Source organism: Rhipicephalus microplus, chromosome X (genome assembly GCF_043290135.1).
Source record: "Rhipicephalus microplus isolate Deutch F79 chromosome X, USDA_Rmic, whole genome shotgun sequence".
NCBI lineage: Eukaryota > Metazoa > Arthropoda > Arachnida > Ixodida > Ixodidae > Rhipicephalus > Rhipicephalus microplus.
Genome location: NC_134710.1, coordinates 289078318 through 289222496, shown reverse-complemented (window position 1 = coordinate 289222496; position 144179 = coordinate 289078318). Strand labels below are relative to the sequence as shown.

Genomic DNA, 144179 nt, shown 5'->3' with positions numbered 1-144179 from the left:
CAACAATTATTAAGCTATGAGCTGTTTCAAAAATTGACCAGCTCATTTAAGGTAGCTGCAAGCCTTAGTGGTAACCCATATTATATGGAGGCTTAAATAAGCATTGCTGTGTGCTAATCCTGTCAAGAAATTTGAGCTTGGCCCTTTATAGCAACCTTTTTAAGACTCAGAATGCAATGCGTCTCCACACCTGATGGCAGACACTTGCCTAATTACTACCCTATCTCGCCAACAAGGAGCCCCTGTAAGATGCATGAACATGTACTATCATCTCGGGTCACCATACGTGGGCTGAAACCAGCTTGCTCTTAGTTGTGGCACAATGTGGTTTCCAGAAATCAATTTCTTGAAAAGGTCAGCCTGCTTCACTGACAAACTGCACATAAAATTTTCGATCATTGGAGTCTATCATAGGTATTTAGCACTTCTTTAGAATTGTCATGCAACAATCTTGAATGAATTTCGCAATAAGTTAGCAGTTTATTGCCTTGCGAACAGCTTGTCACAAAATGTTTTTCCAGGGTAAATGGTTATGGGCTCGTTACAAAGGCGGAAGTCGGTGGCAATGCTCTGCACCGTATCGCCATTAATAAGACAGGAGACGGCGCGTGTATAATTAAGACACACACACGAGGTCTGATGACAGTGCTACGTACATTTCAATTTAACAACACACTTTCGCCTATGTGCGCTTCACCACACTACTTTGCGTGCCCTTCGCCGCACAACTTGACTGCGTTGCGGCAATGATGACCAATTTTAGAAAAAAAATGCTTGGGGGTCGGAATTTTGAGCTATACAGTGCTCCCAGCAATAAATTTCCGTTTTATTTTTTCTTTTCCCTTTGTATACACCTATCTAAACTGACACTGCTAAAAACAGATTGTTATCATCGGTGACAATAAAATTGTTACGGAGATAAAACATAAACCCACCACAGCATAGTTTCTAGCAAGCTAGCTGGTGAGAAACTCCACGCTACTTAACCGCCTAAGATTGTGCCGTAATCTGCTCAAACACTTCAAGCCAAGTCAAGTCGGTTTTCAGCCGATATTGGGTGAACGAAGCCTCTTGGATAGGGTGGCTAGAATGCCCTAGCTTGGAGGCGGAAATGCTGTAGGTCTGTGTGCTCAGCTTGGGTGCACGTTAAAGAAGGACACGCTTGCTGGATTCCGTGCAGACCGATTTTGCCCTCGCGATCTCCGGCGTCAACGTAGCTCTGGCTGACTGGGCTCGCCCTACGTCATCTCCTGACGCCACGACCTTCGACGACAGTGTAGCTCTGACCGACTGGAGTTGCTCTACGCCATCTACTGACGCCGACAAGAGCTCTCGCTAATGGTGCCCCGTCCACGGACTCCTGTGACCGTGTTTCCATCTTTTCTATCTCTCCTATCCCCTCGATTTGTCGTCGCTCTCTTTGGCTTACCACCTCACGCCTCTTCCTCCTTTCTACACCTTTACTCCTACCCTTTTAATACCTCCTCACCCCCATCCCTTGTGAGCTACTGTTGAGGTGTCGCTCGCTGAAGCAGACAGTTACGGGGCTCACTTTTCTCTTCCTTTCTCTCTTGAAGAACCACTTAGTAGTTAAAGAACCACAGGTGGCCAAAATTTCCGGAGCCCTCCACTATGGCATTTCTCACAATCATAGGGTGGTTTTGGGACGTTAAACCCCACATATCAATCAATAAATTAATTAAAGTAATGTCACTGCCCATATTGAAAAAAAAAGAAAACGCAGCAAAGATGTGCGTTTCTTTTACACGACGGGCAAATGACCTGAAAAAGTTACGTTGGCAGACGGTAAATCTACGACGTCGGTCCTAGCACGCTGGCCGACCTACTACCGACCTTGTCAATGGCCAGTCACGGCCGGGACAACCACTTACTTCGGAATTGTGTCGCCGACTTAACTGGCCACCGACTGGATGCCGACCATTATTAGCCAACCGTCGGGCACTGGCCATGTCCCATTCAGTACACTGGCTAGAAATATTTCTAGGCACTATACCTTTAGTATGTAGCACATTATTGTGTGGTTCGGACTTGGAGGCACCAATTGAATGAAAGGAACACACCTGATTGCCACCTCTATTGTTTCTAGTGATTGGAGGTCTCTTTTTTTTCTGTAGTGGTAATTCGACGTAACAGTACGCGAATTACCCTGGGATTACACGTCCATGTGCAAGAGAAACATATCATCACCTGTGGGTGTTTGTTTGCACTGATACTGTGAGGTTTAACGCCCCAAAACTACCATATGATTATGAGAGACGCCGTAGTGAAGGGCTCCGGAAATTTCGACCACCTGGGTTTTTTTTTAATGTGCACCCAAATCTGAGCCCACGGGCCTTCCGCATTTTCACCTCCATCGAGAATGCAGCCGCCGCAGCCGGGATTCGACCCGAGACCTGCGAATCAGCATGAGCTAGCCGAGCACATTAGCCAATAGACCACCGCAGCAGGGCACGTGGGCAAGTGAAGTGAAGCAAGTGAAGTCGTAAGAGGGAAGTGACAGTTGCATAAGAGAGTGGCAAAGAGAAGCCACCTTCTCGAGACCTGTGGCGCAGCCAGGAGTTGGCACACAGGGCCTGTGCCCCCCCCCCCCCCCCGGGAATGTCATTTTGCCATGGCATACAGTGAGAAAATGACCATTTTAAGTGGTCCCCCCTGCTTCCGAAAAACGAAACGAAAATTCTCCTTACGCCCCTAAGCCGCTCCGAGTGCAATGTCTGAGCCTCTATCAGAAAACTTGTGGGTGGACGGCGGCGATGCCATTACCTTCCGCATTGCAGCCGGTCGCGCCCCACCACTTTCCCACCAGTGCAACAAGCTCATTTATCTTTTCTTTTCGCCTAGCTAGATCTTGGCTCATACCCACAAGGTGGATTGGCCACACTGTACCTTTTAATAGAATTTTTTACACAACGCTTGATTAAAAAGAGAGAAATTAGATAAGATAAATTAGATAAACATTAATGTTTCTTTTAAAAAAGGTGAAAAGTGCAGAAGAATTCAATAAACCTGAATATATAAAACAAATTAGCAAAAATGAAGAAGAGGGACAAAGAATTGGATATACCTGGCAGTACCAGGTATATCCTTTTTACTGATTTTTCAGGAGCTATCAATGCCGGTCTCCGGTCCCGGCCAGGGCTCGCCCTGGTCGGCCAGTCGCCCTGCTGAATCGGTACCACTGGAGTGTTTCCTCAAGAACGGCGTAAGCAGTTTGCCTGTCGCGCTTGTTCCCACTGATGGTGGAGCCATTCGGTTGAGTGAAACGAAGGTGTTTCAAGAAGAACTTCACAACATAAGCGGTCATTTTCTGACATCTCGGAGGTGAGGCGTTTCGGCAAGACTGGCATACTATGCAGGTCTTCAAATATTCAATGCTTAACAGACTTACTGGCCGCCACGAGATTTGCGTTAATTGCTGTTCGCGCTTTTATCCCCCCTCATCTTGCTTGCGTGAAGGGCATTGTTCGTGGTGTTCCAACTAACATTAGACCTGAAGCATTCTTAATGATGGCCTCTCCAGCTGGCGAGATATCTGTCTACAGGTGCACCAGACCTGTAGGTGATACGCGAGTCCCTACTGAAAGCGTCATCGTTACCTTTGCTGGTCTCACACGCCCCTCTGACCTGAAGGCCTGGCCTTATCTATTCTGTGTAGAGGCATTGACACCTCGCCCACTGCAATGCCCTAACTGCTGGCGATTTGGACATAACGCTAATGCTTGCAGGTCCTCATTGAGATGTGCGAATTGCGGTGGGGCACATGCCGCATCAAATTGTCAGGTAGACAACTACAGGTGTTGCCTAAGTGATGGAGCACACACAGCCACGGACAATAGCTGTCCTGCTCGAGAACGTGAAACACAAATTCTAGATATAATGGAGAAACGCTGTTGTTTTCGGTCTGAGGCAACATCCTTCATTAAAGAGCGCGAAGTGGGGTACGCTGCTGCATGCTACGTCACGCCATATCGAACTCCTGCAAACGCAAACTCCACCGTGCGAGACAGCCGGATGGATCTCTGAGATTTGCCAGCCAGCAGAGCGAGTGGTGGTCAGTCACCACTTTGAAGGGACGACCGTAGAGGTAAGGCCGAAATTTGGTCGTCGCCCACACGACTGCGAGGCATTCTTTTTCTGACGTAGAATAGTTGGTCTCGGCTCGAGAAAGAGTACGACTGGCGTAAGCTATCACATGCTCATCGCCGCCGTGTCGTTGTACAAGGACAGCGCCAAGTCCGACGTTGCTGGCATCTGTATGAATTTCTGTAGCAGCGTCCTCATCCAAATGGGCAAGAACAGGGGTTGTTTGCATTCTCTGTCGTAACTCTGTGAACGCTGTATCTTGTTCTGCGCCCCAAGTAAAGGGCACGTCATCTCGGGTGAGCCGCGTAAGAGGTTCAGCAATCTTCGAGAAGTTGGCGATAAATCGGCGAAAATACGCGCACAAGCCGAGGAAACGGCGTACTGCTCTTTTATCTGATAGAACAGGGAAGGCGGCGACAGCAGCAGTTTTGTCTGGATCAGGTCGCACTCCATCCGCACTAATGACATGTCCCAGAAATTTCAGCTCTTCATAGCCGAAATGGCATTTTTGAGGTTTCAGCATGAGTTCAGCTGTGCGAATGGCTTCCAGAACCTTTCTCAAACGCTTCAGATGTTCTTCGAAGCTCTCGGAAAAGATGACCACATCATCGAGGTAGACAAGGCAGCTTTGCCACTTCAAGCGAGCGAGAACTGTGTTCATCATCCTCTGAAAAGTGGCTGGTGCAGAACAGAGGCTGAAGGGAAGAACTCGGAATTCGTAAAGTCCGTCTGGAGTCACAAACGTGGTTTTTTCTCGGTCTCGTTCATCCGCTTCAATTTGCCAAAGCCACTCTTTAGATCGATGGACGAAAACTACTCCGCGCGTCGTAACCTGTCGAGGGAGTCGTCGACCCGTGGAAGCGGGTAGACGTCCTTTTTTGTGACGCTATTAAGCTTCCTGTAGTCAATACAGAATCGCAGCGTTCCGTCTTTTTTCTTTACTAGAACGACTGGCGAGGACCAAGCGCTGCTGGATGGTTGAATAATCCCGTCATCGAGCATCTCTTTTACTTGTGTCTGAATAGCCTAGCGTTCTTTGGCAGAAACGCGATAAGGCTGCTGCCGGATAGGGCGGACGTCATCGTCGGTAATAATTCGATGCTTCGTTAGGTGTGTTTGACGGACTTTAGAAGAAGAGGCGAAGCAACATCAAAACTCCCTTAAAATGTCATGAAGTGCAGCCTTTCTCTCGTCTGACAGCGTCAAATTGATGTCGATGCGGTCTAGAAATTCCTCATCCTCATGCGTCTCCTCGGACGCGAAGCACTCCGTGACGTCGGCAACAGGGTCTCCATAAGCTAGGGTGGTTCCGCGGAAAAGATGCCGGTGCTCGTAATTGAAGTTCGTAACTAGTATCGTTGACTGTCCGTCACGGACGCGCACAACACTTCAGGCGGCGCATACACCTTGGAGCAGCATAAGTGATAGGTTGCTTTGAGCCACCACGTCGCCGTCTTGGAAGTCTTCACAAGTGACTTCGATGGGAATAGTTGCTCGAGGTGGCAGCGTCACACTGTCGTCAGCAACACGCAGCGCAGGTCTACGGCAGTTATCAGCGTCTCGATCTGTTGCGCCTTGAGTCAAGAAGGTCACGATGCGCTCACGGAGATTTATGATGGCACCGTATTCCCGAAGGAAGTCCATGCCGATAATCAGCTGACGCGAACAGTCGCGAAGAACGAGGCAGCTGAGCACAAACGTTGACGCACGAATTTTCACTCTTGCGGTACAGCGACCGAGCGGTGTTACAACGTGTCCTCCAGCTGTTCGAATTCGCGTTCCATTCCACGGCGTGATCACTTTCCTAAGATCTTTCGCTAGGCTCCCGCTGATGATCGAATAGTCTGCACCAGTGTCTACCAATGCATTGACCTGAAGACCATCAATCAGCACAGGTATGTCGAGTGACACGCGGTCACTAGGTTCAGATGTGGATGTCGGCGTTTTTTCGGTACTGCGATTCTCTGACGAAATGCCTTCGGCGTTGCGTGCAAGCGTCGATGGGAGGTCTTCCGCACTTTGAGTCCCAGCGATCTTGCCCCCGAAGGCCGCTGCCTTCAGTTTTCCCGACGAGGGCTCGGGAAGCGTTCCCGTGCCGTCACCCCGAAACGTGGCCCAGTGGCTGCGGGTCTCCTCGGAGATGGTGACCGCGATTGCCATCGTGTAAAGGGTGCACGCTGTTGCGCGAGATACTCTTCGATATCCCTTGGCCTTTGACCAATTAGGGGACGAGGGGAATTGACGGAAAATCCGTGCAGTCCAAGTTGCCGGTATGGGCATTCGCGGTAAATGTGACCAGCCTCACCGCAATGATAGCAGAGGGGTCGTCTGTCTGGCGTACGCCAGAGATCAGAGTTGCGCGTCGGTGCACGGCGACTATCGATGTCCAAATCAGCGTGCGCTGACTGAATCGCGACTGACGGCATCATTGTCTGGATCAGGACGTATGGCAATGTCTGGATCGGGACGTGCGGCACTGGCTGGGTCGGGACTACTTGACCAGAAAGAGGAGTGGCAGATCACAAGGCTTCCGCGTACGTACGACGGCGACTGTCAGTAGACACAGGAGCCGTTTCCGGATCAACCGACGTGGGCGGAAGACGATGGGCGTGCAGCACCTGCTGGACCTCCTCACGGATGACACTGGTAATAGAACCAACATCGATTTGCCTTGTCCCGTACATCTTTTCAATTTCTTCCCGGACGACAGATCGGATGATCTCGCGAATCCATTCGGGGCTCTTGCTCCCAGGGGTGGCGAAAATCTCGGGAGTTGAGGCAGCATTCACTTGACAGTCAAATAGGGCAGACCGTTGGTGCAGTACTCGCTCCATTGTTGCCGCTTCCGTGAGGAACTCAGCAACACTTTTGGGGGGACTACGCACCAAACCAGCAAAAAGTTGTTCCTTCACACCACGCATGAGGTGGCGCAACTTTTTTTCTTCTGCCATAACAGGATCAGCTCGCTTTAAAAGCCGTGTCATGTCCTCGACGTACATCGAGACGGTCTCGTTGGGCATCTGGATGCGTGATTGTAGTGCACGCTCCGCCCGTTCGCGGCGGTCGGGACTCTTGTAGGTCTCCAGGAGGCGACGCTGGAACTCGCGCCACGATGTCAGAACATCATCCCTGTTCAAAACCACGTCTTGGCACCGTCTTTTAGGCAAGTGTACACGTTCTAGAGCTTCGTGGCATCATCCCAATAATTGATCACTGTGACACGTTCGAACTCACTCAGCCAGTCGTCAACATCTTCATGCTGCTCTCCGTGAAAGGGGCTAGGCATGAGCGGGTTCTGGACGGTGCAGTAGATCGGCGTGGAAGGTGTCGGAGCTTGCACGGGATCTTGTGTCGAAGTCATAGTCGCTGCGTCAGTGGTTGGTGTCTCAGGTGGTAGGCCTCGTTGGCGGCGGCTTACTCTATGAACAGGAGTGTCCACGGGTGCAGGGCTTGTGTTCCGGCTGCTGGACGGGGTCTTGGGCATCGGGTGGATCGTGAGACGTTGTACCTAGCACCTCCACCAGTGTTGTCACGTTACTCAGGACAAATTGATATAATGGGCTCGTTGAGTCGACTAGCCAAGCAGCGGCTCAGAGAGATCGTCTTTGTCCTCTTTCACTCTTCGTTCTCAGCCAAGCAAACCATGTGGCAATATTAAGTCCATCATAGCGCCTGGAAAAGTTCTCCAGTGGAATTGTCGTTCCGTATCTTCCGCTTACATAGATCTTATTTATCTCATACAGCAAACAAATCCTAATATAATTTTACTTCAAGAGTCTTGGCTTTCAGTAAACCAAACATTTACTCTGAAACATTTTCGAACTTTTAGACTGGATCGGCAGGGTAGAGGAGATGGATTATTGGCCCTAATATCTTCAAAAATGTGTCATCATGTTACTGTCTCTTTTGAACATATTTGTCCAGATTGTGAATTGTTCGGAATAGATTGTTTATTACCTGACTCCAACAGGATGGTATACCACCGAAATCTGAAAGACGGTCTAGCTTTTCAAATTGTTCTTTGTCACGGATTTCGAGGAGAAGGTCTCCGCTAGCCATTTTGGTTACCTTGTATCCTGTGCCAAGAGTTTCGGTAAGACATCTAGCAACTAGGAAAGGAGAGACGGTCCTGGCTTGCTTTTCAGTTTTTTCACAGTGGATAACATGAAAGTGAGGATATGTTTCTTTTGGCTGGTTGAAAAAAATTTATATCGTCGGTGCGTACCCGCTTTAAGCCGGTACGATCAGACAGTAGGGGGAATGCTCTATACATGCCCGTCTTATTTTCGTTCAGCAGCGTTGGCGGCCACCAACCACGGAGCCCAAAGAGGGGACGCTACAAGTTTGCGGATGTTTAAACTTGCAGACGCCAGCCCTACAACGCCACTATAACCCAATGCGCCTAGACCAAGGTAGGCTATTTGCACAAGGTTAACCCTAGCCGCCAGGAAGTTTGGAAGTTAAGGGAAGAGAGTAGAAGACAGGACAGATAAATAGTAAGAGATAAAGACGAAGATGTAGGGAGAGAGAGATAGGAAAAGGCGACTGCCATTTCCCCTGGGTGGGTCAGCCCAGGGGTGCCGTCTACGTGAAGCCGGGGCCAAAGGGGTGTGTTGCCTCTGCCGGGGGGCCTTAACGGTCCAGTCACCCAGAGTCAGCTCAACCCCCAGGATCCCCTTTTCCCCGAACACGGCAAAGCCATGCACGGCTAGGCGTGGGAGGGAGTAGAAACTCCCCCGTTAGCTCGGGTCCATGGTGTCCCTACACACCAAACGCCTACTTGCGCAGGCGCCCCTGCGGGGAGCTTCAAGGCCTTAATACCATCCAAGCCAACGAGAGAACTACCCTGTTCGACGACAAAACAAAAGTTGTGCGCTGCGACTCTCGAAAAAGACCTCAGAAAAGAAGCAGCCTCGAACCTAAATTGGTCTTTTGGAATAATACAGAAGCGTCACACTAGGAACAGGAAGAAGCGGCACACCAGAGAAATGTTGGTCAAACACCTTGCCTGAAAGAATGGAAATGGAAGAGCCAGAATCGACTAACAGCTTCATAGCGACCTGCCCGATTTGAATGTTAATGTGAATTCCGGATGCAAGAGGCTGTTGAACTACAAGAACCTCGACGGTTTCATCCTGCAACGGGCTATGTACTGAAACCTCGTGGACAGCTGCTTGCGACCGCTTCTGGTTGCAAACGTTTTCAAAATGTCCGATACGGCCACAAAAGAAGCATTTTTTTCCCTTTAGCTGGGCAGCGTTTCCAAGAAGCGCGATGCTGTTTAGAACCACACCTGAAGAAATACGAAGAATTCGCGTGTTGCTGCGAGTTCGATGGAGGGCACTGTCGAGATGGGGGGCGGTTCCCCGACGTAGCTGCCTTATCGCGTTGACTGAAAGTGCGAGCACGCGGCAGTGAATTCGGTGACTGCAACGATGAACCGCTTTTTGTGCCCGACTGCGCAGATACTGGTTGCACAGAGACGGAAAATCCCTTCATTCCCACTGCTGCCTGCTCGATTTGACTCGCGAGAGCAACTGCCTTGTTGAACGAAAGCGCAGACCCTTCTAACAGAAAACGTTCCCGAATACGAAGCGAAGGCACACCGGCAACAAACTGGTCACGTAGTGACTCTTCTTGCGACATAAATGAGCACATCGCGGCAAGCTCTGTTAGCGCGGTCACGTATTCTTGAATAGACCCGCCTGCGAACTGAATTCGACGGTGAAATCGGTGGCGCTCGACGACCAGGTTGCAGTTGGCATCGAAGTGCTTAACCAGTGCCGCTACCGTGGAGTCATACACGTCGAGCGTAGCTCCGGTCCCTTCTTCCTCAGTCTTTTCGGCGCCGGCGAAATAGACAGAGTATTAAAGATACGTTGACCTTCGGGTCCCAAGGAATGTAGTAGAAGAGCCTTGCGTCGCTCTGGGGAGAACTCTGAAGCACCGGACGCCAGCAGATAGACCTTGAACATGTCGTGCCATCGGAACCATGGCTGCACGGGACGACCCGGTGTCGGAAGGAACGGATCCGGTGGGGCGATGCCAGCGAAAGCCATCTGGGGGGCGTGGCTGGTTATCCCCCGGGAACTATCTCAGACGGGGTCCCACCCTCGTCGCCATTGTAGTGAACGAGTGACGTGCCTCGCACTCACGGGTAGCAGTTGCATACTCTTCTTTTTATTAGACGTTGTACAAATATATGTACAATCACAAGGACCCAGTGTTGCCAACTGAAACACAGAAACCAAAACTACAGGTACTATATACAGGATACAATACTGAGAACAAATTAAGACCTCTTATATTGCTAGAAAGGCAAACTCTGCAATTGTGTCTTGGGATACCTATAGGTGTGTCGCGAATAGCGTGCTTTATTGGGAAGCTAGAATCATTCCACTTGATGCAAGATTTCGACAGCTTACTGTGCAAATATTTTTAAAACTTTACGATGCGCCCCTCTTCTGTTCACAGACAGTTTTCATCAAACATCCACTTTCTTTGTTCCAGTGCCCGTGGTTTCGTTATCAAAGACCCCAAGTCATTTTCGTCGAGTCTCTGTTGTCAAATCTTCACGTTTCCCTCCAGCATTTATCTCCCCAAACCCAATGCTCGGTGCCAGTTGACTTAATTTTCGATTATATTTTTCCGAAAAATTCCAAGTTACTTCTAAAGCATGTTCTAGAGGGCCTCCTTCAAGACCATCTCAGTCATTTTCCTAAATACGTAGTAATTTCGACGGATGCAACGCAAAATCTTCAGAAGGCTGGAGTAGGTATTTTTTCTCATCAGCTTAATTGGTCTTTGGCGTTCCGAATGCCTGACTTTACGCCAATTTATCTCGCAGAATTCCTCGCTATTGCATTGGCTCTTCGAAAACTAAATTATCAGCAATCAAAAGCTATTATTATTTCGGATTCTTTGTCTGTATGTACACATCTAACGTCCTCAAAGCAGTCTCCTCTTCTCAGGATATTTTGGTCTCTCGTACCACATAGCCTATCAGAAGTTCGGTTTATTTGGGTCCCCGGGCATGCTGGAATTGTACTAAATGAAATTGCGGATTCGCTCGCTTCGGCATCTTTAAATTTCCCGGTGGTGCTAGTAGCCCCACAGTTTTCTTTTATTACTGCCGAACGATTCAAACGCCTGTTAATCTTAAAAATCAACGAAACGTCTCTCCTACAATCTGAAGAATTTCGACACTTGCAATTCACATGGAACACCGCAAAATGCCTTTCCGTCAATGTGAGGTGACCCTCACAAGATATCGCTGTAGAGTTCCTCGGTTAAATTTTTATCTCAACAAATCAGGATTTTCATTAACTAACCTATGTGCAGTTTGCAATGCACCGGAAACAATAGATCACTTTCTTCTCACATGCCGCCGCTTCGCCTCACTGCGACGAATAATTCTTGAAAGACCGATTGGTATGCTCGGATTGCCAGTCAATACATCCACCATATTATCGTTTGGAGCCAGTCAGTTGGGTGTGGGCCGCAGTGCTATTCTGTCAGCGCTACATAAATTCATTCAGGCAACTGGAAGGATATGCTGCTAGTGGTACTGCCAGAAATGTCCAATTCTTTGTCCCTCTTCCTCATTCTTGTTAATTTGTTTTATATATTCTGGTTTATCGCATTCTTCTGCACTTATTCACTTTTTTAAAGGAACATTATTATTGTTCCTATCTAATTTCTCTTTCTTTTTTTAGCAAGCGTTGTAAAAAAATTATCTATCATGAGGTACAGTGTGGCCAATCCCCCATGTGGCTATGAGCCAAGATATCCTAGGCGACAAGACAAGACAAGGTATATTGGTATTGACAAGGTATACCTACCAGGTATATTGTCACGTCACTCCAGGGGGTGTCGACAAGGTTTATTGACGTCTGAGCAACAGGGCTCTAACCAAGCGCGTCGGTTGGGCTTGTTTGCCAGAGCGGGGGCCCACGCGCACTTATTTCTTCTCTGTGGTGTGAGCCTTCACCTTGGCATACGACCCACTACTAGAAGTAGGTGGCAATATTCCTCCTCAACAAAAAAAAGAAAGAGCATCGTCCCGATGCTGTAAAGTTATTGAAAAAAAACCAAAACAAAGTAGTTTAAACAATGAAAAAGGGCACCAATAATCAAACGTTAGACGCGATAAGTTCACCAATGATGAGGCAATTGTCGGAGCACAAATAAAAAAAACACAGGAAAAGTGGTCTTTTAGGAACGCGCGAAATAAGGCTTAATGCGCACCACGTGAACTATGTCAGAGGTCGGTTGTTTTCGTTGTACCCATCGTGACGACGCAGCGTCCGGAACCACTTCGTAGTTTACGTCGCTCACGAGGCGTAATACTTTATACGGACCGAAGTATCTGCTGAGCAACTTTTCGGAGAGGCCACGGCGTCGAACAGGGGTCCAAACCCAAACTTGGTCTCCCGGACTGTAATATATGTCATTGTGCCACATACTGTACCGTCGTGCATCGACCTGTTGCTGCTGACCAATGTGTAGCCGGGCGAGCTGGCGAGTTCCCTCGGCACGCTCTGCAAATTCTTCTGCGCCAGTTGTTAATTGCTTGGCGTCTTCACAAGGAAGCATCGCATCCAGCATCGTCTAAACTTCGCGGCCGTAGAGAAGTCGAAATGGTGTAAATCGGGTTGTTTCTTGAACGGCGGTGTTATAAGCGAACGTCACATAAGGCAAAATGCGATCCCATGTTTTGTGTTGGACGTCGATGTACATGGATATCATGTTTGTGACTGTCTTACTTAGTCGCTCGGCTAAGCCATTGCTCTGCGGATGGTAAGCAGTCGTCGTTCGATGCCTAGTGTTACTTCGTCGAAAAACTTCATCAATAAGCTGTGCAGTGAACGCTGTTCCTCTGTCGGTTATCACTGTAGATGGAGCACCGTGGCGCAGAACAATGTGGCACATGAAGAACTGTGATACCTCAGAGGCCGTGGCTCGTGGTATCGCCTGTGTCTCAGCATAGCGGGTGAAATAGTCAGTTGCAACAATGAACCATTTGTTGCCGTCGGACGACGATAAAGGAAATGGGCCGAGAATGTCGATGCCGACTTGGTCAAATGGCTTGTGGGGTGGATCAATTGGCTGAAGTAATCCATCTGGCTTGCTTGGTGGCGACTTTCGACGCAGGCATTCACGACAGCTGTTAACGTACTGCTTCACGCTTGCCGAAAGTCCGGGCCAGTAGTACGCCTCACTTACTCTGGCGAGCGTCCGCAAGTAACCTAGATGACCAGATGTGGGCTCGTCATGACACGCGGAGAGAACTTCGTCCCGCATGTCCTTCGGAACGACGAGGAGGTAAGCGCGGCTCGTAGAACGGGCGTTTTTTTTTTTGTACAGGACATTATCTCGGAGGCAGAAAGACGTCACGACGCGAGATAGATGGCGAGGTATAACGGCGCTATGACCCTCCAGATAGTCGATGAGCGGTCGAATCTCTTCATCCTCTCGCTGGCGTCTGCTCAAGTCAGATGAGCTAAGGGCGCCCAGGAAACCGTCATCGTCCTCTTCTTGATTGACTAAAGGTGCACGTGACAGCGTATCAGCGTCTTCATGCTTCCGTCCAGACTTATATACGATGGTCACATCAAATTCCTGTAGACGCAAGCTCCATCGGGCCAGTCGTCCAGAGGGATCACGAATGTTTACCAACCAGCAGAGGCCATGGTGGTCCGTCACCACTTCAAATGGACGACCATAGAGGTACGGGCGAAACTTGGTGATCGCCCACACTACTGCGAGACACTCTTTCTCTGTGGTCGTGTAATTCACCTCGGTACGGGACAGTGAGCAGCTGGCATAGACTATGACTCGTTCTTTGCCGTGTTGATGCTGGACGAGCACTGCGCCGAGGCCGTTGTTACTGGCGTCAGTGTGCACCTCTGTGTCAGCATCATCGTCAAAATGCGCAAGAACAGGGGCTGACTGCATCCGCTGTCGTAGCTCGGCAAAAGCAGCCTGTTGCTCGGTAGCCCATACAAACGATGTGTCGTCGCATGTAAAGCGAGTCAAGGGTTCTGCTATCTTCGAAAACCCTCTAATAAATCGTCGATAGTAGGCGCACAAGCCCAGAAAGCGCCGAAGAGTCTTTTTGTCTGTAGGATGCGGAAACGCGGCTACAACGGCAAGTTTATCGGGGTAGGGTCGGACTCCTTTGGCGTTGACTACATGGCCAAGGAATTTGAGCTCTTCATAACCAAAGTGACACTTCTGCGGTTTGAGTGTAAGATCTGCTGATTGAATAGCTTGTAGCATGTAGCACACTCCTGAGGCGGTGAAGATGTTGCTGGAAGGTTTCAGAAAAAACGACATCATCAAGGTATACGAGACAAGTTTGCCACTTCAGACCAGTAAGCACAGTGTCGATCATTCGCTGGAAGGTTGCGGGCGCTGAGCACAAACCAAAAGGAAGGACTCGAAATTCATACAGGCCATCAGGGGTCACAAAAGCCGTTTTCTCGCGGTCTCGCTCGTCAACCTCAATCTGCCAGTACCCGCTTTTCAAATCCAAAGAATAAAAATAGTGGGTGCGGCGTAATCTGTCTAACGAGTCGTCGATGCGTGGCAGCGGGTACACGTCCTTTTTAGTCACGCTGTTCAGCTTCCGGTAATCGACGCAAAAACGTAGCGTTCCGTCTTTCTTCTTGACTAGGACGACCGGAGAGGACCACGCACTGTTGTAAGGCTCGAAGATGCCATCGTCAAGCATTTCTGGAGCTTGCGTGCGATTGGCTTCTCGTTCCTTCGCTGACACACGGTAAGGCTGTTGGTGTACTGGGCGGGCGTCGTCGTAAGTGATGATTCTGTGCATAGAGATCGAAGTCTGGCGCACCTTAGAGGAAGCAGCGAAGCATGACTTGAATTCAAGCAAGAGTTTTCGCAGTGCTGTCTGGTTTTCTGGTGTGAGGTTAGAATCAATATCAATATTGTTTAGAGACGTATCGGCGGCCTCCACTGCGTCCGACGAGAAGCAGATGGGAACGGTTCCTAATTCATCTGCAAACGCTAACGAAGTGCCACGGAAAAGGTGTCGGTGTTCGTTGCTGAAATTTGTAACGAGCAGTTGAGATCGGCCATCACGTAGCTGTATGATACTCCTAACCACACAAACACCTTGAGTCAGCAGGTGTTCAAAATTACTTTCTGCAATCGCTTCACCATTTCGCAATCCACAGCATGTGACGTCGACAATAACACTGGCTCTTGGAGGAAGCGTTATACTTTCAGCAGAAACACAAAGAACGATCGGTACGTTGGTGGTCGTCCTGCTTGTCGATTGCTCGGGTGGCTGAGAAGGTGATGCGATTCTCTTGAAGATCAATGACAGCTCCATACTCTTGCAGGAAGTCAACACCAAGAATAACGTCGCGTGAACATTCACGGAGCACAAGGAAACTTCCTACAAAAGTATAACCGCAGACCCGAACTCTACTCGTGCAGGTTCCAAGCGGAGAGACGGTGTGGCCACCAGCCGTTCTAATCACGGAGCCATGCCAGGGCGTGATTACCTTCTTTAGTAGTCTGGTCATTTTCCCGCTTAGTATCGAGTAGTCAGCCCCGGTATCAGCTAAAGCACCTACTGCATAGCCGTTTATCAGCACCGGTATATCCAGAGAAAGCCACACATATCGCTCAGTCGAATCTACACCCTTTACTGTTAGCATCGATCGGAGGTCTTCAGCACGTCGACTGCCAGCGACCTCACCTCCAAGGGTCGCTTGCGTTAGTTTTCCCGGCGGGGACTAGAGGACCGTGCGCCAGCATGGCACTTTGGCGAAGATGAAAAGCGCCTCGGCGACGGTGAGCGCGACTGCCGTCCAGAAGGTGTTGGAATGCGCTGTTGAGCCAGGTAGTCCTCAATGTCCCGGGGTCGCTGGCCATACCGAGGAGGCGCTGAATATACGAAAAGCCGCGCAGCCCGAGGCGCCGGTATGGACACTGGCGGTACAAATGGTCCGCTTCACCGCAGTGGAAGCACAAAGGTGGGCTATCAGGAGTGCGCCAAACATCAGATTTCCGAGGCGAAGCACGTCTGTCGTCAAGGTAGTGTGCTGGTTGTTCCGCAAGATGCACAGGGCTGGCGTAAATGAGGGGTGGGGGCGTGCGTGTGTTCTCGTAGTACCGTAGAGGCTGCGCCGACTGAAGTGAAACCGTAGGAGGTGCCTGAACAAACAGCGGGGAAGAGGAAGCTGGGTGCTTCAAGGCTTCCGCATAGGTCGCACGGTGGTAGTCAGTCGGGGCGGGTGTGGCGTTATAAGGTCGCGCAGACACTCAGTGTTGCTCCCAATAGTCGTGAGAACTTGAGCAGTGGACGTGTTCACTTGCCGCTCATACAGGGTGGATCGATGCTGAAGCATCTTTTCCATCATGACGGCTTCGGACAAAAACTCGGCGACCGTGTTCGGAGGGCTCCGTACAAGGCCAGCGAAAAGCTGCTCCTTAACTCCCCGCATCAGGTGACGCACCTTCTTTTCTTCTGTCATACTCGGATCAGCCCGTCGGAACAGGCGCGTCATATCTTCCACATAGGTCATGACAGTTTCATTGGGAATCTGGATACGGGCCTGGATCGCTCACTCCGCTCGTTCGTGGCGATCAGCACTTCTGTAAATATCCAACAGCCGGCGGCGGAATTCGGGCCACGATGTCATCTGTCCCTCGTGATTCATGTACCAGGTACGTGCTCCATCCTCCAAACAGAAGTACACACGCCGTAGTTTGGCCGCGTCGTTCCAGTCGTTCAAAGCAGCCACGCGCTTGAAGTCGACCAACCAGTCCTCGACGTCTTCGAGCTCGGTGCCATGAAACGGTGTCGGAACCTGTGGACTTTCGAGGGTGTACCGAGTCACCGGGCGGTTTTCCGTACCTGTTAAAGTGGTTTGAACGGACGTGCTCATCATACTGGTGTGAACTGTAGTGTCAGCTTCGGGTGGCAATCCCCTGATCCTGCGGCTTGTCCAATGAACGGGAGTGTTTACTCGCACTGGTCTTGTGGTGCCGCTTTTAGGAGGGGTCTGAAATATCCGTGAGGGGTCTACCCCGCACCTCCGCCAATTGTCACGTCACTCCAGGGGGTGTCGACAAGGTTTATTGACGTCTGAGAAACAGGGCTCTAACCAAGCGCGTCGGTTGGGCTTGTTTGCCAGAGCGGGGGCCCACGCGCACTTCTTTTTTCTCTGTGGTGTGAGCCTTCACCTTGGCATACGACCCACTACTAGAAGTAGGTGGCAATATCATACCAGGTATGGAAGAGACGCTGGGTGCCACGGTACCGACGCTGCCGCCCGTACTCGCTCTGTTCCTTCAGACCTTTTCGAGTTCCTGTTCAGCTGTCTTCGGCGTCTGGGTGCACCCTTCCGGGGTGTGCGGCCGTTGCGGGCGGTGCTGACTTGAGCTCAGCTGACTGATGTCGGGCGCGTCTCCCGGCCAGACAAACTCTGCCTGGTCGGCATCCCTCACTAATGATAATTTACCCATTGATCTTTTCTTGCGCAGTGGTCTCAGCAGCATTCCGGTGGCTCTGGTCCCAACAAATGGGGCTTCTATTCGCATGAAAAACCCCAAAAACATCCAGGAAGAGCTACGGAAGGTGACCGAACACTTCCAACTCATCACCGAGGTGCGACAGTTTGGTCGTGGAGGCATTCTGTGCTGTTCCCCGGATCAGGCCTGCGTATCAGATCTGCTAAAATGCACATCGTTTGCCTCTCTCCCGGTAAGCCCTTTTGTTCCTCCTCACTTGGCCTGTGTGAAAGGTTTGGTTCGTGGGGTAGACTTGAGCCTGTCTCCGTCCGAAATTCTAGAGATGTTTTCTGCTGCAGGCGCGGTGGCAGTTTTTCGCTGTTCACGTAGCGCTGACAAAAATAAGATCCTGACAGAGTCAGTGATAGTTACCTTTGCTGGAACTACTAGACCAACAGAGATCAAAGCGTGGCAACTGATATATCGGGTCGAAATGCTAACTCCGCGTCCACTGCAGTGCCAAAGATGCTGGCGTTTTGGGCATAGCATAAAGGTTTGCCGATCAGTAGAGCGGTGTCAAATGTGTGCAGGACAACACAACTCTAAAGAATGCACAACTCTGGAAAGGTCTTGCTGTCTCTGCTGTGGCCCTCGCACATCTGATGATGGCACATGCCCTCCGAGAGCTCAGGAGATTCAAGTTATGGAAATAATTGAGCAAAAACGTTGTTGAAGACGCGAAGCTCGAATCGCCATCGCAGAGCGCTCTCGTGGGTACGCAGTAGCTGCGATCCGTAATAACCATGTCATGGACTCGTCACTCTCAGACGTGATAGCCTCGACCGTTGAGAAAACAATGACGAAGCTATTGGAGAACCTTTTTGTGACGCTGACGGAGTCATTTGCTCAAATAGTAAATGCACAAATCGCTCAAGTCCTCATGAATGTTAATCATCCACATGCAGCCTCTATGCTTTTTTCAGCTAAAGAGGTGAATGCAGGATCTGTAGAAACAGGGCCTTCTCAACCCAGCCACCCGATAACAACATCTGTTGAAGAGTTATATTCATCAAGAGCTGGTCCATTGAACTGCGGCCGTAAAACAATTCCCATTGAACATCTGGATTGGAGCTCTGATTCAGGTTCGCAGGACTCACAAATGGAATTCGACACAAAGAAAATGAAACGGCGGGCGTCGTCACGAAAAAATGGATCTCCAGTGAGTCCTAAAGAAAAAAATAAAAAAAATATCAGAAAGAAATAGCATCAAAAAAGGATTTTTTGAAAGATAACTTATTGCAGAAGGCAGTGAATGCTGCCGGCATATCCTCAAAATAGGTGGATTAAGAATCTTGCAGTGGAATTGCCGGTCAATTTTTTCCGCAACTACTGATTTATTTTGCCTTTGTAATCAGCATTCCCAAGATGTTATAGTGTTGCAAGAAACTTGGCTTTCTATAGAAAAACCTTTCATCTCAAAAACTACCGAACATTTCGCTTAGACCGCCCCTCTCGAGGAGGTGGTTTAGCAGTGTTTATCTCTTCGAAAATTGCACATCGGGCAAAAGTTACAGGTCAAATAATGAATTTAGAAAGTAAAATTTTAACATCAGATATCGCTCTTCCAGGACACATTCCCTTTTCGTTAGTAAACGCTTATTTTCCGTCAGGTGTTCAAAATTCTAGTGTTTTAGATACCGTAATTTCATCTTGCAGAAAAGACATATCAATGGTAGGAAATTTCAATTCTCATCACGTACTTCGTGGGGATTCAGAACAGATGTAAGTGGAAAGCGCTTGTGGGATATTGTTGCTAAAAATAATTTAACATGCATTAACCAGCTAACCCCAACGTTTGTATGCAATCAGTCTCATTCTGCGATTGATCTGACTTTCTGTAGTCCTAGCCTCTGTATTTCTACTTGGTCTACTGTACACTCGGGTACAAATAGCGATAATTTTCCTATATTGTTTGAACTTGTATGTCCCGTGACTTCAATCATCAGGCAGCCCACTTCTCACATCAATTTTAAAACATTTGAACAGACACTACGTGTGGCTTTGTCAAAACGAACCGAGGTAAATAAAGAGCGAAATGTTATCAACTTTAAGGATGTTATAAAACAATCTTTAAATAAAGCTGAATTCACAGTTCAGGTCTCAAAACAACGCCCTTTGAATCAATGGTGGAACTCTGATTGTTCCCGTCATTACAGGCTAAGAAAAGCAGCATGGCGAAAACTGCTCTATAATCAGTGCCCTAGAAACTGGAGTGATTACAAATACGCGGCTGCAATTTTTGAGCGAACAGTTGCCGCTGCGAAGGGTAACTATGATAGCCAACGTTCCGATTTCCTTTCAAAGTCTGGCCACAGGAAATCACTTTTCAACTTCCTTAAAGCTAAAAAAGTAATCCCACGATCAACAAACCTCGAATGGATAGTTTCAACGCCACGTGAGTTGCCTACTTTTCTGGAAAATATTGCTCAAGGGCTGGAAAGCCACTTCACGGCTGCTAACTTTTACCACTCGCCGTGCCTTGTTAACAGCGATGACTTTGAAGAGGTTACTGCGTCGGAAATAGCACACGTAGTGAAAATATTACCCAATTCTGCTCCAGGTACCGATGGAATAACTGCATCGGTAATAAAAATAATCCATAAAGTATCACCTCAAGATTTACTTGCAATAGTTAACCACTCCATTAGACATTCGTGGATTCCGCCTCAGTGGAGAATCGCGAAAATAATTCTTTTATTAAAGAAACATGGAGCTGGGTTTACTTTGGATAATATTAGGCCTATTTCACTCACATCTAATTTGGTAAAACTAATTGAAAGACTTCTACACAATAGAATAGACAACTGGTTGGACGAAAATGCAATTTTTAGCCCATGCCAAAATGAATTCAGGCGTGGCTGCTCCATTTGGTGTGCCCATGTTGATCTGGAAAGCAGGATACAACTAGCTCGTTCTAAGAAACAGGTTTCCGCCTTCGTAACTTTAGATATTGCAAAGGCTTATGACAGTGTGGAACACATTAAACTAATAAATTCACCAACGCACATCGGGTTACCAAATTAGTTCGTGGCATGGGTTTACTCTTTTCTAAAAGATAGAGAATTCTATTGCTCTCAATCTGGCATGTTGTCTTCAAATTATAAACAAACTAGAGGTCTCCTCCAAGGATCGGTTGTTTCACCATTATTATTTAATATTTTATTGCGCACAATTCCAGTACAACAGGATGTACAGGTGTATGTATACGCTGACGACATAGCATTTTTTGCCACAGCTACAGATATACATACATTATATAAGATGCTACAGTTTTATATGAACGCTCTGGACACATGGTTAGACGACATTAATCTATCATTAAACATCAGGAAAAGTGCGGTCGTAGTTTTTTATATAAGTGTTCCAGTGCAGATTTCCGTACTTTACAGACAGGACTTTATCCCGCAGGTGACATCGATTAAATACTTAGGAGTTACTTATACTGAAAACCTTAATTGGAGTCCACACATAGAAAATATGGCAGCTAAAGGAGCACAGGCGCTTGGAATGCTTCGTAGACTCAGCAATAAACGTTGTGGTTTACGTCGTGATGTGCTAGTAATGATATATTGTATGTATATTCGCCTAATATTGAAGTTTGGCTGTGTCTTGTTTTCTGGAACACCCGCCTACAAAATTAGACCACTAGTACTACTAGAACGCGAAGCGCTACGGTTATGTCTTGGGCTCCCAAAATTTGTCGCAAATAATATTTTATATAAGGAAGCGCGCCTGCCTTCTCTTCGTGCAAGGTTCCAAATACTAGCAGTCCGTACCTTCTTAAAAATATACACATCCCCACATAGGAGGTCACAATATGTTTTCATTAATGAGCTGACGTCCTTTTTTAACCATCAGTGGTCAAGATTAAAATGTCCACAAGTCATCGTCGTACAGAAGCTCTTGGAAACATTACAAGTTAACATTCGTGAAGTACGGGTAATAAAAACACCTATTCAAACAATGAAAATAGAATTTGACAATATTTTTTCTAATAATTACAAAACTCTTCCCCGTAGATATCTAGATGCCATTTTGAAAGACCACCTGACAAGATTAGACATAAAGATTGTAATAGCAACGAATGCTTCTGTTCGCAAAAAGAAGGCAGGAGTCGGAATTGCATCTTCAGTGTTGGATTGGTCTTTTTCGATTCGTTTACCCGATTTTACACCTATTTATCAAACGGAATTACTGGCAATTCTCTTAGCGTTACGAAAATTACCTCAAGCAATAACAGATGCTATTATTCTTTCAGACTGCTTGTCTGTGTGTAGTTCATTAGCTGCGCCTAATATGTCCAATGCTTTAAAAGTTTTTACGACCTTGCCCCAAGACATTTACGACTCATTCGCTTAGTGTGGATACCAGGGCATAAAGGTTTAACCCTCAATGAATATGCAGATGCACTCGCAGTGGCCTCACATAATCATCCCATAATTTCTATATTACCGACGCTAGCATTTATTGCCGTGGCACGCTTTGAAAAATTTGTCATGTCAGATCAGTTTGAAAATTCTCGATTGGCAACATCGGATTTTTCTCATCTTAAGTACCCTTGGAAAAATCGATGGTGCTCCTCTACAACGGCGGAGATATAAATTACGAGACTAAGATGCCGAGTCCTCCCCCCCCCCCCTGAACTTTTATCTACACAGGTCTGGTCTAGCACAGTCTCCCCTATGCCTCCACTGCAACGAGAGTGAACCCCTTCACCATTTCCTCTTAACATGCAGGTTATACACAAACCAACGGAGGAGACTGTTAGAAGAACCTCTCCGTAGGTTGACTCTAAATTTATCTCTTCCGGTGGTCCTCTCCTTTGGAGCAACTGAAAAAGGATTTAGCCACAGGAATGTTTGCGAGGCCGTATGCGACTTTCTAAAGGCAACACAACGATTAGAATGTTTAGCTGAGGCATAAATTCACTTTTTTTTTCAAATTATATTAGCCTGTTCGTTCTTTTTAATACCTCTAATTTATTTCTAATCTATCGTTTCCCAATTGGTTCTTTGTTTAAACATCGTTATCCAAATAATCACGGTAGTAAAACAACTCCACCTCACAAATGAGGCACCGTCCGTTTCATGGCCGATCCCCCATGGTGGGTTGCGCCAGGACTCTGAGGAACAACCAACCAAGCAACCAGTACCACTAGCAGCGTATCCTTCCGGTTCCCTGAATGAATTTATGTAGCGCTGACAGAATAGCACTGCGGCCCGCACCCAACTGACTGGCTCCAAACGATGAGAGGGTGGATGTATTAACTGCCAATCCGAGCATACCAATGGGCCTCTCAAGAATGATTCGATGCAGTGAGGTGATGCGGTGGCATGTGAGAAGAAAGTGATCTATTGTTTCCGGTTCATTGCAAACTGCACATAGGTTAGTTAATGAAAATCCTGATTTGCGGAGATACCAGTTTAACCGAGGAACTCTACAGCGAAAGCTTGTGAAAGTCACCTCACATTGACGGTAAAGGTATTTTGCGGTGTTCCATGCGAATTGCAAGTGCCGAAATTCTTCAGATTGTAGGAGCGATGTTTCGTTGATTTTTAAGATTAACATGCGTTTGAATTGTTCGGCTGTAATAAAACAAAACTGAGGAGCTACTAGTACTACCAGGAAATTTAAAGATGCTGAAGCGAGCAAGTCAGCAGTTTCATATAGTGCAATTCCAGCATGCCCGGGGACCCAAAGCAACCGAACTTCTGATAGGCTATGTGGTATACACCAGAGACCAAAATATCCTGAGAAGAGGAGACTGCTTTGCGGACGTTAAATGCGTACAAACAGACAAAGCATCCGAAATAATAATAGCTTTTGATTGCTGAGAACTTAGTTTTTAAAGAGCCAATGCAATAGCAAGGAATTCTGCGAGATAAATTGGCGTAAAGTCAGGCAATCGGAACGCCAAAGACCGATTAAGCTGATGAGAAAAAATACCTACTCCGGCCCTCTGAAGATTTTGCGTTGAATCCATCGAAATTACTACGTAATTAGGAAAATGACTGAGATGGTATTGAAAGAGGCCCTCCAGAACATGCTTTGGAAGTAACTTGGCGTTTTTTGGAAAAATGTCATCGAAAATTAAGTCAACTGGCATCGAGCATAGGGTTTGGGGAGTTAAATGCTGGAGGGAAACGCGAAGATTTGATAACAGAGACTGGACGAAAATTACTTGGGGTCTTTGATAACGACAGCATGGGCGCTTGAAGAAAGAAACTGGATATTTGATGAAAACTGTCTGTGAACAGGAGATGGGCTCATCGTAGACTTTTAAAAATGTTTGCACGGTAAGCTGTCGAAATATTGCATCAAGTGGAATGATTCGAGCTGCCAAATAAAGCCCGTTATTCGCAACACATCTATGTAGCCCGAGACACAGCCGCAGAGCTTGCCTTTCTAGCAATATAAGATGTCTCAATTTGTACTCAGCACTTCCGGAAAACATAATGCAACCAAACTCCAGAATTGGGCGTACGTAAAGTTTGTATATCATGAGAACGTACCCCTGCGCATCCTTGAATTCTTATTGCAAAACCGGCGTAGCAATCCTAAGGCTCTTTCTGCTGTACGGGTGTTTGATTCTATTTGTTGCTGCCAATTTAAATTGTGCACGTAAACAATACCACGACATTTCAGTGCCGTTACTTGTGGAATACTGTAGTGAAATAAATACGGGAACGGATAGAGGAAATACAAGAAGAGCACATTTGCTATCATTAAGCGAAAAAGACAGCCCGCCAAGCCATACATCAAGCTCATTCAAATACGACTGTAAGATTTGATACAATGTATTGATATCTTGCGATGACGAGAAAAAAAGAAATATCATCGGCATAGGCGTAAGAGGAACATTTTTATGAACTGGAATTGATGATAATGAGATATTAAATAAAAGAGGCGACAGAACTGATCCTTGCGGAACACCTCTTGTTTGCTCATATGAGGCAGAAGTAATTCTCTCGTGGCAACAAAAGAATTGCCTCTCAAAGCGAAACTCCTGAACCCAAGATGTAATGTACTTAGGCACATCAAATTCCACTGATCTTGAAATCAATGTACTGATTTGATTGATATGTGGGGTTTAACGTCCCAAAACCACTATATGATTATGAGAGACGCCGTAGTGGAGGGCTCCGGAAATTTAGACCCCCTGGGGTTCTTTAACGTGCACCCAAATAAATCAATGTACTGTGTTCCACACTATCGTAGGCTTTTGCATTATCTAATGTAACTAATGCAGGAAGCTCACCGGATACTTTTGCAAGGCGAATTTGGCTTTCCCAATCAATATGAGCCGATCATATAGAGTACCCGTGTCTAAATCCTTCTTGCCTTGGCGAAAGGATACCCTGACGAGCGACGAATTCGCTGAGCCTGCTATGAAGAATTTCTTCAATTATTTTAACTAAGTTTGAAGTAAGCGAAATGGGCCGAATGTTATCTAGAACATATCCGGGGCTTTGATTTTTTCGCAGCAACACAACTTTAGCAATTCTCCATGCGCTTGGAATCCATGTGTGCTATAAGGAGCAATTAACAATATTCAAAAGCTCATTGGGATGTGAATTGAATATCAATTTAGTCATAGAGTTTGTAATCTGATCCGGACCGGGAGCCGCTTAATTTACAGTTAGTATGACATCTGTCAATTCCGCCATAGTGACTTCCCGAAAGTCTGAGGTTGAGCTTTTGAATTACATAGGTCTCAAGCATGATGAAGCGAAACGCACTTCAAGTCTTTTCGAGATGCCCTCTAAAAAATCGGTTGCCTCTTTAGGAGACGCACTACTGAATGCAAATATGCTGGTATCTGTGTCGATTGTTTGCTCCCTAGAAACCTGTACAGGGCATATCTTTTATCAGGTTTCGATAAACGAGAAGGTAAGTCAGATTTGTGTTTATCTTTAGCTATAGGGACTGTATATGCACAGTCCGCGTTTTCATAGATGGCATCATTCACAACATTCAGTTTTTTGTACTTCCTTTGTGCACTCACACAGTAATTTTAGGATAGGACTTCCTTTCTTTGGCATCAGACTTCATATCGTGTCGTCAGCGAGTAATTCAAATGTCAGCTACTGAGAGTTCATCCGATGTCGATCCATATACAGCTTCCGTTTCGTTGCTGCCGCTGATTGTTTAATTTCGCCAGGAGATGAACAGATTCTCACGATCGCTTCGGATACTATAGTAAACGGTGACGTGTTCATAGCTCCACAAGTTCGCTCTAAACCTGCGGGGCTTACCATTGCACCCGGCCTTGTGTGGTTTAACGACGGTAAAGCGTTGGTCACCGCCTTGAACCCAACTTCTTCGCCAGTGATGCTGCCCTAGGGCACTGCTGTGAGCTGCTTCGCTGACAGCGAGCCTTTTTCGCTGCTTCCCCTTCACGCAGAATCACCGCCTTTGTCTGCTACAACTGATATCAAGGCTACCAATGTTGCTTTAATTGCTACCATAGGTCCTCACCACACTTCCGAGCAAAAGAGAGACCTCTTTGAAGTTCTCCAAAAGCACAGCCTTTCGTTTGACGTACATTCCAAAGTTCTGGGCCGCACCTCAGTTGCAGAGCACAGCATCGAAACCGAAGGCATCTCTATTGTAAGCCACCGCCCATACCGTCTGTCTTCGGCGGAACGGCAGATCATTGAGGAAAACGTCGCCGATACGCTCAAACGGGATATCATTCGACCTTTATCCAGCTCTTGGTCGTCTCCTGTGGTGTTGGTCCGGAAAAAGGATGGCTCTGTCCGTTTTTGTGTATTACAAAGCGCTCAATAAGATCACGAAAAAAGTCGTATATCCGTTGCCACGCATAGATGATGCACTGGACTCCCTACAAGGTGCAGAATCTTTTTCCAGCCTCGACCTCGATCCGGGTATTGGCAAATACCTATGCGCGAAGCAGACAAGGAGAAAACAGAGTTTGCAACGCCTGACGGGCTTTACGAGTTTAACGTCATGCCATTCGGCTTATGCAACGCTCCAGCAACGTTCGAGCGCATGATAGATACTGTCTTACGTGGTCTCAAGTGGAAAATTTGTTTATGTTATTTAGACGACATCGTAATTTATTCTTCTACTTTTCCTCAGCCCCTTAAGCGTTTGGACGAAGTTTAACGTGCATTTCGATTGCTTGCCTACAGTTCAACACAAAGAAGTGCCACTTTGCCAGCACAAGCATCAAAGTATTGGGTCACCTTGTCAGCAAGGATGGCGTTCGACCCGACCCCGACAAGGTTGCTGCCGTAATTAGTTTTCCACGTCCGGGTAATCAAAAACAATTGCGAAGTTTCGTGGGCCTGGCGTCTTACTTCCGCCTCTTCATCAGTCCCTTTGCTGCCATTGCGGGGCCGTTACACAGGCTTCTGACGTCAGGAACGGCTTCCACATGGACTGACAAGTGCGAGTGTGCTTTCCAGGCCCTTAAGCGTGTTTTGACATCAAACCCCATCCTCTGTCACTTTTATGAGAGTGCACCCACTTTGCTGCACACAGATGCCAGCGGCCACGAAATCGGTGCTGTCCTCCTCCAGCGCGACGACACTTAAAGTGAGCGTGTAGTTGCGTATGCCAGCCGCGCGCTAACACCTGCGGGGCATAACTACTAGATAACAAAGCAGGAATGTCTCGCTGTCTTTTGGGCCATCCAGAAATTTCGACCTTATCTGTATCGACGCCCCTTCACTGTGATTACCGACCACCATGCCCTAGGCTGGTTGTCCTCGCTGAAGAATTTGTCTGGGCACCTCGGTCGCTGCATACTCCGTTTGCAAGAGTACACTTTTGACGTTGTGTACAGGTCTGGCAAACAGCATCAGGATGGCGACGCTCTCTCTCGCTGCCCTCTGCCACTTTCATCTCCAACCACTCATCCTAGATGCCCCTCAGGTGATCAAGCAGCTTCCTCTTCACGTTATCACCCCTGGTAGTTGCTGGGTCACTATCTTTAAACAGCAGCACGCAGTTTGCCGTGTTCCAACGTGACGACCCCTGCAGTAACCGCATCATCGGATACTTGAATGGCTTGCCTTCTCCACCTAATGCCAGACTACGTCGTCAGCTACGGCAGTTCAAGCTAGATAACAATGTCCTGCAGCGCTATACTTACAATGCGGATGGGCATCGGTAGGTGCCAGTGCTTCCCCATTCGCTGCGAAAACAAGTTCTTGAAGCGTTGCACGACGACCCATCAGCTGGACACTTAGGATTTCAGAATACCTACAACCGCGTTAGGAGCCGTTTCTTCTGGCCTGGCCTTTCTACCTTTGTGGCTAATTATGTCGCTTCTTGCGCACCTTGTCAACGCCAGAAACGACCAACTTCAGCTCCTGCTGGCTCATTACAACCCATTCCATGTCCCGATACACCTTTTGTCGTTGTCGGAATAGACCTCGTCAGACCACTTCCCGTAACGCCAGCGGGCCATCGCTGGATCATCACAGCCGTCGACCACCTCACACGATACGCGGAGATACCGCTCCTCTACGCACTAGCTCTGCCTCAGACGTTGCCGCCTTCTTTTTAAAGCCATTGTGTTGCGTCATGGCGCACCTCACGTGTTATTGAGTGACCAAGGCAAGACCTTCCTGTCCACAATTCTTGACGAAATTCAAAAAACTTGTGGCACAGTTCATAAAACCACATCCGCTTACCACCCGCCGACAAATGGCCTGACAGAGCAATTCCACCGGACTCTAATCGACATGATATTCATGTACATCGGACCGAACCACGATAACTGGGACAAACTCTTGTCGTTCGTAACGTTTCCACACAACACCGCTGTTCAACGAATCGCCGGGTATTCACCTTTCTTCCTCGTCTATAGTCGTGTGCCGACATTCACCATTGACGCATATTTCTTCAATGCAACGACAAAAACGTTCAAGACTACGCCAGAACATTTCTTCTCCAGGCTCACTGACGTACGGCAACGTGCTCAACGCAACACGGAGGCCAGTCAACAAGACCGCAAGCAACGCTATGACAGCTTTCGTCGAGACGTCACCTTCCGTCCTGGAGATGAAGTACTACTTCGGACGCCTGTTCGTACACCCGGATTGTGTGAAAAGATTCAGTCGCGCTTTGTGGACCTTGCGTTGTTTGTGAACGAACATCTCCTGTCAATTACCTTGTCACTCCCGTCGATGGTTCCTCGGACCGTCGTTACCATGCCTCCGAGATAGTCCACGTTTCACGTCTTAAACCCTTCGTTCACCATACCTTTCCTGCCTAAGTCTCGGCCGGGCCGGCCACTGAAGTGCGCGGGGAAAATAACTGTGAGCATTATTCATGTGTCCCATCTTTTCATCTGTACATACTCAGGATCACCAGTCAAGTTTAGGTCGTGGGGCACATACTCGAGACAATAAGAGGAGAGTCTTGAGGGTACTGGACGCCTTCTTACAATGGATAGATACTACGCAAATAAACGCTTCGTATTCGAAAAGCAACTGCAAACATATAACTTCGCCATATACTATGCCTTGGTTCTCTACTCTTAGTCATGTTTTTTGCATTGGTGAATTTGGGGACCTGAGAAGAGCTTAACGAAATCATGAAAACGAGAATGAAGTTTAAGAGCTCTGTTCACGTAACTTAATCGAGTGTTTTCTTCCTTAGAATGTTTAAAATAATAAAGTAAGAATTACAAATTTACATCTCAAGACTGTGATATGCGAGCAGTTTTTAAAAATGTTCAAAAAGTAATAAAAATGAAGGAAAACAAAACATTCCTCAAAATCACAGCGAGAAATCCAACCTGGAACAAAAACTTGTTTTTTTTTTCAGAGACGACATCTTGTAGAATGCAGTGAAATTAATTCACGGGCTAAAATCTTGCCAATCTATTGGCAGAGACTGCTGCGCCGCGCAGCGCACGAGTCAACCTCACCCAGGAACAGCTGCTGCGCCACACGGAAGTGACGTCATGTATTTTCTGGTTAAGTGCTTTGTTTGAATAGCTGGGAGTGTCTAGCGGTACGTCTAGACATAACGATAAAAGCCGTTAAAGTTACGCCCAATCGAAAAAGTCAACAAAAAATGTTAGGTTTAGCGTGACAACAATACCAAACCGGCTTGTTTGCCATCCCAAACCGATCGGCAGCTGTGTCGTAGTTGGTTAGAGCAACACATCAACTGGTGAGATCGGTGGTTCACGCATGTTTTGTTTCAATATTTGCGCCTCCTCATCAGCCCGACTTGCTGCTGGTGGTGGTCCCGTCCGCAGGCCCTTTAATATTGGATCTTCGATGACTCTTGCAGGATTGACTATATTTATTATGATAAAGTGTTTTGCGAATTAGTGATCTTAATCGGCGAGACGCACAATGCCACAAAAAACTCGAATGCAGCTGGCTCGATTGGTTTCTTCGGCACAGGTGTCAGGAATGTTAATTTCCACGGTTTATCGAAGTTTTGATGGCAGAAAGGTGCACTGCAACGTAGTCTCGGGCAACTTTTTTCATGTCGCTCAGTGTACTATCACCTGACGAGGTAACCGGCAAGCCGCTTCTTTTAAAACCGTCCACCACGCCGCAGCTTCATCTGAGTGCGTGCGCCATAAAGTTTCTCACTACGAAGTGCGGATTATTGTTGTTGGACGTACTGCATTTTCTAGGTTGCAATGCCAAGCGCGGTGTTGTCCAAGGTGAAAGTTTTCTTGCTGCCAAGGTTTGCTTGTCGCGAAGGGCAAGGTCGACGATGAAATAAATGCTTTCGCACAGTTGACGTGTGACTGACCAGACGCACATGCATGAAACCCCAGTGCGTTGGCGAAGTGTTCATACGATAGACGGAAACAACTTTTTGTGGTGTTCTTACGAAGCCCGTGATCTCCGAAGGCCAAAGCTACTGCATTGCCGGCTGTTTTGTTAAGTGCGAACACGTATGGCCGTTCTCACCCGTTGCTACGTAAATGCTCCCGTGCTGTCACAGGTCGTGCGTGTTATTCAGCAAGGCAGACAAGCTGTTTTGTAGTCGGCACTTCCTGTTGTGCATCATTTTTCAAGTGCTGATCGCCTAGACCATTGCGGTGGCACGTTGAAGCGGCCTGCCGGATACCTCGTCAGGTGATGGTACACTGAGCGACATAAAAAAGTTTCCTTAGATTACATTGCAGTGCGGGTTTCTCTCATCAAAACTTTGATAAACCGTGGAATTAAATATTCCTGACACGTGCGCCGGAGAAACCAATGCAGCCCGCTGCATTTGAGCTTTTCGTGTCCTTTTGCGTCTCACCGATTAAGAGCAATAATTCGCAAAACACTTTATCACAATAAATATAGCCAATTCTGCGAGAGTCATCAAACATCCAATATTATAGGGCCTGCGGATAGGGCCACCACCACCAGCAGCAGTAAGTCAGGTTGACGGGAGGCTGATGAGGGGGCGGAAATGTTAAAACAATACATGCGCAAAAAAAAAAAGGAGAAAGTAACAAAGACTGCATTGGGGCTTGAATTACCGACTTCGCCAGTTCTTGATGTGCAGCTCTAACCAACTACGCCACAGCTGCCGATCGGTTTTGAATGGCAAACAAGCTGGTTTTGTATTGTCATGCTGTACCTAACTAATATTTTTGTTTACTTTTACGTTTGCACGTAACTTTAACGGCTTTTATCGTTACATCTAGACGTACCGCTAGACAGTCCCGACTATTCAATGAAAGCGCCTAAGCAGAAAAGTACATGACGTCACTTTCGTGCGGCGCAGCAGTTTCTGCAAAAAAAAAAAAAGAAAAGCTCAGTCACGCGGCATTGAACCTACGACGGCGCGCTGGTCTGTGCGATTAACCGTAACTGCACGATTAACGCACTCAGCCACGATTGCTACCGTGCCGTTTGTGATAAGAAAGAGTTTATCAATATACTACGAGCATTAAAAGGACCGCATTGCAAGAAACGCTTAGAGAACAATGTTATGCCAATATATATAGCGGCTCGTTGAGAATGACTTCAATCAAAAGCCGAGTGTCCGGACTACATACGGTGCACTGACCATTATTAGAACCTGCTTAGTTTGACTGCAGTGAACGTTTTTGTCTCGGAAAACAAGCCACTTTTTTCGACGTTTCCATAGACTCCCATTGTACGATCTTTAACTGCTCTGGGAACAAAATTGAAGCTCACCCCGAGTCCCCAACATGATCGCTGCAGCCTTCTCGTCCGTTTAGGTTCCCAGACGCGCTCTGTTGTCTCCGTTTTTTAACATTCACCTTCTACAATTATTTATTTGAGAAAAACTCACTGGTTGCATTCAAAACGCGCTAGCTTCGAGCCGGGACCGTTAGGGGCCTTGGCTTTTATGTGCCCTTATATGCCCTTGTGTGCGCTAGGGGCGCTGGCTGTTATGTGCCACTTCTCGCCCGACTTCCGAGCTGTGCGTACGTGTTTTCGCGCGCTCCACCTGTTCGGCAGATTCAAGGTCGTGCAAGGTTGTGCAAGGGCGGTTGGTGCAGAAGCAGTGCGCAACGAGACATAAGTTTCTCTTCATTTCTTTGTGTTTGTGAACACCATTATTATTTTTTTCGCTCCTAATCAATGATTAGCGTTGGGAGTACTGTAGGTGAGGGACAAGGGCAACGTTGTAGTGACGTTGACCACGTGAACGGGCTAGGCGGCTGTTTTGAAGAAGGTCGGGGCGCCCGGTTAGTTGATAAAGAGCTAGAGCCGAACACGAAGGGGACCTAGTGAGAGGCTACTGGCGAAAATAAACACGTATGTGTGCGGTGTAGGCGGCAGCTTCAAACAGTTGTTGAGGTAGGATAGTTAACGGAGGCGGCTGGATTGCGGGATCAGGGTCTAACGTAGGCCTGTCAGGCACTCGGTCCTATGGTCGGGCGGGTGATGGCTAAGGAGGCTAGGAAAACCACGAGCGAGAGTGGGCTGGTGCAATGCGAAGAATGCAAGCGCTGGTGCTACTTAGATGAGACAGCATTCACGAGTTTGGCCGACGCGCACAAGGCGAGCTTCGTGTGCAGGCTGTGCGAGGCACTGAAGGCGGCCGTGCAGCGCATGGAGGCTAGCATCAAGGGGCTTCAGGGGGAGCTTAGGGCGGAACGGGAGCAGAGGACAGAACTCCAAAAAGAGCTCGGAGCGTCGCGTGAGCGGGAGGAGGCTACCGCCAGCCTATTAGAGCAGATGAAGGGCAACCTTCAAAAAGAACGGAAAGGGTGGACCGAGCTAGAGCAGCAGGTAAAGGAACTAATGGCGCTTTGCCCCGGCCCCGAGCGGTGTGAGACAGAAGGCGTGGGAAGCGAAGAAGGTGACAGGCGGGAAGGGAGGTCAGGGGGCCGCAGTGTCTGACCACAGCACGGAGGCTCCGAGAACATACAGCTCGGTGGCGCAGCAGCCTTCAAGCAGGGCAGAAACACAGGACAGACGGCAGAGAGAGAAACAGGTGAAGCAAACAGAGGCGCCATCACAAACAGGAAGTCAGCAATTGGAGCGTAGAAGGGTCCTAGTGGTGGGGGACTCTAACGTGGCCAGGGTTAGGGATGGCGTCTTCAAGACAGTGAAAGAAGATGGAAGAGTCAGGGTGGAGGCACAGTCAGGAAAGAGCATGGTGGATGCACTGGCCAAAGCTCAGGAGGTTGTAGAAAACGGCATGGAGGGCGAAAATCTAGTCATTATTCATGCTGGGCTCAATGATGTGTTGAAGGGCAAGGATCAGAACCTTCAGAGAAGGCTAAAGGATGGGATGCGTAAGCTCCGAGAAGCCTCTGGGAGTGTGCATGTGACCATATGCACAGCCCCAGAGGTCTGGGGGCAGCCTTGTGGGATTGAAAGGAGGGTAGGGGAGGCCGATTGTGTGATCAAGGGTTTGAGCCGGCAACTCGGATACAGCGTAATGGAAGTTAACCAAGACGAGTACGAGCCCGGCGCTCGCCCCTTTGCTCAGGATGGCATTCACTACAGTGGTACGACGGGAGGAGGGTCGGTAACAGAAGGGGTCGCCAAGCCATAGCTTTTTTAGGGGGACCCAGAGCCCTGAGGCCAACAGTGTAGCCAAAGACGGACCTAAAGGGGCACAAATATTCAAGCCACACGAAGTCCGTGAGAAAAGAAATCGGCGTAAGCACAAGGGACGAGCTAAGTCAGACGTAGGCTATATTAACATGCAGGGTGACAGGAATAGGTTAAAGTGGGAAGAGATAGACGAGCAGTTGAGGCAGGAGGAGCTGATCGTATATGGGGTTGTGGAGACACATCTTCGGGACCTGGAGCAACCACCCTGCAATCCAGACTACATATGGGAATATTGCAACAGAACAGAAGGCAGCAAAAAGGGGGTGGAATTGGTGCATTTATACATAAGAGCATGGGCTGGCAAAGAGTCAAGCAGGGATGCAAGGAACATTTGTGGCTAAAAGGGAAAGTGGCAGGGCAAATGACACTCCTTGGTTTCGTGTACTTGTGGACGGGAGCGAATGCCAGAGAGGAAAACCAGGCAATGGTAGAGTGTATATCAAATGACATTCAGGAGTTAGGAGGAGAGTTTGATATAATTATACTAGGAGATATGAATGCACACATAGAACATATAGATGGGTATACTGACTCAACAGGCAAAATGATCATGGATTTGTGTGAAAGACATGATTTTATCATTTGCAACAGTACCGAGAATTGTGAAGGGCAAATAACATGGGAGGTAGGAAGGCTGCAGTCAACGATAGATTATGCACTGATGTCACATAGGATGTATGATAAGCTCAGGGGAATGCACATAGATGAAGGTGGCTCCAGAAGTCTGGGTAGTGATCACAAACGTATCAAGCTAAGTTTTGGAAGAGCAGCAAAAGTGGGAACCAGACATGAGCAACTACAGAAAAATTTTCATTCAGAAAGGCAAATAGAAATTGCTACTAAACAAATTGAGAAAGTAATCACTGAGGATAATAAAAATGTGTGGACATACACAAATCTAATTAGACTGTTTGGGCTAGAGCTTGCTAAGGCACGTGACAAGTCACCCCGAAAAGAAGACACAAGCCCAAGAGTTGGTGGGATGAGGAAGTTAAGAGAGCCTTAGCAAAACGTCGGGAAGCTTCTAGAGAACACAGACATGCTAAGCAATGAGTGAACCGACAGATGATGTTGAAAGAAAATGGGAAATCTTTCTAAGCTCTAGAAGGGAAGCATCCCTCCTAATCAATGAAAAGATTAGAAGAAAGGGTGCTCAGTGGTTGGCAGAAGTACATAAAAAGGACAGAAAGGCAGCTGCAAAATTTTGGAACCATCTAAACTCCCTAAGAAATGAACAAATCTAGAGCAGAGGTTTATAACTACAGCCCAAGGTGCTAGGCTAGAAAAGGATGAAGCTATTGAATATATAAGAACAAGGGTGACAAAAACATTTCAACAAAGAAGTGCCTTATGCACCACAATAGACAGGGATGGATCAAGTGGCAATATGGCTCCATTTTCACAACAAGAGTGGGAAAGGGCTGAGAAGAGGGTTCCAAGTAGTACATCAACAGGCCCAGATGGCATTCCAATTATGCTGATAAAGACATTGGGTCTGAAGTCTAAACAGACTTTGAGAGAGGTAATGAGCAGAACAATAATCGATGGTGAAGTCCCTGATAGATGGAAACTTAGCAGGATGAGCATGATCTCTAAAGAAAAGGGGGACAAAGATGACATAAACAACTACCGTCCTGTAACAGTGACATCAGCAGTCTACAGGCTGGCGATGCAGATTATAAAGGAAAGACTGCAGGCGCGGATAGAGGATGAGGGGGTGCTAGGAAACTGCAGAATGGGTTTCGGAAACACAGGTGGTGGGAAGACAATCTGTTCTCACTGACACAGTGCATCAAAATAGGAGAAAAGGAAATCAGGCCCCTGTGGCTAGCATTTTTGGATATCAAGGGAGCGTACGATAGCGTGGTTCAAGAGAACTTCTGGAGAATACTAGACACACTGGGTGTGAGAGATGGAGTCGCTAATCTTTTAAAGGAAATCTATAAAAGTAACAATGTAGTTCATCGTCATCATCAGCCTGACTACGTCCACTGCAGGACAAAGGCCTCTCCCATGTTCCGCCAGTTAACCCGGTCCTGCGCTTGCTGCTGCCAATTTATACCCGCAAACTTCTTAATCTCATCTGCCCACATAACATTTTATCTCCCCCTAACCCGCTTGCCTTCTCTGGGAATCCAGTTAATTACCCTTAAGAACAAGCGGTTATCATGTCTACGCGCTACATGCCCGGCCCATGTCCATTTCTTCTTCTTGATTTCAGCTATGATATCCTTAACCCCCGGTTTTTCCCTAATCCACTCTGCTCTCTTATTGTCTCTTAAGGTTACACCTATCATTTTTTTTTCCATTGCTCGCTGCGTCGTTCTCAATTTAAGCTGAACCCTCTTTGTAAGTCTCCAGGTTTCTGCTACGTAGCTAAGTACCGGCAAGATACAGCTGTTATATACCTTTCTCTTGAGGGATAGTGGCAATCTTCCTGTAATAATTTGAGAGTGCTTGCCAAATGTGCTCCACCCTATTCTTATTCTTCTAGTTACTTCAATCTCGTGGTTCGTCTCCGCGGTTATTGCTAGTTTTTATAGTATTAAAGTCGTGGTTGTCCCGGCTACTGTACAGATCTCTGTAAAACTCCTGCGCTATTTTAACTATCCTATCTATATTGGTAGTTATTTTGCCTTCTTTGTCCTTTAGTGCATACATCCGATTTTTGCCTATCCCAAGTTCCTCTTCACTGCTTTGACGCTTCCTCCGTTTTTCAAAGCGCGTTCAATTCTCTCCATATTATACCTTCTTACATCGGATACCTTACGCCTATTAATCAACTTCGAAAGCTCTGTCAGTTCTATTTTGTCTGTTGTACTTGAGACTTTCTTGATTTGACGCTTCTTAATGAGATTCTTCGTTTCCTGAGAAAGCTTGCCAGTGTCCTGTCTAACTACCCTGCCTCCAACTTTCACTGCACACTCCGTAATGATACTCGTCAGATAATCATTCATTGTATCTAAGCTAAGGTTGGTTTCCTCACTAAGAGCCGAGTACCTGTTCTGCAGCGACACTCTGAATTCCTGTACTTTCCCTCTCAGTGCTAGCTCATTGATTGGCTTCTTGCGTATCAGTTTCTGTCGTTCATTCTTCTAGTCTAGGCGAATTCGAGACCGTACCATTCTATGGTCACTGCATCGTACCTTGCGAACCACTTCCACATCCTGCACGATGCCTGGGTGTGCACTCAATATATAGTCTATTTCGTTTTTATTTTCGCCATTAGGGCTCCTCTATGTCCACTTGCGGTTTTCCTGTTTTCGGTAGAAGGTATTCAAAATCCGTAAATTATTGCATTCTGCGAATTTCACTAGTAGCTCTCCTCTGGCGTTTCTAGTACCGATGCCATAATCTCCTACTGCCTGGTCTCCAGCCTGCTTCTTCCCTACCTTTACATTAAAGTCTCCCATCAGTATTGTACACTGTGTTTTTACCTTACTCATTGCCGATTCCACGTCTTCATAGAAGGTTTCAACTGAAGCGTCATCATGGCTGGATGTAGGCACGTAAGCCTGTACCACCTTCATCTTGTATCTCTTATTCAGTTTAATTACCATACCTACCACCCTTTCATTAATGCTATACTATTCCTCTATGTTGCCAGCTAAGTTTCTGTGAATTAGGAACCCCACTCCCAGTTCTCTTCTATCAGCCAAGCCCCGGTAGCAAAAAACGTGCCCATTCTGTAGCACCGTATAGGCCTCATCTGTCCTCCTAACCTCACTGAGCCCTATTATATCCCATTTCACGGCGGCACTGGCAGTATGCGGTTGTCTTACAATCCGCTGATCTTCTTTACGCAGGTGAGATTACCAAACGAGAAGTGTATCCGTACTAGCGACCCTTTTTTGCTTGTGCTGCCGTGCCCACAATTGTGTGTCATGATGTGTACCACCACGTCTGTACTAAAGAAATTGTTGTTACTACTCGGTGGAGATATTGAAACAAACCCTGGCCCGGAATTGACGCAAATCTGTAAGCAGCTAGAAGCAATTGCTAGCGATATTAAGGAAATAAAAGAGACCCGATTGGTCAACATAGAAAGCAAAATGGATACCCTCACGCGACTGGAACAAAAGGTCGAGGCGTACCAGGAACAAGTGGCCTCTATGAGTGCTCAAATCCTGGTTCTAGAGAATAGAATTGATGAATTAGAAAACTACAGCAGGAGATCAAATTTGATTGTTTACGGCATACCTGAGGTTGAAAGAGAGACCAACGAAAGGCTAGAGCACGTAGTGAACAGTGAAATCATTGAGGGCACTCTGGAACTGAATCCGGTTGCAATTGAACGGATTTATCGTTTAGGAAGGCCGGATTCCAACAAAACACGACCTGTAATCTTCAAACTGCTTGACATGAGAGATAAGAGCAGTATACCAAAGAACGGTCATAAACTGAAAAATACTAATTTTTCAATTGGGGAGGATTTTTCATAAAAAAGTACGAAATGTACATAAGAAACTGTGGGAAAGTGCCAAACTAAATCACGATAAAAAGAAGAAAGTTGCATTAGCATTTACCAAATTGTACATAAACGACAAAGCCTATGTCTGGGACAGCGATAAAAATGAACGAGTACCACTACAAAAAAACGACGCCATGAACAGGAGCCGCACAATGACACGGCTCCATGCATTGGCAATAGGGTCATCACACTAGGCAAGAGTAAACACCAAACGAACCATTCCATACCCTTTAACAAACACGGCGCACAAAATAACCTAAACATTTGCAAGGAACGACAGCTGCGAATCATCAATTTAAATGCACGAAGTGTCAATAACAAAACAGAACAGTTCGAAATTCTGTTACTTCAACATGACCCTCACATTGCGGTAGTCACTGAAACCTGGTTGCGCAGTGATGTAAGTGACGACCACGCTTTCCCCCCTGGTTACAATATATACCGGAAAGATAGGGAATCTAGGGGGGGGGGGGGGGGGCGGGGTTGCCGTTTTGATCAAGAGATCAATAGAAGCCGTCTTTGTTGATAATCCTTTTGGGCTTGAGTGCGCATGTCTTAGATTGTCTTGTTGGGGCCTCAGTTTCATTCTTTATGCTCTTTATAGACCGCCGGATGCCGGAATTGATTATGTTGCCAAATTACGGGATCACATGCTCCAGTTCCAAAATAGCAAAATAATACTGATTGGTGACTTCAACTTCCCAGGAGTCAACTGGGAGCGGTTCCAGACAGACTATGAATCCAACAAACAAATACATATTTTGTTTGATATAATGCTTACTCACGACTTGATCCAATTAGTTAAAGAACCCACTCGTGTCAACGCTACATCCAGTTCTGTACTAGATCTTGTATTCGTTCACCGCGACTTTAGAGAGAGTACAGTAACAGTAGAAAAGGGCTTGTCAGATCATCATCTTGTTTGTACCTCTCTGCCATTGGGTCGGTCTGTCAGTACTGATAAATGTTCATCACGCTCTTTCAAGGATTATTCACAAGCTAACGATGAATGTATAATTGAGCATTTGGAATCTTCCCTCGATGATTTTGATGGAGACGACGTATGCGCCCTTTGGAATAAATTTAAAGAAATGTGCCAACACTGCGTACAAAATTTTGTGCCAAACAAGCGCAAATGAGTCTATAAACACACGCCTTGGGTAACCCGGAAGATAATTCACCTTAAGCGAAGAATTAAACGCTTAAAAAAAAGACATGTACAATCACTCGTTGTAGAAGAGATAAAGAATACTTTGGCACGTGAGGTTCGTGGCTCCAAAGACTATTATTTTAAAACATTGTTGCCTAATTTTATTAAAAATGACCCCAGTAAATTTTGGAATTATATTTCTGAAAAAAAGAAGCCGGTGAAGGAAATTGTAGTGGGTGGTTCTGTTATTTCAGACCCGCAGGCAATTCCTCAGCATTTTAATCAGTACTTTCAAAGTGTATTCTCTGATTCTTGCACATGTATGTTGGCGCATACCGCAGTGCATCGTCCTAGTGATGTTGGCTTTATTTCTTACTCTGGTGTGTTATCTATGCTTTTGAACCTTAATACAAAAAAATCATGTGGTCCCGACAGCATTCCAAACATATTTCTTCGTCGCTATGCTGAGTCACTGGCTAAATTTCTTGTTGTTTTATTTCGTACCTCTTTAATGTATGGCGAGCTCCCCGAAAACTGGAAGATAGCTCTGGTTGTACCTATCTTTAAAAAGGGCGACCGCCTATGTTTTCAAAATTACCGTCCAATATCACTAACATCTTCTTGTTGCAAACTAATGGAACACATTGTCGCCACTCGCATTCTTGAATACTTAAACGACCATGATATTCTAACAGGTTTCCAGCACGGGTTCAGGAAAGGGTACTCCACCGTCACACAGTTAGTTACAGTATTTCATTCGTTTGCACACATCTTAGACAACACCGGTCAAATAGATGCAATATTTCTAGACTTCAGTAAAGCATTCGATAAGGTACCACATGACAAATTAATTCTCAAGATGCGAAATATTGGCCTCCCCGAAATTCTGGTCACATGGGTTGCAAATTACTTGACAAACCGCAAACAACTGGTCATAATAGATGGAATAGGGTCCGGCTATCTTGATGTCACTTCGGGAGTTCCTCAGGGAAGTGTGCTGGGTCCATTGCTTTTCATACTGTATATAAATGATATTGTTAATGAAATTACAACTGGTGTGCAAATTCGGTTGTTCGCGGATGATGCAGTCTCGTTTCGGGATGTTTCGTGCTGTGCTGATCAGTGTGAACTTAATACCAATCTTACTAATATACTTGAATGGTGCAAGAACTGGGGAATGGTGCTGAACGCCGACAAAACACTGTATCTTCGCATAACACGAAAGAAAGTTCTGTACGACTATCAATACACACTAGGAACATCGCCATTGAAACAAGTCACCAGTCATAAATACCTCGGTGTCACGCTAACCAGCAATCTCTTGTGGAATTTACACATTGACAATATTTGCTCATCTGCCTTTCGTAAGCTATGCTTCTTAAAACACAAACTCGGAAATTACCCTTCTAACGTCAAGCTCCTCAGCTACTTTACTTTTATTAGACCTAAGCTCAAATATGCCTGTATAGTCTGGGACCCCTACACTAATCACAACATCCGTAAAATAGAAAGAATTCAGAGAAAAGCTGTAAGGTTTATTTACTCTAAATACTCACGTACTGATTCTCCCTCACAAATAATGCTTGCTAACAAAATCCCCAGCCTTGAATCCAGGAGAAAGTGCTTCCGTCTTGATTTCCTTTCTTCACTAAGTAAAGGTGCACTGTCCATTGACCCATCTCCGTTCTTGTCCCCATTACAAACAAGACCTACTAGGCACCACAACCCGAATGCTTTCGCCCCATATTTTGCTGCTACTGACACCTTCAAGTACTCTTTTTTTCCGCGTACGATACAAGAGTGGAATGAATTACCCCCTGTATAAGTGCCTTGTTTGCTTGTATTGTTTGTATATTTGCATTTTATTTTCTTGTGCCCCCCTGCTAGAACCTAACCATGGTCTGCAGTATGTATTAAATAAAATAAAATAAAATAAATAATTTAACACCCTCTAGCTCCTCAAATAGTACAGATAGACTTCCCTCACTAGATAAGGTTCTAGCGTTAAACGTTGCCAAATTCAGGTTCAGGCCTGGGGTGCGGCTTCACCGGTAACCACCACCGGGAACGCACTCCCTCACCAGAGAAGGATTGGCCACCCTGGTGCAGTATCTGGCCACTACCTCCCACATGCATACGTCAAATAACTCACGGCCCTCAGTCCCCAGCAGCTGCGAAGCAACTGACCACGGCGGCGGTCAGATCTGCAATGCAGCAGAGGGTGCTAAGAATCTCTGGATCCAGACAGGCCGCCATTGGAACCTGGAACAACGTAGTTATCAAGTGGGAAAAACACGTATCCAAGCCCACAGAGGTGAAACGGGGACTTAGGCAGGGGTGTCCACTGTCACTCTTGTTATTCATGATGTACCTACAAGGATTAGAGACCAAATTAGAGGGAAGTTGACTTGGCTTTAACCTCTCTTTAGTCAAACAAGGAAAACTTGTTGATCAGGCACTACCAGCATTAATGTACGCAGATGATATAGTGCTAATGGCCGACAACAAAGATTTGCAGAAATTGATGGACATCTGCAGTAATGAGGGAGATAGGTTAGATTTTAGATTCAGTAAGGAAAAATCAGCAGTCATGATTTTTAATGACAATGAAGGTAGTGAGCTTGGCATACAGGAGGTCACGCTAGAGATAACAGATAAATACAAATATCTGGGCGTATGAATAAGCAATGGGGCCGAGTACCTAAGGGAACACGAAATATACGTGACGACTAAAGGTAACAAGAATGCAGCGGTAATGAAAAACGGGGCACTGTGGAATTAAATGATGTTGTGAGACAAATATGGAAAGGGGTCACGGTTCCTGGTCTGACGTTCGGCAATGCAGTCTTGTGCATAGGATCAGAAGTTCAAGCAACATTAAAAATTAAGCAATGTGGAAAAGGTAGGCTTGCCTTAGGAGTTCACAGGAATACACCAAATCAGGGAGTACAGGGTGATATGGGATAGACATCATTTGAGGGCAGGGAAGCTAGCAGCAAGATAAAATTTGAGAAGCGATTGAGAGAAATGGGGAAGGAGAGTTGGGCTAGGAAGGTATCCAGATACTTGTACATGAAGATAGTCGATACAAAATGGAGGAAGCGAACCAGAAAATTGACTGGTAAATACTTAGAAAACAGCAGGGGGCCAAACCAAAAATAATTATCGGTTAAGAAGAAGGTGAAGGAAGCTGAGACCGATGTGTGGAGAATTGACATGACTAAGAAGTCCCCACTAGAGATCTATCGAACTTTTAAGCAGGAAATTGCCATGGAAAGGATCTATGATAATACTCGGGGTAGTTCTCTACTGTTTGAGGCCAGGACGGGAGTATTGCGAACCAAGACATATCCGGCCAAATGCGAAGGGGTAGACACGCTATGCAGTGCATGTGGAGAGGAAGAGGAAACTGCCGAACACCTGATAATGCTCTGTAAAGGGCTTCACCTTATAGTTCAGGATGATGGCACAGAATTTTTCAAAGCACTGAAGTTTAGGGACAGGGAGGGCAAAATAGACTTTGGGTGTGTAGAATTAACTAGGAGCAGGTTATCCGATTGGTGGCTAAAGTCAAGGCACGAGTGAAAATTGAACTATTCACTGCAAAGTACAAATCCTCAACCTCACTATTTAAAGGGGAAAAAAATAAATCTTGTTTTTGGTTCATTAGGTGTTACAGGGTACATAGCGACCACGAAGAAAAAAATTCAAGGGTTTTTAAGGACTTTCAAGGCCCCAACTAAGGATTTTCAAGGACTTGAGAAATAACATTTTTCTAAGACCGTAGAAAAACAATTTTTTACAGCATGGAAGCGCATATTTTACTGTAAGAAAAAAAATGCAAGCACAATTTTCATATATGCTGGTTTCATTGCACTGTTTTCTGCTGACTTCAACATGCATTTTGCTGATTCACCTCACAATTGTACTGCACACACATACACACAAAAGGGGACTAGGTTTCATTGTACTGTTTTCGGCTGATTCACCTCACAATTTAGACGTATTGCACACACGCACAAAAGGGGACTAGGTTTCATACCACTGTTTCCTGCTGATGTCAACATCCCTTTTGCTGAATCGCCTCAGTATTTAGGACGTATTGCACACATACACACAAAAGGGGCCTATTTTCAAACAGTGGACTCGAGATATTAAGTACCCGAAGCTTCACTTCAGGTTTTAAGTTCCAGAAGCTTCCCCTTCAGGCTCTCATCCATGTCTGCAAGTTTCAGGGACTTCTCGTTTGCAGTTTTTCTTAAACTGTGGGACTTCACAATCAAAGTGATGTCGCTTGTGGCTTCCGCCCGCAGAGCGTACTTGTCGGCACAGGCAGTTAAGTCAGCGATTGTTGCTTCCAGCCTCCTCTTCTTTGTCTTGATGCTCTCTATCTCTTCTTCAATGTGGCTTCTCTTTGATGCCTTTGTCTGCTCCCTCACTTGTTTTTTCGTATCCTCCAAGTAGGCCCGACAACGGTTGTGTGCGGCTGCGACAGACTTCCGCAACTCCTTCGTTATGGCAACGTTCAGGATGCCACCAGCCTTGCTTACAGCATCACAAACGATTCGCTGTGACACATACGAGATGTCCTTAACGTTTTCGACAGAGACCTGGCGGTTGACGCTGAAGCCTCTTTTCAACAGTTGCGCACCCATGGCTCAAGATGAGAAGAAGCCGGATAACCTTCCACAAGTGCATGTAGGATAAGTCACTCTTCAACAACTCAAGGTAGAACTCGTCCAGGCCAAGAGTGTGTTTGTCAAACTGCCGCAGGTTGTGTTTCTTTTCTTGCAGAAGTTCTGTGTATTCCCCGAGGACAGAATCGCGCTCATGCTCACCCAAACGACCAACTGCAATAAGTGCGTCTAGGACCTTTCTGAAGCCTGCAAGGCAGTCATCTGGCTTCGAGGCCATTTGACGGGAATCAAGAGATGACAGGTTCCTAACCAGATGGTATGTCAGTGGGCTTTTCTCCAGAATCTTCTTGGTTGTGCTTACAAGGAACCGTTTGCAATCCATCCTAAAGGCAAATACATCTTTCGCGCTCACCTTCGCGGCTTTACTTGTTCAGCATCAACTTTCTCTGATGATACATGGTTATTTGGGTCTGCAACGTCCATCTTCAGCATGCTGACAACTCCTGTGGAAGCGGACAGCACCGAGCACTTCACGAATCTCGCAAGAAGCTTCCTCACGAGGCACTCGAGATCTCTTTTCAAAAAAAACACCAGTGGTTTGTCCAGCTGATATTCCATTAGGAACGGTTTTAGAATCATCGCGATGCCCAGAGCAAACTTCAGTTTGGCAACAGCAGTGGGTCCTGGAAAAAGTCGCTGAGCTGGATGAACGATGCACACTTTGGCAAGTTCACCTCTTTCTTTTTTGCACATGCGACGTACTTTTGCACGTCCCCCCAGAGGGTTATGGCACGTTCAATGACGGGAACATTTTCTACCCAGCGATGAGGAGCGAAGTTGAGAGGAAATGTTACTTGGCCTGTCACAGTAGAGAAGTCTTCCCTTCGCGCTGGCGCATCATGAAAAATGGCACTGAGGCTTGAAAGGAGATTCTCTAGGCCTCACTTGCTGGCAACAACGCCCGCCCTGTACGCGTTATGTATGGTATGAAGTCCGCAAGTGCCCAGGTCCAAACACTGAACTTGATGGTTCTGCTGCAGGTATTCCTGCATTCCTCTAAAACACTTCAGGTTTACATTGGGGCCATCCATTGACAGCTGAACAGCTCTCGCCAGCAACAAATCTTCCAGGGCACCCAGAAGCTTCTCTTGAAGGTCTTTGGCAGTTGAATGTCCCATGAACACCGACGTATAAAACCTCGTGGTCACCCGCTCGGGCATTGTGCTCCAGTAGCGCACATGAATGTCCATTTGTTTCCTCTGCAGGTAGTCGTTCAAAGACCCGTCGAACAGAACGGTGTAACCGTCCGACTGCTCCAATTCGCGTTGCAGGCACGAGAGAAAAAACGGTCTCAGACCATGGTACACCACGTATGCAGATTTCCTCTCACTGCAGGAGAATGCCTTAGCGATTTCTCTGTCCGGGAACATTTTCTTGAAGAGGTCCCCCGTATGTGCGGACGATTTGTAGGAGTAGTGCGCCGTGACCATTTTCAGGGTCCACAGTATCTCCCCGTCGACCACACTCTTATGAGCTTTGCACAGGCTGCTCACATCCGACGACGTTGAACTTGAAGGAGTTGGCTCGACGCGTTGCTTCTCAACAGCTGTGAAGTGGCTCCGCACAGTACTATGAGCTGTGGTTGCTGTCATGTTCTCCACATGCTTTGCGCTTTTCATGTGACTTTTGAGGGTAGACTCCCCCATTGACGACGCGTCGAATGTTTTTGCACATACCTTGCACTTAGCTCGATAAGATTTCGATGTGTCCGCAGAAATTCAATCTTTATAAGCAGCACCGGTTAACCACGCGTGCTGGAAGTTGCATTTTCCCGGCATATTGCAGCTGCAAAAGATGACTTGGACTATCCACAGACCATGTTTCCCACTACACCGGTAGGGTAGGCTTAGCTTTGGTCGTCGCTACCGCTGCAACCACGCCAAACTGTCGTACTGCGCAGTAGCTACAGGAGCGGATTAAATTAAATGCCTTGCTGGCTCTAGTACATAGTTGCCAGGCGTTCAAGCAGAATCCACTAAAAATGGCTAAACCAAAGCCTATTGACGAGATTCAAGAAAATTTAGGGACCTGAAAAAATTCAAGGGTTTTCAAGGCCTTGAAAATGCTATTATCAAATTTCAGGGTTTTCAAGGACCGCTACGAACACTGTGTTACAGCTTGGTGGCGCTAGTTACCGCCCAATTTAAAGGGTACAGCTATATCCATCCATCCACCTATTCACCTTTTCATGAACTCCTCCCTGGGCGCCACCATAGCCCTCTTTGGGCTGTGCAAATTGGCGCGTCCCCTCGAAAATGCACTGACAACGCTGCGCCCTTAGCCTTGTACTCCCGCACACAGCCCATCATGGCGCTGTTTTTTTTTCCTTCCTGTAAAAAGGTGTATAGAGTTACTGTATATGCTACCAGTAGCATATACGGTAACTGTGTGGAAAAAAGCTGGATATGTGGCTTCTTGCATATCAGTTTCTGTCGTTTCTTCTTCAAGTCCTGGCGAATTCGAGATCTTTCCATTCTATGGTCACCGCATATATCGTACCTTGCCAAGCACTTCACTCAGTCTATTTAGTTCTTACTTTATCCATTAGGTCTCCTCCATGTTCACTTACAGTTCCCTCGTTTTTGGTAGAAGGTATTCGGGATTCGTAAATTACTGCATTCTGCAAATTCTAGACTAATACCTTCCCTCTGGCATTTTTAGTACCGATGCCAGAATTCTCCCACTGCCTGGTCTCCAGCCTGCTTCTTCCCTATTTTGGCAGTGAAGACACCCATCAGTACAGTATACTGTGTTTTTACCTTACTCATTGCCGATTCCACGTCCTCATAGAAGCTCTCAACTAGTGGGGCTTCATGGCTGGATGTAGGCACGTGAGCCTGTAACCACCTTCATCTTGTATTTCTTATCAAGTTTAATTACGATACCTACCACCATTTCATTAATGCTATAGTATTCATCTATATTTCTGTGGATAAGAAGCCCCACGCCAAGTTCTCTTCCGTCAGCCAAGCCACAATAGCTAAGGACGTGCCCATTCTGTAGCACTGTGTAGGCCTAATTTGTCCTCTTAACTCCATTGAGCCCTATTACATTCCATTTAATTCTTTCTAGCTCATCGAATAGTACAGCTAGAATTGCCCCACTATATAAGGTTTAGCATTAAACATTGTCAAGTTCAGGTTTCAATGGCGGCCTGTCCGGACCCAGAGATTCTTAGCACCCTCTGCTGCATTGCAGATCTCAGTCCCCAGCAGCTGCGAAGCAGCTGCTGGGGTCTGAGGGCCGTGTGTTGACATATGCATGTGGGAGGTAGTGGCCAAAATTGCACCAGGGTGGCGGTAGTCACCAGTGAGGCCGCACCCCAGGCCTCTTGATGTAATTCTATCATCTCGCGGATAATTTTTCTAAAATCCGGTTGTGAACTGCGTGGCACCAGCACGGACATTTTGCACGCGGACATTTTGCACGCGAGGCTGATACTATAAACCACTATGAATGTACACAGCGATGACACGCGAGCGGGCTTGTCAAGCGGTATTTTTCGTATGTTGCAGGCATTTGTAGATAGCAGAAAAACACTAATAACTATACAGGTGTAAAGTTTAAAATTGTCTAATCGGATGTTTTACAAACCAATCTATAACTTTCTTATTAGAATTTTTACCCAGTTTTGTTTCTTCAAAGTTAGTTCATAAAATATGCCTAATTAAATAATTATTGAGAACACAAAAATAGTCCCGACTCCAGGCAACGGTCAGCAACATGCATTTGGTTGTGCCGCGATTTTGTGCGTCGGCATATTACAGGAAATGTGTTACGACACCATCCATATCCATCGCCACTATAGCGTGAAAAAAAAAAACTCAATAAAAACACAAAGGACACAATGGGATTCGAACACGGGTCTCCTGCGTTGGCGTCAGCTCAGTATTCTACCACTGAGCCACGCTGGTGCTTGAAACTGTTGCAAACTGGCCTTGCGCAGGCATGATGTCAGAAAAGTAAGTGCGTTATTATGACTAACAAAGCATTTTCGAACCGCAAAAGAACAACCCAGCATTACACAATGTGAATTGCATGCACAACGAGCAGAGTGGGTCATCGAATGCTCCAACCCCCACCCCAATACAAAAGCTTTAGGCATAATTCATCTGCATCAGTTACAGCATACAAAATTGCACAGAATTCCTTCCAAGTACGTAGCTCCGAAGAATGACAAAGCATGGCATAGTGAATGCTTTCCTATACCCTACGTGAGCTTTGTTATTAGAGATAATGGTAGAGAAGAAAAAGCAGGGAGTTTATTAGAAACCTCTAAAAAATAAGGAGTAGCCCGTGTCTAATCATGCACAATCTCCTTACATCACGTCAATCAAATTATGATTCATAGCGAAGTGGGTACCTGCAAGCGTGCTTGTAGCAGCTACCCAAAGTAATTCCTTCAGAGGGACAGGGAGGCTTGAAACGTGTTTGCTCTTGAGGGGAGGGCAAAGGGGGGCAGGCAGAAATTTTCGGGGGGCAAAAGCAGAATTTGTTTTCCAAAAAAGAACATTTCACACTTTATTTATTTTATAAACACTTGGAATAAATACAGTGAAATACAGCACCCCTTCAATTTCGTTATTACCATGCGAACTTCAGTTTATCGCTCTAAGGCTATGATACTGATTAGCTGTACGTTTTTGATAATGTATGCTATTGGCCTTCATTGGTGTGTGTGCACACAATGTGTCCTGTATATATGAAGCCTTCGAGCTATGAATAAATCAGTTGGAAGATAGCGCTGTGCGTTTGATGCATGGGTGTGTGCGTGTGTGAGTGATCGTGTCAAGTTTTCGCGCTCGAATTAACTTTTCTGAATGACAAATGCATCCTATAACTATGCCACCCTTGGCACATCTTATAATTCTTGCTTAACAGGGTTCCAATGCCGAAAATGAAGATTTGCTGCATACACTTCACAAGCGCAGGATGATTTGTCTCACTCCAACAAAGCTTAGCGGCGTGTTTGTTCTCAGATTTGATCTTTGTAGTTGGCTGACAGAAAATGAGGATGTTCACTATGCATGGAATAAGATATGTGATGCCCTAGAGACCCATAGAGAACAAAGAGGAGGGTAAGTGTTGGCAGTTCTGACCCTCTTAATGGCATAACATAGCATCACATGTTCTTTTGTTGGCAGAATGTTAAAACACGAAGATGTAGTGCTCAGCATACCTCAGGGATATGTCAAAAGGATGCCTCTTCAGGGTGAAGCTCAGCAAAACAGAGGGTAAGTAGCATGCTTCAACAGCTCATTCAACAGGGCAATATTACACACATGCTTATATGACATCTGCAGTACAAATTACGCCACAGTACTTCACATATAAAACAGTGACAAACAAAAACATGTCAGAGCAAGGTGGTATTAAGGCTTCCAAAAACAACAAAATTGCATTAAGGCACCACGAGGTGTATCACAGATAACTGAGGTATATATTTACTGCAAAGGCTACGTCAAACGCAAGCAGATGATAAATATAGTGAATACGTTTTTAAGGTTATTCAAATCTCAACTGGTACCCGTAAATGATGTTATTTGGTTGTGTGCAGTTTGCATGTGTTATTCACCGACATATATGTCTTTTTTACAGAGTCAAGACAACATGTGCTAACAGTGTGCAGTTTGCATGTGTTATTCACCGACATATATGTCTTTTTTACAGAGTCAAGACAACATGTGCTAACAGACTGCTTGAAAAATACAACCAAATTAAAGAATGGTTATTTTGCAACTAGCATGCCACCACTTGTTGCTACTGCAAAAGATGAATGGTTTTGAAAAGCATATGAAACTTCCGACTCAAATGGAGCCTATTGAGAATGCCAAAATGTTTCATTGCCACAGTAAACCTACTTTCACGGTTGTACAAAGAAATACAAAACATGAATGAAAGAAGCTCGAATAACTTGCAATTAATAAATATAATAAAAATAAAAAGTAAGTTCTCAAAACTATTTATGAAGTGTCATAGCACCATTCGCCTGGCCTGGATTGCAGTTTATTGAATTTGCACATTCAAATTAACACCCTCAACAATGTCGGCAGGACTCCACATAATTTTAACAAAGGTAAAGCTAACACACACAGCAAGACTGACATAAAAAAGAGAACTTCAATGTCCCTAATGGTATTAAAGAGTTTTTTTTTTAAGGCAGCCAGAAGAAGCTTTGTTGTAGTGCATATGCTAATTCTGCATAAAAAAAAAAACAGGACAGAAGAAAAAGAGGCGATCGGCCTTGAACACAACACTAAGCAAAAGTATGCATATGAACTTGGATAAATGACCCACTTCTGTCACATTTTAAACTTGAGGGGTGGGGCGGTGCACTACAACAATTACTGGTGCCCAAATTTCACATTCCCAGTGAAACCTTCTTCAGCACTGCAAAGGCCTTCTCAACAAGCACAGCTGTGATGTTAATAGGGACTGGGCCATTCCTGTTCCACAGCGTGACCTCCATGACATCTTCAAACCTGAAAAATATTTTAACAAAAGTAAATCGGGAAATGAAGCAGTTCCGTGTATTGAAAGAATAAAATGGCAGATACTTACAAATACTTCATACACTAATGACACTTATTGCCTGATCTCGACAATCTCACAACAAGATACATTTGTCCTTGTTTGTGATGCTTTATAGAGATTCAGCAGTGCTATTATAACAACAGGAATGACAACACTAAACCTAAACTGGCTGTACCATGAATTCGAAAAGAAAGGCGGTTTCACCAAAATGGTAAAGCACCGATAGCAATGAATAGCGAAGTTTGGTATTAGACGATGACAATTGAACACGATTATGAAAGGCATGCTACGGACAACAATTCTTGTCTTTTATATCAGCTGTCTCTCATAAGCAGGGTACCTTATATGAATTTTCTTCTCAACCTGTATTTCACTGTAGGCACAGTGGTGTCTCTTATACCCTTTGTCTCTCATACCAGTGTCTCTTATAAAAGAGCTCTACTGTATACAAGGTTGTTTTTCTTGATAAAGTAAACTAAAAAAATTATTGCTAACTAATAAAGCATGTTTCAAATAAGCACACAACATGTAGGACATGTGCTGCAGAGTGCATGGGCCTGCCTGTGGACCATGTGTACCTACCTGGCCTGTCAAGTCGCATTGCTTTTACAAAAAATTGCACATAGCCATACTATGTGATGGTGGTTTATCATGTCTTTTCTTCTGCGCGTTTATTATCCAGTAAGATCTCGATACGATTCTGCACACTGTGCTTTCCTTGTTATTCTGGGGTGAATTTCTTCGAAAATGCATTTTTCATGCCTTTCATACAATCACATTCTTGCCTGAAATTGGCCAATACGACCATGAAAGTAGATCCTGGCTGATATATAAAAAATCTTACATTTATTTTTTGGTATAATTGCTCAAACTGTGTTCTAACATGGGTTTAGCGGCTGGCTTCACCGATTTAAGACACGAAACTGGAGAGAGTTTTGGCAACCCGTGTTCAACAGCAAGCGGTGCACTTGAACATTTGGATGCATTTCATTGTTTTGTCACAAATTCCGAGCTGAGTGAGACACCTGCAACTTCTTTTGTTACGCTTCAGAAGAATTTGCTTCTAAACATTGAAAAGAGGAAACTACAGAGCAAATGGACCAGCTACAATAATGTTGCTTAGTAAAAGTGAGTTGCCCATGGAGAATGCATATATTCCTCTTTTTCTTTCAACCATTTTGGTAAGTATGAATATGGCATGATAATACTACAATTTATTATCAGATTCCTTTGAATAACACATTAATGAGATTCCCTTGTAGCTTGTCTCTAACTTCACACTGCTTGTAAAAAAAACTGCACTCAGCCTTGCTGTATAACGGTGGTTTACCATATCTTTCCTTCTGTGTGTTTTATTATAGTAGCTTGTCACCAACTTAATATAGAGAGAAAAGCCGAATACTTTGCAGAAATCAGGTGAAACAGTGTTCAAAGAAGTTGCTCGTTCAAAGAAGTTATATGCATAGTTTATACTTGGTAATTTTTCCTTTCAGGTAAAGAAAATGATTTTGGACAATTGCTTATTGACTGTGCTTAAAAACTTTGAAAAGAGCTAGAAAGGCTGCCTAAGGAAAAAAAGGCATCAGAACCTGTGACAATGCGCTTGTCAGAATGAACACGTAGCCACCAAACTACCCTAACTTACAAAGAGAAGCAAACCAAGTTAAATTAATGCTCCTCGCTAGAACGAGGAAACAGACCTTAGTTGAGTGAATCCATACCAACTGCCAGTTTTCTATCCTAAACGAATTAAGTGTATAATTTTTTTAAGTTTCGAGCATCAGCACAAGAGGAAAAATTTATTTTTGTAACTCCTTGGAGAGGAATTGTGATCTGCACAACCTATGCATTCTGTTACTAGCACAGCCTATTTGCTTAATGAAAGGACACAACACTTTCCACCATTAAGCACTCGATAGGTAGTACCTGTACACAACCATTATGTCAGTGGACAAGACTGTGTCCCTATAAGTACTTTTTGTTTTTCAGCTTACACAATTGATTGATATGTAGGGTTCAACATCCCAAAACCACCATATGATTATGAGAGACGCCGTAGTGGAGGGCTCCGGAAATTTTGACCACCTGGGGTTTTTTAACTGCACCCATATCTGAGCACACGGGCCTACAACATTTCCACCTCAATCAGAAATGCAGCCGCCGCAGCCGGGATTCGATCCCACGGCCTGCGGGTCAGCAGCCGAGTACCATAACCACTAGACCACCGCGGCGGGGAATTTTTTCCACTTACACAAATAGCTATGCCAGCAAGCTTGAAAAAACACAAACAAAAAAAACACACACCCTGTAAGAGGGCATCTGCTTCAAACTTAAGATAGCTCGTGTTGCAGCAAACCATTACTATTTCAGCTCTCTGTCTACATCTCAGTACACATAAAATTGTAAAGTTGAGGGTCTTGCATCACAGAAAGGCGAGTTTCTATTGATCAGCACTTTTGATATCAGACTCAAATGCACGTATGAAAATATACTGCATTGAGCAATCCATATGGAGGTTGCAAGCATCACGAGCACAATGTGGTTTTATAACTGTCAGCAGAAAATGTAGACATGTCCTACCTAGTGCGTCGGTGACCCTTTTTCTCGGCAACGAGGGAAAGCTTGAAGCCAGTCAGATCGACAAAAAGTGCGATCGCAGCCTCGTCCCACTTGTTGCCCTTGTTTGGGCACACGTTTGCCAGAGACATGCGGAGGGCACAAGCTGGAAGGCTTGCAAGCTCAGGAGGCAATGGCCGCAGGGAGGCGCTATCCACAGTGCATCGGTTGCCATAGTCTACATACAGGACCCTGAAACACTTCTGCATGAAGTGAAACTTTTGTGAGTGTAAGTCGTGCACATGATGCCTTTGAATGACACAAAAAATGACTAATGCTGACCTATCAGCCCATGTTACACAGAAAAATGCGTGTTTACATGCAGTTAGAGTTGAACTTCTTGCAGCCCATAATGCTAGCAACAATTATGCCACCTACTTAGTGCTTTCAATGTATGATCCAAGAACATGCAACTCATTTTTCCAGAATCCTTACTTCAGAAAATTTTAAACAGTACCCAAAATTAAATGTGACCTATTACAACAGACCCCCACACAAAATCACTTTTTAAATAAAGGATTTTATTTTTTTTAAAGAAGCTACATGACATTAATTTATACACCAGGAGCTATGGCACAAATGTCTTGTTGAGACAATTTCAAATGTTACAAGCATTCAAGGTTGTGCTTTTCAGCAGCAACGGTGGTCCAGCCAGTTTAGGATTTATACCTATTTTTAGAGCAGGAAAGTCACTTTTGGAGCAGATTTGAAACACAATTAACTGTGTTTTGGAGCCTGTTTAGTACAGACAAAACAGAATTTAGGATCCCTTGGAGAAAACATGCCTCAAACTTTGGCGAATATTGTTATTAGTGTCCATAATGCTGCTGCAGTGCAAGCAAGAAGACAAGGCCGATATCCAGAGTGCAGCCATTAGGCATGTTCTTAGCACAAACGAGTGTCAAATTCTGGCTTCACTGCAAATCACAAGATGTGTGTTGAAGTGAAGCATAAATGATGATAATATGTGGGGTTTAATGTCCCTAAACCACCACACGATTATGAGAGATGCCGTAGTAAAGGGCTCCGGAAATTTCAACCACCTGGGGTTCTTTATCGTGCACCCAAATCTGAGCACACGAGCCTACAGCATTTTCGCCTCCATCGAAAATGCAGCTGGTGCCGTCGTGATTAGATCCCACAACCTGCGAGTCAGCAAATGAGTATCTTAGCCTCTAGACCACTGTGGCTGGGCAAGTGAAGTGTTAGTGACAAGGCAAGCATGACATATATGGTTTCTAAGAATGACAAGTGTCATAAGGTCAAAAATAAAAAAAATAATCTTGACTAGGAAACCAATAGCCCAACAATTAAAAAAGAAGGCAATGAACACTCATTGCAAATGAGAATTTTGAAAATGCCTGCATGATAGCCCAATCAATAATTGCCACAACACAGTGTGAATGATGCTCCACCGTCCTTAACAATCGTTAGAGGCGCGAGTACAGAGTGAAATTTTCCTTTCACATTTAAGCACTTCTGGTGTAGCACTTCTTACTGCTTTCCCAAATATACAGCAAAAGTCTTTAAAAAAATAATACTGGTACAAAATGAAGTGGTTTGAAAGGGTGGGGTCAGTGATAACAGAAGCATAAAGAGGAGCCGTGCTCCACTTCATGAAGACAAGTTCACTGGTCGAAACATTAGCTTCAGCGACATCTTGTGTACACGAGTTTCTAACTATTTAACCAGTGGCATCAAGGTGCAACTGGTGGCTATTAGTCCCCTCACTACTTGCACTGTCCAAGTAAACCAAGATCTAATTTTTCTTATGCACAAAACGTAACTGTTGCTGCGATAGAGAAGTAATAGTTCGTGTCTTCGCAATTACACCTAAAAGAAGGAATGGCTGTGGCAGGTTAGTTACACCCCTAAAGGTGCTGCCTCGACTTCCTTATTTACTTCTTAGAATGTAGGATGCATGAGAGGACTTGTTCTTTATATGTGGCCGACTGCGTGGCTGTTTGTGTGCTGGCGTGCCGCCACGTTACATAGGTTTTGCAATCAAGACAATGATCGCTTGGATACGCCCGAGCAGCAGTTGCACAAGTGCCAGACGCACTCTACAAGGGCATTTAGCTTAGCTTTGAGATTCGCCTCGATATTTTGGAGTGACGCCCACTCGGGCGTGACGTAAGAGTGGGGACTGTTTTCTCAACTGCACTGCAACAGCCGATGCTCCTGTACGCGGATCATCTGCTCAGGCGGGAACTTTGTAGGATAAACAGCATTGTGCAGCTCAACTAATGCCCGAAACGAATATTTTCGAGTGCAATTCTGAACTTGTTTTAGTTGCGGCCCATTCGACAGGGCCAAAAAGCTTTCTGGGTGGCTGACAAGCACGCCGACGTCACTGACCGCACCGCTGGAAAGAAAGCGAAACTATGTGCGAGTGTTCTCGCTCATCATCTGCAGGTTCCGCCATACGATACTAATTAGCTCAGGTGTTTCGATATTTAAATAAGCATGCATTTCAAATTGATATGTGGGGTATGACGTCCCAAAACCACCATATCATTATGAGAGACGCCGTAGTGGAGGGCTCTGGAAATTCTGACTACCGGGGGTTCTTTAACGTGCACCCAAATCTGAGCACACGGGCCTACGTTTCCGCCTCCATCGAAAATGCAGCTGCCGCAGCCGGGATTCGATCCCGCGACTTGCGGGTCAGCAGCTGAGTACCTTAGCCACTAGACCCCCGCGGTGAGGCAAGCATGCCTTTCTCTCTCATCTACAAGAATGAACAAAAAGCTTGGAAATCATCGCAGTGTCTCATCGAGGGTGAGGCGGTGCACGATGCAGGCCACATTAAATGCGCCGTGGAGACAGTCAATAAACATTGCATCACAGTCGTGGCTCTGTCCTGCAAACAATGGACTCGTGAACCTGCCACACAACATGTCTGTCGTGATCGAGTTCGTGATGAATAATGATGATTCAGTTTCTCTAGACACAATGTGTTGCAAGCGAGTATAATTTTTCACAGCGGCGAGGGCTATGCAATGGAGAAGTACTGCTCCGTGCCTCAGAGTGCTTCGTCTGCCCGTGAAAAAAACGTTGGCTTTCACAAGTATCCTAAGAAGAAAGGGCAGGCGCACCTTTCTCAGTATACTTTTTCTGCAGCACACTGCTAATGATAGTGAAAATGAGAGAATGTGTGATAATTGCTGATTAATTTTACCACTCTGGCATTTGCAAAAACATAAGATAATTATTATAGAGCACCTATTTGAATGACTGCTAGGGGCAGGTGCTGACGTAGAAGTGGGAAGGGGACAAATGCCACCTTGTTGCAACTCCCTGGCCGACGCAAATGACTGTGGTTTGTCGCAGTAATGTTGGTTTAGTGGGATTGATATTGTTCATATTAATACTCCACAGGGCAGATGCTTGGGTATCAATATATAACGAATACATATATTGTTGATTTTATATATCATGCACAAGGCCACAGAGGTTAATGTGGCATAGAAAAGCTGGGTCTAGTCTCTGTGCACACATATGGCATAAGAAAAAGCTTAGAGAGCACTGCTTTTTAAAAAGTGTCTGTAATGCCTTAGATGAAAACCTTGAGAGAATGTGCACTAAACAGCAGTAGCAGGTTTCGATTATGAATTCATAATAAGCAGTCTGCTAGGCGTGCGCTTTTCTTCATAGAAAAAGTACCGTATATATGTAAAAACAAATAAAGCTGTAATCTCAGATATCCTCGGCAGCTCAGTTGCGCTGACGTGGCACACTTACTAGCGAGGTGATTCGGAGGTTGCATGACTGCTCCCTGTCTAGAGGCACTCAAGGCAGGTTTGGGCACGACGCCGCTTCTGGTGTAAGTCGCCTATGTATAAGCCTGCATGCAATAAATTGCTAAAGTACTGGCAAGGCACTAGAACATTGTTACAAGCTTAAAGAGAAATGGTTCATCTGGCAGGTACAGAAGCCACTGTCAGCGAAGTGCTTGCTGCACACTGTCAATGAAGACGTGAGGCGCTTTCCGTTCTGATCTTGACTATCCACTTCTTCAGCTTCGGGTCCTTAAGATAGTTGTGAGAGCCAATGCTCTTTTCTGGGCAAACGAAATACACTGAGGCACAAAGTAGTACTTCACCATTGCACAGCACTCGCCGCAAAACAAGCGGCAGCAGTTCTAACAAACAAAGCACTGTGCTTCTAAAAATTAACGTCATAAGCAGAGACCTACGGTTGTTCAAACAGTATCGGTGGCCGCTATACACAAGATAACCAAGTGAATTGCTTCGTTGCTGATGTTTACCACGATGGTTGTTTCTAAACGGGGCCGAGCTTATGTATCGGACAAAAGTGTGGGAATCCCTGTTATGACATCATACAGACGTGGTTCACAATGCCACCATCAGTCACACACCAGGCAAATAGGCAAACCGAAAAACATTGTGCAGTGCGATTAAGAGGCACCTACTCTTTTGTAAAATTTCAAACAAGCTTTTGCACCGGTTAAGCTTCATTTGTGTACAGACACAATTTACAGTGCACAGTGCAGATAGGTTGACGCTTGGCCGCAGTGGCTACATTACAGGGTGAGGAGCGACTTGTGAACGCAAAAGCTTCATTTTCTACATAATATTTCGAATTCTCTACATTTTATTGCAATAAAAAAGATATTGGCTGCATGCTTAACTTTCAACAACGGAGACACCCATGGTGGCACAGAGACTTTGGTTAAGCTAAATATAATGACAAAAAGCAAAAAGTGCAGCGCTAGTATAAAACTCTAGCTAAGTTTGTTGCCAGACAAAGGATTATGGGAGACGCCATTGTGGTGGGCAAGCTGTGCTCGATTGTGCGCAGCAAAACGCAGTGATATGGAATGGTAGCAAAAGTGCATTTGGACAACCGCTGCCGTAGAACTATATATGCACACTACAGTGAAACCTCGTTAAACTGTACCCGCATAAACAGTAGTTTCGTTTTAAAAGTAGTGAAGCCAAATCCCAGACTCGACGGCCATTGAACATAATGCATTTTGTATCCGCATAAGCCGTACCAGCTTATCGCATATGTATCGGTTAATGAGTAGTTTTTCCAATTTTCGTTGCGCACACGCTGCGGCATGTCGTCCCCCACTGGGCGTCCCGATGGAACAGCAAGCCCCAGAGATCGAAACACGCCTCGCTTGTTTGTGTTGATGATGATGGCGGCTGTGTTGGTGAGGACCATCTCTTGGATTTTTCTGCAACAAGAAGCACTCGGCCGGCTAGGCTTCTGGTGTTGTCCACACGATGGTGCTTTGCTTTCTTTGTTACTTTGGTGCCGTGCATAGGTGTTCTCTCGCGTCGACAGCTCTCGCGTCGTTTTTTTACGTGTTGTGTATGTGTGCTTGTGCTGCTTCGTACTTGCATCATGTCGAAGCTGGGACAAAAGCATCGAGTGCTGAAAATAGAGGAGAAATTGGGCATAATTCGTGCTAGTGAAAGTGGCACGAAAAAAATTGGCGCTGGCACGCGAAAAAGACCTGCCGTTAACCTCGGTGTGTGGAATTTGGAATTCCAGAGAGAAGTTGCTCGGCAGTGCTGCTGCAACTGCAAAAAGGTGCGGGCTACGCGGTTCGACGTTTTCGGATGTAGAGGAGGCGCTAGTGAAGTGGCTAAAAGCTGCACAGTCAAAAAATCTGCCTATCAGCAGACCCCTGCTCGTGCAGAAGGCCCTGGTTTTTGCCTCGCAGCTCTACCATGACAACTTCATGTGCAGCAATGGCTGGCTGGCCAGATTTAAGGCGAGGCACGGCATTACTACGAGGACTGTTTCAGGAGAAGGTGCTGCTGCTGACGTGGGTAGCGCAGAGCAGTGGCAAAATGGTCAGCTGAAGAACATCTTGGAAGACTACGCACCTGATGACACCTTTAAGATGGATGAATCGGCGCTATTCTTTAAGCTGCTACCAGACAAAACGCTCGCATTCAAAGGCGAGACGTGCACCGGCGGCAAGCGTGCAAAAGACAGAATATGAGTGGCGTTTTGCATAAACATGACTAGAACCGACAAAACTACGCTCCTCGTGATTGGAAAGTTGGTGAAGCCTAAATGTTTTGAAGGCGCCCGGTCGCCATCAGAGGTCAGCTATCGCAGCAACACCAAAGCATGGATGACGGGAAAACTCTTTGAGTAGTACGTGCGCCTCATCGATCGTCGTTTTGCGGCTAGGAACAGAAGAGTTATTATTTTAGACAACACTTCCGCGCATGTCGCCCTGGACAACCTGACGGCTGTGAAGTTGGCGTTTCTGCCACCAAACACAACAGCGATTGCCCAGCCCTTGGACCAAGGCATCATTCGAGCTGTAAAACAACTCTACAAGAAGAATCTACTGCGCAGATTTCTTCTAGCCATTGAATGTTGCAAATTATTCTCTATCGACCTGATTGGCGCGATTCACCTGCTCGAATACTCGTGGCAGCAGGTTCAAGCAACGACAGTTCAAAATTGCTTCAAGCGTGCTGGCTTCAGTGTGTGTGCGGGCGACGCAAATGATGCCAGTGACACCATCGACCAGACTTCGGACATCGTAGACGAAGCTTGCAAAACTCTGCTAGCTGAAGTGCTGGAGCGGCAGGGCATTACGGAAGGCATTTCCTTCCCCGACTTCAGAGATGCAGACAGCGATGTGCAGACATCTTCGGACATGTCCGACGAAGCCATTGTTGCCTCGGTTGTCAAAATGTCGCCAAACGATAGTGATGAGGACAACATGGAAAGCGACAACACGGGTGATCCAGGTCCGACAGTGGCTGAAGCTGCGCATTGCGTAAGCGTCATGCGGGTATTTGCCGAGAAGAGGGGCCTGGCAGAAAAGCTGGCTCACAGCATAAGTGAGTTTGAGGCCGCTGTCGTTGTTGCTAGGCTGCCGCGTCGTCAAATGAAGATTACAGACTGTCACGCGAAGTTAATAAAGTACTGCGACTTTTTTTTCTCTTTCATCTCACTCTCTGGAGGTTTCTTTTTTTTGACAGGTAAGTGAGCGACCTAACGCTACTTCGGTAAAGCAGTACTACCGTATATTACGTAGTTTTTCCGAGCTCTGGCCAACTACAGTTTAACGACGTTTCACTGTACTGAGGGCTAAGTTCTGAATGCAATTTGACCTCGTATACATAACATCTGGACATAAAGAATCATTTCTTACATTGAACAGTTGTATCATGGTCACAATGCTGTAATCATCATCATCAGCTTGACTACGCGCACTGCAGGGCAAAGTCCTTTCCCACAATGCCTACCGAACCGGTCCTGTGCTTTCTGCAGCCACATTATACCTGCAAAGATCTAAATCTCCTCTGCTCACCTAATTTCCTGTATTTCAATGTTCAGTGCTGTAGAACAAGTACATAACACTTGCATTCTATAGCCTTTTCACTATAGTACTAGTACAGACGAGCCCTCATATAGCGCTCTCACTTAAAACGAACGATATCCGCGTGACCGTGGAAATATACATTGGTTCAATGGCCCAAAATCGCACTTCAACGAACGTCTTCGAGCGCCACTGATCGGTTACAGCGAACGAAGTCAGCGGTCTGCCGACTTCCCAGGAAACCACTTTCGACCATCGATCAGGCATCGGCGAGGTGCCCATACATTCTTATTGTTAAACGCCGACTCTGTCTCCACGACCCTGTAGTTGCCGCTCTCCCCACCCCACGAAGGAAAGAAAGCCGTTTCCTTCCTCCATGCTCCAACTGCTTTTCGTTACGCACCCCTTCGTACTTTGTCCCCCCGCTACTCTGAGCCCCCCAAATCGCCAGACGAGGCCCGTGTTTTCACACTGCCACCGATCTTTCGAAGACCAGTCGGCCATCTACCCTGTTTTTGATCGCTCGTACTGACGTTGGCAACGCCGGCCTGGAGTGACCAGACCATTTGCCAACATTGTCGGCTACCGACTGTATCCGATAGTCTGCGTCTAATGCACGCGTGTACTCTACCCCACCGACTCTGATAACTTTCAATTCGTTTCGTGCTTAGGACTTGTTCTCGCTTACTTCGCACACGGCTCAGCATGCCTTCCGCGTGCGTGCGAAAGCGGAAAAACGGCTGTTAATTTGCGTGGAACAAATCGCAAAATATCGAAGTTCGTGAGGCCACGCAAACCCGCCGGCGCAGCAAACCGATTTTTTGACCATGGCTGTCGATTCTTCGAACACCGGCATGCGCACCGATCCAGGCCGCCTTGCTTTGACTTCTGCGCACGCAGGCACCCTTTCCAAATTTTTCTACGTGCGAGTTTCGCAAACCTTTCAAGCAAGCTACCCAACCTGGCTCCTTCCAGTGTGTTTTAGTTTTCAAGGTCGCCCTCCCCCCGCATCCTCCCCCGTCTTAATTGCAACTCCTTGCCCTTCTCTCGCAAGTCTGCTCTCCTCTCTCGATCACAATCCTTCGCCCGTCTTCACCACTCCGCGACACCCACCACGCTGGCTCGAATTAGTTTCGTTTTCTGACTGGAAACAGGCCCAGAGCTGTTCCACGCGTTCTGGCATGTGTGTCGCGTGTGGAGCGTTGCTCGCACTTGGTGTGCGTATGTAGTAACGATGGCCGACGGGAGGACTAGCACGCTTTTTCCTGCCGCTCAACAGAACGTCGAAAGTGTGACCGCTTGGCTTGAGCGTAATCCGTGCGTTAGGTGTGGCGTCGCGGAGCGCTTGCTCATAGCTGTTGACCACCTGGCAGCCAACTTGCCGCTTTGGGCATCCCGAAATTCAGCTGTGGAGATGCTGAATATTTCGTGGGCAGCGGTGATGGCTACATGCGCACGAAATTGTTTTCGCAAGGCGGACTTCGTCGACGTTGGGCCCGATGCCTAGCCTGAAGCTTCCAAACTGCAGCGGCGATTCGTGGCAGCACATCGTAAACTTCTACCTGGGAGAGCGGATGGGACATCTGTTGCGATGGTTTATTACCGCCGATGATGATGCGGACACTGCGGAACCGTGCACGGATTGGGGCATTGTGAATGAAGTACGTGGCGAGAGCGATTTGAAGGAATCGGATTGCGAGAATGACGAAACTTTGGAGCCAGTGCCTCATGCAGCTGATGCCACGGGCCTCGGCGAACGAGCATCCTGCCGTTTTAAATGAGCTTGAGACCGCCCTTATCGCTTCTGCTCTTCGAAACACGTGAATCACAGACTTTTTGGGGCAAAAAAAGTTTGTGTTTTCACTCGAAACTTTTTTAAAAGCTCTGTTTCATTTACTACAAATTTCGGGATACAGCGAACGACTGCCGCGTCACGCTCAGGTTCGTTATAGGCGGGCTTGACTGTATATGATTTTGCTAGCAATTGCTGTTACCTGGTAACAAGGCACCTAACTGGAACGCACCCAAGAAAGGTTGCAGTCATGCTCATCTTCAAGCGTTTCACTGTCCGCTGCCATTCGTTCTGTGATGCTTAACGTGGTAAGACTATATCTAACAAACCACTCGATCCTCTGGCTTTGCTATGTAGTGTTAGGATGCTGCATGTGACATGGGCCTAACCTCCTGTCACATGCTAAAGCGTTACATTTCTGGAAAGAGCATTTGGGTTGCAGCTGATTAAGTGGGAAAACTTAAACTTCACTAAATACCCTGATTTGTTCAATTCATTTATTTCAAAGCAAGTAGGCTTAATGTAGACCCTAGCGAGATATATGCAATGCAGAGGAGTTAGTAGTGTGATGTCCTTTATTATAAATTTCCAAACAATGTCCCACAAAAGCCACCATCTGTTGATGCCAGATGACAGTGATGACTAGCATGCAAGAGTTGCTCAATGCCAAAAATTAATCAAAGACTTTTTTCTTGTGATTGGAGCCCCAGATCTTAATCTTCACTGTTCGAAGCAATGCTTGGGGTTCACTCAAAATGTACTGCGATCCTCGAAATGGCAGCTGCACTTGTAATGTACTGCCCGACAGCTTACGCAACGATTGTGGCGGTGTGCACAATTATTGCTAGTAATGAACTAGGCTGACACATCACAAGTAAAAGCTGTGCAGATGCCACGGTGATGAACTTGTATTGCAGCCTAGGGTTACTCTTCCACTCAAACCAATGAATCTTCGGCTCTGAACATGAACTGTATATGTAAGCTGATTAGACTGGTCCAATCAAATGGCAAGGGTCCTGAAACCAGCTGAGGTACATCAGGCACAGTAAAACCGTGGTGAAACCTTTGATCACTTGCAGAGCCCACCACAACGAAGACTATAATCTACACATCTTAATGCACAAGTATCCAGATGACCCCTCGATACACCTCAAGGAGCTAAAAGGACATCATACCAACAGGCCTGACACTGCAGTGCCCCGACTACCGTTATGTAGGAGAGAAATTAATTGCTGGATGCAGATATCCTGGTTGAAGAGGTACGATTACGTAGTAGTTTCATTGCTGGGTACCCAAGCAACTTGCTTACCCAAGACGTCGCTTTACTTGTACTGTGCATGCATGAAGCTCCAAGCATATCGTCTCCGTGTTGCGGGGCCTGTGCATATGCCTTGCCAAAAACATCACTGCCACCACTGGCCTCCTAGCGAAGATCAGCAATCCCTAGCTGATCGTGTTACCCAAGATGTCAACCCTGTTACTCTCGCTACAGTATACTTCACGGACTGTACACTCCTGGCAAGCCAAGGCTGGCCACATCAATGCGCCTGGGTGGAAAGGTACAAGAACATCCCAGCTCTATTTAATGCAAAGGTGGCACCTCTGGCGAAGCAGCATAATGCAAAGCTATGCTAGACGAAAATGAATGGGAGACTGTAACAATCACACCCCAAGTTTTCCGCATGTGTAGTCAAAGTATGACCAGATTTCTGGATAGTTTTGCTTTAGCTTAAGCCTCAACTTCAATATATATAAAAACCTTTTTTGCATTCAGCTAGTAACACTCATTATTTTGAATACATTATTAGAAGCACTTATTTCATTGGACTATCTATTCTTGATATAACATTTTAAATTGTGAAGAAAAACACGAACGAGTTCACAAGGCACTACACACACGTGTGACCCTTAAGTGGCTTGCATTAGGGCACACGCCACCATGACGGCATGCCTGCTTCAGAAAAAGTCTTCTAAAAAATAACACTCATACAAAATAAGGTGGTATGAAAAGGCGCGGTCAGTGACAGTACAAGCATAATGGGGAGGGGTGCTTTGCTTCAAAAAGACAAGCCCAATGGTTGAAATGTTAGCTTTAGTGACATCCCGTGTGCACGTGTTTCTGAACACTGAACATTCACAATGTGTTATTGCAATAGAAGTCTCTGGCTTCATGCATATTATTTTTGAGTGTTGTTTTATCCCACACAGATGAAAATCGCGATTTGGCTTGGAGCGGCATCGGCGATGTAGTCACTGTACGCAACGAAAAAGCTGTAGTTTCTTTGTTGTACCTTGGGTGTTTAGGACTGCGCTTGACATAATTTGTTTGGCGCTAATTCAGATTTATATTCGGTTGTGGGCGCAACGAGTTGGCGATAGGCGTATGCAATTGCGTGACGAGAGGAACTGGCGGGACGGTGTGCGAAGGACCGGTGACTGTGTCTGTGGAGCCATAATGATGTAGCTGTGCAAGCCAGTGTGCTCATAATCCTCCACTGATTAGAAATTTAGTTATCCATCTGCTCTTTTCTGTGATTTGTTTACAGCCATAACACATTAGGACAGAACCACTAAATAAAGTGTTCCACTAATGCGTTCACACCACATATGTTACTGGAAAGCAGGTAGTCATAGGAATCTGCTAACAGGGAAAGAACACCTTTTTTGTAGGCACGTGAGATACCAGTAACAACTTTGTATTCTGGTTTCTTAAGTTCAGAGTTAACAGAAAAATGAACAAAGACTGCATTGTGATATGAAAGACTCACAACTTCACACTTAATATCATTCAATAGGTCAGCCGTAACAAAAAGGTCCAGGATTGAACAACCTCTCGTGGCGCTGTGAACAACTGGGGTCAAACCATGAAATACAGCGAAAACAATCAAACAAGTATACAGAAAACCTTGTCACAGCCAGTTGTCCTCAAACTTCAAGTGTGCAGATATATACATGCCATAATTTTACTGGATGCAAACATTGCGGTTTGGAAAGCACCGATGAATAGCACGTTGAAGCAAAGCCATGAACATGGAAAGGCCTCCTGAACAATGCTGCTGGTGATGGTGAAAGCACTCCATTCGAACAAAACCATGAATGTATTTCAGCATTGGTAATGACGATCTACGACGAAAAAGATGACAAGCACGTTGAAGTAGAGCTGCGGGCAAACAAATAGGCTTTGAAATAATGTTGGTGATGATGAGTGGATTCAACAAGATTATTAAAGTATTAATGATGGCAATAATGAACAAAAATAATGGAATTGTTGAAGCTGAGCCATTAGCAAACGTCCCCATGAATGTTGTGACAATGATGATGATATTAGTGATGAACACGTCGAACTGATGATGAAGGTGTTGGTTATGGTAAGCAGTGATGATAATGACTGATGCATTGAATCGGAGGCGTTAGCGAGCAATTTTCTTATGTACGATGAAAAATGATGGGCTTAGGTAACTTGTGTCCACATTAATAAGTGTCCAGATATGTGGACAATTATTTTCGTCTAGGAATAAAGTTGTATTTTACATGTTTTCAGTCTATTTGCAGATTCGTGTGCATTGTAATTACAAACACACACAAAAATATTTACTCACACAACTGGATTGGCCAAGAGAAAAAAAGGGTTACGAGTGCCACAAGACAGCACGAGCTGACCAAAAGAACCAATAGCTATCTGGGTCATCTGCTACAGTGGCCTTTGAAGTCATTTAGAATCTCAAGTTGCTGGAAGAGGATGCTCATGTGTCGAGTGGCTAATAGAATCCATTACATTACAAAAAGCCGGCACAGCAACTTCATGAAAATGTTGCCACAAAAGTTTTTCTTTTTTACCCAGACTAGTTTAGCAAGCCTTACAGCAAGACCGACTCATCTGAAATGGTAAAAGTATAATAGGTGACTGGTAAAATAGGCAATCGCAGGGAACTGTGGGATACGATGGCTTCCGGTTCGATGCACCATGCGGGTTGGCCACAGCACGCGCGCATTTTTGTACCACTCCGTTGAAAAATCACAGCATCTCTCCAAGCAATGTCCGTGCTTTAGAAGTTCACTTTTTATTTCCGCTAACCGTGACAGCCTCGATGACAAGCTACGAAAGCCATGAACGCCAAGAAAACTTTTTTATCGCACCCAAAAATATCTGCAATGCTTTTATGCTGCTCAAGGGTACTGCCAGTTTTGGCTAGCAGATTATTCGATACAGAAAGCAGTTTTCATTGTGTGATACAATACTGCAGATAAAAAATCACCATTTGAAAGATCACAGGGGATGGGAATGAGTGTAGGAGTGTGCTAAGAGTTTAGTTTGAGATAGCCGCTTCGGCCAACATTGTCAGTCGATGAGCATGAAGCGCAGCCTTCATTGAGCGCGTTGAGATCTTTTTTTTTTCTAGCCTTCAGCACGCTATAGGATGCATTTCTTTCTTAGTTGAAGCCAGATGCTTATATGAATGTTGATCTTGGTCAAACTGCGCGGCACGGTAGCAAATATACATACAGTCAGACATACACGGCGCCAAAGAATCGAAAACCTACGCTTGTTTAATGCACTTCTTTCTTTGTGTGCCGTCTTAGCGCACAGCCTGACCAAGTTAAACGCAAACGGCCTCGTCCAGCGCTTCGTGTAAACTTACTGTTGAGTAAAGCTTTTGCGTTTTTTTATATATACGGCTGCTATGGCCGGCGCTCATCTCAAATCGCAGGTAGATTTCGCCCACTCATTCGCATAATATATTTGCTAGGCGCGCCTGCACGACAATTTATTTCTCGATACAATATTTGCAGAAAATTCATGCGTAAGCTTTTTATCAGTGCGGAATACGCACGTACTTGTGATAAAATGGTCTCCACGCACACTTGCTCCAATGTCAGTACCCAAGGGCTACTTGTCGCTGTGGCTCTCTTCACAGCCGCGGCCCACCTCATTTTTCTTTGTTCCATGGAAATGGATGCATGCATTTGCCTTTCACGCTAGAGTTAGAGCAGCCAACAGCTGAACAACCGACCATGGTTTAGCAGCAAGAAGATGAACGGGCAACCCCACGCGCAAATCCGAAATATTCTGAGGCTTACGGACGAGCGGTTCGCCGTCGTCTACTCTTCTCGAACCAAGCCGGCAGCAGGCGTTGCATCCCACAATCCCTCGCACTTTTACTGGTCACCTATTGACTTGTAGTGCTTAGCTAGATACTTCTCTTTAGTATTCCTGACACATCACGACAGACAATAAACATACTTACAGAAGTGGGGCCCGGAAGCACGTCAAGTATCCGAGCTCGGTACCATTTTTGGTCACCGTGATAGCGGGAGATCCAGAAAGAGTCCTTAGTCACCATTTCTTCCTCTGGTGCCTCACTCTGAGAGCCACACTTGTTCAGATTTTGATGGAGTTCTTCTAGTACCTGCATTTCGAGTGTGAAAACCAGCTCTTAAAGCAAGAGAGCCTGGGAACACAACACTGACTTTTCATGTGTACTTGCCTCAAATAGAAGGTTAAACAAAATGTGAACAGATCCCACTAAGGCAAGCTTACCAGCTACAACTTTAGAGCACACTATTTTGCAATGGCACAATTACATAGAATGAATCGTGAGTCATGAGGAAAAAACAAGGGTTACTTTTGCATTTTAGGTAACATGTGAAAGTAATTCGATTTTCAATATTTTAAATATTGAATTTGGACTCGTCACCAAGTTCCAGAAAACATCTCTATTATTTATCTGCATCAAACTTTAGTTATATTAATATATTTGATTCCACACGAGTCAGGAGCAGATCCAGCCACTCATTTTAGGGGGGGCCGTCCCCTGAGGTAACTAACGCCAGAGAGGGGGCGTGGTCATGACTTTTTTTTATTAGCAGAAAAACCCCTTCATAGCATAAATACTGGTCATGTGTGCTCACAGTGGTTTCACTCATTCGTCCTAATTGGTTATAGAAGGTGGACTACAAGCACTGAATTGAGGAGGGGCGGTGCTGACAAACTTTATGGTGGTAATCCCCCCTACCGCCCCTTTTTGGATCTGCCACTGACATCAGTGAATGTGGATGATAGACAAAGCACGTTGAGAGTAAAGCCCCATAAATCAACGCAAGAAAGCAAAAACAGCACTAGCATGCAAACAAAAAAAATCTCCAACCAAAACGAAGTGGTACAGTAGTTTTCAGAGAAATTCTATGGGAGCAGCAGGATAGACACTCAGTAATACCTATTTATGCTTACCAGTGAGCTGAGACTGCATTGGTCACACGCCTTCAGAATTGAACAGTTGGTCGCATCCATAATTACACTGTTAGAAACCTTTCTTTAGTCAACAAGCCTCTTTGTTTTCTACTTGGTCAGAATGCGTGAATACTGCCGAGAAACTACAACAAAAGGGAAGGGCAGCTGAGACTATAACACAGTGCTGTAGCCATGGGGATGGTTTGGGGAGTCCACCACCCTCCCTCCGAAATTTTTGCATATTGTATCTGTATATTTGCACGCAAACATACAAACACGTGCACAGACATAAGAAGAAGTCAATACCCCACTCCGATTTATGGCTATGCCCCTGTTGCAGCAGTTGTGATGAATAAAGATTTGGTTTTAGAGTAATGCGCGTAGCCCATTCACGTGCCTTCAGATGTGCATGAATTATATTTGTCAATAGCAACCACAACTCAGTCCACAGTGAATACATGGCCCAGCAGTTCTCCCTCAGACTCAGTGCATACCAGGAATGGTGGACGTTACAGAAGACGAAGAGCAATTATACCTCAGCCTGCACATTGGCATCAAACTAGCCACTGGCAGAAAAAAAACTATAAAATCTATCGATACATTCACGTGCAAGACTCAAGAAAGGAAACTAGGGTCCGTTTGTAGAAGCTGTTCCCTGCGTCCTCATTCATCGATGCCACTCTCCCTTTCACCTATGTTTACTTCTCTCTCCCTATTCCCATGTAGACACTGAAACGAGCTCACATTTAGGGCTGCAGAAATACCCTTTCCTCTCCTCAACCTTTCCCCCTTCCCCAACTACTTGCGCCATGTCAGCGCTGTGGTGTATGGTGGCCGTTGCGTCCCATTTCACTACTGCTAGCGGTTGTTTTTTTGTAAGTTGCTTGCAAAACAGATAGACTTAGTAGAAAGAACTTCACTGAGTTTCGAAAGGTCAATGTTGCCCTGTGATACGAATAACAGTTTCTGACTAGGATTACGAAATGTCCTGGATTTTGCGGGACTGTAGCACTGGAGTTTTCATGCATAATCCTAAGTCCCACAATTTTCTGTCAGGACAGCTATATGTCCTGAATTTGTTCCAGACAATCTGGTCAAGAAGCTTTATCTGATCCAACGCCTAACAATGCATGTCACTACAGAACACGAAGTTCACACAAATTGCAAATGCGAAGGAATGTTCCGGCAGCCAGTGGCAGCTGAGAGGGGGCTTTAACTGAACTTCTGTATATATAAAGTGCGACAACTTTTATTTCTATATTTTCTTGCAAGAGGAATCATCAGAATTGTTGTAAGCAGCACGTAGCCAGCTGAAGTATCTTATCAATACGCCACAACAGTGAAGAAACCATGAATTAGCTTTCAAGATATTACAATGAAGAAAATTAATTTAGCTGGCCGCCTATGTTAAGGGGGGATGCGACACTTAGTATAAAAATCGGCCTGAAAATCGCATTTTCTCTCTCATCATTTTCGCGTTCACGATGCCCTTCCGCACTTATCAGCAAAGTTTGGCTTCGAAATTCCACTTATTTCTCAAGTTATAACCCATAAAAAGTGCAACGTCGCAGAAGCAGACCTTTAAATTGAAGTGTAAGCTAGACATACTTCAACTGCCGATGGCACGTGAACTACGCGCTCCAGCAGCACCATTTTGGTCATGTTAGAAAGGTCGCGTTTCTAGCTTTTTTTTTTTTCTTTTCCAGTAAACAACTATGTGCCCCTCGCAAAAGCAAAAAAAAAAAAAGGGAAGTCCAAATCACGCGCAGCGCGTAATTCCAATGGTTGCTTGATGCACGTGACCAAGATGACGTTTCCCGAGTGGCCAGGAAAACTCGCTGGCAATGTCTGCCACCATTTTGAAACGGTATCGCCCTTGCAAAGGTGTCATGACTCATACCCGTAAAATGCTTGTGCGTCTTGCTATGCCCGGCGGTGCGAAAAAGTTCCGATCACAGCCTCAATTTGGTCGTTCTTGGAAGAAACGCAGAGGCAGAAAGCCCAATGGTGCTGCTACTATGTCGCGGGAGGAAGCGCCGACGTATCACAACACCGTCTAGATAACACCGTCGTAACCGAAGACGGTTTCTCGTGCGTGCGCGACATGAACGATGGCCGCCCGTGTACTGAAGATATGAAGATATTCATGGAGAAATGTGCGAGACGGCTTCCCCAGATAGCGGACGCTCTGTGGATTATGATTGCGCCAATGCCATCAGCAACGGTGAAGTGCGTGTAAACATGGGCCTCTCTGACAGCGTGGATGATGTCAACTCCGGCCGTGTGCGGGTAGATGCTGATGTGATCGGTGCTAGTGAAGTTCGCGACACGCGCGCCCCCTAGACGACCACAACACTTGAGGGTCTTTCGTCGTGTCGGCAACAGCGCGAGAAGTTGAGAGCTTTTCAGAGTCAAGTGGTGCGGCAGCGAGAAAGGATGCCAGCAAGGCAAAACTCAAAATTCACATGAAAGCCTCCAATCCGTGATTTGGAGTTGGGTGTCAAAGGAGCAGCACGCTTCTCTTTTTGCTGTACAAGCTGCTATTGCAGAAGCTGTGCTGTGCTTCAACACGGGCGATGTCAATGCATTTGCTGTGATTCTAGAGCAGCTGGCAATCACGAAATTCAGCAGTGCATCCCTGACTGCTAGGGAGAAGGACTGTCCTCAGACAGCAACCTCAAATCAATAGAGAGAAGCGTCCCCAAAGTCTGAGAAAGGTGATCAAGAAGAACAAGAAGAAGCATAAGGATGCGATGTATCCAAATTATGCCCTTGGTGCATTTTTGCAAGATTTTATCAGTATTTTCGCAATAAAGGTGTTTTGAAGCATTTTTTCTTGCTTTCTAGAAACAGAAATTTTGGCACATTTGCCAAGTTGGAGGGAACATAACTTCTGTTCCATTCGAGCTATCATCATCATTCTCTTTTTGACAAAGATAAATGCATGCAGCATGCAATACGCCTGTTTTGAAGGCAATATGCTGATCAAAACTTTTTTAATTGGGTCACGTGCATGACAGGCAACGGTGGCTTTTTTTCTGTGAACATTAATTTCTCTGTGAACTTTTGTTGAAATTGGCCCAGCAAATGGATTTATAGCATTTTGCAATCCCTAAACATCCTACATTATTTCTAAACTGTCACTAATGTTTTGGTGCTTTCTGCTTAGGTGCTACACTCCAAACAAAGGACCCAGGTTACACACGGAGTATCTTGAGAACAACTTGATCTATCAAAAAAGTAATTAAAATTTTAGAATTTGCACATCTAAATGCCCAAACTGATTTATACCCCTAACTGACTCATACTTCTAACATGCTGAAAGCGGCTTTAACTGAACTTCTGTAAAAAATAACCCTACCTTAAACCGTGCTCAAAAATTTAATTTGATCTTAGTGTTCATGTACGCACAGGTTTTTAAAATAGGAATTTATAGGCACTTATAGACATTTAGGCACAAACACCGAAAATAGGCATTTATAGGCACTATAAAAACATTCTAAAAACCCTTCTTGACCTCCATTTCCTCCTTATACTATATCAGAGTAGCACAACAGGAATACGAGAAATAAAATAGGCATTTTCGTAAAATTCGGTCTCTGTAGATAACAAAAATTACCAGCAGGTATCAATACCATACCACAAGACAAAGAACGCACATGCGAAGTAGCACTAATGTGCGATGTATAGCTGTGACGAGGCATGTGCTCAACAGTTGCAGATGTCCTAACCCTACCAATTATAAGGCAATCACATATGAAAATTTAACTAACTAACCTCTGAAGAAAAAAAAGACGACTAAAAAATTTCAGTAAAAAGTTGTATATCAGTTTGCAAAACGTCCGATTAGACAGTTTCAAACTTTATATCTGTTAATTATTAGTGTTTTTTTGCTAACTATAAATGCCCGCGAAATACAAAAAATACAATGTGACAAACCTATTAGCGCGCCTACGTGCGCCTTGATTCTGGTGCTCCTTACGTTCCGCATACGAATGATACGCTTTTCCTTTGCACCGGCTCATGACAACGGTAAGCAGTCACAGTGGTTATCACTTTTGTGGCTGATAGCAAAACGTGTTTATTGCAAAGCCACCAACGTTTATTTCAAAGCCATCACCATCGTTGCTGCCCTGTCGAGACAGCACAACCGAGCAAATGTTATGCTTCTTCATACGTAGCGCGTTAGGAAGCACTGGAGTTATAGTACGCCCTGGCGCGCGAGAGGGCTTGTCACGTGGTATTTTTTGCGTTTCGCGGGCATTGCAGTAGAGCACTGCACGGGCCCGCTAAGTCATTGTTAGATCAGGCCCGGGCCCGATTCTAACAATGACTTACCGGGCCCGATGAGCTTCGGGCTCGGGTTGGGCCCGGGCCTGAATTACTACCGTATTAAGCCCGGGTCTGATATAGACGGTGTTTCAAGAAATGGGTCCAACATTTTTGAAAAACTACAAAAAGAAGGCATCTGCATTTTACATGCAGTGTTCCCTTTAATTTGGCAGAAGGCATCTTCAGAAGTGTACAAATAATTATTATGGCAGTAATTAGAGACATTCAAAAAAATTGACTCTTCACAAAATTAACTTTTCATTGAGGGTGTTTTTGAAGTGAATGATATACAGTCGGTCCCGGGTATATCGAACAGCCAAAAAATCCCCTTGAAAAACACATAAAAGTACAGGGCACAGGTGCGTGTATATTGAACACTTGTACGCCGACATATTCGACATATCGAACGGTGCGCCACGCTGGAACCGTGACATTGATCACAATTCAGTCTCGTTCCAAGAAAGTTTCGGACCATTTTCGTGTGCGCGTCGAAAATGCGATCGCATTGCTTTTATAAGTTCGCACAGCGCTTATTCAGTCGCGTTTCAAAAGAGTTACGCATCCTTAATGTGTGCGTGCGTGTTTAGAATGTGATCGCGTTGCTTCAATAAGTTTGCACAGAGCTTGCAAGCGCTCCTGTTTGACCAAGGTGTGATAAAGCATTTTTTAATAAGTATGCCAACAGATTGAAGCACCAAATAAAACTTACACGATAAGTCTACACCGGCGGCTTCAGCACGATGTGCATTTTTAAGCTAATCCTGCACTCTGACATGCATTCTCCAAAAACATAGACTTTGAGATCTGTTTCCATCGGCGCTCCATGGAACAGTGACTATTTCAGGTCTCGAAGGCCATGCATTTGCGAAATGTAGACCCCTAGAGATCTTTCGTTTTCTTCTTTTCTTTTACGCTTGTTTCAAAGAGCCCAAGTGGCATTGCCACCACCGAAAGCGAGTTTCAACAGGAGTAGGACCCCGTTACAATCATTGCTTTTTCGTTTGTCTTGTGCTGGCTTAGTGTTCTGTCGCCAACTCGCCGCTCTCACGTTTACGACTTGTGCGCGGAATCTCTTGTAGCTGGTAGCCATGGACACGAAAAAGCGTAAGAACTTAGACTTGGCGACCAAAACCGACACCATTCAACGAGTGGAGGCTGGAGAGAAGAAGTCGTCAGTCGCGGAAGCTTTCGGTAGTCCTCGGAGCACGTTGAGCATGATTCTCCAGAACAAAGCCAATGTAAAGGCGAAGGCTGCCCAATCATGCCGTTCTAAGGCTTGTCGCGCGCGTGCTCTTGCGTATGACAACATTGAAAAAGCGTTGTATGCCTGGTTTTTGGAAACCAGGATGAAAAACATTCCCGTTGTTGGCCCGATGCTAATGGAAAGGGCAAAGTGGTTCGCTGCAGCTTTGGGGGTGGACGACCTTCTTGGTGGCACCGGTTGGCAGCAACGCTTCAAGAATCGCTATAACATCGTTGGGAAGACCCTCTCCAGCGAAAGCGGTTCAACAAAGAGCCAGGTCATAGAGAAGTGGCTTTTCGAAGAGTGGCTCTTCTGATAAATGTTGGCGAACAAGACCTCGGATCTGAAAGGAACCTCTTGTCATGGAAGGAAAATGAGCAAAGTGCGCGTCTCGATCTTACTCGCAATGAACATGGATGGCTCTTGCAAGCTGCAGCCGTTCCGTTATCGGCAAGAGCAAGTCGCCGCGATGCTTCAAGAACGCGAAGAGCCTCCCGGTCCAATACGCGTTCAACAAATGAGCATAGATGATGCAGGACCTCTTTTCCGAATGGATGCGTGCATGAGATGCTGAACTTGAGAAGGCGGACCGAAATGTTTGTCTTTTGGTAGACAATTGTTCAGCACATCATGTGGTCAGCCATCTTAAAAGGATCACAGTCAAATTTTTGCCTCTTAACACCACAACGAGGCTGCAGCCTCTCGACCAAGGCATCATTACACCTTTTAAGGTCGGATGCAGGCACCGCCTGGTGCAGAAGCTCCTGATCAACCTTCGGTTAGGGGCCGAACAAAAAACAGATCTCCTCAAAGCGATACAAATGGTAACCAGCGCGTAAAATGACATCAAGCAAGCCACAATTGTGAACTGCTTTGGTAAAGCTCGCCTTCTAGCTTCACCTGACAACTTTGGGAGCTATGGCGATGTTACAGCAGACGACAACATAGAGTGCCTCGAAGATGAATTTCGCCAGCTTTCTGCGTTTCCGGGTGCCATCGCTGATAAGACCACATTGGGCAATTTTCTCAGCGCTGATGATGGTGAGCAAGCCGTTTTGGGCCGCACAGATGCAGAAATCATGGCCGACGTCGCTGACGCGGATGAGGCCGACCAGAGCAGCGACAATGATGCCGAGGGCGCCTCAATGCAACCCTGTACCGCTGCAGAGCTTGCGTTGGCATTTAGCCTTATTCGCCGCTGATGTGGCGCTACGGAAGGCGCTGGGCTTGCCTATGTGGAAAGTTTCAACAATACTAAGGATGGCCTCATGAATTTAATGGCCGAGACAAAGAAGCAAGCCAAGCTCATATACTTTTTTCGTCCCAAATAAAGTGCGGTGGATTTCGTGTTTTTCTTTTGTTATTCTGGGAAAGTCGGCAAGGGGAAGCTTAGCACAGTCTTTAAAAACCGCTCCGAGACACGCAAGGCTTCAAAGTAGCCCTTAAATGGACATACTTTATATTTTGAATTATCGATATTGAACTATTTCGCAATCCCCTTCAAGTTGGATATATCCGGGATCTACTGAATGCGCTGTTTGGTGCGTCGGTTTCGATTTCATCAGCAAAATTAGTCAGATTTCATTGCTCAGCGGTGATTACCAGTTGCTGCCTTTCCGAAATTTCAAAATGGTTATATACACTATTCGTAGAAAGAACTTTAGGTTGCCCATTTGACTCGACCAGCCATCTCATCTGGTTAAAAGTTAACTGTATTAATTTCTATACTTACTGCCACTATTATTGATTTATACATCTGAAAATGCATTCAGCCAAAGTAAAAAGAATACCGCAGGTAGAATGCAGATGCCTCCTTTTTGTATATTTCAAATCATTTTGAACCCATTTCTTGAAACACTCTGTATATCAATATCATGGCGTGTCTACGCTGCTTGGCTTAGTTGTTTTGTGGGGTTTAAGATCCCGAAGCAGCCCAGGTTACATAAGATGCCGCAGCTGGGGGCTTCGGCTAATTTAGACCAGCCGGAGTGCATTTGCATCTACTAAAATCAGAAAATACGTAACATCTGGCCTTTGGCTCTATCGGTATGCTACACGTTTTTTCAAGAAACACGTAATATATGTTTTCGCTATTATTTGCATACCGTAAGAAAAAATTAGCCAGGTGGTTCTGCTGTAACAGCAATGGTACACTGTAAATGTTATAATAGCAAATATAATTGGGAAAAATTTCGAGTATGCAGACACACAGGCATGCTTGCCAAGCCTTGCTCGCCTGCGTACTACGAGATTCGTGAGTCGTAAATTACTCAGGAGCAGTTTTTGGTGCACTTTAACTGCGAGACGAGAAGTGACACTTATGACGGGCCCGCCAATTGATGGAAATGTTCCCAATTTTTTGTGCTACCAAGGCAGTTGCAAAATTTTTAAACGTGACAATTACTAAGAAATTTTAAGGATTTAACTGGAATGTCCATCATATAGAACAAGTCTTTGCTTATTTTTACGGATGCCGTGTCTTCCCGTAATTCAACAGTAATTCATAACTGTCCTCATATGTCGAAGCGCAAGTGTTCTCATGGTGCTCAAAAACGTGGGAGCACTCCCGCAAGGAAAGTGAGAGTTCTATATAAGAAAGTTCATGATTATGATTTTCATTTCCTGCTGTACACCTTGAAACAGGGGGGTGGGGTGTATAGGCACGGGTGCATTGACACTTTTTACTGGAAAAACGTGCGACGGCTTTACGGCACCCAGAGTTCAGGAATATTCAATTCTTTTAGACTTGTTCCCCCAATTTTTGAAGTTTTCTGGATATTAACGGATAAGTAAGACACATCAAAGCTGGAAACATGATCATCTACTCCTGTGAAAAATTTAATGTATATATAGGTTGCACAGGCTTAGTTTATCTTTCCTTAGTGTCTGCAGAGGACCAAACTGCTTGCGTTGTACAGTTTTGCAAGCTTCATATGAACAAGGAAACTATGCACACAGTCATAAACATAAATTGAGCCAAGTACGACTTGTCACAGTCGCTATTGTCGATACGTACTTTTCTCAGTTCGGGTATTTCTGGGTTCTACGTTTGCTCATTACGTCCGTATGTCTGTTGTAAATTGAAGCTGCTTTTATATAAATCGACACTTTCACACTAAGTGTGTCTTATTTTATACAAAGGTGCAATAAAAAAAGTTCATTTTGTGTGTGCTGAACAAGTTTCATTTTACTGAGAAATCAGTCAGCGTAACTTTTTCCTCTTCAGAAAACACGAAAAAAATTTTAAGAAGAAAGATTAACAAAATTTTATGGACACATTGGCCAAGCCGCCAGTGGACCTGAAAAAAGGCACGAGCGCATTGCGCATGCACGCGAAGTGAGAAGATAGGACTTCCTCGGCAACCCTCCTCCTCGCAATTCTTCGTCCTTTCCCTCTATTTGGGGCTCTTACCAGTAACATGACGAAAAAATATTCTGTTCATCATTTATTTCTAGTAGGCTACCCGGCAACCGGCAGTGGTTAAAGCGGCTCTGCCGCTGCAGAGAGTGAATACATGGGAGGTATAAGAAGTTTCCACCTCCTGGTAGTCCTCTCAGAATTATGTAAAGCGTGCTTTTTTTAATTGCACAGCGTAATAAATTACGTTTGCAGGAGACTTGTTACATATACTCGACGAACCCGGCTTCCATGCAAACGATGTAGACTCAAACTATACGTGTCTGCGATTTTTTTTCCAATTTATGGGTGTAGTATATTTTGTAGTCATTCTCTGAAATGAAAAAAAAAAAACATTTTGTGGTGCACTGCGTACATAATACAGCCCAATTACATTTTAATTACCCTGCCATCATTTCCCGGAATCGTTACGGGCATAATTACCTGAAAGTACACAGAATATACCAGTTAAATTGATGACACTCAAAGCAGATCTCAAGACAGTCTAGAAAATATCTTTTTTGCGGCAAGTATTGCACAGTTACCAAATATCAGACAGTGCCTCGTTTATGCTCCAGGCATATTTGGCTGAAATCAGCCGGGCCTGGTCAAGCAGCGCCCAAACCTTTTGGGCCCGGACTGGGTACAGGCCGTACTTCCGAGCGCGGCCAGGTGTTTTGAAACCGATGAACAATCTAGGTTTGAACAATGCATTCTCTCAAACCCTCCTCAGAGCCTCTGCATGCCAGTGCCTTGCACATGCTGCACAGCCTATTTGTCTACGGCACTACAGAAATCTTCCAGAATTCAGTGTGCAACAACAGGAAGTTGGAACGTAAAACCAATAAGTTTTTTTTACCTCGAATGTAGGGTTCACATTCTCCACTATCTGGCAATAGAAGTCCGATGGGTTGAACACCACAGAAAGACACACATTAAAGGTGTTGCCTTCAGGCAGGATAGCTGGAGGCACAACAGCCGGTGGACGAGTGCAGGCCAGTTGTGGATAGATTGGATGCCAAGCAGCTGGGTACAAGCCAGGTGGTTGCATGCTACCACGAGGTGCAGAAGTGGGAGCAATGGCTGCCGTTGCTGTGGAAGCTACTGCAGATTCTGCAAGTGTCATAGCAGCAGGCACCGAGTTAATATACAGACTCTAGAGAAAAAAGTTCACCATAAGGCCCATGCATTATAACGTATAACCGCTCAGGTGCAGCCATGATGAAACGATAACCAGCATTCGGGAGAAGCCTATGCACCGTCACTTTTTTTTCCGTTTCACAGATCTCGGTTGCATCGCAATCACATAGAGCTGGCTCATGGCAACAAAAAATACAGACGACAAGGCACTATATACGACTCACACGACGCGCGAGCAGGCCGGCCCAACAGGCCGCACGCCGCACGCGGCTCGACCACGCTCTCAAACGGTACGGTACAGGGATGATGGTACCATCTAGTAAACAAAGCTACAACCACCCCTTTCCACATGCAGTAAAATGGATAAATGGCCACTGTATCTTTCCTAAAAATAGTTGATATAAACATCACACAATTGCTGTCCATTTGTAACACGTGAACACAATTGTTTATAATATATACTGCGAGAATTTGAGTGTTTAAAGCTGCTATATTTAGCGCTTTGGCAACTACGACAACATTTCAAGATGTCAGCATTTTGGTGGTTATAGCTTTTCCAGCATAGCGTTTCCTCTAGAGTTTGTATATTAACTCTATGGCAGAGGGTGTTATTGTGAATGAAGGCAAAGTGGCAATAGACTTCTGAGGTGAATTCATACCAGCTGAGGGTGAAGCTATGCCAGCAGGAGATGAAGTCATGCCTGTAGCAGCTGGAGACAAGTTGCTAGGTGGTGGAGAAATTCCAGCGGGACGTGGCACCATGGCAGTTGCAGGTGTGGTCACACCATCTGGAGGTGCGGCCATACTAGTAGGAGGTGGGACCATGCCCTCTGGAGGTGGAGCCATGCCAGCTTGGGATGGGGCTGAACCGGCAGGAGGCGGGGCCGTGCCCACTGGAGGTGGGGCCTTGCCAGTGGGAGCGGAAGGTGGACCTGCCAATGACGCCCCAAGCTGTGGTGTGCACACTGGGACCACGCTAGCAAGAGGCGCCTTACATGGCAGTGCACTATTTGAAGGTGTGCTGGCATGAGGCATGCCAACAGGACGCATGCCAGGCGGTGGCACGCACATTGAAAGCACAGGTCCACTGTGCATGCTAGGCTGAGATATGGTGTGAGCAGAAGTTGTGGTAGGTGGAGTGTTTCCAGCAGGAGGCACGGTGATTGAAGATGTCACAGCAGTGGTTGGCATGACTCCTGATGTAGAAGCCTTTGTTGCAGTGACTTCAAGATGAGTCACCGGCAACTTAGTGGCAAAGTTCAAGGCCTCCAGGTTCTGAAATAGAGAAATCAAACCTTCACAAATAAAGAACAAAATGCAACAGCATAAGAAGTAGCAGCAATAACGAAGCACTTATGGTGCATATTTTTTGGTGCAGCTGCACAAAGGCTGCCAACCTCAGTGCCTAATCATGTAGCAGACATTCCAGGTTAGTAAAAATACCTTTGTCATCCTACACTAGAATACTTTTTTTTTATAAAAATGTGTAGTGTATTCCAACTAACTTCGGCCAAAATAATTAAAAGTGCAATGATATATCAAGATGCAATTAACAGTGTCAAGTTACTAAATGCTTTATGTATACAGGTAAACTTGAAAATTTTGCCAGTATTTACAAGGTAAATTATCTGCTTAAATTTTGACAACACATTTCAAGACATCATGGTAAAAAAGTTTCCTATACACTGCATAAATCCTAATTTGTTTTCCTGCATTTCAGATTGGTGGCACAATTGGCAAAAAGGTGAAGCAAATGTACGCATATACATTTCTTGCATGTGCCAGCAGTGCTCTTGGAAGGAAGGAATTTGAGTAACCCTGCTCTCAAGTGTCAAGATGAAAGGCTTCATAAGCATGATTTTTTAAGCCAAGCAAGGCAGCCAGTGAGCAGAGCAAACGAAGCCCATTCTCTCTGTTGAGTAGAAGGTGCGGGCACATATGCACATCACACCTTTAATTGCCTTTTGTGATACGGATATTAGAGAGAGCAGAATTTTTTTTCATTTTTGGGCCAGTATACCTTACTAGATAAATAAAAAGGTATGTTCATTTCCTCATGAAAATCGTGTTTTATTATGCAATAGCAACTACTATTGCTCTGCACTAACCACAAGGTGTTAGACAATAAACAGTCAAATTTCCATCATCCTAGACATTACTTAAAGAAGCCAGATTCCTCTAAATACTGACTGTAGAAAAAGAGGAAGGTATGAACGCATGCAGGTGACCAGTGCAGTAGAATAAGAAGTTGGGACAATGAACGGCATTCGGTCTGGTTCCATTTACTGATCTTTAGTTTTTGTTACATTTTGGTGCCAAAAACCCTTGTGTGGACACGCCTCCGACGTACGACTCCAAGAAACCCTTTACTCGACCGCGTTCCGTTGTGAGGACTGACAAGAGATCATTCGCGAGACCTCAACGACTCTCAACACCGGATACGATCGATCGACTTAAAACCAAGGGCTCAGCTCAAGAAGCCCAAAATACTAAGCTTCTACAGGAAGCACAGTCTCTGCTGACCAATATTATCGCGAACAAGCTCAAGCTGACGGGTATTTATGACTGTTTATTGGCTAGCAACAGTGAGCTCTCGAAGATGAATGATGCGCTCCAAGAGCACCTATCTGACGAGAGGCTCGAAGTGGAGAATGCAACAGCGGCAGACTATAACAACCAAATTATCAGCATGTTTGCAGAGATGCACTGCAAAACTGCCGTTTTGAGACGCGTGAATGGTACTGCCGTGACTGCTCCTCAGAACGTGACAGCAACAGTTCTTAATGCTTCAAGCAGAATTGGCCCAAGACTGCCAAACCTTGACTTACCAACATTTGGAGGGGATATTCAGGAGTGGTCAGCTTTTTGGGAGCAATGCCAGCAGACTACTCAACTACGCTCTATGAACGCTGATGAAGTTCTTTTATTTACGTCATTATATTGCAGGTGAAGCGGCAATAGTGACATCTGGTTATCAGACTTTTTGAAGCCAGTTTCGCAGACATCATCGAGTTACTGAAAGAACGCTTCAGAGATCGACAATAGATGAAGCAGCCCCACCTATCATCGCTTTGCAATTCTCCCTCCCTTCCTCCGAAGTCAAAAAGCGACATCTGAGACATCAGGCGACTTTACGACGCGAAGGAACTTAAGATCCTATGTCCTTCAGCCCTAAATATACCAAAGGTAATTTTTCTGAGATGCTGATCAATATTCTACAAAAGACTTTGCTGTACTAGATCATTCTGGAGTAGACCCAAGCAGAGCACGGCAAGACTAAGACGACATGAGTCTTACACCGCCTCAGACCCAGCACTATCAGCTGCAACCTCTGAAACGGAACTAAAAAAGCTGCTCTTAGTAATAGGCATCAATCATGGCAGTAAGCGCTCTTTCGTCAAGGAAGATATCACTGTTAAACTGAATTTGCAGGTACTTGGAGAGAGACACTCGTTGCATTTAACCAGTTTGGCATTCCTATCGTTCAGGCAATAGATGCCCCAGCCATTTGTGATAACATTTTTCTGCTGACACCTAATAGTCCCATCATGCAGCAGTTGTGTTTCGAAAGCCAAGTTATTGCTGATGAAAGGACATTTCCTGAAGCGGACACAGAGACCAGCATCAGCTTGTTGATTGGAGTGGACCTCCTGTAGAAGAATATTAACGGAGAAGTAATAGAAAGCATGTAAATTCGAGGATTGGTCGCAATCAACACAGCTCTTGGATGGATATTGTAAGGGCCCAGTCGCTAAAGTGCCTCTTTTGACGGCAACACTGACCTGGTCTGTGTTCTGCTAGTAGAAACTGCTCATGACGACGCAATCTTGCCGATTCCCAAATCCTTCTGACACCTCGAAGTCGTGGGCATCACAGATTCTAGAGAAGCCCACTTACACGAGTCTATCACAAGCTTTCAGGAATGACTAAGAGAAATGGGAGACCCATAATTACTCGAATGAAAAGTCAGAAACAGCTATTTCAAGACAACTGCGATAGTGCGACAACTGTGACATCTACCACAAGTGTCGAGAGATTTCCAGGACATTCAGAAAATTTTGAAGAGCTCTCAATTTGTATCATTTCACGTGATGCATCGAACAGAGATGAAGGTTACTTCACTTGGTGCGTCTTCGGGTGGATGGTGTAAAATACTAATTAAGACACTTAAGTTATTGCTATGTTATAGTGTAGCAGTTAGAGTGTAGCAGGCTAGAGTGAACTAGCTCAGGCCGACCTCTCTGCCTTCTGATAATTGTAACGAAAGCACAAAGCAAGCCCAACGGCAAAGAAACTGAAGCCTTGTTGAAGGTATAAGTGGTTGTTAAATCAAGATCGCTGACCTACACGTATATGATTGCCAAATAGGCCTTTCTCATATGTGCGCTGCGTTTTCTTGTTAGACGTTCATTGCTAACTGCTCCGGAGCAGAACTAGGATGACTACAATGCTAGAAAGTGCTCAAACTGCTCGAAGTGACATCAGGAAAAAATTCATATATCAGCAGAAGCTGATAGATCACCTGTGGGTGCCATGGAAAGAAGAGTATCTGCTTGAACTTGGGGCACTTCACCTTTACCAAGCACTCCCTAGCAGTCACATACATTCATATTCGTACACGCCAAAGAGAAAAAGACAGACACACAGACAAAAACATCAACAGGACGAGCACTGGACATCAAATGATTTTTCTATTGCAAAAGCCGAGAACCGTCGGACACAAACGCATGCGCACAATCACACTCTGAGGTGCTTTCTGTCTGTAACGTCACGCGTTACCACCCTGCATGAGCAAGATTTACTATCCAATAATCTTTTTGCTGGATAAGACAACCGATGCTACTCCGACACATTTTCTTTCATTCTCGCTAATAGCAAACGCTTCTATAATTTCTCGCTTTGCCTTAACCTTGCCTTTTCTAAGCACCCGTGTATTGGCGAAATCAGGAGCACAACCACACCTGCGGCAATGATTTGCCAAATGACCCCCCTGCCTGCATGTCAACTGCCAAACGGTGTTCTCGCAACCTGTCATTAAGACAGTGCCTGGTTTGTCCTATGTAGCATCTGCTACATAAAAGGGGTATCTCATACATGACACTCGTTTCGCAAGGCACGAACAGTGTTGATTGCTTTTTTGTGCATGCAGTTTTGCCTTTGCGACAATTCATCACCAGTCACATGCGGGCCAAATTGCATGTGCCCAGCGGTGAATTGTCGTAAAGGCAAAACTGCGTGCACAAAAAATCATGCGACACTCTTCGTGCCTTGCGAGATGGGTGTTGTGTATGAGACACCCCTTTCTTGTGGAAGATGTTACATAGAACAAACCGGGCGTTGTCCTAAAGGGATACTGAACAAAAATTGAGAAAACTGACGAAACTTTGAAATTCAACTTAGAGATGCCACTGTTTCGATAAATGAAGTTTATTTCTCTTATTTTTGAACAGTTGGTTGTATGTGATGGATTGTCAGCGCGCGGCGGCTGCTCGCGAGCGTGAGCCGTGACGACAAACTCACTGAGACGCATGCAGGATGCGCATGTTCTTGTCCTCTTCCTTTTCTCCACCTTTCCTTTCATCCCACTCTTTCCCTTCCACAAAATCACTGGTGCTTAGCCCCAGCCGGAAGCATTGTTCGCTGCTGTTGCTGTTCATACCGGTTCTGGGAACTGAAGTGGAAGGTGAGCGAGTCGAGAAACGCGGGTGATGGCTGGCATTCTTGGCTTGCCAGTTTCAAGTGAGTCTAGCCACCAAACGTCACTTTCTCTAGGGAACGGCGCTGCCGCTAGGCAACTTAAATTCATTATGTTCCCTGAGTTTCTGCTTGAAACGAAGGTTGTCTCCATCGATTTCAGGATCAAATTTATCGATGTGGCTGAAAATACTTGCAGCAAAAATTTTTTTCAGTATCCATTTAACGACAGACTGTGAAAGCACCGTTCGGCAGTTGACACGCAGACATTGAGGGGTCATTTGGCGGATAATTGATGCAGGTGCCGTCATGTTCCTGATTTCACCAATAAACATGTGCTTAGAAAAGGCAAAGGTAAGGCAACGTGAGAAATTATAGAAACGTTTGTTATCAGCGAAAATTAAAGGAAATGTGTTAGTGTGGCATCGGTTGCCTTATCCAGCAAAGAGACTGAGTATTTGAAAGTAAATCTTGCGCATGCAGGGTAGTAACACATGACATTACAGAAATAAGAAAGCACCTGAGAATGTGACTGTGCACATGCGCTCATGTCTGGCGGTTTTTGGCTTTTCAATAAAAAATGTTGATTTCTAGCGCCCGTCCTGTTTGGATGTTCCTTCTGTGTCTCAGTCTTTATCCGTTTTGCACTACAAATATGAATGCAAGAGACCAAAACCAACTAGCCTGCATCACCGCTTTGACTCCCTTGCAGTAGTTTCCAAGTTAACAGTACAGTGATGTTTCAGGAGCCTGATATTTGTTTAAATGTTTGGCTGCCAAGATAAATTCCAGATGATGGCCTTGGTTAACATGACATAATCCAAGCTTGAAGAGTGCAAGCTGAAAATAGAATGTTTATAGGAAAAGTACAGGAATCGTTCAAGCTCAAGTTGTGCAGCTGTAATGAGGGACGAGCGTACTACGTAAAAAAAGACTACAGAATAAACATGCGCACGTCAGCATTGCAGCAGAAGAAGTTGGAACAATTAACGGAGTTTGGTCAGGTTCTATCGCTGATTGATAGTTTTCGTTACACTGAGATTACACTGAGAACAATAAACGTGGAAACCAATAGTCAGTTTCTTAGAATTAAAGTAGGGTAGAAAGACATATGTGCTTTGTATAACTCACAAATATTTTTCTGTGTTGCAATACGAGAACAAGTGATTAAGAACATTCATTAGTTTATGATACAGCTGAAGAAATGCATTCCCCAGCCCCGTCCTGGGTGTGGCCAAACAATGTCACACCGCAAGGGGAGTGAGCCTTTAAATAAAGTTCTTTGTCTGCCTGCCTGCTAACGGTTCTCGGCAAATTTTACATGTTTTATCAGTCTTCTTTGTAAGTAAAGAGTTGTGTGCCAGGTGTGCATATCCAATTTGAAATCTGCTTAATATAACCTTGATGAGCCATTCCTGCTATCGGGACATCCTCCATTTGCTAAATATCAGTATAATACGACACAGCTAGCAATTTTTACACAAGTCTCACTCTTGCTGTTATTTTTATGATTGCGCTCAACAAATTGCTCGTGGCTGCCTTTTAAGGTTATTTTTATTTGCCTAATAGCTTTCAGTGCTGCCAATGAGTCCCTGATAAAGAAGCACATCTGCCCTTTCATTACTTGGGATCCCTACACAGCTTGAGACACGGCAGAAACAGGTAGTCATACCCCTATTGTTAAAATGGCATTTGAAATATCTTCTGGTAAAGGATCACACTCTGATTTTGATGTAGAGCATTATGTACAAAAAATTATTAGTATACAAGACGTGACCACTAATAATACACCATTCTTACATATTTCCACTTTGTTGGTCTTTTTATTTAGTCTTAGCAGGGTCACCCAGTTTATATGCAATGATGACCCAGCTATATAATTTTTTTTTACTGGAAGGTCGTACATAAATTATGCTTGTTCATACAATTGGACTACTATTCCACTGAATCTACTATAAAATACTGGTACACCAGCTAAGTTTAGTTAGAGTGCAAACATATGCTGACACACTCAATGAAAATGCAACCAAGTGCATGTTGCAGACTATTGCAGTAAGTAAGGCAAATTATTACTTATGCACTGCTCAATTCCTTAATAAAACAAGATTAAGACAATTCTTCAGTAACAAAATTCAGGGAAAAAAATTTCCAGTTATGAAGTAGTAAATCAGCTTACAAAACCATTATTTAGACGGTTTCTAACTTTTTTCAATTAAGGGGGATGACAACAGATTATTGTGGACCTAGTTTTTTTGTGCCGCAATAGAAAGCTCCTATTTGCTAGTGGTTAAGCATGCAGCAGCCGATAACAAAAGCACGCAGTTATTTTTCACGTAGAATTTTTCAATATGAGAAGCATCTAAAAATGTTTGAGTTCCTCTTCCAGCAACTCTGAGAAGTCGGCAATGTCGATAGGCCTGCTTGCAAAGAGTTTATTACACTCAATATTCTGCTTATAAAGGAGTGAGTGCAACTTTTATTAAGCACGTTCCTTTTGACATTTTCGCTTGTTTCTTTTTTTTAATATAAAACATGGAAGAATAAGTTTACCAGACGCTTATCCTTAGGTGAAAGTCCCTATATGTACCACCCTGCAAGCAATATGCTCCTGGCACTTCAAGTCTTCAAGCTAGGCATAAAATTTTGTGACTCGTTTCACAACTCGCTCGCTGTTGCAGTTCAAAACATTTACTCCCTTTCCATCCAATCTGGCCCAACATATTCTACACGTTTTGAGCACCTCAAAAAAACAGCAGCTGTACAAAAAAAAATTTGCGGGATGACTATTTTTTGCTGTTTATTTTGTGTCAAAGTCTTTCAGCGATATTCACGCGTGTGGTGCCTAACTGCAGATCGCTGCATGTTGTGTAGTTGGGAGTGGCCCAACAACGAACTGCAAAAAGTTAACACACATGTTTAAACAATTATGAAACTCATTTGCAACTACACGGTGCTAAAATTGCCTAGATACCTTGGAACTATTGGTGCTCTCAACATGTCAATAGTTTGACTCAGCATGCTCCAGGCTCTCCATGCTCCAAGAGAGAGAAAAAAAAGCATTAATTGCAGAAAATAGAGGAGATAGAGAGAGAGAAAATTGCAAAAGGTGCACAGAAGGCAATGCACTATACACTGGAGAGGAGACAGCACCGAAGAAGCAGTCTTTTGCTGCGCTCAGACTCCCAGTCATGCGCAAGTCACAGAAAGCCAAATTTATGGGCACTGATGCCTGGTTTTTGAAATTGGGAGTTTGCTCAATCGACACTAATCAATCCTAGAAAGTTAGTCACATAGTTGATTGCAGACTGCATCACAGGAGTTAAGAAGGAAAGCATTGGCCGAGATAGACAAGCACGGAGTGTGCATTTCTTTCTTTTCATTCTCTGCTCTTCCCTTTTTTCCTGTTCCTACTGAAAGTTGCCAGTGCAAAATCAATGCTTACTCTTTCTGATGATGCCAACCATAATAGAAAGAAAACAATTCTAACATTTGCACTGAAAATGTGTCTATGTCAAGATTTTCCAATGGCTTGAAAGACCTGTAGTCAGCCTGGAGCAAATGTATATAATCTATATCCGGCAGTACATGTGGCTTGTTGCTCATACTGCGAAAACTTGGAGGCCACTGGCAACTACACTACAACTTCTCTTATTATGCCAGAAGCAGACAAAAAACATAGGATCGACTTCAGGAGCAACACCCAGTTGTCATTACAACTTACTTCTGTGTCAAAGCGTCAGGACATGACAGCAGATGCAAGCATCTGCTGGCAACAAATGTAACATAGCAAAATAACGAGATTGATTTTTGGGGTTTAACGTCCCCAAACCACCATATGATTATAAGAGACACCGTAGTGAAGGGCTTCGAAAATTTCGACTACCTGGGGTTCTTTAGGTGCACCCAAATCTGAGCACACGGGCCTACAACATTTCCGCCTCCATCCGAAATGCAGCTGCCGCAGCCGTGATTCGAACCCGCGACCTGCGGGTCTGCAGCAGCGTACCTTAGCCACTAGACCATCACAACGGGGCCAGAATGACGAGATATATTCACTGTAGATGGCTCCTACTTTCAAAGTCTACCAGTGTTTTTCACTAGAGCAGTCTTTGATCACATTGTGTCCTGCAACTTGATTTTAAAAATAATGAAAGCACACAAAATTTAAAGCTGCTATGAAACTTCATTGCCTGCCCCCCCAACCCTGCAATGGAAAGTGAGACTCAAGGATTTATTTGTATACAGTCAAATCTCATTATAGCATACCTCAGATTAACAATTTTTTCAGAGAAACAACATTTTTGAAAATCCCCCTCCAAATGTCCATTGGTTTAATGCAGCAATATTTCACTACTGTGAATTTCAGAATATCGAATGTTTCAGAATAACGTATCAAATTTTATCTCCACAACACTTCAAATTAACGAATAGTAATTTTTAAAATTCACTCGCGGCTATAAAAATAATGCCCAGCTCTGCACCTGCCACTCTCATCATTATCAAAACACCTGCGTAATTCTCTATTTGCCCGCCCTATTCGAATGAGCAATAGCAATATTGCCATCGTCATCGCCTGCTACTTGTTTTTCGCACAAGGTTTCGCCCCATAGAAGAAGAAAAAGAAAGGAGGGAGCATGACGTCACGCCGCCAGCCTTTGAAAGCCAACTGTTTTTGAAGCCAGCAGTGTCGGCCCAACATGTGACCTTTTGCATCAAGATCACACAGGCAACGAGACTTGCTGAGACTTCAGAGAGTGACGCCTGGCAGCTTCGAGATAGGTAGCAGTGCACTTGAAGTTGCAAAAGGGTACGTCTACTTAGGACAAATAGTAACTGCGGCGCAGAACCACGTACTTGTTCAGTGCAGACTGGCTGGCTCGCGCAGCAGGTTCATATATATGGAATACCACCAAGAGTTTTAAACCTACCGCACGCTCCAACGTTTTGGTCAAGCGTTGGGCCGACATGGTGGGCTTCAGCTGGCTTCGCACAATGCTCCATCCTTTTTTTAGGGGTGAAGCTCCTCTTAGTCTAACTTCGTGATGCATCATGCGTAACCGAGAGAAGAGGAGATGAGGAAGAAAAGAAGGCAGTATGTCCCAAAAAGCATAATAGATGGTGCTGTCTCATAGAAGTACAGAAGTCATACAAACTGCACAGGCTGTGCCTAGGTACGCGAAGGATGAGTGCCTCTCTCAGTCTCCTGGATAATCGCCGTACGTGGCGGGTCTTTGGTGGGGCATGGATGAAACAGAACAGCGGGCGCGTTAAATAAACTTGCACTCTGCTTCCTTGGCTCGCGTCTCGTCGGTGTTACCCGCGCGCAGTCTGCATTCTCGAACGTGATCCAACGTATGGACGGACGGACGGACACAAACAGATGGACGCTTCGCTCCACTCATCTTTCACTCCATGGATAAGCTGTAATTTTTTTTGCTTCCTCCATGTTTCAACATGTTTCCTTTGTTTCATCGGACAGCTTTAACTGCGCACTTGTTACCCAACTGTTTTCTAGCCTTTTTTGTTGGCAGTAAAACGTACAATTGGCGTATTCATGCTCTCCAATGATATTTACCACGTGCTTAAAGGAGGTTTTCGGAAGCCTAGTATGGGAACAGTCAGGCACACGAGTTAATGAAGAGTACCTTAGTAACCTGCACTTCGCCGATGACCTTGCATTGCTGAGGAAGTCAGGGGACAAATTGCAATTTATGATTACTGAATTGGACAAGGACAGAAGAAAGGTAGGTCTTAAAATTAATTTGCAGAAAATCAAGTAACGTACAACAAACTCGAAAGAGAACAGCGTTTCGAGATAGGTAGCAGTGCACTTGAAGTTGTAAAAGAGTACATATACTTCGGACAAACAGTAACTGCGGAGCCGAACCACGAGACTGAAGTAACTAGAAAAATAAGAATGAGGTGGAGCACATTCGGGAAGCACTCTCAAATCAAGACTGGTAGATTGCCACTTTCCCTAAAGAGGAAGGTATATAACAGCTGGATCTTGCTGGTACTTACTTGTGAAGCAGAAACCTGGAGTCTTACAAAGAGGGTTCAGCTTAAATTGAGGACGACGCACAGCAGGCGATGGAAATTAAAGTGATTGGGGTAACCTTAAGAGACAAGAAGATAGCAGAGTGAGTCAGGGAATTACCAGAGGTTAGGGATACCATAGTTGAAATCAAGAAGAAGAAATGAACATGGGCTGGGCATGTAGTGCGTAGGTAGGATAACCACTGGTCATTAAGGGTAACTGACTGGATTTCCAGAGAAGGCAGACGCAGGAAGGGGAGACAGAAAGTTACGTGGGCAAATGAGATTAAGTTTAGAGGTATAAAGTGGCAGCAGCAAGCACAGAACCGAGTAGACTGGCCAAATATGGGAGAGGCTTTTGTCCTGCAGTGGGCAAAGTCAGGATGATGATGATGAAAATGTTCAAGATGAGCTCCTGAAGCAGCGTGAAAAGAATGCTACGAAAGTGAGAAATGCGACGCAAGTGACCTGTGGGATGAAGTCGCCGATGATTACCCGTGCAGCCGTCACTAACACTCGAACACTATACACAATGCGACGAAAAAGCATGCACATGAGTGTAGCTGACTACCGATTTGATCCATGCCATTTGTAGCGAAAGAAAACAGCGACAAGTGAAAAGACTACGTTAAAAGAGCACGTGCGAACTAACATGAATAATTGGTACTTAACACCGACAATGCTTTGGAGTGCGTGAGAAGGATGCACATGCTAAAGAGTTAGTCCTTTAGCAGTCCAGCTGCGCACATCCAGATAGATTGCGCTCTTCCTCAAATAAACGTGGGAGAATGTATACACAGTACAGGTAGGGGACTCATGTGTTTTGCGTGTACAATTTTCGTACAAATTTTAAACTTTCACAACGACTTTTCAATATAGTGAATGACTTTTAGCGGTGATTGATTGATTGATTAAAACTTTATTTTTGTCCTGAGAAGACGCAGGGGAGACCCTGCGCCACCCGGCTAATCCCACGTTAGGACCATCAAGCCGAGCTTGGCGGCCCGTTCACGGGCACTCTGGACGGCCAGGGTTTGATCCTTAAGTTCGGGGCTGCGTAAGAGTGCAGCCCACCTGTCCTCCCTGAGGGGGGGGGGGGGGCGATGGCTTCACATTCCCACAACACATGATTAAATGTGGCTAACAGTCCACAAGCGGGGCAATCCGCACTTGGATACCGTTCAGGGTAGATGGCATGAAGAACCGCAGGGTTAGGATACGCACTGGCTTGCAATAGTCTTAGGGTGACTGCCTGCACCCTGCACAAGGCCGGGTGTGGGAGAGGGAATACCCTTCATGACAGATAGAAGTGCTTTGTTATTTCGTTGAACGTGAGTAAGGGTTCCCAGCTAGGCAGGGGGACTGTGGAGGCGGCGCGGTCAGCGAGTCCTCGCATGGCCTCGTGTGCGCCCTCGTTCAGGTTAAAGGTAGAGACCTCAATCGACCCCAGGTGAGCGGGGAACCAAGTTAGAGAATGGGGCGTGATACACTTGACGCTTTAGAGAATGCGGAGCGCCTGAGGGGCTACCATCCCGGTTTCGTAGGCTTTGATAGCCGCCTTGGAGTCGCTGTACATTGACTCTCTGCGACTATCTAGCATAGCCAGCGCGATTGCAACCTGTTCGGCTATCACGGGCATCGATGTGCGTACTGTGGCGGAGCAAGTGAGCCTGGAATTTGAGTCGACGATTGAAACAGCGAATGCTTCTTGTTGGACATATGGCACAGCATCCACAAAGCTTGAATCAGTGGGGTTGCTACGGACGTGCTCGAGCAGAGCTCTACCCCTGGCCCTACGTCGACCGACGTGCGCTGGGTGCATATTGCGGGGAATGGGTGCGATGTGCAGTTGAGACCTGATGTTTCTGGGAATCTGCATGGAATTGGGGCACTGGTCAATAGAGTTGAGGCCCAAACCATTGAGTATCTTGTGGCCCGATTTGGTTCCGGAAAGCCTGAGCAGCTGTGAGCGCTCTTGCGCCTCGATTATCACTTCGAGTGTATTGTGAACACCGAGCTTGAAAAGGTTTTCAGTGCGAGTGCTTACAGGCAAGCCGAGCGCGAGCTTGAAGACCTTTCTTGTGAGGGAATTGAGCTTACTTCTCTCTGCAACATGCCAATTATACATGGCCGCCGAGTACGAAAGGTGGCAGAGCACAAACGCATGTATGATGCGTATGAGATTGTCGTCCTTGATTCCCCTGTGTCTGTTGGTGATTCTCCGGATGAGGCCGAGAGCACTTTCCGTCTTGGTAGTGATCTGAGTGCAGCTCTGTTAGTGCCGTTGGACTCGATATACATTCCCAATATTCGGAGCGAATCCACTCTGGGCACTGGGGACCCGCCACCAGTGAAAAGCCATATTTCACTTTGAGACGCAGGTTTCCAGTCACGGTGGCCGCCACCTCGGGGTCTTTTCTTGTAGAGCAGAAGTTCAGATTTCGATGGGGAGCCCCTGAGACCGGTGGGACGGAGGAAACGTTCGGTCACGTCGATTGCGTGCTGCATGGCTTCCTCAACTTGACCATCGCTCCCCCCGGTGCACCAGATGATTATATCATCTGCGTAGATGGTATGATTGATTCCTTGAATCTTCGCGAGTTCCTTGGAGAGCCCGATCATCACGATGTTAAATAGTGTTGGTGAAATAACCGAGCCCTGAGGTGTGCCAGGTGAACCGAGATTGATCTCTCGTGAGAAGTACCCTTCTATCTTGAGCTTGGTAGTTCTCTGGTAAAGAAAGGATCTCACGAAGTCGTAGACCCTTTTCCCTAGCCCTAGGCTGGTGATAGACTGGAGAATGAATTCGTGAGAAACGTTGCCGAAAGCACTTTTAGCGGTCCCTCGAGATTCGTTGTATGGAGATTTCACTGTATAGCACAGTGCCATTTCTAATACTAAAGCTCTTCACCGTCTCTTCGAGAACTTAACATAACTCGGTAGGGAAACTAAAGAAGGCAACAAGTGAAGGAAATAAACTAAGCGAAATTATTAGACTAGAGCCTTACATTGGGCTGTGGGTACCCCGATGAGCAGGTAGTGATGAATTCCTGCGACAAGTTGACGGATACATTGTCTGCATTGACACCCAGAATGTCCACAGTGTATTGACCTGTGGCAATATCTTGTGAGTGGAAGAAGGCTTGCAACTTTTTTCCTTGTGCAGAGATCTTGTCTCGAAAAGCTCGAATAGCAGGAAAACGCCAAATGCCTGAGCCAGCTGCGGATTCCATCTACAAAGCAGAGCAATCACTTAAATTACACATTCATAAACATTGAGACAGACGCATCAAATAATGAGATGTATAAATAACTCATAACTAACAGTTCCAGGCTGTCAAAAACTTCTTGCTGCAATGAGTATTGATACTTTATCAATTTACAGAGTATACATTGTGTAGTCCACATAGTTTCTTCTTTTCCCCAAATTAAAACTTTCATCACCTTGACTAATAGCAATCATATAGACCAAACAGTGATATTTCATTTAATCCTGCTATTTCTGCAGCAAGAGAACAACACGGAGAATATACTTCCTTTGTGTCCATCACATCATGTAATAAAAAAGAAGCAGTTATTTAACAGAAACATGAGGGTTGCTCTCACATGGATTTTATTAGCAGCTGCTTATCAACACACCTTCTAGAACACTCAAAACTTCATGCAATACAAGTTTGTGCTATTTAAGTTCCAATTAAGTATAAAAACAAAACTTGTTTTTATATGTCGAAACTAGGCTGTTTGAGGTACTAAACCAAGTATCATACATACATTCTTGATAGTGCACCAAAGAGCCTGAGCTGGATATGTTGTAAACTCCTCTTCAAGGAAGCATAAATAATCCATGCTCACTCTGTCACTGTTGCCAAAGTCCACATAAAACACCTTAACGTGACCTGCAAGAGTGAATAACGACAGAGGCTGTTAGAAAACACCATAAAAAGAAAATAAGTATTAACAAAATAAAGACCACCTAAAGATCTATACTCGATGCCTTTTAAAGACTGCACGCACAAGAAGCCAGCCACTGTGACTAAAAATGATTCAAAGTCAACATCCGATTTTTCAATTCCCTAGGGATGACATAATCATTAAAAAAATTGGGTAGTACGAAAAAAAAACACAAGCATACATCTGTACGACCCTCAATGGATTAAACTGCCACAGCTTTGCTTGAAACAATCCAAAGGACTGCCAGTATACATACCTATTTAGCGTCTCAGTGCTCATACTGTTAGAGGAGACTGGATGCGTGGGAGCATCTTAGTAACACCTATGTATGATAGCATTGGTCTTTTTCATTATTGATAGTGACCGCATATTACCCCTGCATAGTGGCAAAGCTGACTATTGGGAACTGCTATGACTTACAAGAGAATCAGTGCCAAGACTGCTGCTTCAAAGCTGCAATGAACATGGAAGTTGTGCTGGCTAATTTAAATGCCCTTTTGTATTTGTACTTAAGTCCAAAACAAATTAGATGGAAATGGGCATCAGTATCTGAAATTTTATATGTCCTTATACAATAGCTCCTAGGTGTACATGGCAGTCTCTGAAGATGTCTTATCATAAGCAGGCAGATTCGAGAACTCTGTCAATTGTATAATAGTGCATCCACAAAATGAAGAGTACTAAATAAAGCAATAGACCTTTTTCACGCACATAAGCGTCGCCAACAGGCACGCAAGTGCTCATGGAAAGTCAGAACACCACAGCAGTCTCCATGACAAGCATGCAAGTCTCTGCTTTAGCTCTCTGCTTTTGACGTGCCAGCAATTGCGAAATGTACATAGTGTGTGTGACAAGTTGTAGCCTATTATTACGGTTCAATTCAGTAATTAACTTTTTCTGTCTTTAGCAACAATGACCTCTATACGATTTCCATCAGCGTAATGCTGCCGGCAGCTACTGTTAGACCACCTGAATGGTTCCCACGAGCGTTTATATTTTGTTCTTGGTGCCAGTGTGACAGCACAATTTGAAAAAAAAACTCCCAAGCATTTCCCCGAGGGTGAACATGGTTAAGTGCGAATGCACGGGGTGATGCTATGAGGGGCGACCCGCTCTCGACGGGAAACTGAGAGAGAAGACGGGCGCGCGAGAGAGAGGGGTGCGAACGCAGCTGCAGCGAGCGAGGAGAGCGGAGGAGCGAGCGAAGGGAGATATATAAGACAGGTTACTGACACCGAAAGATATAAGACACGTTACTGACACCGATATCAGCGTCGCGTCCGTGGCTTATTCGGTAGAGTGTCGCGCTGCGGCCCGCCAAGTCCTCTGTCTTTTAAAGATAGAGAGAAGACTGCGGACGCCGCCGACAGCGGTGGATGGTTTGGGGTCGCTTATAAAGTGTATTCACACTTAAAATGTACAACTTTTGTTTCCTAGACTAGTTCCACAAGCTGCCAAGCGATGCGCCGTGAGTCCATTTGGTATCAACTTCCACAAGCACATTTGATGAGCTCAAGGTAAGGCTCCCAAATTTAAAAATTACGTGGCAGTCAGCATTTAATAAAATAAGATACATAAATTAACTAGCAGGCCCCTGGCTCTGACCGGACATAACAAAAAGTAAGCCTCTACAGCCCCCCGTTCACACTAACTGCAGCTATGTTACATTTTACAAATGCACTAGCTGTGCTTTTGTGTGTTTGCTCATATGTGACTGCACTTGTCAATATGTACACACTCAAAGCTCAATGTAACGGATCCAGATAAAACAAAATATCAGTTATAATGAAGTAAATGAAGAAGAGTGTTGCAACAGATACAGTGTTAGCAATACATATATATATATAACAAATTTTCAGTTATAGGAAACCTTATTTCGTGCAAATTTACACTCATGAAAAATACAAGACTACCTTTTAAAAGCTATGGCAGCTAGAGGCACTTTATGCCTCTGACAGTCACGGCAGGTCAGGACATAGCACTGACCTGATGAGCATAGCTGTGGCAAGAAGTATTTCTGGCGTATGCGCACTAATGTTCTATCAAAGCCAAAGTGACTAACAGATGGGTTGTCGTGGCAAGCCTGCCAAACTTCTTCATGCAGTGCCCCTGGGATGCGAAGGAGAAGTTTCCTGCCTTTTCTCAAAATTTTTTTTGTATGAAACACTTATCCACAGGCAATAAGATGTCAATAATCATGAGAGTGGGTGTGGAACAGCAACGTCAGCTCCTTGCAGATACCGGATGACAGAGAGCAACTCGATGTACTCAGCTATCCCCACCACGCTGATGACACCAAGAAATGGCAAATCTTGTTCTACGTCAGATGATGTTGAAGGATTAGGAGCACGTGATACGTAGTCAGCATCGTTATGAGTCCTACATTGCTGGCGTCGGTGTGTACCTCAGTTTCTGCAGTGTCGCCAATATGTGCCAGTGCTGAAGCTGCTTGAAGTCACTTGCGTAACTCTACGAAGGCCTGCTAATGCTCTCCTATCCACACAAACGCTACATCTTGTCGTGTTAACGACATTATGCTATTTTGGACAATCCTTTATTAAAAAGATGATAGTAGATATAGAGGCCAAGGAACTGTTGAATGGCTTTCTGGCCTTCAAGACGAGTAGAAACAACAATGGCAGCTAGCTTGTCTGGGTCTGGTCGAACACCGTCAGGGCTCACAACGTGGCCTGGAAACTTAAGTTCCTGGTAGCCGAAATAGCACTTTTTGGGTCTGATATTGAGGTATTGCTGTGATTACGCTCTTTAATAATACGAGATGTTCGTCGAACCTGCTTGAAAACTCAACAATGTCGTCCAGGTATACAACACCCATCTGCCAATTCGGTCCCACGAGTGCAACAGAGACTAACAGACAGTACTTTAAATTAATAAAGCCTGTTGGGAGTTACGAACTGCAGTTTTTTCGCAGTCGCCCTTGTCAACTTCAATTGCCAGTACCCTGACTTGAGGTCTAATGACGTAAAAAGCTGAGATTGGTGTAGACAGTTCAAGGCGTCTCCAATTAGCGGCAGGAGATAAGCATCATGTTTGGTGACGTCAGGTCATCAGTAGTCAATGCAGAGGTGAAGTGTATTGTCTTCTTTCTTTGCTAGTGCCACAGGCAATGCCTACAGATTGATTTGATTGATATGTGTAGCTTAACATGCCAAACCACCATATAATTATGAGAGATGATGTAGTGGAGGACTCCAGAAATTTCAACCACCTGGGGTTCTTCTAACATGCGCCCAAATCTGAGAGCACGGGCCTACAGCATTTTCGCCTCCATTCAAAATGGAGCTGCCCCAGTCGGGATTCGATCCTACGACCTGTGGGTCAGCAGCCTAGTACTTTAGCCACTAGATCCCCCGCGGCAGGGTGGAACGCCTACAGACTTGTTGATGGTTGGATTATATCATTCAGCATTTCTTGAACTTGACGCTTAATTGCCTCTCCCTTTGGGAAAACAGGCCATAGATGCTGGGGAAGAGGCCATGTCAATGCCTCTGTAACAATATGGTGTTTCTTAGAAGAAGTAAGTTCGACTTTCGATGCTGTGGAGAATCAAACTTAAAATTCCACCCCAAAGCTTTACCAACCACTTTTTTTGCAGGTCTGACCAGCCAGCATTAATGTGAATGAGGCTGGCTTAGTCAGAAATATTTAATGCATCTGATGAAGTCGTCACTAACGTGCCATTATCGGAGAATCCGGCGATGGCACTAAATAAGTCGACGGTGGCGCCCTGAGAGACACACTGAAATTCATAACTGAAGTTGGTATGCAGAACATGCGAGCAGTTATTCTGCACCCGAACGGAAAATTTGCTATGCAGATGTTCCGTTTAAGCAATAGAGCAGTACTTGCCTCGGCAATGCCTTCATAGTCGTTGAATACGTCTCAGGCTACCCAGATCAATATGACACTCTTCAGCAGTAATGTGACGTTGTTGACAACCTTCAAAGCACTAACAACTGTCAGAGTTGCCCATTAAGGTGTGCACCGTAGAAAATCTTAATTGAAACTTTGGCAAGTTAATCATGGCTTCATTAGCCTGTAGCAAGTCCATTTTAAGAATTAAGTCCTTTAAGCAATTGGGCAGTTTAATGAAATCTCCCCAATACATAAACCCATGAATTCTTGCTCCCTCTGTGCATTTTCCTACCGCAGTTACAGGATGGCCTCCTGCCATGCAAATCTGTAACCCAGTCCACTGGGTAGAAACCTTCAACTTTCAGGCAAGGTCCATGCTCATTACTGAAGTGTCTGCTCCAGAGTCGATTGGTGCAGTTACTTCTTCATTGCCCACGGTTACAGTAATGTTCACTGTTGGCACTCGGGGTACCACATCTTACTGGGTCTGTGTGCTTCTTTCCTGTCATCGCTGTCATTGTAATGGAGGATTTCCTGTGCAGTCAGTATCAGGGGCCTCACCTTTGGAAATCAGTGAACTCAGTTTTTCCATCCTGTAGAACAGGGCAAGCGACAACAAACAAGGTGCATGCCACAGACGTTCAACATAGCCGCGATTCGAGATCAAGGTCTCAATTTTCAGTGGTCACTCACCAAGTCACGAACAAGGGGCGTTCAGCAGGAACCCCATGGTATCCAGCTTCCCCACAATGAGAAGAAAGGGGCCTGAGATTCAGTGTGCGTCAGACATCGCTCTTCCTTGGTCTTGCTTCAAAGATGAATGATGGTACCAAGACTGAAGCCTGCCTTCGTTTGCTGAGCAGGGTTCGCCACGTGGGGAGTACTGCACGCTGGAGGACATCCCACTGCTTCTATGTAGCTCATTACGATGCACAGCCGCTCTTGTGGCAGCTCGTAGTGCACGATCCCCGCAACAAAGAGCTAGCTGACAGTTGTGCATGAACAAGCATACCGTATATTAGGGCAATAGTGAAGGCTGGAACAAACGCTCACCTTTCAAAACTTGCAGAATCCTGGCACGACGCCAGCGGCCATCATCTGCATAGTATGCTGCACAGTACATGCCAGCTTTGACAGTAATCTCTCGCCGCTGGGTACTGCTGCTGCTGTAGTACTCCCTATGGGCACAAGAAATGGTATATTTTGTAAAAACCTGCGAGAACTACAATGTGAGCATAACATAAAAGTGTGCAAACTGTAGCACTTCTCATTATTACTGAGCCACATACGATTCCAAGGATCTTAAACCAACTTTAGGAGATAAAGCCATGAAATGAGTTCAAGAATAAAAGGCGTAACTTGTCAAATTATTTTTAAGGCAAAATGCACCCATTCTACAACTGTGATAAGATGCAGTTGCATTTCTTATTTATTACATTTATTCACATGAGCATAAGAAAAAAGCCATCAAGTGCTTTTAGCCCCTTCCGCACTCAAGACTGCTTAACAATTTCTTCCCTCTCAACTTATTTTTTTACGTATTTACTTCATTATTGGTCTCTAACCCTTCTCACGTTATGAATGAGCTCGACTTGCCCATACATTACTTATGAAAGAGCTCAGCTTATCTGACAATAGCTGAAGTTTTCTCACACTGCTATGAATGAGCTAGCTTTGTCTCAATATTTTGCCACGCTCTGGGAGATAGCCACACACACACAGCTGGTTGGGTAAACAAAGAGCTAGTTCGATGGCACAGATTAATGTAAATAAGTTAGCCAGAGAGGCTGAAAAGAAAAATGCTGCCATTTTTGGGGGTCACAATTTGGCCTTGTATGGGCTGAAACTCAGTACAACATAAGTAAAAGAGAAAATAGAAAAAATACAAGGTTCCTTACAACTCCACAAAAAGATACTAAAACAACCATCATTATAGTAGTACAAGCCCTCCCAGTACAAGCCCTTGAGTGGCCCTCACAAGCTACACATCTATCTCCGACAGAAAAAAGTGACTGTTGTAAATTCCAGGCATGAAAAGTGGTGGTGGTGGTGCTAAATATGATGACAATTTGGTATTTTCTCGTTCAAGATACCCGAATTATGAGTGCATGCATGTGTGTAAGACATAAGAAAGTATGCAGGGATGGCTAATAGTGCATGCAAGCGTCTATAACTTAAAGTACGCAGGCATGGCTATTAGAAGTCGAGAACGAAGAAGTGAGCGTGGATTAAAATAAAAGTATGCCTACTGAGCCACCGCACGTCTTTCATTCATCATAATGTTACACACACATATATAAGTTCCTGAAAGGCGAAAACTAGTAAGTACAGCGGGGAGACGAAATATTGCTAATTTAGCAGGCACAACCAATGTACGAAACAGCACATTTATCATTCACTTCGAAAACGCCCTTGGTGACACTGTTTCCCTTGCCGTTATCAACCATCAATATACGTACTTTGTTTCGTGGCAGCGCTTTCCAGCCCCAAGGCCGTTCATTGACGCTCGCTTGTTCCCCCTCCCCCAATGCGAGGAAAACAGTGCCGTCACTGAGGACGTTTCGGAAGTGAATGGTGGATGCGACGTTTCGTGCTTCGGTTTCGATTTTGCCTGCTACCAGATTTCATCGCCTAGCGCTGATTACCAGTGGCCGCGTTTCAGAAGTTTCGACGTGACTATGGACTATTTGCAGGAAGCACTTCAATTCACCAATTTTACTCTACTGCCTATTCCCGCTAGTGAAAAAGTTAATTGTATTAATTTCTGTAATTACTGCCATAAATAATGTTTGCATGCATCTGAAAATGCCTTCTGCTGCAGTAATTAAAGCACCATAGGCCGCATGCAGATAGCTTTTTATACATTTAGTGGGCACAATTTTAAAACTCTGTGTGTGTGTGTGTGTATTGTTGCGGTTGGCGGGCCACCCTTTTGCCACGGCCTCCAAAACGGAAGAAAGGCAGCCACCTCATTTTGTGAAGATAAGGAGCAGCGCCAAGACGCCCTGCTGTTTCCATGTGCTGAGCGCTGCATGACTGAAATTACTCTACCAAGCACCGCTGTGCTTCACTTCCACGCAAAAGTGCAACGCGTGGCGTCTTTGTGCCCCGGTAAAAGCCACAAGGCCGAGCTTCCGCTGATTACGAATGTCGGACCATCACGCTGTGCGTCTCAGACTGATGAGCCCCTAACGCTCAAATCAGCACTAGATGTCCAGGCATGGCCCCTCGAAGGCGCCTAGACAGCGACTGCCATTCGACAAAGCATGGGTGGTCGGCCCGAGTGGCGAGATGACACTCGTTTCAGCCGCTCAAGCAAGATTCGCTGAAGGAGGCGGCATCGCCGGGATCATGCATGTGTTTGGTTTGTGTATGTATGTTTGTTGGGGACAGTGCCGGCATAATGAAACTCGTGTGTGCTGCAGGACATGCTATTGGACAGTGCCATATGGACCTATTCCGCGACCTAGGGATCTGGGGAGATGAGACTGTATTTAATCAGCCCTCGCGGGCAGCTTAGTGTGGTTCAAGGAGCTTTTTCATTATACAGCCTTTTTCAATGTAGATCTTTACATGTACAGCTTCGGGCCAAAGCGCCCGTGCCATGTAAATAATGTAAATAAACTCCCTCTACGAAGTTCAACCTCCTCCTGCCTCCACATCTTGTCCCGGATCTCCGGTGCCGCATACCCCGATCGCAACAACTGGATGGCAGCGGTGAGATGAGACTCAGCGGCGGAGAGCGACATGGACTGGAGGTCAGCCGAAAACCCTAGCCCTGGAATTCGGCAGAATTGACGCAGCGTACCATGACCGCACGTATTCGAGTGAGTGCCTGGCTTTGTGCTTGAGATGTATCGAGTCTTTTAGCCTAGACTCGTTTAAAGATAGATATAACGAACAACCGTCTAGCACCTGTGGTTGTTATTTGAGCACAGAGCAGCACTCGATGATTATCTGAGCAAGTAGGTTGAGTACTAAAACTTAGGTAATTCCGTAAACACGCGAGTTTGAGGGAGTTGTGAGGGTACGTTGCAGGAAAGTTTTGGGAAGTTGAAGAGAGCAGAGGAGTGTAAAACAAATAGGAAAAGTGTAGAGAAGGAGGTTGGTCACGTAGTGCTACTTGTGTGCTTATGCTTTCGGTCTCCGCTGTGGGATTGACCAGGTTTCAATTTCTCCAGACCCAGAATTGAAACGCTGGTGGGTTTGTGTTTTTTCACAGCTGAGCCGAAGCAACGTAGTCGCCATAGACCCGATGAGATTAACGAGAGATAACCTGCTAAACCTCTGTTGCAATCTCGACCTAAAATTCGAGGATGATATGCCTGCATCTAAACTCCGTGAGGTAATTCTCGAAAGTAAAAGTAACACTGCCGATATGAAGCACTTTGAGAATATGTATTTATTGCAACAGGAATGAATAGAGAAACAGAGAACAAGGGAGGAAGAATACAGGAAGGCAATGCAAGAAATTTCTGAGGAGAAGGAAAGGTTCAAATGCGAGTGTGAAAGACTAGAATGCACGTTAGATGCAAAGCAGAGGAGTGGTCAATCAGTACAGGTAGCACACGAGAGGTGCGAGGAACAGTTGAGTCCGGGGCAAATCGGAGCTGCAGGAAAAGCTAGCAACTACGAGGGTAGCAGCAGATTCTCGAATGAACCGAGTGCGGTGACAATGGGAACCACAGGAAAAGCTAGCAACTATGAGGGTAGCAGTAGGTTCACGAATGAACCAAAGTTGACAGCTGAGAAAGAAGCTGCGATAAGAGGAGAGGCCGCCGAAGGCCATAGTAAATGTGGTGAAGTGCTTTGCCAGGAGAATTCTAGTGAAACAGCTAAGATAGTTGTAGACGACCTGGCACAGACACGAAGTGAGAGTGTGCCAATGTTATATCTTGCCGGTAGAGTACAATAAGATTTCGACCCGCTAGGCAATAACACCAACATTAGGCCTGAAGAGTGAGGAAGTCACGCAGGATAGAGAAGTTGTGGGTCAGCTTCCCGTTAGTTGAGCTTAGTTCACGTGAGTGTGTCACCACGGTGGATCCCGACAACACAGCTGGCAAACACGCTCAGGGACCGATACCTGTGCACCACCAAGGACCCCCGGACGGCCGCATACTCCTACGCAGGCAAAAAGAACACGCAGTTGGACACCCCGTTCCAGCTCCACGACCTCCAGGCGGCCTTACGCAAGATGAAGCGTGGCACTGCACCAGGGCGTGACCAGGTTACGGTCAAACTGTTGGCCAATCTTCCCGACGCAGCCTACGCCACGCTCCTCAAATACATCAATAGCATTTGGGACGGAGAAACTCCTCTCCCTCTTGAATGGAAATCAGCTCTCGTGACCTTCATCCCGAAGGCAGGTAAACCTATTGACGTGGAGAACCTTCGCCCCATCTCCCTCACGTCTTGTGTCGGCAAGCTGATGGAAACGATGGTGCGCGACAGACTCTCCGAGTTTCTAGAAACACAGCACACTTTTGCGGACACCATGTTTGGATTCCGCCCTCAGAAGTCAGCCCAGGATATACTTCTACAGCTCCACCATGACATATTAGATCCTGTTGAATGCCCCCACAATGACAAGGTAGTCCTGGCCTTGGATCTTAAAGGAGCATTCGACAACGTGAAGCATGAGGTAATCCTTGACCACCTCAGTCAGACCAACTGTGGTTATAAAACATTCAATTATGTTAGACAGTTTCTTACAGACCGTCGAGCCTACATACGCATACAAGATGAGGAACATGGGCCTTACGTCATCGGCTCGAGGGGAACTCCTCAAGGCGCGGTCCTCTCTCCCCTCCTATTTAATATAGCCATGCTTCATCTTCCCCCCAAATTGGCTTCTTTACCAGGGATACATCACGCTCTTTACGCGGATGATATCACGATCTGGGCCACGCAAGGTAACCTGGGTCACATGGAGTCATGCCTGCAAGCAGCAGCGACTGTAGTCGACGACTACGCAACCTACTGCGGACTCCAGTGTGCCCCGGCTAAGTCAGAATTTGTGCACGTACGTCCCTCCCCTCAGGACACAACTCAGCTCCATATCAGTCTTCCCTCGGGACCGATCCGTGAGGCCAAGGAGATCCGCGTCCTTGGCCTCTTCATACACCACCAACGCAAGGCCGACACCACAATAGCCAAACTTCGCACGGTGGGAGACCAGGTGGGCCGTATGGTCCGCCGGGTCTCCAACAAGCGGGGCGGATTACGAAGCAGGGATGCAATGCGGCTTGCCCATGCTTTCGTAACGAGTAGAATACTCTACTCGACTCCCTACTTGCACCTACGCAAACACGAGGATGATAAACTCGAGGTCATCCACCGTAAAGTTATCAAGCGGGCTCTCGACCTCCCTATCACCACGTCCAACCAGAGACTTCTGGCCCTAGGCGTGGTGAATACCTACCGGGAACTTCGAGAAGCCCACCTCGTTAACCAATACACGCGCCTTGCACAGACCCATTCCGGTCGCCGCCTCTTGGACCGAATACACATCAAACACGATTACTATATTGAGGAAAGGGTGAGAGTGCCAGAACCTTGGAGACGCGCCCTCCGGGTCCGACCCCTTCCCCGCAACATGTCTAAAGAAAACCACAGTGGTCGCCGCCAGGCGCGCGCGGAAGCGTTGCAGCGACACTTTGGTCAAGAGGAACACGTGTGCTACGTGGACGTTGCCGGCCCGCACCATGGGGGGTGGTATACTGCCGCAGTCATACACAACGCAAACACCGTAAACGGGCTCACTTTCAAAGCCTACAGCGCAACACACGCGGAGGAGGTTGCCATCGCTCTGGCTCTCACCTATCCCTCTTCTAAACATATCATCACCGACTCACGAGGGGCCTGTCGGAACTATCAGCTAGGGTGGGCTTCACCGCTTGCTCAGCGCATACTGGAACCTAGCTGCCGATACGTTAATCCAACTCCGCGAAATCTGGTTTGGGCACCCGGTCACCAAGGACTCAGAGGTAACGAACAGGCCGATCAGGCCGCCCGCGCACTCTCTTCCCGGGCTATCTCCCTGTCTTTGGAAGCCTACTCGCAATCAGACAATTCGGCCCTTTCATTCAAAGATATTACCAATTACTACAAGGAGGAGCACCGGCGCTATCCAGACCCTTGTAAGGGACTGCATCGCGCTGACGAGCGCCTCCTTTTAAAACTGTTTACCAATACTGTACTGTGCCCGGCGGTGCTAAAACATTTCAATTCATCCTTTGATGGCACGTGCCAGTTCTGTGGTGAGGTGGCTGACACCTTTCACATCGTCTGGGCGTGCCAGTCTAATCCATCTATCCCCCCCAACCCCAATCCCACGAGAGAGGACTGGGAGGCGGCCCTGCTCGGCTGTCAAGACCTGAAGGCCCAAGAGGCTCTGGTTCAACGTGCGCGGGCGGCGTTGCTTGCCAATGGAGCCCCGGAATAGGGGTTCCACCTAGTGCTGTGAGGGTAGGAGGCCAATAAGGCCCCAACCCAATTACCTCTCTGTAACCATTTAATGGTTATTAAATGTTTTCACCACCACCACGGTGGATCCTGCATGCGGTGTCCAAGAGAATTTCGACCTGCTAACCAGGAACACCGGGGTGAATTCAGGAGAGGAAGCGAAGGAAGATATTAGGGAGTGCAATGCAGTTGTGAGCAGCTCCCTGGAAGGCGAGCTAGCTTCTTCGGAAGCAAACAGCTGCAGTGTTACGGGATGCGTTAAGGTGACCGCTAGTATCCAGAGTGAGGGAGAAGATGATTTGTGGGCAAATAATTCAGACTGTGCGGGCGAGACAGCAAAAGAAACCAGCCCGAGTGCTGGCGAGCCGGAGAGGCGAGTGGAAGGGTCAGAAATGGACCCTAAGAAGAGGCGTAGGCGAAAGCGGCGTCATAAACGCAGGAGTGTGACAAAGAGCACAACTCACTTGAAGAATGCCAGTAAACTCTTCAGCGTAGTAAGCCTCGAGGCATTTGTCATCCATGCAAAAGTTGAGTTGCATGCGTCAGAGCTGCGGGACGAGGAAAAGAGGAAGGGTGGTGTGTCGGGTGGAAATGCAGGCAAAAGGAATGGGACAGTCAGCCTCCCATCATTCTATACACACGTTTGATGGGACATGCAAGCGCCAGGTCGCTGGCTCGCTAGAAGTAACTGAACGAGAGGAGGAACGCTGGCTGACAGCGAAAAGCTCAGCAGGTTTCGGAGGTGAAGCGAATGGGTTTTGTCGTCCTTATCTCCGTTCGCCAAGAAACGCCCATAGGAAGCAACCGCCACCTGTTCAACTCAAAATTGAGCGACAGCGGTAAGCGTTTGGAAAGGCTCGTTAGCGGATTAGTTTGTTTTTTCATTTTGAAGTTATGTTTGGCTGTTTAAGTAGGTCTTGCTTTTGGGAAGTGTTTTGTAAGTATTTCTGCTACGAGCTAGCATTTAGGTAACAAGTGCTAGGTTTTGTTTAATTCTTAAGCCGTGTATGTTTTGGTTTTAAAGGTAAGCATGGTACAGTTGCATAACGACATGCCTAGGAGCGTTTGTCGAATAAGAGTGACGTTAGAAGCCAATTTGGGTGAGCGCAAAGACGCAAGAACATTCTTCGCGAATTTTCAGGATTCATGCAATAGTTTTTTGTTGTTAGTTTTTTTTTTTTCACATGTGTCTGGTGTGGACGTAAAAAAAGCGAGTTCATTGATTCGGGAGCTAACGTGTAGCTCTTATGAAGAGGGTAATCGCAAGGAAAAGTTAATTAGTAGTTAATCTCTGCAGGAGCACTGTAACGTGCATTTGCACAAGTGTAATGTGTATGTTCCTGATGCAGGCGCAACACGACAGTTATTTTTTCGTCTGCTCAAAGGAAATCGACGACTAGCTTTGGCGGCACTAAATTTTGGAGGCTAAAAGTTAACGTGAAGCGAAATGCCTCATTTTATGAGCATGAGGCCCGGTAGGTTACAGCGGATTACTAACGCTGGCACACAACTATGCCATGAAGAGCACATCAATTTGGAGTTCAATTTCTGGAGAGCAGTTTTAATAGGACCATTATTTTCGAAAAGGGATTAGGAGCTTCGGCAAAAGCTAAGAGAAACGCTTTGATTACTGCTTTGTGCGTTATATTTACTGTTCAAGAAATGTTCTTTTGACATCATTTTTCGGACTCGATGTGTTTCGATGTGGGCAGGGCGCTCTCCCTTGCCTGTGATTGTGTGTATTTCTCTGAAATCCCAGGTAGGAAAGGCCCATGAATGATTGAAGATAGCCGTATTAAGTCTTCGGCAGTGGCCTGGATGAAGCCACCAAACAACGACGCTTCGGGCAACCTGTACGGCTGTCACCCTTAGGTCGATTTTTCTGCCGGTGGACATCTGTTGCGTGTGGCGGCCCGCCCTTTTGCCGCGGCCCCCAAAACGAAATAAAAGCAGCCGCGTCATTCTGTGGAGATAGGAAGCAGCACCAAGACACCCTGCTGTTTCAATGTGCTGAGCGCTGCATGGCTAAAATTGCTCTACGGAGCACCGCTGTACTTCTGGTCTGCGCAAAGGTGCGACATGTGGAGTCTTCGTGCCCCGGTAAAAGCCAAAATGTCGAGCTTCTGCCGATTACAGACGTCAGACCATCACGCTATGCGTCTCTGACTGATGAGCTGCCAACGCTCAAATCGGCACCAGATGTCCAGGCATGGCCCCTCGGAGGCGCCTAGATCGCGACTGCCGTTCAACAAAGCATGGGGGGTCGCCTCGAGCGGCGTGATGACAGACTCATTTCACCTTCACCCTGCTCAAGCAAGATTTGCCGAAGGAGGCAGCATCGCCGGGACCATACGCGTGTTTGGTTTGTGTATGTGTGTTTGTTGGGGGCAGTGCCGGCATAACGACACTCTTGTGTGCTGCGGGACATGCTATTAGACAGTGCCGTATAGACCTATTCCCCGACTAGAGATCTGGGGAGATGAGACTGTATTTAATCAGCCCTCGCGGGCTGCTTAGTGTAGTTCACGGAGCTTGTTGATTAGACAGCCTTTTTCAATGTAGAGCTTCGGGCCAGAGAGCCCATTCCATGCAAATAATGTAAGTAAACCCTCTCTACGAAGTTCAACCTCCTCCTGCCTCGACATCTTGATCCCAGATCTGCGGTGTCGCGAACCCAGGCCGCAACAGTGTGTGTGTGTGTGTGTGTGTGTGTGTGTGTGTGTGTGTGTGTGTGTGTGTGTGTGTGTGTGTGTGTGTGTGTGTTAAGGCACCATTTATCTCAGACTGCCAGCGAACGGGCAGTCTGAGACCTCGAGCACACACACGCGATGATTGTGGTGACACCCAGTGAAGATAACAACAGGGACCCAGATGGATGATGATGATGATTATAATAATGCATATATGAGATAAAGTGGTTAACGAATGCCCACAATGAATATTATATATATATATATATATATATATATATATATATATATATATATATATATATATATATATATATATATATATATATATATATATATATATAAGGAAAATAAGTGTAGGCTCATTTTTCCATGTTTTTGACACAATATTAAAGAGATATAAAAGACAGTAATGCAGAGGAATGTACAAAGGAAGTTATTAGAACCAATGGAATGTAAATAAGAAGAAAGAAAAGTGGATGAAAAAATAACCAGCCGTGAGCAGGATTTTTTTCATCCACTTTTCTTTCTTCTTATTTACATTCCATTGGTTCTAATAACTTCCCCTGTACATTCCTTGGCATTACTGTCTGTTACATATATATATATATATATATATATATATATATATATATATATATAAACTGGGATCAGTATGTACTGGCTGTCTTGTGCAAACATTGTTCAAGAAAGAACCACCTTTTTGTCTAACTTGTACATTGTAAATGTGGCTCCTGTAGGCTTGTGCGAATAGTGAATTTTAGGTTCGAAGCGAATTCAAAGCGAATAGTGATTTTGGTCGAATAATTTCAAATAAAATTCCAATAGTATATATAACGTATAAAAAACATGGGCATATTTATCATGATGTAGCTAACCTGCACAAAATTCTTAGAAAAATTGAAATAGGGCCTTTATTCAAATGTCTTTTTTTTTTTCTTTCAATTAGAGAAAGTCGAAACAACAGGCTTTGACCTTCAGCAGGATGAGAGTCATAACCCTTAAAAACAAAATTTTTTTAATTGATTATACTTAGAGCATATAAGCTGTCACAACAAGCTTTTTCAAGTCACCATGGAATGAATTCACTAAAGAAGCTCATTGCATAACGAAGTCACCGCCACAAAAATTTTTAGAATCCTGCCAGTATGGCCGGAGTTGCAAAGATTTCTCGCATGCTGCAAGTGCATTCTCTCTTCTTGTCCCGACGAAAGCACTGAAAGCAAAGCAAGGAGGGATGGTACGGGGAAAGAATATACGTCACCCGTGCTTTCTGAGCTTGAGGAATCATTTGCTGAGAGAAGAAAGCAATTTTTAGCTGACAGATAATTTATTGTGAATGGCTGCACTAAATTATTTGGCTCGTGTCGACTACTGATCAACGTTTTCAGACAATGCTCAATAAGTGTTCCAGGGCCCCTTTAAATTTGAAGGAACGCTTTGCGGCAAAGCGAATTTCTTCTGGCTATGTGCTTTCACGGTTGAGCACCTGCACACTGCAGCGACACCACCTTTACAGGTGGTACATTCACACCAATTCGCACCTATTCATTCTTTACTAATACTTCAAAATTGTCAATAATTTAAATTCGAATCGAAGCGAATTCTAATACCCTACTATTGGTTCAAATATTCAAAGCAATTGAATGTTCGCACAAGCCTAAACTCCAGTGATAGACAAACCTACAATCAACTGATCCAAAGGAAATATTTGCTTTACAAGACACTCCTTTGGTGTAGTAATCACTCATTCTAACCACATGTTTTTCTGTTATGTGCTATACACAGAATCTCAGTCCTCAAGGTCATTACAAACCCTGAATCAGTCTTCAATGAAAGCACTCAGAGAGCCAAGCATTTGGCACTTTGCTTACTGGCCCCAAAATCTTTGCTAAGCAGCATAACTGGTACCATTGAAAACCAATAAAAACTGCAAAGTGAAAGAAATAATAAACTTACTGCAAGCTCTTGAGAATATCTTCTAATATGTTTGCAGAAGAATCCAGCTGAATCCAAAATTCAGATGGCGTCTTGTAGAAAGAAATAACAATGCCTTGTGTGGTCCCAACAACAGCTGCATTAGGCAAAGGAATCTCAACAGCCGTTGGTTTACTTGGCTGTTGTATAGCAGATGCTGTACATGGGCTTGAAGCATGCTCTGGTTGTTTCTGCTGCTGAAAGTTGGGCTTCATCGCTGCCTCATAACTGGCCACCACCTTTCGAACATATTGGCTTTTTATGGGTGACACAGGAGTTACGAGATGGTTTAGTGTAGAGACACATGCTCCAAGCTTGGGCAAATTGTTCTGGTTACATTCACTCTCAGACGAGTATGCATCACCTTGATCAAAGCTCTTCACGGAAACAGTGCCAATGACTTCAGCAGAAGGATGCTGTACTAGTGGGACAACTCCAGGTGTCTGTGTAGATGCCAGTGATTTTGAAACTGTCGCAGGAATTGTGGAGCCAAGTCCAGCAGGGTCAGGCTCAGCTGGGCTGTGTGTGGCACGATCAAGCATAGTAGCAGTGTACTCCTCACTGCCAGGATTTGTGCCACGATTCAACACCAGGCTAGTTGAAGAAATAGCAGAACTGTGCACAAGAGCGGTATCTGCAGCTGTAGTATGCACAGCAGGATAAGTTTCACTGCAAGCAGCTGTGCTATCGTTTGGTGCCAGTTCACATGGAAGTACAGCTGGAGTAGCAGCAATTGGAACGGGTGCAGCAACAGCAGGTAGACACGAAGCATGCACAGTAGCAGTATGTGCAGCTGCCCTAAGCCCAGTAAGAGCAGACACTGCTGGAGTATGTACACTCGGAGAATTCACAGTATGAGATGGCACTGTCGGATTATGCAGAGCAGCAGTAGGGGCAGGTACACCCAGAGCATGTGCTGTCGGAGCAAATACAAATGGAGAAGGCATAGTTGGCACAGTAGAAGCAGGTACAAACATAGCAGGTACATCTGAAAAATGTGTGCTAGCAACAGTGATGTTGAACACTGAAGCAACAGGCACACCAGTAGTATGCACAATAGCAGGACGTATAGTTGGAGAAAGTACAGCCATAGCAGGTACAGCCGGATTGTGTATGGTAGAGACAGGCATGGTAAGAGCTGGTGCAGTAGGAGCATGTACTGTTGCAGCATGTATCGCTGCAGGCATGGTGGCGGCGTATATTTCACCATTTGTAATTGTAGTGCAGGTTCTTGCCAGGTCTGGAAACTTTCCAGGGGCATCTGGTGTCGGTGAACTTAGTGGTGACTCACTTGCGAGCCTAGCATATGCTGCAGTGAACGATGGAATTGCAGCAACAGTCTCTTGTGAAAGTAAAAAACTTGCAGCCGAAGTCTGATGTCCCAGCACCTCATCATAGATGGACGGATGTGGAGAGGAGGGCTCCTGTGACTGTAAAGATGAACACAAACGGTATGAGATTGCTAGAAGCCCTAAAGCAAAAAAAAAATATACCTACTTAAGGCATGCAGAGCCTCCCATAAAACTGGAATTTTACACCTTGTGTGGCCAGCGCTGCATAACTTATGCTCTTGGCTAACATACTTTTCCGACAGGTGAGCCTGAATAAACTTAAGGGGGTGGTGCCATCAAATTTCAGGGCTATAACATGCCTGTTGCGGGTTCCCTCTATATGCAAGTTCACTCCACACGGAGGGTTAGACACAGGAACTGTTTAGAATATAGATATATTTTTAATTCAGTCCCAAAGTGTAGCTAGCTCAATGCTTATTCTCCCGATCGCAACCAGCCCTTGAAATAGCTCTATACAGAGGGCAACGGAAGTTGTAGTGACATTACACTAGATCTGTTGTGATGAGAGTGACCTCCAAACCTCCGTAACAAACCTACGGCCAAAGCATCGGTTGCTACATTGCTCATGGCTGCTGTAGCTAGCCATAGCAACTGTCGGTGCATTTGTTTTGCTGGTGCTTTAGTGGCAAGTGTGTGCAAGAGCAGACAATACTCAGCACAAGCAATACAACCTTGTGTGGTCAAGTGAACAAGGCACCCACACCGCTACGCGAATGCCCGGCTCAGTAGCCAGAAAGTTGAAGTTGTCCACAGAAATAAGGTGATAATAAATTATTTAGCGACAATACATAAATCTTTGTGAGTGTATATTTGTGAGTGTATCACGCTTCCTGGAGCTATGCGAAATGCTTGCAGCAAAGAATGTGCAAGCCACAAATTTGGTGGCACCACCCCTTTAATACGCATTTTTGTTTGGCAACAAAATGATGAAACTCCCTGCAATTATTTCGAAATATATCAGAGAGAGGAAACTGGGCAAACAAGCATGCAGTGAATGAGCATGCAAACAATTGATTGATTGATATGTGGGGTTTAATGTAATGGAAACAAAAGTGTCTATTATTATGAATAAAAACTGCACTACAGTTAGGGACATAACTCGGGGAGGACACATGTAACGAGGTACACAAGGCTACGTGTGTCTTTCCAGCGTCTTTTGTCCCTGTAACTATAGTGCAGTTTAAACATGCAGAACTGACTAACTAGCCCAATACCTCACTTTGCTGAACTGTGTACATTTTGCGGAGATGAGGACACAGCCAACAGGTCAAAGGATTAATATACAGTAACTAGTTGTATGGAAACTTTGTAAACATGAGCAGGCACAGGAGCACCTAAGCCCAGGATTATGTGGCTACCCCTTCCACTTGATTCTACGACCTTCTCCTTATCCATAGTTCACAACAAGCTGATTACACAGAAAGTGCATTTTTGTGAGAAAGGTATCATGGCACAACAGATAACCTTGTACTATGCTTTCTTTATAGGCTTTACAAACAACTACTAGACACCAGGTTGTACACAAAAGACGTGCAGTGCTTCCAAAGCAGTGGTTTAAGGATAGGAAAGACGCTTACTTCTGTAGCCCATATGGGACCATGGCTCAGTACTGTTCGGGGCAGGACGAATGGGAATGAAAGAAACCAAAGGAGAGGCCACTTTCTCAAGACCGGAGTACCAACAACACAAAGTGTCAGGCCAGCGTGGCTCTCTTCCCATTACGAAAACCTCCAGGTGTCTAGAAGCACAGTGAATCGAATTCAGTACCGAATCAAATTGGAGGCGGAGGCCCTGAATACTTTACCACTCAATTTTTTTATAGCCTTTTTTGCTATTTCAGAGCTCGTTCCAGAGAAGCCAGTTGTGGATCACATGTACTTTCATGTGCGTGACAAGGGCGTTACCATTTCGTAATAACATAAATTTAATATAGCTGGGGCTTTACAAGTCAAATCCACAATATGACCGTGACGTACAGCGTAGTGGGAGAGGCCAGGTTAACTTCAATGCCCTGATGTTCTTAAACCAGGGGTGGAAACTCCCTATACCTCCCATGTATTCGCTCTCTGCAGCGGCGCAGCACCCCTTTTACCATTGGCAGTTGCCGGGCATCCTACTAGAAATAAATCATGAACACAAAATTTCTATCACGACTTCACTGGTCAGCTCTCCAAATAGAGAGAAAGGACAAAAAATCAAGAGCAGGAGGGTTGCTATAGAAGCACTTCTTCCTACTTCGCATGCAAGCAGAATGCACCCAAGGTCTATTCAAATAGGTCGCAAATGTTCAGGCGAAAAGTGGTCCAGAAGCTATTGCCAACGGCAACAGCATGGAGAGTTATGGCAGCTGTGATTCAAGAGCGACTACGTGTAGAGGGAACAAACACTAATAGTGAAAAACCAAGTTTGGTTCAAAGTCGAAGCAATCGCTGTGTTTCACAAACAAAATTTTTTTTCCGTCGACAATATTATGTAGGTGTAATGAGCAAAAAACTTGTCACAGTTTGTTATTATAATGTAAATTTTTTTTTCTAGCACCCTCTGCCCATGCTATTATTACTCAGTGCAGCCCTTGCAGTGAGCGGAAAGGCAAGCTCATAAAATTCATCTGCAAAGACGCCCCCCCTCGCATGCTTTAGTGTTCCGCACTTCCTCGCGTTTTCTGGCGTGCACAAAATTGTAAGGTGCATTTCATCGTTGGTGAATGTCTTGAGCGCAGTGTCCAACTGCCAGCAAAAAGATGCGGATTATAATTAACCCATTAACTGCTCTTTTTTTTTGAAATTTCCGGAAAAAATGTGCTTATTTCTTTTATTGCTAATTTTGAATTTGATTGTACTAAAAAGTAACTAGTTGATGTTGAAAAAATATTTTTCCTACATACTTAGTCGAATCAACAGAATAAAGTTTATTTGTGAACAATACATTGAAACCAGCTGCCTGCTGCTAACAAAATGTAAAAACCTTTTAAACCAAACACTTACAGATGCCACATCTTCACTTCTGTAGGCTAAGCACCCTTTGGGTATTTCACTCGAGAAGCTTTGGGGCTGCGTGGAAAATTTCAGAACGCGGAATAATGCAAGGCAGCTGTACTGGCGGGCCCTCGCACACGATGAATATTTTTACTCGAATCATCATAACTCTAAGAATATCGCGAAAACGAATAGCATTTTTTTTTTCGAGTTCACAAACCAGCTATGCATGTGTCATTGCCAACGAACGCCGTCTCTCCCTGCCACAGAAGAAAAATAAATCCTAGAAAAAATGCTGCCATTTGGTGAATGACACGCTATGAAAGCCCTAAATGCGTGCTTCCCTATCTGAACACTAGAGGGGAGTACCTATTCCCCTAGGACGATTTCTACTCGTCCAGAGCAGTTTGGTGACAGTTTGGGCAGGTTGAGCTCTGCTCGTCTAAAGCAGTTAAGGGGTTAACGCCGAGTGCTTTGGTCGGTGCCCCAGGAAACGATATGCTGTGCAAGGATGCAGTAGCAGCAAAACGTATGCTTGGTGACCCATGTCTTCTAGATAAGAAACAAGCGCAATGGTTCCGAATACAGAGCTCGCTGGACTTCCATTCATCCCTGCGACCCGGTTTTCTTCTTGAGCATGCAGTGCCTACTATTATTCGCGGTGTCGGTGTGTAGATCACCAAGTTATTTATCTCGCTACAATTCGCATGTCTGCACTCGCATACGTAGCGGTAATTTATTGGAGCATAATGCAATAAAGAAACATAATGCAAGTAGTGTCCGCAGACTTTCTTGTGCTTATACCATTGTGTGCAGTGTAAAAAATTTGAGTTATTCTGACCATGGAACAGCTTGCCATGAAATGCAGGTGTCTTAACATCCACAATGATCAACGATGAAACTGGGTTCCTTGGCTCCACGTTTTTCATCGGTGTGGCTCTTTGAGATCATTGGCTTGTTTTTTATGCACTCTCGCAACTGCTCAATCACCCTTGATGGGTCCCTGCTGAAGCATCTGTCAGGCAATCTCACTATGTCAAGTCTGTTGCGAGGTTGGCGTCGATGAAGGAGACTTGCGGGTGCTTGTAGACTTGGTTGCATTGTAGACATGGTTGCATCTCGCACGAAAGCCACTTCAGGCCACTTGCTATAATAGTCAGTAACAGTATTTGCAAAACGGTAGTCGGCCGAAGCTTGCGCGAAAGGTCCCACAATGTCGATGGCAATTTTTTCCCACGTTGTGTCAGGAAGAGGAACAAGTTGCGGTGGTGCTGAAAAGTTACGTGCGGACTTGTCACAAGACTGGCAAATCACACATGTGCGCACCAGTTTTTTAATTTGGCTATCCATGCACGGCCACCAATAAGACCATCTCAGGCGAGCTTTGGTATGACTAATGCTTGGATGCGACTCGTGGGCCAGATTCATAAGACGGCATGTCAGTCGCCGGCACGCCAATCCTGTCACCCCGGCACAGGATGTCCTTTACAGAGTTCAGCCTGCACGTAAAAGTAAGGTAGCAACTCCTTTGACAGGGATTTCACGTCAGGCCAAGTACTAGTCGTGAAGTGCTTAACTTGACAGATACCCTGATCACTGGCACTTGCTTCTTAAAGTTCTTGCATGGTCACAGCTGGAGACAAAAGGCATATGAATTCTTCCTAAGGTGCACCGTGGAGTAAACTCTGTACGGGCAGTCGGGAGAAAGCGTCAGCCACGACGTTTTCACAGCCCTTTCTGTATTCCTTGGTGTAGTAGTAGCAAAGCAACCGCGAGTACCAGCGCGCTATCCTCAATAGACGGTGACCTGTACCTTTCATTAAGAGGAGCATAACGAACGCCTCATGGTCAGTACGTAGGATAAATGGCCTCCCCCACAGGTAAACGTGCCAATATTTGCAAGCCCAGACGCAAGCAAGAGCGTCACGTTTCCTGACTGAGTACTGTCATTCATGAGGTTTCAGAGTGCGAGGGGCGAATGTGACAGTTTGCATTGAGGTTCCATTTTCCTGGTGAAGCACCGCACCTAGTCCATATTCGGAGGCATCCGTCGTAACATACAAAAAGGTAGATGAGGATCAAGGAGATGAAGCACTTCGCAAGATGTTAGCCAAGCTTTCAGTAGCTCCGAACTGCTTTACGCTGCCGCAGTCTAAATGAACAGCGCATTTCCTCGAAGCAAGGCACGCATTGGCTCCACAACGTCAGAAAAGTGTGGAATATAATTGGAGTAAAAACCTGAAAGTCTCAGCATAGAACGCAGTTCGTTGATGTTTTTAAGTGATGGTGCCTTGGTTATTGCCTCAACAGATGACATTAGTGGAAATTATCCTCTAGCGCTAACAACATGACCAAGAGTAGTCAGCTCCGCAACGTCAAAAACACACTTATGATTGAGGCTGAAATCCGCATCAGAGAGGCACTTCAAAACAACGCGCAAATTGCGCAGACAATCTTCCCGGGAGGGTTCATACACCAATATATCTCCTTCTCGTAGCAATATCGTCAATGTGAAATAAGACGCATTTGCACCCTTTTAGGATCATATGCATCATTTTTTGAAATGCCGAGAGAGCCGACGCCAGTCCGAAGCGAACCCTCTTGAAATGAAAGAATCCATCGTGAGTGATGAAGGTGGTAAGGTCACGGCTCTCTAGACTGAGTGGTAATTGTTGGTACGCAGATGCTGAGTCAAGCTTCGAGAATTGCTGTGCCCCAGCCAAGCTGTTCAATAGTTCTTCAATTTTTTGCAGGAAAACTGTCTACAACCACAGCTTTGTTTGGCTCTCGTAAGTCATTGCACATACGTATCAAGCCTTTTTTTTTTTCCTAGCCACTACAATAGGCGACACCCACCCTTACGAGTCAACACGCTCAATAATGCCCTGGGCTTCGAATTTCTGTATTTCTGCCGAAACTTCATCACGAATGACAAGTGGTAGCCGTCTCAGCTTGCTGGCCCCTGGCTGCACTGATGCACGGACCCTGACCTTGTGGCAGAAACCTTTAATTGTTCTGAGTTCTGTTTAAAATAGGTGCTCAAATTCAGAACGTAACTTTGGAGGTAGTACAGGTGCTTCTTGTGACAGCAGAAGACACTTAAGGGGTGAGCCTTGAAATTTCATGTGCAGAGCCGCGATGCCATCTAATCTAAGAATGGTGGTTTCTCCAGGCACAACGTACAGTAATATAGCGGTGGATCTGCCATGAAATGAGGCCGCAGCAATGAAACGTCATTGAACATGAATTGCGGACTAGGAGTAATCGAGGAGCTGGACATAAGTAAAGGTCTGAGGGTACAGTTTAGAAAAGTGGCGCTGTTAAAGGTCTTTGGCCAGAATTGAAACCGATGATCCAGTGTCGATCAAGAATAACACAGAAATTCCCTTAATTTCTAATACTGCGCAGATTCCCTTCTTGTGGCTCAAGATTTGACAGACACTTAAGTTATCGTCGCGGTCAACTGTATTGTGATCATCCGCAACCTGCTCAACATTTCTCGCCAACTTTCGCAGCAACTTGCACGGCTTTTCAAAATGTCCAATTTTCTGACAATTTGGTCACTTATGTGGCTTGGCCTTACACCAAGAGCTATTTGCAAGGTGCGCCGTAGAACCACAATGATAACATTCTTGCTCTCTCAGAGATCTTAGACTTTGATTTTGCATGTCATAGCAAGTACCCGTGCTACAATGCCTTTCTGTGATTTGACTCGTCCTTGACACGATGAGCTTGCGAGTCACTTTGTTCTAGTTCTCTTGCTTCATTAGCCGATTGATCATACTGTTTTGCAATGATAAGTGCACTAGAAAGCGTGAAAGACTTGCAACAGAAGACGTTCACGTAAGTATCCACTTGTTTTCTTTATGAGCTGGTCGGGTATCATGTCCATTAGGTCACCGAAATTGCATGCTCCTACAAAACTTCTCAGCGTGTCGACGTAATTAGCCACAGTCTCAGCTGGAACCTGCGCACGTCGACGAAAACGATGATGCGCTGCAGTGACGTTTAACATGTTCTTGAAGTGACCCTCCAGCATCGCGATGAACTCATCAGGGCTAGAAGACGTCAATGTAGCTCCCACAGCGCTCGCAGTCATGAGGCACGGGTCGTCCCTAATCGGAGTCTGGAAGATACACGTTGTCCTTCCAAGCCGAAGCAGTTCAGCAGGATCGCCTTACGACGATTTGCAGGTAGGTCAGAGGCGCCTGACGCCATCATGTAGCTCTTGAAAACCAGGATCCATTGCTCCCATGGGATGTATGGGTGTCCTGGTGATGACAGGAACGAAGGTGGCGGTTGTAGCCTCGAAATACTTATCGTAGACAATGTCAGACAACAAAATCACTGATAAAGTTCAAGCCAGTAGCACAAGGGTTAGTGAGTCCTTGTTGCTAAAATATGTTAGATCGTACATAATTAAAGTCACAGCATAAATGAGGACATCTTGTTTATTCCCTCTGCTTCCTCCCTGTAACGACCGCCGAGCGCGTGCCATCGCAACACTCTGTAGTCAGTAGCGATACCTTATATCACAGTATCCAAAAGAGAAAGCTTCAGGCCTCATACAACATTACAATTTATTTTTATAGTAATAATTGTTTCATCCTTGAGGTGTAAATGTGACATTTTTTAACTGTGTACAGCCGCACATTTTTCGAAAAACCTGAACACGCAAAAGTCAACCGCCAGATCGATAAGCCTGTATAACGAAGTAAAGCGGCCAAATGAACGAGAATACGCGCATGCGCTCAGTGAGCAGTCCTGCGCGCTAGTCTTTGTTAGGCTGTACTGGAAACTGTGCACCCACTCCGCCGCTTCTGAGCACCGTTACTACATCCATTTTTATTTCTTTTTCTGAATGCTGCCATCAAGTTACATAAAGAACATTTCAACCACAAGGGACAAGCAATGAATGGAGTAGCAACAAATTGTAAATCTGGCAGTAAACTCTTTTAGATCCGATATCCCGCGCCTCTAAAATACGCTGCTGTAAAAAAACATCACTGCGCCAGGAAGAGATGCTCTTTTTACAGTCTCTTCATGTTGAGAGTGCAGCACGTAAAGTTACGAGCCATTTGCGTTGATGCCTGCCATGACAGCACGCATGCATGGCATGTAAGGGTGCGATTGCAACTGCACCCTTGCAATCATGTTTACAGCTGTTGTGGGGGCGATCACAGCCTTGACAAAACGGAAACTAAAATAGTTTTGATGAACCCCAAGAACAGGATGTTTCTGCTGTTCACGGCTCAATTTGGATGCTTATATATGAGTTTGGTGCACCAGGGCTGGTTTGGCACACCTGTTCCACTCCTGTTCTTGGCCAAAAAAAAAGGCGTAAAGAAAGGGTTAAGAGCTTGACTTTACTTTAAAATGCATCATAGATTCATTTACAGGACAACTAGAAAAAGTATCTGACAATTTTCTCTGACGCAGATGTGCGTTCCACAGAGCATACACAATGGTGAGAGATGCGACCTTGGCGACGTGCCAAGCATCTGTCTCCTGTGAGTGTCCATTCAAGCTAGACCACATCTTTATGACCCCTGCCAAGTTACTGAGTGCAAGTGTAAAATGCCGTGAATGACTCAACAGCAGGACTCCATCAAATTTTGTTGTGTACAGAGAAAATCGTGTATGGTGACGCTATGAGATTCACCCAGTGTTCAAGGATGAAAGCACGCCACAAACTGCAATTTTGAAAAGGCACAAGCTCTTCAAAAATGGCTCAGAGAATGTGGAGGATGAGCTCCACGCTGAATGGCCGCTGACGTGAAGAACCGATGACAACACGCAATGTAAGTGTGAAGTGCTGACTTCAGACCGTCATTTATTATGAAAATGATCGCAGAAAAACTTGCCATTATTAGGATGACAGGCAGAGAATTATAAGAAAAAATTTGCTGATGCAGAAGACGTGCAAAAAAGCAAAAGCAGAGGCAAGTAACTGCTTGTCAAGACCTGCGACACAATCAAGAAGACCCCAGCTATTTTGACAGCTCAAGAGAGAAAATTTGGATATAAGCATACGACCCAGAAACTAAGTAGCGAAGCTTCAAACAGTGCATTCTTGCCTCAGTTCATCCAAAAAAGGCTGAAATGAGCAAATCCAAAGTGAAAGCCATGATCTTCCCTTAGATCAACAAAAAGGGGGTCATCCACTACAAGTTTGCATCTGAGGGGCACAGATTGAGTGTTGCTCTTAAACAAAGCCAGCCATCACTGGAAATCGGGTCATTCCAAGGGAAACATCTTAGCCTGAAATTTGACCACTGCTAAAAAAAAAAATTGAACTGGAAGGTAACTATGTAGGAGTTTTTAGTGAAGTATCTCAGTTAAAGAAATGTGTGCTCACGTGGCCCCCTTTCAAATGTGCCAGCGAAAAGAAAACCTTCGGCAGGAATAAATTATACGTATGCAACCTTCAAACTAGGTATGGCAACACATTTGGTTTTAGAGCATTATGTTGTCATTTTTCTTCCACGTAAAGTCACAACTACAACCATATATTACTTCTATCGCCTAAATAGGCTTAGCAAAGAAGCAAGAAAACAGGCGAATTCAGGCAATATTTCTAAAAGATGTGGCAATGTTTTAGCTGGAAAACGTTTTATGCTTTTTTTTATCAGTTGACGTACTATCTGTATCCAAATATAGATGTTTACAAACGATTAATTGATCAATATTTTTGCAAAACTGCCAAAAAGTCCCTTTTTGGGGAGATTAATTCGTAAATCAAGCATCAAGGCCGTCGTGCTAAAAATACATGAGATAGTTCATTATGTGATCCAATGTCTTCTCTTTTTTTATAAAAGATATTATTCCGGCAAACTTTCTTTAAAGCGAAAAAGTTATTTTTGATGTGCACAACCAATATAGATGGTCCGCATTGACAAAGTGTGTACATATGCGCTGCTGTCAGTCTTCTTTGTCTGCTACTTTTCTTGTCTGCTGCAACGCAGACGGCAGCAAGTATATCAACACAATCGCACAATTTCACGCCACTTTAAATTCGCTTCTGTGTTGCCAGAAGAGAACAAATGCCTTATCCTTGTTTTGGGGAGCTTTTCTGCTAGCATGTCTGTTTTCACATTTGGCAGTGCAACGAAGTTTCTGCAATGGGTGAGTTAACACTTAGAGGACAGTAGGTGAGAGAATCACCGGGCTGCTACTATAATTTTAAGCAGAGTTTGAGCTCACAGGTGCCTGATATGTTGTAGTAGGCAACAAGACCTGGTGCCAGAAATTGAGAATGGATGAGGAAATGCAAAGTTCTGTGAAAAGCCTTCCTGAGCCTCCATCTTCAGAATTTAAATGCGAGAAAGTTATGCTAGAATTTGCAGGTAATTGATGAGGACACGTCTATTTAGCAAGACTGCTTGTATGAATTATAATTCACTGTGTTCTTATGCTTGGATGACCCCGGAAAATGCATCCCATATATAAAGAGTATGCAGAATTTGCAAAATTACGGATGTTTGCTTACATATTCGTTTAGAGTGCGGTATACGACTCAAAAGTGAAGAATTTCATCCGCAGACAGAGAGAACTAAAGTATAGTCAAATACATTTATTGCTAGAAATGGAGACATACATTTAGAACTATTTTTAAGAAAACAAAATTCAGCCATGCACTTTCAGGCCAAGGTACTGCCACAAGACTTGCTACAGCAGTCGACGGCAACTAACAACTGTTTGCAGCTTGAGTGACACAAATGAGCGCCTTTTCCTACTACGCTGAAAGCTTAGTCTGCATGAGGGTGTGACAATTTGCGAAACCCACAAGGAGATTTATCTTTGCCGATACACTTCCAAAATTTTTTCAAAGCTGTGTTCAGACCCAATTTTTCAACATACAAAATGCTGTCACGGGTCGAGAGTCGTCACAATGGCCCTTGCAGATAGATACCCATCCTTCTCTTGACCTTGTACCAGAAAGTCGAATCTGTGAAGCATGCAGGCATATGTTATATACTGCTCTGAAGAATGTGCACGCAGAACAAGAGCTCGTTGCGATGTCCACAGGAAGTGAATGCGCACCTGGAGGGCCAGCTGCTGAAACAAATGAGCTTTTAGACGTAGATACTGGTAGTGAACAGACACTGGTGCAGCATGGGCGACAGAAGCGACAGGTATGAGGACTTTGGCCTTGTTTTAAGTAACAACATGACCTTGATGTGAGACCTCAAAAAGAACTTCTTGGAAGAAAAAAGCAGAGAAAAAAAGCTTCAGTACCTTACTTTTGCCCCCAAGCCTAGGTCTCGCGAGAAAACCATGCAGTTTTTTGGCGCATCAGAAAAACAACTTCGTGAAGCTTTGAAGATCATGGCTTGCAATAGGATTCTTGGTGCGTGAAATGAAAAACATGGCGGCTCAATCAGCAACGAAGCAAAATCAACAATCAGGGACTTCTACAAGGATGATTCGATGGCATATTGCTTACCAGGAAAAAAGGACATGTTGCAAAGAAAACAGAAGAGTAATTTTAATGAATTTCAAACAGATGCATGAACAATGAAAAATGGCCTTCAATTCAAAGTGCGGGTTTCCCCCATTCGCCCCGTGCGTCCTCGCCACTGCGTCCTGACTGGTGGTAGTGACACGCACACAGTGTGTGTGCGCATGAGCCACCAAAACTAAGTTATTGTTTCATGCCAGTGGCCTAAAACAAACAACTGAAGACCCCTTGGCTACATTGGTATGTGGGCTTAATAATGAAGACTGCATGTTTAGCGAATGTGCATCTTGCTCCGGCACAGCTTATTCAGTGAATTTGCTTCAAGAAAGCCTCGCCTGTATTTTTGAAAGCGAAGACAGCATACACGTCCGACAATAAATGAGCTAAGTTTGCTAGTCACTCGAAACCATTGTTCTCACACAAGATGAACTTTCTGAAAGGTTTGCAGAGATGCTCAGCCTGCTGAAGACAAATCACTTTGCTAACAAGCAGCAATCCAGATACTTCACAGAAATTAAATCAAGTTTAAGTCTTCAACAGGCCGTTGTGGTGATACATTTCGTGAAAAATTACACTTCTATACTTCAGGACACGTCTCAGTCATACCACTAGGTGAATGCACAGGCCACAGTGAACCCTATAGTTGACTGCATTATTGATCAGCAAAGCACCCATATGGGTGTTTTTGTGTGATTTTTGCCGTTACTCCAGATTATCCGGAGCAAGACACAGTCGCAGGAAATGCAATTCAGTGTGCAGTACTGGAGGTAGTGAAACGAGATTTGCCACAAGTGACAAAGATTTATTATTTTTCTAATGAAGCTTCCTGGCAATATAAAAACAAAAAGCACTTTTTAAACCTTTGCTACTACGAGCGGAACCACAGCTTGTTGGCAAAGAGGAACTTCTTTACAACTTCACATGGCAAAAGTGCATGCGATGATGTCGGTGGCACAATGAACGTCTGGCAACAAAAGCAAACCTACAGAGGCCGTATCGTGGTCACATTCAGAGACCACAAAATTTATTTCTGTGGGCTAAAAGCAATGTAAGGAAAACTACAGTAATTAGGGTGCCTCATTCAATAATTCAAGAAAAAAGAAGCAAGCTCACTTTGAGATTTGCCATGGTGCTAGCTGTAAAAGGGACCCGACAACTGCAATATTTCAGACCGTCCACTTTTTCTGGCCTTCCTAATGGCCTTACATCGTTCTCCAAAACTCATTAAATTTACCTGAAACAGCCGGTCTGATTGGCAAAGTAGCATATTTTGATATTAACGATTAGGGTATCAACAGAGGGGGGAAACAGAAACCATTTGATTAGCACACCAGTGGGAGATAAAATGAAGCGAAGTCAACGAACGGATACCTTTGCCCATGTTTTGTTTGTCAGCATTACTTTCCCTTGTGCCAAGAAAGCCAGTTATGAAGAGAAACAAGCAAGGTAGTTCCAATATAAATACAATCTTGCGAAGCGACCCAGCCGAAACATGCTTGAACAACTGATGTGGTCCTGATGCAAGCCCGAAAAATCGCCGAGAACGAGCATGTGTTTTACAGGGAAGAGACATCGCTACTACTTATCCCTGATGCCGGTTGTGCACATCAAAATGTTTTTTGCTTTAAAGAGGCGGTGAAGCACTTTTTCAAGTAGCCATGGAATGGACTCTGTAGAAGAAATTATTGTTTCACGATTTCAACGCCGCGAAAATTTTAAGAATCCGTCCAGTACGAGTGGAGTTACTAAGATTTGTCGCGCGCTGCAATCACATTCTCTCTTCTCTCGTCCCAAAGACAGCGCTGGAAGCTAAGCAGAGAAAGATGGCAAAGGCAACGAAAATACGTCATGCGCGCCTCGTGACCTTAATCACTTTTTCTTTCTTCAAATAGGCATCTTTTCCTATGTGACCGTGCGCGCACGCGGACAGGTCGAGACCTTTCGCAGTGATCCCTATAACGATGAAGAGCGCCATCTTCAAATCAGCCAATGGCTGATTGATGGACTTCTACGAGTGATTTTTCAGCTTCCTCCAACATTTGTCGAGTGAAGTGAAAACAATTTTCAGCTGACTTTGATCATTTATTGTGAATTCCAGGCCACGTGCTGCGCTATATTGTTTGGCTTGCGAGTTCTCGGGGCCTCTACAACCGATCGGCAGCATTTTCTGACCATGCCCAAAAGTGTAGCAAGGCCCCTTTAAAAAAAATTTACAGGAATAAAATTTTCCACATCAAAAGAAACGGCAATGGATCGCATCATGAACTACCTCGTGTATCTTTAGCACGACAGTCTTGATCCTTAATTTATGATTGAATCTCGCCAAAAAGTTACTTTTGTCAACTTTGCAAGACTTTTTTTCAAAATGTTTGTTTATACATGTTTTAAAATTGTTTTAGCAGACAGTACGTCAACTGGTAAAAAAAGCATAAAACGTTTAGTGGCTGAAACATTGCCGCATTTTTCACAAAAATTGCCTGATTTCGCGTTTTTTCCTACTTTGATAAGTCTATTTAGGCTATAAAGGTAATAATGACTACAGCTGTCATGTCACGTGAAAAAACAATGACAACATAATGCTTTAAAACCAAATGTGTCGCGATACCCACTTTGAAGGTTGCATACGCATAATTTATTTCTGCCTAACTTTTTCTTCTCTCCGGCACATTTGAAGAGTGGTCACGTGACCACTCAATTCTTCTTAAACAAAAACAGACATGACAGATGAAACAAAACAAGAAAGGAAAGTAGCACTAACTATAGCGAAAATATAGAAAACAGCAGTAGATCATAACTACAAAGATATAACATGGCTTTTTACGGGGTATTTAAATTTATCAAACTGAGATGACATGGCGATGTAGGCGGGAAGGTCGTTCCAGTCTTGCGCTGTCTGAAGAAAAAAATGACTTCTGGAAGGTCTTTGTTTTTGGGCGTACGGGATATATTGCGTTGGGGTGAGAATGACGCGATGTCCGATGTGCAGGTCGGATGAATGCATTGCCTCGTGGCAATGAACGAAAAAACTCATGATACAAGCATAAGCGTGAAATTTTACAGCGAGAGGCAAGATGAGGAAGATTAAGCCAAGATTTGACTGCTGACACACTTACTTTATTTGAGTAATTTGAGATAATGAATCTGGAAGCAAGGTTCTGAATAGATTCGAGCATAGTGACAAGGTTAACTTGATGAGGTTCAAAAATGGTATTAACATACTCGTGTTTAGGCCTGAAGAGTGTTTTATAAACTATTATAACCAGGTGCCAAAGCAAGGTTACGACGTAGGTATCCAAGAACTCGATTAGCTGAGTTAGTGATGCAAATGATGAGTAAAGTCCATGTTAGATAAGATGAGATATGAACACCTAGGTATTTAGTAGTGTTGGTAGTGGCTATGGGATAGTTGTATAGAGTAAGTGTTAGTGATGTAGTCTTTACATCAATGAAAAGTCATTAGGAAAGTTGTGGTCCCGCCACGGTGGTCTAGTGGCTAAGGTACTTGGCTGCTGACCCACAGGTCGCGGGATCAAATCCCGGCTGTGGCGGCTGCATTTCCGATGGAGGCAAAAATGTTGTAGGCCCGTGTACTCAGATTTGGGTGCACGTTAAAGAACCCCAGGTAGTCAAAATTTCCAGAGCCCTCCACTACGGCGTCTCTCATAATCAAATAGTGGTTTTAGGATGTTAAACCCCACAAATCAATCAATTAGGAATGTTGTGTTAAATAGCGACATTAACCAATACTCACACCATTGCTGTATAGTGTTAAAACCTGAATGTAAAATTGAATAATGTGAGACATTATTTACAGGGTGATACAACACGCAATCATCGGCAAATAGTCTAAGAGTAGAGGCGATGTTACGTGGCAAGTCGTTAATGTAAATTGAGAAGATGGGGGGACCCAGTACAGTACTTTGTGGAACGCCAGAGTGAACGGGAGAAAGGCAAGACTTGCAAGAGTCAGCGACAACAAACTGCCGGCAATGGGTTAGAAATTCGCGAATACAGTTCAGCACGGAGGGGTCTAAGTTTATTCATGAAAGTTTAAGCAGTAAGTGATGATGGAAAACCTTATCAAATGCTTTTTCGAAATCAAATAATATAGCATCAATGGGGATATTACTATCAAGGTGAGAATGAATTTCCTGCAAGCAAAGGGCTAGTTGCATTTCACAAGAATGGCCGGGACGAAAACCATGTTGATTGGGATGAAAAAATTATTAGTAGACAAATGACGCGCTACTTCAGAGTACACTATATGCATTATTATTTTGCCTCAGACACTGGTGATGGATATGGGATGGTAATTATTAAGAGACAACTGATTACTTTTTTTTTGATGACGGGGACAATCATCCCGATCTGCCAGTCCTCTCGAACTGAACCTGAATCTAGTGATTGCTGAAATATTAGCGATAATGTACTGGTTATGTTTGGTGTTAATGAGCACTTTGGTATTGATACCATCAGTTCCAGGTGCTGACGAGTTCTTAAAGTTGTCGATGATATGGACAATGCCACTTGGATTAAAGGTAATACAATTCGTGAGCGAATGCGCATAGGGCGAAAATGAAAGAAGCATCTGAGTGAATTCACGGGTGAAAACTGGGCAAAAAGTATTGTTTATTACAATAGCGACATCCTCTTTGGCAATGGGACAAGCATCAGGATCGATTAGCGAAATAATTGCCGTTTCTTCAGGTTTAATAGTTTTTCAGAACCGTTTAGGATTGTTGTGCAGCAAAGAAGATAGCGTGGTACTGTAAAAGTGACTTTTGACCTCAGTGATTAAAGTTAGATAATCTTTAGCTGCAGCGAAGCCGTGTTGGAATCGGAACACTTAGCAGATCTGAATAATCTTTTTTTCTTGTTGTTGAGTTTCTTTAGTTTACCGTTAAACCATGGGGACTAAGCTCGCTCTTTACAAATAATGTTGGGGATATATTTTGTGGTTAGACGTAACATCTCATTTTTAAACAATGACCAGTTAAATTCAATGGAGCGTGATTGATAGTGATTTTCAAATTCATCACAAAAGACAGCTAGCTCATCAGTCATAGAAGCGTAGTCACCTCTGTCATACGACAGCAAAGTTATATAACTAGACAAGGTACCATGAACAATAGAGTAATGACTCAGTGGTGGAAGATAAGTTAATGAGGAACAGATGGCATGTCTTGTGAAGAGTAGGTCCAGAATGTTAAAAGAATGAGTTGAAATGCCAGTGACTACTTGAGATAGACCGAATGTAAGACGTGTTCAGGAAATCACTTTCGATGCTATTTCTTGATAGCGTGACTGCTTGGTTAGCCCAGTATATCAAATAAATGTTGAAATCACCAATGATAATGATGGGAGAGTTAGGATAGGCTTGCTTTATAATTTGCAAACATAGGAAGCTTTCATTGAACTAGCTGACAATTGATAACAGACACCGATAAGCATACACAACAATGTAACATTACAGCATACCCATAAGAATTCCTTATTGGGTGATATGTTTACTAACATGCAAAGCAAAGATCGGTTAGTAGCAATAACAACGGCACTACCACGCGAGTCATCAGGTCTATTTTTACGAAATATATAAAAATTAGGCAATGCTGGTAATAACTCGGAATCTAGGATACACGAATTAGGCCAAGATATTTGTGTATAAGAATGACAGCGGCGTTCAGCGCGGGCTACTTTGTTTATTACGTTGCGTCACCTGGCGTTAGAATATGTGCTCCACGACCTTTCGTGCAGTATGGGCAAAAATATAGGTTTTGCTATTGCAATAAAGAGCGTCGTATCGAAGCATGAAGTCTAGTTTACGAGCCTTACCAACTGCACAAATTGTTTGCGGGCTAAGCACGTTTGCGGCAAAAAGTACTCGCTGACAACATAGACAGATCCTTTAAATTTTTTACTGTAAAAAAAGATGTTTTGTTTTAACTTAAAATTGCCAAACTTAACAATTACGGGTCGATTTCTGCCTTGTTTGTAGGAGCTCAGTGTGTGCGCACGCTCAATAGAACTGAAATCAATAGTTAGACCGAAGGATGTCTTACAAAGATCAAGGATTAGTTGTTAACTTTCTTGCTAAAATTCTTTTTGCACATTACTAACATCAAATAAAACCAGATTATTATGACGGGACCTGTTTTTTGCATCATCCATCCGAGAAAACAGCGAAGAAAGTTGGCTTGCGCAATCAGCAGTAGCTACTTGAAGTTTTGATGTCAACCTGAAAAGTTTGTTGAATGAAAAGCACTCCGATACAATTTTTTCTTGCCTTGCTTTGCATTCATTATAAAGATTTCTCATGATCTGGAACGTTTCACTTGGAATGACTCCACTGCTTGCAGAAACTGTATCCCAAGAATCGAACCAGCCACATCTGCACTAAAGTAAGCGATACCTTGTGATAAACAGCCTCGCCACAATTACAGACCCTATTTGATTCAAGCAGACTATTTCCTCTTTCCAAAAATAAAACCCTCCACCATGACACCGCAAGTACATCAAAGGAATGTATACGGGCGTCCTTATGAACTTTCCAGAATTCGTCTAACGGAGAGAAAAGCTTACGAATCATGAAAACGCCTCTGGTAAAAGTGTTTTGATGTTAAAAAAATTTACTTAGAACACTTTTTTTTAGGAACTGTAGCAATATCTCAAATAAATATACTTTCCCCAAACCTTTCCAGGTAATCTGTACACTCTAATTTTACATGGAGGCTGCCATTTTAAAGCACTTCAATGCCAACACGCCGTCTAGAGTTTAGGATGTTTCATGGCCATGCCAGTGTGTGGGTTTCTGCGGCAGTGTACACGCTCAGTTTATTAAGTATTTCTGTCTTTTGCGGTACACGAGCTAAACAAAGCAATGCTTCATGAGTGTAAAGGCGCTTGCTAGTAATACTTAAAATGTCAGCTTCAAAATGGCTGAAACGGCAACTTTTAGCAGCCCGCGAGACATTTTCACAGCAATGGCGATGACAGAAATAGGAGAATAGAATTCCGATGCAGTTCTTCAACAGCACATGGTAACTGGTTGTTGGTTTGTATGCTTTGTAATATTGTGGGTTTCTGGGAATATGCACTGGCATTGAAATTATGAAAGTTCTTAAAGTAATATGCGGAATGTAAATGGAGATGAGTCGACTTACGTAAACCCAGCTGCATGCCCAGTGCACATGCATTAGTGTTTAAAGTGACTCTTCAGTTTCTTGGGGGGGTTACTCCAGTTTAAGGTAACCCTAAACTCGAACGCACCATCTGATTCCACTTGGCACGTTGCAAAACAAAGTTAGGGGAATGAAATGGGTACTAACACCTTGTCCACTGATATTGATTCATGTCACCGCAGTTTAAACCTTGTGGCCTCTAACCGTTTCGCAGGTCAAGAAACAGATCTACGACGGGTGAGCAAACATGAAGCAAACATCAAAAAAAAAAAAATCAAAGCCTATCCACGAAGTGAATGATGATGAGTGGGCGAAGCTCTAGAGGGTTCACTGGTAAACAATGAACCTTTGTGAAAACTCGCCCAGCTAAATGTGGCTTCCGTTCCCCCTTCATTATAATGAATTAATGGGGTAGATGAAGTGAAGGGATAGGGGTTTTTGCATGGGCCATACTGGGAAGTTTGCAAAGACGAGATCGATGCAGGTTCCTGGGATGGTTGAGAGTTGCATGATTTCGAACAATATGCATGTGAAACCATATCGCAATGCTATATTGTCACAAAGGCACAGGAACGCAGGCACAAAAGCAGGGCGTTTACTTTCGTGACCAAAGGCCGAAAGCCCGAACACCAGAGCACGCGCCCACAGAACTACTTCGTTATCCTCTTCAGAGGTTGGCCACTATAGTTGCCAGCCTACCTTGCGTCAATTCCCCCCTTTCAAGAGCGACCGTCCCGGTCGATTGACTGAGATGCTAGAGATGGCCATAAAAAAGATGGTCACGTCAACAAAAAAAAACATAAGCCCGTGCTGTTGTGAATAATAAAAAAAAAGTTCGAAGCGTTCATAACTCGCGGGCGTGATACGGTTTCATCCATACTACATGTGCTACCTCTGGATTGATTGATTGATTGATATGTGGGGTTTAACGTACCAAAACCACTATATGATTATGAGAGACGCCGTAGTGGAGGGCTCCGGAAATTTAGACCACCTGGGGTTCTTTAACGTGCACCCAAATCTGAGCACACGGGCCTACAACATTTCCGCCTCCATCGGAAATGCAGCCGCCGCAGCCGGGATTCGAACCCGCGCCCTGCGGGTCAGCAGCCGAGTACCTTAGCCACTAGAGGGCTACCTCTGGATGTGGACGTCTTCGGTTAAAACTGGTGTCGGAGCTTTGGGGAACTACCTCGTAATTCACGTCACTGAGGCAGCGCACAACTTCGTAAAGGCGAAAGTAGCGTTGCTATAGCTTCTCCGAAAGCCCACGATGTCGAACTGGTGTCCACACCCATACAAAGTCACCGGGTTGATAGTGGACGTTCCTTCGGCCTTGGTTGTAACGGCGAGCGTCGACATCTTGCTGCGTGCGAATGCGGTTCCGTGCAAGCTGGCGAGCTTCCTCGGCTTTCTCAACGAAGTCGTCAAAGCTGTCATTTCCACTGGTGTCCTGGTCTACTGGAGCATAGCGTCTAACGGTGTTGTGACACGAAGGCCATAAACAAGCTCGAATGGTGTTAGGTCTGTGGTCTCTTGCACAGCGGTGTTATAAGCAAACGTGACGTACGGCAAAATTTCATCCCATGTTTTGTGCTCTACATCAACATACATAGATAGCATGTCGGTCATTGTTTTGTTTAACCGCTCCGTCAAGCCGTTCGTTTGGGGATGATAAGTTGTTGTTTTCCGGTGGTTAGTGTACGTCAGCTTGGTGACTTGCCGCAATAACTCTGCCGTAAATGCTGCTCCGCAATCGGTTACGAGAACAGCAGGTGCACCATGACTTTAAACAATGTCGTGGACGAAGAATCTGGCGACTTCAACTGCAGTTCCACTAGGCACAGATTTGGTTTCTGCATAGCGAGTCAGATAGTCCATTGCGACGATAATCCACTTATTTTTTGAGGATGACGTAGGAAATGGACCAAAAAGATCCATTCCCACTTGCTGAAACGGTGCTTGAGGTGGATCTAAAGGTTGGAGGAAGCCAGTGGGCTTTGCGGGTGGAACTTTACGCCTCTGACAGTCACGGCAGGTGCGGACATAGCGCTGAATGGACGAATACAGCTGTGGCCAGTAGTACCTTTGTTGGATACGCGCTAATGTCCTAGCAAAGCCTAAGTGACCGGCAGAAAGATCGTTGTGGCACGCCTGCAAAACTTCCTCATGCAGTGCCGTTGGAACGGCGAGGAGGAAAGTTTCCTGGCTGCTCTCAAGATTTCTCTTGTAGAGAACCATGTTCCGCAAGCAATACGATGTTAATCCAAGTGAGAGCCGGTGTGGGACCATAACGTCTTCTCCTTGAATATCCTGGATGACAGGTAGTAGCTCAGTGTCCTCACGTTAAAGCTCAGCCATTCGGACCACATCGACGATGCCAAGAAACGGTAAATCGCATTCACTGTCAGATGACGTCGGGGAATTGGGAGCACGAGACAGGGAGTCAGCATCTGTATGCTTATGTCCCGATTGGTAGACCACCGTTATGTCGTACTCTTGAAAGCGGAGCCTCCAGCGGGTGAGGTGGCCTGATAGATCCCGTAGATTGGCAAGCCATCAGAGCGAATGGTGGTCACTGACAGCACGAAATGGCCGGCCGTATAGGTAGGGTCGAAACTTGCTAATGGCCTAAACGACTGCTAGGCACTCTTTTTGGTGGTAGAGTAGTTAGCATCTGCTTTTGTGAGACTGCAGCTCGCGTAAGCGATCGCACACTCTGCGCCTTCCTGCCATTGAACAAGAATGGCTCTGATTCCTACATTGCTGGCGTCCGTGTGAATCTCAGTATCGGCAGTATCGTCAAAATGTGCCAGCACTGGAGCTGTCTGCAGTCGATTGCGTAGCTCTACGAATGCTTGTTGTTGTTCTTCCGTCCATACGGCGGTTACATCTGGCCAGGTGAGTCTTGTAAGAGGTTCTGCAATTTTTGAAAATCTTTCGACAAAACAGCGATAGTAGGCACAGAGTCCGAGGAATCGTTGAAAAACCTTCTTGTCTCCAGGACGAGAAAAATCGGCAACAGCAGCCAACTTCTCCGGATCTGGTCGAAAACCCTTTGGGCTCACCACATGGCCGAGAAACTTGAGTTCCTGATAGCCAAAGTAGCATTTTTCGGGCTTGATAGTAAAGTTTGCTCTCCTTATTGCAGTGAGGAGACTTTTTAGCCTTGAAAGATGTTCGTCAAACGTGCTTGAAAACACAACGACGTCATGGAAGTATACAAGGCACGTCTGCTACTTTAGTCCAGCAAGTACAGTGTCCATCATGCGTTGAAATGCGGCGGGAGCGGAACTGAGACCGAAAGGCAGTGCTTTAAATTCGTAAAGCCCGTCGAGAGTCACGAATGCGGGTTCTTCACAATCTCCCTCGTCAACTTCAATTTGCCAGTCCCCTGACTTGAGATCTAACGATATAAAAAACTGGGCATGGCGTAGACGGTCTAAGGCGTCATCAATCCGTGGCAGGGGGTAAACGTCGCATTCTGTGACTTTGTTAAGCCGTCGGTAGTCGACGCAGAAGCGTAGTGTGTTGTCTTTTTTCTTTACTAGGACAACAGGTGACACCCACGGACTGGTCGAGGGTTGAATGACGTCATCATTCAGCATTTCTTGTACTTGACGCTTAATCACCTTTTTTTCCTTCGGGGACACACAGTATGGATGCTGGCGAAGAGGCCACGCCGATTTCTCGGTAACAATGCAGTGTTTTGTAACGGTAGTACGTTGAACTTTAGATGCTGTGCAGAAGCAGTCAAGAATTCCGTCACGAGGTACAGCAGCTGCTGATTACGTGAATTTGGCAAGTCTGGATTAACGTGAATGCGGCTGCCCAGGTCAGCACAAGATTTTGCATGCAGTGAAGTCGTATCCAATGCGCTGACATCGGAAAAGTCAGCGATTTCACTGAGCAAAGCGACAGTGGTGCCTCTAGGGACGTGCTGAAACTGATTGCTAAAGTTGGTCAGCAGGACTCGAGAGCGTTTATTCTCTAACCGAACAATGCATCGGGCTATGCAGATGTTTCGTTTGAGCAGCAGCGGGATATTTGCCTCTGCAATACCTTCATAGTCATTGAATTCATCGAAAACGTCGCAGGTCACCAAGGTCAACACACTACTCTTCGGCGGTAACGTGAGATCATCGTCGACAATTCTCAAAGCATTGACGTAACTGTCGTGAGGGTTGCGTGCTAAAGCATGTGCCGTAGAAAACGTCACCTGCGACTCTTGCAAGTCAATCACGACTCTATTATCGTGCAAAAAGTCCAGTCCGAGAATCAGGTCCCTCGAGCAACTGGGCAGTATTACAAATTCTTTGAGATACGTAAATTCGTGAATACTGACTCGCGCTGTGCACCATCCCATCGGAGTGAGAAGATGGCCTCCTGCCGTACGTATCTGTGACCCGTTGGGTAGAAACCTTCTTCAGCCCGCAGGCAAGACCCATGCTCATCACGGACGTGTCTGCTCCAGTGTCAATTAGTGCCATTACTTCTACGTCGTCCACGGTTACAGCAATGTTTCATATCACTACTCTTCGTACCACGTTCGACTACGCCTGTGCATCTTTTTGCTGCCGTCGCTGTCGTAGTGGAGGATCTTCCGTAGAGTTAACGTCAGCGGCCTCACCTCTGGAGGTCGCTGAACTCAGTTTTCCCGACTTGCAGGACTGGGTGAACAGAGTCTCGGAACGCTGCGTGAATATGCTGGGCTCGGTGACCTGTAGCGAGCAGGCGACGACGAGCGAAGCTCGTGGGACCGATGTTCGATACTGCGTCGATTCGAGATGAAGCTCTCTATTTTCAGTGGTCGCTTGCCAGGTCGTGGACGAGGGGCATTAGGCGAGAATCCACGGAGACCCACACAGCGGTATGGACATATTCGGTAGACGTGTCCGGCTTCCCCGCAGTGGAAACAAAGGGGCCTGTGGTCGGGTGTACGCCATATGTCACTCTTCCTCGGTCGTGCTTCGGCGATCAACGGTGGGCTGCGAGGACGGAAGCCTACCTCCATTTGCTGAGCGCGTCGCACATTGGGGTAAAACATGCTGGGTGAACTGCACGACGGAGGACGTCGCACTGCTTCCGCGTAGCTCATTTCGACGCATTGTCTCTGTTGCGGCGCCTCGAACTGTGGGGGAGTGTGAACGGCTTGCTGTAGCTCGGCGCGTACTATCTCCGACACGGAGAGCTGCTCTACAGGTGAAGCAGTCACCTGCATCTTTTGTAACTCCTCCTTGATGAGAGCTCTGATGAGCTCTCGCAACGCACTGATGTGATTGCCGAGAGTGACAGAAGTGACCTCACTTGGATGTACACCCCGGTTATACTGCCTGGCACGCTTTTGAAGGGCCCTCTCCATGGCAATGGCTTCCTCACGGAAACTTCGCAAGTGTCGCAGGTGGGTTTCGAATCAGGTCCGCAAAAATCTCTTCTTTAACACCACGCATTAAGTGACGGACTTCCTTGGATTTGGTCATAGAGGGCTCCGCACGCCTGAAAAGCCGATCCATGTCCTCTATGTACTTCGTCACCCTTACGTTAGGGCCTTGAACCCTTGCCTCTATAGCACGCTCCGCTGTCTCTTTCCTGTCCTCTCGGGCAAAGGCCTTGAGAAACTGCCGGTGAAACTCATCCCATGACGTAAGCGTTGCTTCATGGTTCTCAAACCACGTTTTCACGGAGTCCTCGAGAAAGCAGTACACATAGCGTAGCTCACGCTCTGGGGTCCAATCGTTGATGACGGCGACCCGGTCGAAATGCTCAAGCCAGTTGTCCGATCTTCAAAAACAGCTCCGTAAAACGTCTTCGGCGTCTTGGGCTGGTTGACAACCAGGTGCGCTGGTGCTGGCGCGGTGCCGTTAGGTGGTGTTTGGTTCATAGTCCACTGACATTCAGGCAGCAAACCGTGCTGTGGCTCGAGTCCCAGGAGATGACGGCTGGAACGTATGTGCACAGGGGTAAGCTCGGCTGAGCTACTTGATGGGCTCACTGGGGACCGTATCATCTACCGTACGCAGCACCTCCACCAGAAAATGTCAAAAAGGCACAGGGACGCAAGCACAAAAGCAGGGCGTTTACTTTCGTGACCGAAGGCCAAACACCAGAGCACGCGCCCACATAACTACTTCGTTATCCTCCTCGGAGATTGGCCACTATAGTTGCCAGCCTACCTTGCGTCAATATGTTGTACGAGCCAAATATTTTCTGTGATGTCAACTATTTTCTGTGACCCACCAGTATGAACGGTTCGTTGTTGAATTTGTTTGCCGTCTCGTAAGGCGATGTCTACGTATGTCTTCATCAGAGGTTGCACGGCGGGCTTGTTGGTTAGCATGTGTTCATGTTTCCGGTTAGTACATTAGGTACTAGATACATGGTAAGTAGGTTAGTTAAATTTTCGAATAGCTTTACACTGGCATGTTTGCCGTTGTGGCTGTGACTGGTGAGCAGTAATTCAAGATCAGCAGTTTCAGTTTGCTTGACCTGATTGGCCCCACCACCGGCAAGATGCTCTGCTTTCTCGGTACATACAATGAGAACCTATAATTTAATGAGTGGTCGTTTCGTGTTCCACGTCTCGAAGGCAGAGTACCGCGGTCAGTGTGGTGTCTTGTTCGACGTCGTCTAGGTCAGCATGTAGACACCAAACATTGAGCAAGGCAGGGGTAAACTCTGAAGAATCAACGTCTTCTCACACGGATGGTAGATACCGTTGCGTCAAGATGGGTAATCGGTGCTGTACGAGACGTTGAAAAGCCGTTGAGCATTGCATGGTCCTCGTTCTTATTCGCATCCAATGAGATTCGAGTCGTGGTGCGCCTGTAGAAGTGTTTGATTAAACCAGAGCAATGCACCTCCATACAATCAGATTCAAGCACAAATGTGCCATCTAACGATCTCATCTCACACTCAAGCACACATCGCACACATCACACTCAAGCACACAATTTTCGAAAATGCACGCACTTCAAACGTTTCACTAGACGAAGACATTTTAAATCGTGCTGTTGCATAGAAATGAAGGATGTTAATGTTATAAGTGAACAACTCCACACCAAACATTTCCTGTATTGATTGTCAGCTATGACATTGTTTCTTTTATGTGTATATGATAAAGTATACCAGCACCCAAGTACAATCCCGAGCTCGTGTGATAGCTTGAAAAAAATCGCCACAAGTGCAGACCTTACATGCAATATGTTACTTATTGGCGAATAAGTTGTGCAACATAAGTGAAGGTATCTCAAAGTCGTGCACTATGCTTGCTTCGACTGTCAGTCTTTTACAAATCCGATTCTGTCAAATTCTGGGATTCTGTAAAATTTCACAGGCAATCATTCTTATTAACAGCACATGATTTGAAATGTCTTCGTCCTAGTGAAACGCTTGAATATCCGCACCGTTCCAGGAAAGCGCAACCCCCCACCCCGAATTCAATCTAATCCAATCCATTCCTGCTTTGCACTGCAACTTGATTGCTCCACACGTGCTCCACGCCCTTTGTCGCTTTGTATTTAAGGTGAGAGGTCATCTATGTCTATGCAGTCCTGCACAGTGGTAAAGAAAATCGAGGTTATTGGATGGCATCAAGAAAACGAAGAGCAATATATACCTGAGGAAGCAAGAACACTAAAAGGAAACTTGAAGAAGCCGTCGTGGCAACATGTGCTCAAATTTGTTGCCGAGGCGTGAGCCGCTGTTCCTGAGGAGAGAGTGGCACGGTCCTTCAAGGGATGCGGCATTAGTGATGCCCTCGATTGCTCTGAGGACGCCGACTTACACAGTGGACAGACCTATATTGGAGATGTGACGCCAGAAGAGTGCAGCGCTCTTCAAGCGGAATGCTGCGACCTGTTTTTTGCAAGTGACTCGGAGGGGTCTTTTGGTGGTTTTGAAAGAGATTAAAAGCTACAGCGAATCCTGGGCCTAAATAAAGTTCACTGTAAAACAAATTTCAATGCATGCATACCAAGTTTTTTGGTTTTTTTTGGCGTGAAAATTTTGCCGCCATTTTGATTTTCGGTGCCGTTCAGAAATAGCACCCTCCCCCTTTGGCAGCAATTTAGACTTCATTGGGGAAAGAGGGGGCGCTTGCTCGGAATTTTACGCTAGTTGTTTGCCCAGCCAAACAGACAAATGAACTACTCCTCATCCGACATTTTGATTTTCAGCAGCACAAATGCTTTGCCACCTCAAAAAGCCAAATGACATTGACCTCTTAAATGCCGCGCAATGCCAAACATGCCGATCCTTACACACCAGCGGTAGTGGCCACACGGCCGGACACACGGTGGAAAGAGTGAGAGTGAATAAAATGTATCGGTTCTAGGCTGTGCTCCTCCTTAATTGATATGTGGGGTTTAACGTCCCAAAACCACCATTTGATTATGAGAGACGCCGTAGTGGAGGACTCTGAAAATTTCGACCACCTGGGGTTCTTTAACATGCACCCAAATCTGAGCACACGGGCCTACAACATTTCCACCTCAATCAGAAATGCAGCCGCCGCAGCCGGGATTCGATCCCACAGCCTGCGGGTCAGCAGCCGAGTACCTTAGCCACTAGACCACCGCGGCGGGGCTAGGCTGTGCTCCTCCTTTTACGTGAATACGGTCAATGCAAACTGAACATATAGGTGTAGCTTTTGGTGGGATGTGAGCAAGAAGGAAACGAACATTCATTTTCTTTTGTAAATAACCACTTTACGCGCACATATGGAAGCTAGTTTCAAACAGTTTTTTTTACATTTATTCCGACTTTATGCTGCTCTTTATTTATACAGTATGTAGAATAAGGAGCATTTGATGTCGTAGACACTTTCCCAACTTTCGTTGATTGATTGATTTGTGGGGTTTAACGTCCCAAAACCACTATTTGATTATGAGAGACGCCGTAGTGGAGGGCTCCGGAAATTTTGACCACCTGGGGTTCTTTAACGTGCACCCAAATCCGAGTACACGGGCCTACAACATTTCCGCCTCCATCGGAAATGCAGCCGCCACAGCCGGGATTTGATCCCGCGACCTGCGGGTCAGCAGCCCTTAGCCACTAGACCACCGTGGCGGGGAAGTCGCAACTTTCGTCTGAGAGCATTTAAACCAATGGTCGACAACACTGCATGTGATCGGGGCCATCATGACAAAGAAAGTTCTTATTAAAGAAAATCATTTAAAAGTTTTCATTACAAAAGCTGATTGCCTAATAGTAACAAGCATGGCTTGTGCATGTAACAGGCTAATCAGCAGTCTTAGAAACAAAAACCTTGGATAATTGACCCTGATGTAATGGATCTTCTCGCAAAAGACGTGACAAGAAAATTTTAAACTGTGGCCGAGAAAAATAAAAAAAATATATTAATGAAAGTAAATGTGTCAGACGCTACAACAACTGCAACAACAGCCAGGCCTCCTCATTTTGCTCAGTGTACTTCTCAACATAAGTTTGGAGGAAAGGTGCATAAAAGCATCAACTACTTTTTCACTAACTGCTCTACAAATCTGTGGTGTGGTAGATGATCAATTTATTAGACTACCTTACTAAATCAAATGTAGTAGATGCACACTTCTTTTCAACATGTACAATTCTAGATACAATACGGACTCTACACCAGGACAGATTTTTGTCCTCTGTACACACGACAAAGGTTGCAAATGACGCAGATCGTATCACTGCCTAGATGACTGTCTGTGGGAAGGGCATGAATTTATGCAATCAATAAAGTACTACACTTCTATACTTAAGCGCCACTCATGCACATAAGCTGAAGATGAGTAAAAATACTGGTGTTTTATGACACTTACACCAGATGGCAGGCAGCTGAGACTATCCTTTGGTGCTTCCAGTGCAGCCAGCTGGGAGTTGCTGTACCGGTCACTGTTGTCAGGGGATGTGTATGTGATAGCCATACGGGGCACACTGTGTTGTTCAGAATCAACATAAGTATCTTCAGTGAGAAACAGATGAACCTTGAAGAGCTTCATATACACGAGCTCCATCATGCTACTTGCGTCCACAAAATAACTGAAAAACTGACTCATGTTAGTCAGATTACGCCCGTGGGCAACCATCGCATCCACCTGCAAAACAAAGGTCCCACAGTTTAAACTTCAAGACTGATGAAGCGTATAAGCATGCGTTGCAGAATTCAAAACGCGATATTGATATAAAAATTTCGGCACATTAACGAAAAAGTATGAACGCTGATGTCGGGAGTCATGGGTGTCGACATGCTTCTCTGAAATGTCAGTTCACTTAAAATGAGTTACACGTTAACACCAGGCAAATTCGAACTGACATTACGCGCTCTATAAACACATATCGCGGACAGGCATTGCATAAATTTAAAAATAAAAGACACTTACATTTACCAGCATGTCGTCGAGCAAGGTTACTATCAGGTCTTTTTCCTCATAAAGCTTGCAGAGGCGCCTCTGTAGCTCGTCGAAGCCGAGGGAATACGGTCGCGGCCCCGCCATTCTCGGCAAAAATCTCTGAAAGGGAACGGTTCAAGAGCGACAGCACTTAAATTGATATTACGGCAACATAGTGAATGACTTGGTTACCTTTGCGCCGTTAGTATAGGTACCTATTTAGTCGCGGCCTCTTCGAACTCGAACATAACCACAAAATAAATCCGTACAGAGTTTTGTCAACGTCTTCCTAACACAAAGCTGCACAACCAGTTGGAAACAAGCAGCATCACTACTCAGCCGATCACAACGTGCCGGTAACATGCGCTCTAATCTAGACTACTCAGGAAACGCGTAATAGCGACCAAGGTCAAGTAATAAAAATCAAATTTCACGCCGACAATGAGTGCAATGAGAAAGTTTACAGAACGCGGCAACACACACAGCGATAGCCACATAAAACGCGGGCTCCATGGCCGTTGCCAAACTGATCACGTGGCTTCCAATATCCAATATCGAAAGTGAAACTACTACGTTTGAGCTAAAAACATTTGTATTGAAACAAAATGAAAACAAATGCCATAATCAGATGCGAAATTTGTAGAAGTTTGTGGGAATTTTGTGGTTAATAAAGCTTGCAGGAATTTTATCACAGGTCCAGTCGTCACCATCAAGCCCTACTTCACTTGAGTCCTTACCTGTCCAGATCTATAGCGTAGTTCCCATCATAGTTCCCTAAAAAATTAACTGTGGTTCCCATGATGGTTCCTTTTTTAACCGCGTGTCCCCGCTCTCGTTTAATCGCACGGCGGCCGTGTGCACGGCGCTGGAGTAAGAACGCCTGGATTCTGTCACATAATACCAGCACCCCATGAATATGGGATGTGAATTGCCACCTGGAAATTGAGTTTCTAGCCTGGATTTTAGCTGAAAACTGCTATTCAGGCGGGAAACTTCCCACTGTGGATTATTTTCATTTCCAGCTTGAAGTTTTCCAGTCCCAGTTTGGAAGTTATAATTTCCAACTGAAAATTGTTTCAGTTGCATTTACTTCTGCGTTGCAGTTTAATTAGATGCAGCAGCTGAAAGCGCACTGACAACAGGTACGAACCCAAAAGGCTGAAATCTGGAAATGCAGTTCCTAAACGTGCCAGAGAACGTACGACAGAACGCGCGGTTAGTTAACAATTTCGAAGAAGCATGATGCGTTAGTGCAGAAATTTGCCGAAAGGTGCAGCTATATCATCGAAGGGGTGCTCTCAAAGCTGCTTGCATAAGTGCATAACTAATTGCTGGCGTTTTGTCGTTCGCCACGTATTAGACAGAGATATCAGTGTGATTGGAACATGGCAATTGAAGATAGGAGCAAACGGGCTTGTACACACCTGGAGACGATTTCTGCGTTCGTCGCAACGTGGATCTCGAGAATGTTGCATGTGATTCATGGTGATAATCAATGGACGGAGGGGAACGAGGACGAGCACGCCTGTCGACAAGGCTCCGACTACCCGGCGTGTGGTTCGTTTAGGCCTAGGGCCTTTGTTAGATTGGTTCGTTTAGTCCTAGTAGTCGCAATCCGTCAGCAGCACCTTTCCTTCCTTCGTGGTCAGCAGCAATTGGATGACTAGCATGACGTATCACTTTGGAAGACGACGATCATGACAATGATGACGATGCGCTCCTGGAATGATCGGCCAATAATTAACCACTCAATACAATCTCAGCCGAGAGTTGGGTGGTTCATATGTTCTTACTTTTTTTGTTTCAGTGTCATGAATAATGCGTTAATTATTCTTAATGAGTCACAATTTTAGTGTCAGTGGTTACGCATATGGCATGGGCAAATTAGTGATGATGATACGTGCACAAGATCCCCGTGTAATATGCGCATTTGCGTTAATGAAGAGCGAACGTCCTTTTGAAGAAAGCTTGTATCTTCTGCTTACACAGATCTCATTTATCTTATACAGCAAACAAATCCTAATATAATTTTACTTCAAGAGTCTTGGCTTTCAGTAAACCAAGCATTCACTCTGAATAATTTTTGAACTTTTAGACTAGATCGGCCAGGTAGAGAAGGTGGATTATTGGCCCTAATATCTTCAAAAATGTATCATCATGTCACTGTAACTTTTGAACATATTTGTCCGGATTGTGAACTGTTAGGAATAGATTGTTTGTTACCCGACTCCTACAGGATTACAGTGATTAAGGCGCACTTTCCAAATGGAGTAAGACGCACAGATCACCTAGATTGTGTCATCAAGAATTCTTCTTGAAGTTCTATTTTATTGGCAAGGGATTTGAACTCGCATCACACTTCTTGGGGGTTTAAAACATGACTGTGGCAAAAGATTGTGGAATTGGCTGCAGGAGAATAATTTTTGTTGTCATAACTCTGGACAGGTTACCTTTTTACGTGGAATATATAAACTCATCAACATTTAGACCTGACTTTTTCATGTGGTCAGTTTATAATTTCATCGTGGAAGACGTTTGATAATGGGACGAGTAGTGATCATGTACCGATTACATATAAAATATTGCTATCACTCCTTAATACTGATTGATATGTGAGGCTTAACGTCCCAAAACCAACCTATAATTATGAGAAATGCCATAGTGGAGGGCTTAGAAAATTTCGGCCACCTGTGGTTCTTTAACTTGCACTCAGCTGAGCACACAGACCTATAGCATTTCCGCCTCCAAGAGGCTTCGTTCACCCAATAGCGGCTGAAAACCGACTTGACTTGGCCTGAAGTATTTGAGCAAATCACGGCAGAATCTTAGGCGGTTAGGTAGCGTGGAGTTTCTCACCAGCTAGCTTGTTAGCAACTATGCTGTGGTGGGTTTATGTTTTGGCAGCGTCTTCTGCTCAGCGCGGTGCAGCAGCCATCCCCACACAAAAATGACTTCTGCGCCTCACAAAAGTGACGTCACTTTTAAAAAAAAGTTATTGTAAAGCTATTGAAATGTGCAAATTATTATTTTATAAGGCAATACACTTACAAAAGTGTCATTAAGCAAGTGTGTAACAAGTTTTTTAATGCGCATAAATAAATTAATATCGCATTGTATAAAAATGTTGGTTTTGTATAGTGTTTTTGTAATATTAGTACATATTGCTCTGTTTAACAACCGAATGAATTATTTGTTGGTTCATAAGTATTATTAAAAGGAAAATAAGTTGATTTATTGTTCTGTGCTCGAGGGTGCAGCGGGTTTGCCCCTGGTTTCGGTTATTAGCGTATTTTGATCCTACGACTACCCAAATACAGTACATGTGTACAGTATTGTACCATAGCCTCCTCTATAAAATATAGGAGGCTATGATTGTACACATACAGGTACACCTACAGGTACACATACGTACAGTATCGTACACAATATTGTACAGTACATGTGTACGTTCTACATCGCAATGTGCCATGTCAACAGCATTCGCCGAACACCGTGTGATAAATCTGCATCGCAACGTCAACAGAGTGTTTCT

General features: G+C 45.2%; 1 protein-coding gene and 1 pseudogene across 4 annotated transcripts; both read right to left on the bottom strand.

Annotated features, from left to right (window-relative positions):
• Window positions 1-40991: 40991 nt before the first annotated feature.
• Window positions 40992-46380, bottom strand: LOC142776155 (uncharacterized; annotated as a pseudogene).
• A 2423-nt stretch (window positions 46381-48803) lies between these two features.
• LOC119162179 (uncharacterized) lies at window positions 48804-142358 on the bottom strand. Of its 4 annotated transcripts, XM_075879304.1 has the most exons (13): window positions 142072-142356; window positions 140639-140767; window positions 140078-140353; window positions 110291-111738; window positions 99228-99352; window positions 94119-94243; window positions 93356-93580; window positions 79613-79892; window positions 79277-79549; window positions 78337-78590; window positions 67523-67684; window positions 53125-53363; window positions 48804-50492 (listed from the first exon to the last, which is right to left on the bottom strand). In XM_075879304.1, the coding sequence occupies exons 1-13, from the start codon at window positions 142129-142131 to the stop codon at window positions 50372-50374; spliced, it is 3717 nt and encodes a 1238-aa protein (XP_075735419.1). In that variant the 5' UTR covers window positions 142132-142356; the 3' UTR covers window positions 48804-50371. The 4 variants fall into 4 exon arrangements, with proteins under 4 accessions (XP_075735419.1, XP_075735418.1, XP_075735420.1 ...); XM_075879303.1 differs by having other exon boundaries at window positions 79277-79892; XM_075879305.1 differs by lacking the exon at window positions 142072-142356 and adding an exon at window positions 140840-141194 and having other exon boundaries at window positions 79277-79892.
• Between the last annotated feature and the right edge of the window lie 1821 nt (window positions 142359-144179).

Bases quoted from the DNA above. Each gene is read 5' to 3' on its own strand.
- LOC119162179 (XM_075879303.1), bottom strand. From the start codon at position 142,131: ATGAATCACATGCAACATTCTCGAGATCCACGTTGCGACGAACGCAGA. The intron at 140,354-140,638 runs GTAAGTGTCTTT...TTTGTTTTGCAG, and splicing joins TCGACGACATGCTGGTAAAT to GTGGATGCGATGGTTGCCCA. The intron at 94,244-99,227 runs GTGAGCGTTTGT...TCACTCTTGCAG, and splicing joins GATTCTGCAAGTTTTGAAAG to GTCACGTTAAGGTGTTTTAT.